Source organism: Ambystoma mexicanum, chromosome 2p, assembly GCF_040938575.1.
Source record: "Ambystoma mexicanum isolate Mex_15411 chromosome 2p, UKY_AmexF1_1, whole genome shotgun sequence".
Classification (NCBI taxonomy): domain Eukaryota; kingdom Metazoa; phylum Chordata; class Amphibia; order Caudata; family Ambystomatidae; genus Ambystoma; species Ambystoma mexicanum.
Genome location: NC_090923.1, coordinates 47,618,468 through 47,762,646, shown reverse-complemented (window position 1 = coordinate 47,762,646; position 144,179 = coordinate 47,618,468).

Sequence of the window (144,179 nt, the reverse complement as noted above, 5' to 3'; positions counted from 1 at the left end):
GGGATCCAATTATTGGTAAGTTTTACCAACACCTTGAGGACCCTGAGAACTTTCCCCTGACGGATACCGATTACATTGGGAAAGAGGACCTAAGAGTGTTGATGAAATGTCCAAAAATGTTCCGAATCCAAGACGGTTTGTTGGTAAGGAAATCCCAAGCTGGCCATGATCAGTGGGTGGTTCCTACCTCATTCCGAAGCCTGATGTTAAGTCACACCAATGATGCGGCCACCGCCGGTCATAGGGGGTTTCACACAACACTGGAAATCTTAAGAGAGGTTGCATACTGGCCACACATGGGGCAGGACCTCGAACAATACTTAAAGGGGTGTCTTGTGTGTGCACAATTTCAGCCATCATCCCTCACACACCGTGCGCCTCTCCAAAAGAGGGGGAGGACACTGCCATGGTCAGATTTGCAAATCGACTTTGTAGGCCCCGTGATTCGCTTGTCTAGAGGAAACAAGTACATGTTGACCGTTACATGCTTGTTTACCAAGTGGGTGGAATGTCTCCCAGCCCCAAACTGCAAGGCAGAAACAGCAGCTGCCCTGATGATTAACCACATCTTTTCCCGTTTTGGTCTACCTCAAAGGATTGAGTCAGACAGAGGTAGCCACTTCACCAGTGAAGTAATGACAAAGATGTGGGAGAGACTGGGGTCAAAAGAAAGCTACATATTGCTTACAGGCCAGCTTCTTCTGGAGCAGTGGAGAGATATAACCGAACCATTGTGAGCATCTTAAAAAAGTTTGTGGCAGATTCTGGGCCAAGCTGGGATATCCGATTACCTCTGGCCCTAATGGCTATCAGATCTACTCCTTCATCTGCAACCAAAATGTCACCATTTGAGATAATGACTGGACGCAAGATGGTGCTTCCCCAGCATTTGCTCTACAGAACCCAAGAGCAAACGTTGATAAATACCTCCATAACTCATGAGTATGTGGAGAATTTAAGGAAACTCCTTCAGCATGCTTTTGCCTATGCTCAGCGGAATCTAGAAAGATCAGCCGAGAGCATGAAGACCCACTATGATTTAAAAACTACCCGAAAGGAATATAAGGTGGGTGATCGGGTCTATCTATACAATTTCCAAAGGAATCAGGCCAAACAGCGAACATTCTTGCCTACATGGAAGGGACCGTTTGAAATTATAGACAAGATCTCCCCTGTTGCCTATAAGATCTGCATCCCCAAAGGCAGTCTGGCGGAAGGGGAAGACAAGTGGGTCCATATTAACCAGCTAAAGTGTGGCCATCCCAGGCACACTTTGCAGCAACTGGAGGAGTCCTCTGCAATACCAGAGGGGACCGCTCCAGATTAATTCAGTTCCAACCCTAAAACACATATAGTCTCTAAAATATTATACTCTTGTAAGCCACTGTCTTTGAATGATAACTTGTATCTCAAAAGTAAAATGTTAGGTATGTTAAAGTATAAAATGTATATGTCTGCCACACCATTAGTAGTGATGGAAAAATGTCTACGAATAGGTATTGCCGCTTTTCCTTTGTCGTCCTAGGAGAAAGAAAACCTGGAGACTGACCATGGTGGACGACCGGGGACCGGGAGCAGAGACCCAAGGGGCCCGGGGTACCGCCCAATATTCCCATCAGGACCAGTGAGGAGAACCGATCGATCTAACCGGATGGGGGAAAATATGCTTAACTGTGCCATCTACCAGAAGAAGATGAGGAGAACATCCCAGATCCTGCGAGTTCCATCTGTGAAGGATCAGAATGGCCATCGCAAAAAGGGGGGTCTTGTGGGATGTTTTTACCCATGCATCCGAGCCCTACCACAAAAACTGTGCCTTACTGGCATTGAAAACATCATGATGGCCAGAACATCCCAGAAAATGCACAGGGAAATGCATGAAGAATAGGCTGCCACCCATTTTTGCCTATATTGTGGGCACAGAAGGGCACTGCCTAAAACCACCATTGGGCTACACACAGTAGCCTGAAACCATTGCAAAAGGGGCAATGCTGATTGCCAAAAGCAACCCACAACTATTGGGAATTCATTTTCTTCAGGTCAAATATTGTTAAATTATGGGCACAAAATTATTTTACTGCAGAACCACACCAGTGCCATGTGCTGAACCTGGATAATATACTTCCATGCAAAATCTCTTGTTTGAAATGCATTAATTCAAGACTGATCAAAAAAAAAATGCAAGCAGTACCCGCTTTGGACTCAAGGTGGCGCTAGCGGTCTAAACTCTGACAGGAGAACTGCTACTTCAGAAGCTAATCAGCCTTCTGTGACAATTGGGACTTCAAAAGACTGTGGGTTAATTAGAAATCTAACCACCTGCTGTTCCCAGAGACAATCTGATTTGATTAACAGGCCAAAAGGCTGGGAAACCTTCTCACCTCAGAAAGCCCAGGATATCACATGGTCATGCTAACCAAATGCAAAGCGGCCCCCTGTTCTGTTGACCTCAGCTTGCTGGAGCCCACACAAAAGACCTTTTCCCTTGAATAGGATATGGTGATTTTCACTGTTTCCTGTCAACAAAGATCTGCCAGCCAGGAGAGACATGTGATCACTGTCATCCCCAAACTTTGGGGGCGGACTCAAACACTGCAGTACTTTGAATTGAAAGCAAATATATATTTTACAGAAATACTGATAACTCTTGGTAACCAGATGACAGAAATGTGAAATTTGGGGATCCTTAAAATGAAAACTTTGCCCACAATTGAAGCCCAAACTCCAATTTGTGTGATGTTCTGGGGCAAATCCCTGCTATTTATTGATACTACAGACTCTGTGTTTAAGCTAGAGACATGGGAATTTACTTGAGTATGTATGGACAGGCCGTGTATATGTGTATAATTTTTAATGAAAAACCAATGTTGCATTACACACTAAAATCGAAAATAAGTTGCCATTTTGTTTACCCAAGCTCCTAGAAACGCCAGAGTCAGAACAGTGCCTACCTCATGTGATATATGAGGTGTGTAGGTGATGTAAAAACAACTGTGTATTTGGGAGAATATGTATTTGGATCAAATATAGATTTGTGTGCAATTTGACAGGGGAGTGTCCTTTCTGCAGGCCATAAAATGACATCACTCTGACACACTATCCTTCCCCCAATCAAGGGAGAAAGGAAAGCTTGGCCAATGATAAATTGAGAGAGGGGCTGGCTTAGTGATGCTGCGCACACACCCACTTTCTAAACACATAAAAGAAGACAGTGCAGGACAAGTGGAGATCCCTTTTTCACTTTCCGCGGGACGCTCTGCCGGGAGACTTCAGACTTCAATCCATCAATCTTCAGAGACCAAGACTTTACTTCAGAATTTGTAAAGAACAGGCCTAACCCACAAGCTGAGTTCTCTTCAGCAGGCCTCAAAATCATTTGCAAACTATTCACAGCCGGGCTGAGCTGTTGATTCTGGCCTGAAACCCTGCGCCAGAAAGATCCAGAAGCAGTGCTGTAACCAGAGAAAGCAGAGACACCCAGAAAGCAGACCAGAGATCCAGAGAACCAGAGGCCGCTGTATCCAGGGAGCTGACCCAGGCGCTGCGCGCAGAGACCGTCCGTGGCGAAGGAACCGCAGCCAGTACTGACCCGATCCGTGGCGAGGTCAAGTCCTTTCAAAGCTAGGAGTGAGTACTTGGATCAGATTGTGACAGAAATAAGCTCTTAGTTAAAATAATTTAATCCAACTATTTTAATCTGATTAGAACTGTCTCCTAGAAATCGTGTCACCTGTCATTTTCAAAGCTGTCACCTGTCAATTTGAGTTACTTTAAATCCCAAAAACGACCTTTACAAAATCGTGCATATCTCTGGAACCGTTTGTCACTCCTTATACTTTTGCCGAACCTAGCTTTCCAACGAACCTAGAACCGACTTGCTCCTCCTTATACTTTTGCCGTAATCATGATTCACGCACTGGCGAATTTTGCTGCGATTTGGGATTTGGCCTGATTTCTTTACCTGTAAAAAGATAGCAGCTTTTTGCTTTCCTTTGCTAAAAATGTGTTTGCCTCTTAATAACCATCCCTGAATCATTGCTAAAGTGAGCCTGAGCTCATCCCAAGTATCTCTTACTCACCCTGAACCTCCTAAAGGGAATTAAAAGCATTTTCAGCATATTTCTCACTTCATTGCCACCACATTCAAAGCGCTTGGGCCTGTGTTTTAAAACTCATACCTGTTTTCTCTAAGCTTGCTGGGGTGGGAATTGAATTTCGTATTGTATTTGTTTGCATTCCTGAGAACTGTGTGTGTTACTTCCATCTCCTTGGATTGTATATAGGGGGTGGGGGTGAATTGCCACCAGGGGAAAAGTGAACATATGATATCTTGTGAAACCATATTTGTTAGTTTCTGTACTGCATTTTCATTCAACATTGCATCCATTTGAAACCATAAAAGTATTTTCGCTGCCTTATCCATCCTACACCAACTCCTCATTGATTATAAAGAAGTATGTTAGTGTCAGATTACCCATTGTTGATTAACATTATATTTATAAGGGCGATATCGATTATTAATTTATTATAAAAGCGTGGTATCTATATTTTGTTTTATTTCTCAAATAAACCTTTTAAACTTGCAAAACAGAACTACCTCTTGGCTCAGTGGAGTCAGGGGGATTCTAAGAGAGGGGTGTTATATAGGGGTAGTCATCCAGAACTCATGAACTGGACATAAAGATATATCAATAAGGGTTTCCATTCAGTATCGCAGACTAGGCATTGACTTAGCTGTAGTGTTGAATTGAATCCTCTTACAGCTATGGTACTTTCTATTGCAATCGCTATCTGGTGCAGGCACACTGGTGATGATAACACCGTGTGTTCTAAAAATCAAAGTACATATACAAGCAGGCTTATCGACTGCATACATTGCAAAGGCTGAGTCAGCCTTGCTGGAATGTGGTACTGTAATCTTTCACTTGAACGCAAATCCCTGCAATGAGTGCTTAACACATTGAGCTATCCTCTGAACCATCACGGCACTCAAATTCATCAATATCCTTTTCACCTTTGGCTATTGCACATGCTCAATATAATCCCCACAGAAAGGTGTGCATGCTATAGGTGTGCCGCACAATCTATTTATACACCAGTGAACATAGTAAGCATTACAGGATGAAGAGATCAGAGCAGAATGTACATGTCAAACAACAGCAGGCAATATGTCTAGAGCCTCAGCAGCACACCATAAAGAATGTTGACATGTGATATTTAATTTTTATGAATAATGGGAACGGAATTCTTTTAATTAGGCTGCATATTGGGGCCTCCCTCCAAGGTGGGGGCCCGGGGCAAGTGCCCCTTTTACCCCCCCATAAAGACGTCTCTGCAGTCAGCGGCCAGCAGCTCCAACATAGGGGCAAGGTCAGTGAAAAGGCCAATATGGAAGTGGAGTCCCTGTCACGAGTGACAACCTATATAAGACAGTCTTTCTGCAGTGTTTGATAGGCTAGGTCACCGGCCAAGCAATGATGTTGCCTGCATTTGTCCATCAATTTACCGTAGGCGGAAAGCATGCCTGCTCTTGTGTCCTGTGGATAGATGGTTAACACACTCCACTTGCCACCGACAGGATCAGAGCAAAAATCACAAGTAATGTGATATGTCCATTGGTATCTGTGAGCCACACTGCTAAACATCGCCCTCAATGAACCGGTGGGTAGTGCCAGCACTGTGTGGGGTGCTTGCGCTCCCCAATGTGTAACAGGCATGCTAGACAATATTTGGGCCCTGGCACTTATTATCTTATATATGAAGCACTGGGACTGGACGCTTGATTTCATTTGCACGTGTGTGCCGCTGCGAGGCAACAGCTTTGGGTTTCACGGCCCCTTGAGGCACTTGTGTGTTATGTTGTTCAGCTCAGCAGGGCCAAAAGATCAGTGTTACACTCTCAGGAGTCATGGGCCACACGGGCTATTGGGTTGTGGCATATGTGAGTTCTCTGACTGTATAGCGCTTAAAGGCTGTCATTCTAATTCTATAGGGAGTTATATTTGTAAAATGAATCTCGATTGGTGGGCCCGCCTGCATGGAGGGGAAACACATATATAAGCTGCACGCACAATGCACACGCAAAATGCACGGATCGTTTTGAAAACTACAACCATTGAACAATGTATATTCATGTACAAATGGCTCACACGTGCCTATGAATCTGACTGAGCTGCTGGTCGTAGAAGGAGCGAAGGGGGCACCAAGGCCAAATGGATTAGCTACTGGTTTCACCAATTGTGTTAGTATGCACTACTTTACATTTTCACGAAAGTGCACAGTCTCCACATTTTGTTTCTTTTTTCTCAATGTTTATTTTACATTCCATGATCTTTGTTACACACTTTCTGGCACCTCACCTTGTACTAAATGTAACAACTAAGTTAAAACAATGCAATGCATGACAAAATCAAGTATTCAGTCACAATAAAAAAAGCATCCATAAAGTAAAATTAAAACAAAACCTAATAAATACCCAATACATATAAATATGCAATAATATTATTCATCAGAAGTAAATATTACTTCTGATGAATAATATTATTGCATTGATAGACACAAATTAAAAATGCAATAGTCGGAAAGGCTACATTTAAAAAAAACTGCAACAAGAAATGATAAGTCAAAATGAAAGATCAATATTAATAGAAGCAAAAACAATATGAAAAATGTCAGGATAACTACAATAATGATATGCCATATATTTAATACCAAAAAGTAATCCTGAAGTTAAAAAATACAAAACAAATTAATCATACATGAAGAACTATTAATCAAAAGTAAACTATTAAAAAATAAAATAGTAATACATCAAAAATAAAACATACAAAATGTATAAATATTTTTAAATTAATGATCGAAATGAATAATAAAACAATTGGTACTGGTAATTCACACAAAAAACAATATGAGACAAAATAAAATGCATATCAGTGTGATGCCCTCCAATCTGCACTCCGGAACAGACATTGTAACAAAACTTCTCTTACCCATGTATCCAACCCTTCAACCACTGCCCACCACTCATCCACTTTCCATCCTCATTCTACTCCACATTTCGGCAGCAGTTGACTTTGTCCTTGGGTTCAAGGACACCGCTCCCAACTGGATGGCCTCCTCTCCATCTGATCAATCTTTCTCCGTCTCTGAACCTCTAACAGCTCTTCTGCAACACCCCTCCATATGGGAGTCCCCCAAGGTTCACTCCTTACCTCACTCATCTAGAATATATACACCTCCTCTCTATGCAAACACAGCTCATCCTTTGGCTGAGGATATGAGGATACACAGATATTTTCTCTTTTTCATCCCTCACCCCTAATATCTCAAATTGCCTAACCAACGGCCTCACAGTAATCTGCCATTGGATGGTCCTATTCTGACTAATGCTCAACTCACCTACAATTGAAGTTATTTGTCTCACTGCCGCCAACACCAACTCTCCTCCCTAAGGACATCTCCTTCTCCGGTGACCTCCTCACACAATGACTGAAGGCCACAAACTTGGCGTCCTCTTTGACAGCAATCTAAAATTACAACATGTCATTATGACCACTGCCACGGCCGCGACCATCTTACTTACTTGGAAGAAAATTGAACCCCCTTTCCCAACACTCAGCCAAAGCCCTCGTCTGTATACAACACATTGGCCTATTGCTCAAGCCTGCTTTTCATTCTCCCTATATATTCTGAGTCTTTTCTTAGCAAATTTCTCAACTTTCCCACCTGCTCCCTCTATAACCTACCAAGATCATTTCCCTCCTCACCACACTGTCACATTGTGTTATGGCTTCCATGCAAAACAGTGCACTCTTCAAATTCCTATTTCATGGTCTCGCCCCCACTACCTAGACCACCACATCTCTCGCTACTCAACCTCTTATACCCAACCTTTCATTCCTCTTACCACCGTTCCTCCTCTGACTTCTGATCATTCTCACTTCTAGCCCATCTCCACTGGAGCACCCTCCCCATGACATCAAAGATAGTCCAACAGTAGAAGTATTTACAACCAGACTAAACTCCACCTGTTAGGCAGGGAAGGGGCCCCCTCGCCTTCCATCTCAGATCTCTAAATGACCCCCGTGCTTCCCCCAAACACTTACCACCACTGAAAATATGCATAGGAACCACATGTTTGGGTTCAGGGCTTCACTGTGCACCGACTGTTATCTTTTCACACCTTTGTCCCAGATATATGACCCACAATAGCATCACATTACTTGGTTTTAACAACATTAACTCAATAAAATCTATTGTAAAGGCACACACTGTCGGGATTGCCTCCATTCTTCTGTATTCTATCCTATCTACAGCGTTTCTGTTCGAAACGGCTTTCCGCTTTGTCAATAAATACAAAATAAACATTTTATTTATTTATTTTTTTTAATCGTTCTTGTGTGCTGGCTCTACACAGAGTGCAAGTCACAAAAGGGTGCCTACAGGCTGAATATGTGGGGTTCGTCCCGACTAGTAATATTTTTTCACAAAAAGGGAACAACACACTTGGGGCCAGATTACAGTAACTTTGCGCCAAGGAAAGGGCAAAATTGCACGGTATTAGCACTAGGGCAAAGTTTGCACTATTTTTAAAAACAGTGGCGCACACTAGAAAACTACTGCACCATGACAAGGGCAGTTTGGCATATTAAAGCACCAGGGCAAAAATTCCCCTAGTGCAAAAAACATGCATTTCTACTGCATGTTTGCACCAGGGCGAAGTGTGCCCTGATGCAAAAATGATTCAAAAATGTACCGTTTTTGCACTAGGACAATTTTTATTATGTCAAACTGCACTTGCCATGGTGCAATAGTTTTCTAATGTGTCCCAGTGTATTTCAAAATAGGGCAAACTTTTCCCTAGTGCTAATACCGTGCAACTTTGATAATCATGATAAAAGAACCATTATGGAACAAAGCAGGAGGTGTCCCAGCCCAGGTGTCCCATCTTCCCGCCTAAAGATGTCAGACACACTACTTTGTCTACACAGTGTGTGATGTTACAGGCAGTATTAAAACGCACATTTGGTTAGTCTATTTGCGGTAACAATTACATTTTAAGGATCTACAGATCCAACTCAATGTGTACCTTTGCTCTAAAAAGGGTGACACAAGTATTAAGTTCAATAGAGAAATGATTGTTAAAAATTAGAACACTCAAGTTATTCAATATGATATTTCTATCATTAAATTGTTGAGAAGACCAAAATGGCTATCATTCACTGGAAGGGGGGCCTCGGATTATCAGGGGGGGCATAGCCAGTGGTGTAGCAAAACTGTGTAGTGCCCGACAGTTTTTAGTCTACCGGTTTCAGTGGTTTACAAGTTTATTACCCACTTTCTCCAGGACAGTCTTAGATTAGGTTTTTGCATCGAGAATGGAAAGGACGGCTCTTTGAATTCTTCACCCTTCCTTCCTATTACTGCCGTGTAACACGTGAAAAGGCGTGTGGCCCTTATGCAGGGTCCCTTGTGATGGTAAATGCTGGAGACGGTTTCCCTTTTTGTAGTTGTTGAGCTTTGATAGTCATCTCTATTAATGCGTATTCGTGCACTATTCGAGTCGTAAGCAATGCGTTACCCCTATAGTTGGTAACCCATCCAAGTTGTAACATGGGCGGACACTTCTATGGCTGCCTTCGTAATGGCAGTTAGGTGCAGAGTGACTCCTGCAAGCTGTTGATGGACCGCATCCATAGTTTGGCATTACCAGAAGAAACCCCATATAGAAAATCTTTCTACAGTGGGATACGTCCATAGAAGCATCAACACTGAAGGTGCTTCTACTACTATGAGAGAACCAACTGAAGATCTTCTAGGAGATTGAGTGCGATACTAAGACCATCCCTAGTGTCAGCTTTCGCCTCCTTCCCAATCGAGCCTGAGTTGTGACAGCAGCCGTATACTGTTATACCGGCAAGATTGAAAGCTAGTGCTGGAATCATTATGCAGAATGTATTTCTAAAAAAGTCACAATATCTCGGTGCCTCCAGACAAATGTTCACCATATATCCAGACAGAACTGAAACATGTCGAGCTGAATGTTGAGGATAAATAGCTTACATAGGTTATGTGTTAAATGTAAAACACATAGACAATACCTTGTCAGTTTTGAACATACACTGTATATGTCTGCTAGACTATTAAGACCATTATTAATATTTTTGGTTTAGACTTTTGCGCTTACCCCAATCACTACTCTAGATTATATTTTTCTATACTTTTTAACATTATATTCCATTCTGGACTGTTTTATTTATTGATTTTTTTTATGATATTGGATTTAATAAATGTATATTTGTGTGACTGAGTGATTACATTTGTTGACTGCCCACATACACAGGCCGTGATTTCTGTAACCCCACTACTCTATATTATTATTTTTTTTAAATATATTTTTATTGTGACCAAGAATTACATCGGCCAACCGGTCTAAGACAAAGTCAACCAATACACTTTACATGTTGACCAATGCGGTCACATAAAGAACATTTTCTGTTTTTCAAAATTCTACTAGTCAAAGAAGAAATAACGAAAAAGAGCCCCAGTCCTCCATAGAGCTTTGACAGAGAGGTAAAGGGAGGACTAAGGAAGAATAGTCGTAAAGGAGCAAGTATGAAGAAGAAAGGCAAAGAGGACACAAAGCCCGTTTCCCACATCCACCCCACTCCCCTCTTCTTCCCAGGGCCATTCGTGAAAAGTCAATGGTCGAGATGCTGAATATGGTGGAATCAGGAGCACATCAAAAATGAGTTGCTGCATCATCAATGGAGAACGTTGGTTTGTCATATGATGATATGTAGTGGGGGATCAATCTGTTATGTAGGCATTATGCAAAATGCTTTGCCAAAATGGGCCAGTGCTAGTTTCCTGCCACTTGGGTTTATTTTATGGTTCGCTCCATTGCGAGCTTGGCGTGAGCCGGAAGGTTAATACTGTTCGAAAGCTAGTATATTCCTTATATGGGCTGGCTCTCCCTGTAGAATTGGAGGAACGGAAGCCATTGTTGATCTATCTAAGTGTTAGTTTCCTTTACAATGGCTGTAAGGCTTTCCATTTCATACATTTCTTTTGCTTTATTCAGCCAGTCAGCCTTTGTTGTGAGAGAGGGTGCCTTCCATTTGATTGTCACATAGACACAGGCTGCTAATAAAAGATTCCTTGGCATGTGTGGGAGGAGCGTGTATCTCTCTTCATCTTCCTGCACTCCGAAAAGGACCAGAAGAGGGGCAAGGGCCCTTTGAATGCCCTCGATCTTGTGTATCCACCCCAGGATTCCCTTCCAGAACAGCTGAATCTGGGAGCAAGCCCACCATTGATGCCAATATGTGCAAACTTGTGTGCATCCACGCCAACAATAGGGGGTTATATCGTGGTACATTTTAGCCATACGATGGAGGGTAAGGTGCCATTGTACTAATATTCTACAGTTGTGCATCCTGTATTGCATTGCTATTGAAGATTTCCACACTGCTCTATGTATAGCATCCCACCCCTCCTGGTTATCCACCCACCCCAGTTCCTTGTCCCATTTAGCTTTGGGTTTGGGCTTAGGAAGATGTCCTCTCTCTAAAAGTGCTTTGTACATACATGATATGATGCCTTTGGAACCTATGTGTTTATTTAGTATGTTTTCAAATGTTGTCAAGGGGCGCTGTAGCTGGTCTTTCCATTTCTGGTCTGTGAGGACACCCTTTAACTGAAGGTATGGAAGAGGACCAATATTTAGCGCTTGTGTTTCCTTCAATTCTTCCTTGGTCAAAAAGGAGCCCACCATCCATATTTGTCCTACTCTCACCAAGCCCTGTTCATATTGAGGTTGAAAGCGAAGGGGATCTATTATGGCGTCTCTGATTGGAGGGGCCCAAATGCAACTAAGCGGAGATGGCCAAGTTGTCACTCCCCTCATGCCAGGTTTTTTTTGTTCCATAGGGACCAAATTGCCGACAAGACAGGATGCTCTCTCGCCCTACGTGGTATAGATTTTACAGGTGCTCAAAGCCATTCGCCCATAGTCACGGGGTGAAAATACCATTTTGCAAGGCCACCCACTGCTTGCTCTTCGACTCCTTAATGTGATCAACCAAAACATGAAGCACTGCTGCTGCATAATAGGAGGAGATATCTGGGTAGGCGAGGCCCCCCTTATCTTTGAGTAAGATCAGGGTTTTAAAAGCCATACAGGGTCTGCCTTTGTCCCATAAAACTGATAGCAGAGCTTCCTTAATCTCTTTCAAAAACATGTGCGGGAGGGGGATTGGCAATGACTGAAAAAGAAAAAGGAGTCTTGGTAGGAAATTCATTTTACTCGCTGTCAGTTTTCCAGCCAATGACAACTTAAGTTTACTCCAGTTGCCCAGATCTTTTAGAATTGTGGCCCAGAGTATTTTATAATTTGCTTGGAACAAGTTTTGAAGGTTTTTAGTTTTATAACTCCTAAATATTTTAGGTTTGCTTATGACATTTGGAAGCCCCATGTCTGGGTAGTGGCTGTGGAGGGTGAGCTTAGTTCTCTGAGAGGAACGACAACTGTTTTATGCCGATTTATGCTAAACTCAGATTGCGCCCCATATTCCTTTATTTCAAGCAGCAGTGCTGATATCGACCAATCTGGGGAGGTGATGTACGCCAATACATCATCAGTGAATAGCGCAAGCTTGTATTCGGTTCCATATCTTTTGAAGCCTTTAATATTGGGATTTCGCCTAATATTTTGAGCTAGCGGCTCCATGACAAGGATATACACTAAAGGGGAGAGGGGACACCCTTGTCTCGTCCCTCTAGTCAACTTAAATTCTTGTGATGCAATACCGTTCACCACAGTTTTTGCTCAGGTGTTTTTCTATAAAGCATTGGCTCCGCGGATCCAATCAGGGCCCAAGCCCGCTTTTTTCAGAACGTCCGTCATAAATCTCTACTCCACGTGGTCAAAAGCCTTTTCGGCATCAATCAAGACCAGCGTGGGTTCGATATCTGGGGTGGGAGTGGGGGCCATGAGATCTAGTGTTTTACAGACATTATCTGCCCCTTGGCGGTTTACTACATATCCCGTCTGATCGCTATGGATCAGTTGAGGCAGGACCCTGCTCAGTCGCTTAGCCAGGATACTGGCGAACACATTCGCATCGACGTTTAGAAGCGAAATCGGCCGTTAAGAGCCGCATTCTGCTCTGTCTTTCCCTTCCTTCGGAAGATCTATTATTCTAGCTTCTGTAAATGATGGAGAGGCTATACCAGTCTCCATAAAGCTGTTAAATAGCAGCATGAGGAACGGGGTTAGAGCATCCTTGAACCTCTTATAAAAGGCTGGGGTAAAGCCATCCGCACCCGGCGCTGATCCATCCTGCTTTCAAGGAGCCAATGGCGCAATCGACCTCTTCTGATCTAATAGGGCCATTTAGTAGCTCCCTATCCGCATCTGTGAGCGGACGAAATTCTACTCTCGAGATAAATTCTGCAGTGCTTTTGGGGGATGGTGGTATGTCAGTGGCATAAAGTTGTTCGTAAAATTGAGCAAACCATGTTGTGATTTCTATCGGGTTTGTTAGGATCATATTGGAGGACAACTTCACTTTAAGAGCGACTCTTTCCGGTCTTTCCTTTCTGAATCTCGCTGCAAGCAGTGTATGGGCTTTGTCCCCCTTTTCAAAGTATTTTTGTTTGACAAATCTAAGACTGGACAGGGCCTTGCCCATCCAGATGTCCTTCATTTCTTGTCTGAGAGCTTTAATTTCTGCTCTTATCTCTAATGAATCCCCATGTCCATCTATCAGGAGATGTTCTTTTTTAGATATTAATTGTTTGACCCGAGTTTCTTCCAACAATTTCAGTCTTTTGACTGAGGCTCCCTCCGCTAATATGAGTCCCCGTATGGTCGCTTTTGCTGCTTCCCAGGCCGTGCGGCTAGGGATGTCGCCGGTGTCGTTCCTTATGAAAGATTCCCATAATTCTTCATCTAGACTTTCTCAGAACAGTTTATCTTTAAACAGTGTGCCATTACACGTCCCTCTGCTCCCTGTTGGCCTGTGACCACCCAGACTCAGGTCGACCACAACTATATCGTGGTCAGACCAGCCTATTATTTCAATATCTGCTTCAACGATCTGGTGTTCCAGGCTAGAGTCTAATCGTACATAGTCAATACGTGTATAAGTTTGGTGGGGGTGTGAATAGAATGTGTATGCTTTCTTGGTCGAATGTATGGCACGCCAGGCGTCTATAATGTGGTTCTCTGAGATTAATGATTGAAACTGTGTGTTATCAGGGGGGGGGTCGGTGCCGAGGCGAAATGATCGCTAGTCTAGGGATGAGGCCATTATTTGGTTAAAATCTCCCCCGCAAATGAGTGGGCCCACTCTTTCACCTTCCAAGACCGGCAGTACATTTTTGCTATAGGTTAGTTGCTGCACATTTGGGGCATATGCCGAGCACAAGTGGATTCCAACTCGCCTTGCACAATCAAAAATGCTCCATTTGGATCTCTACGGACACGTGTAATTTGGAAACCCAAAGTGGAGGGATACAATATGCCCACTCCTCCCTTCTTTTCTGGTCCAGAGGCTCATAGTGATCCTCCTATGCTACCCCCTTTATATCAAATTCCCCGGAATGTTTATACTTCGTTTCCCGGAACAACTAAATATCTAGGTTGATCTAGTGGAATGCCCGCCTCACCATTGATCTTTTCTGCGGTGAGTTCAGCCCTTTTGCATTTAATGATCCCACTCTGATCTTTCTACATTCCATCGATGTCGTTGTTGCGAGTCACTGCTGGAGCCTTAATGTTTTTTTTTGGCAGCCATGCTTTTGTGATATTTAACAGTGCAGTTTCAGATTCCATTGATTTTCTTATGTAGAACGGCCGTGTATAACCCACCCCCACCCTCCCCGCTAAGAAATTTGAACAGTAGAAAGGAAAGAAGAAAAATAGAAAAGGATAGATACTCTCCCTCCATAACATTGGAGACACCCGAAGTATGAACATAGGGCCACCAACGGGTGCCCCCCGCAAAACCTTCTATTCTGCTATTTTACTGTCCTGCTACTTATTAGCAAATGCATAATGTCTGTAGATACAAGTGCCCAGCCCGGCTATAGTTACTAGGATATACTAAGTGTTCCACAATTTCTTTCATGTCATCAACATCCCAGTCATGGGGTGTTCAGCCTTTTGAATTTTGTTGCCGCCTCTGGATTTGCTTTTTTGTCGCCATGGACCAGTTGGTGCTCTCTCTGATTGTGACGATGATGGAGCTTCTTGCCTGTCCGGGTCCGTCTGCAAGCCCTTCAAAACTCCGTCCGCTTCCTCCCCTGAGGTAACTCTATACTCTTCGTTTTCACGAATAAAGACCAACGCAAATGGGTGGTTCCATCAGTACCTAGTCCGTTTGTCTTGCAACCAAGCTGTAAGGGGTCGACATGCTCTTCTTTTTGCGAGGGTTGCGGACGACAAGTCCTGGAAAAATTTTACCCTAGAGTCCTCAAACTCAATGGTGTCTAGTTCCCTCACTATTTGTAGAATCTCCATTTTATGCCTGTAATGGTGGCATCTTGCCAGTACCGATCTCGGGCCCCCTGGTGGACCTCCCGCTCTGTGGATTCTTTCAAATTCTAATGCGGGTGTGAACGGTGTGGGGAGGATAGCGTCGATGAGATCTTTGACTCTTCTTTCGAGGGAGGCCGGTGTCTCGCCCGGAGACTCTTTTATGCCTTGTATCCTTACATTTGCCCTGCGTTCTCTATTTTCAAGGCCGTCGACCTTTGCCTCCAAGTCCCGATTATTCTGCTCCAGTTCCTGAAATCGGCCTTCAGTTCTCATTTCAAGTATATTGCCTTACTGTTGGTAGTTCTCCAAGGCCTCCACCTTGTCCTACATCTTGTGCACTTTATCCTGTAGGACGCTGACCGTCGCTGACCGTCGAGGACATGCTCGTCCTGAATGCTCTTATTTTTTCGAAGAGGAGGTGGTTGTCTGCTTTGGTGGACATATCTTGATCTCCTTCCGATATCGGCCGGGCTAGCTGGGAGGTGGAAGCCGCCATTTGTATATGGTCTCTCCTGTATTTTTGTAACTTTTCCACCGATGAAATAGCTACGGTAGGCTGCATGCAAAGTCACAGTTCGGGCTGCCCTGGCTTGACAGATGTCATGTCTTTGTGTATCGCTCAATTTGCACGATATCCCTTTACACACTAAGGGGGTCGTATTATAAAGATATAGATCTCAATTTGTCCACAGAATCTAATGGTGCCAAGCCTGGGTCTTTGGCTGTTGCCTTTTCAATTCCCAACTGGGGGCAGTACAAAGCGAAGAATGTTGTCTCAGGGGTCCCCTTGTTGACTCTGCGTGCCAGATCTAGTGGGGCAAATCCTGTTTTTATAGGGAGGGGGATCCGGCAGCTCGCTCCTGGAATGCGTGTGTGGGGTACGCCCCCTTCCTCACTGAGCAGGAGAGGGTGCTTGATCATCAGCTGTACTTTTCTACTGGCGTCTCACGTGGTTCCAGCTTACCGTGACAGATATACTGGTCCAAAAATAACAACAGTAGCGATCCCCCTCCAAGTTTAATGTGCTAGGGGATCACCAGAGAGGCGGCTAGCGAATAAAGTGTGTGGGGGGGTTAGATGCCAGCCAGACTACAATTACAAGGGGGGCAGCGTCCTTGATTTTTCAAAGGTCCACAAATGCCACTGCACCGCAAAGGGCCAGCAGGCTTTCTCCCCCTCTCTTTACCTTAGCCCATCTCCTGGCGGGCCGAGGGCTGCTCCTTGGGGACACCAATACTGGAAAGGCATCCGTGGGGCTTTCCGGATTCTCTGTGTCGCTTTTTCACTTTTTTCCAAGGTTCTGCAGGATCGAACCCACCATCGGCTGTATTAGCAAATGCCGCTCCTCACAGGGCGTCGGTACTGTCATCAAGAGCCTTGCTTCACGGCCCTGAATCAGGTTCTTAAGCGTTGCCGTCTCGTATGTCACCATCCCGAAGACCCGAAGGGCCGCTTCGTCCTGTACGCCTCCTCCTCACTGCCAGGATGGGCCTCAGTTTTAAATGGCTGCACAGGGTTCCGTAAACTGGGGAGGGGGGGAGCAGGACTGCCGTAATCACTTTTAGGCCACTTCCTCTGTGGCTACTGTGCTTTCTGCCCCTCCGCAAAGCACAGTTCGGCGGGTGCCTGCAGTGGCGGGGGCCGGGATCACTCGGTTCCGGCTTTAAAGGCGCTGCGCCCGTGGGGGTTGCCTGGCTTTTCAGACTAGCATCAATTCCATTAAGGTCCACTCCAGGATATAGCCGCGTTCTGCGAGTCAATCTATGGGGCTATGGTATTGCTTGCGGCTCGATGTGCTCGGCAATCCGTGCCTTCCCAACAGTCACCACTCCCTCACGTCGAAGGCCCTTTTCGGCGGGTCCCTTCTCTCAGTCTTGGGAGTTTGGGATCCTGTTTCTCAAATGGGAACTAGACACTGACGGGCAGGGGCAGAGGAGGCTTGGCTTGGGTGCATCGCGTTTCCACTCCCGCCTGAATGCTGACGTTGCTTCTGACCCCTTTCGTCGGAGCGTCATGTGCGAGCCCCTCCCTCGGTGGGGCTGGCTCTGTTGCAGGGGAGAGGAGACTCTCAGAGAAGGCGGACCCAGGCAGGGCGGGGCGGTGACTGGGTGGAGGGTGCTGGGTTCGAGGAGGAGGAGCGGTCTCTGGAGACGGATGCAAGGAATGAGAGTGCTCAGAGGAGGTGGTAAGAATGGGTAAGGGGAAAGGGAAGGTTGGAAAGAAAGGGGGGGTGGAGGAGGAGGAGGCAAAGAGGGGGAAGACATCATCTGTGAAATCTACACCTGTGGAGAGGGGGAAGAGGGGAAATGAGGGACAGCATCGCAGCAGATCCTCTCAGAGGGATGATGAAGGGGGGCTGGTCAGGGACATCTCAGGGTCGGGGACTCCAGAAAAGTGCGCTTTGGCGGGGCTGGAAGCCTCAGTGAGCGGTATGTCTGAGGAGAAGATGCAGTATGATAGTGTGTGGAAGGTAGTGTTGAAACCTGAAAATCGTGGCAAGACGTTTCTGGGGGTGAATCCGACGGAGATTGCTAGATGGTTGAAGGCAGCAGTGGGAGATGTTTCCCGGGTACAAGTGGTGGCTGGGGGCCGGTTGTTGGTGGAGGGGACGGATGCTGATAGCAAAGCAAAGATTCTGGAGGTGCGTTGTCTGGGTAGACATGCGGTAGGAGTGTTTGATCAAAGTGGTGTGTCTTGTAAGGGGTGCTGTATGGAGTGCCGGTGGTTATGAGTATGTCTGAGGTGGAGGAGCAACAGGCGGGAGTGGGGGTGGTGGAGGCATGGAGGTTGGGGAGATGTGGTGTCTACAACTGTGGCAGTGAGATTTGAGAGAACGGAGTGTCCGGAGGTGGTGGAGATGGCTTATCAGAGGTATCGTGTGAAAGTATATGTGGCAATGCCATTGAGGTGTTATAAGTGTCAACGATTTGGACATGTGGCGAGAGCATGCAGGAATGAGAGATACTGTGGGAGGTGTGGTGGAGATCATGATATAAAGGAATGCAAGGTGGGGACCCCGGAAAAATGTGTGAATTGTGGGGGGGAGCATTCTTCCGCGTTTAGGGGGTGTGAGAGTTACAGGGTGGCGAAAGAAGTGGTACAGGTGCGGGCTGCGGAAGGTTTGTTTTATGCGCAGGCTGTAGCAAAGGTGAAACCAGTACGGGTAGTGAGTGAGGTGAGTGAGAAAGAGTTGGTGGTGGATGAGGTTGTGGGAAGGAAGAAAGTGGTGGGTGAAGTGAAAGGTGTAGAAATGGTGGTTGTCCCGAAAACTGAGTTTTTGTGCTTTATAGTGAATGTGCTGGATCTGGTTCAGGGGAATGTGTCTATCAGTCCATCAGATCTTACGAAAGGAGTAGTGGAAGCTGGGAGGAGGTTTTTGAATGTTGTAAATGTATCAGAAGAAGATGTGTTTAAGAAGGTTGCTAAAGTGCGGAAGCTGAGTGGGGTGCCGGCATGAGGATTTTGCAGTGGAACGCGAGGAGTTTGTTAAGGAATGGACAAGGGTTGAAAGCGGTGTTGTGTGAGGAATTGAATGTTGACGTGGTTTGTATTCAGGAGACGTGGTTGAGGGGTGATTTGAGATTTGTGATACCAGGTTTTGAGTTGTTTCGTAAGGATAGGTTGGAGGGGAGAGGGGGGTGTGTGGCTCTAGCAGTTCGAAAGGGGTTGATTGCAAGGGAGATTGTGGTGGATGGAGCAGTAGAGGTGATTGGGGCGGAGATTCGGGTAGGAGGATCGGAAGTATTGGTGCTGAATTATTATAATCCGTGTGAGGTGGTGGAAGTGGGTGTGTTGACTGGAGTGATAAGAGGACATGTGGGACCGTGTGTTTTGTGTGGCGATTTTAACAGTGCCAACACGTTGTGGGGTAGTGATAGGACAGATACGAATGGAGAACTGTGGGAAGACATGGTGGATGAATTGAGTCTGGTATTGCTGAATGAGGGGTCGGGTACGAGGTTGGATGTGAGGACTGGGAAGCTGTCGTGCTTGGATTTGACCTGGGTGACTGCTGCAATTGCGGGTGAATGTGATTGGGAGGTGCGCGAGTATGGGAACATGGGGAGCGATCATTCTGCTATTTTGGTGACTTTGAGGGGTGAGGTAGGGACCAGGTCACGTATGACTGGGAGTCGGTTGAATTTTAGGAAGGCTGAGTGGGAGGTGTATAAGGGAGTGTGTCGGGATTTGATTGTTCCAAGGGGAAGAGAGAGGGGGATTGGATGAATGGAATGAGCATCTGGTGCAGGGAATGAGAGCAGCGTCTGTGGCAGCAATTCCGGAGATTGAGAAGGGGAAGGGTGGGAAGATCGAGGTTCCTTGGTGGTCGGTGGAATGTTCAAGAGCAGTGGCGGCATGAAAGAAAGCTAGAGCAAGAGCGGTGAGAACGGGAATGTTGGTGGATCTGGTGGCATATAAGAAGGCTAAGGCGGTGGCGCAGAGGGTGATTAGGGAAAGAAAGCGAGGATATTGGAGGGGCTATTGTGGGTCCCTGGGGAGTGATTCTGGTGTAAGTGAGGTTTGGAAACAGTTCAAGCGGATGTCCGGATTAATGAGGCCGCAGGGTGGTATGTCTGTGTTGTTGAAAGGAGAAGAGGTGATTAGTGAGGATGGGGATAAGGCAAATTTGTTGGGGGAGTATTTTGCAGGGGTTCACAGTTCGAGGAACTTACCAGAAGAGGTGAGGATACGAATGGGTGTGGTAGAGGAGGAGACACGAGAGGTGGTGGCGAATGTTGGGCCTTGGGAGGAGCAATATGAGGTTTCGTTTTCGATGGTGGAGTTGGATGGAGCGATTCGGAAGGGGAAGTGGTCTAGCCCTGGGGTGGATGGAGTTATGTATGTATTTTTGGAGAAGTTGCCTGTGGAATGTAAGTTAGAGGTATTAGCGCTGTTCAATGAGATCTGGAAGAGTGGAGTTTTGCCAAAGGTGTGGAAAAGAGCGATTGTAGTGGCGATTTTGAAGGGTGGCAAGGTTCCTACAGAGTGTAAGTCGTATAGGCCGATTGCGTTGACTGTTGTGCTGTGTAAGGTTATGGAACGGATGGTGGTTGAGCGATTGGGGTTTTATTTGGAGTCGAAGGGGTGTTTGAGTGACTTTCAGAGTGGGTTCAGGAGGAATCGGTCGGTGGCTGATCCATTAGTGAGATTAGTGACTGGGGTGGAGGAGGCATTATGTGATGGGGAGTTGGTGGGAGCATTCTTTTTGGATTTGGAGAAGGCGTATGATATGGTGTGGAAGAGCGGGTTGTTGATAAAACAGTTGGAGATGGGTGTGAAGGGGAGGATGTTTCGGTGGATTAAGGCGTTTATGGCTGACAGGACCTTTCAGGTGAGAGTGATGTCTGAGGTTTGGAAGATGGAGAATGGGACGCCGCAGAGGAGTGTGATTAGTGCGATGCTGTTTAATGTGATGGTGGATGGGTTGATTCGGGCTTTGGCAGGAATTGGGTGTCAGGTGGATTTCTTCGCGGATGATGGTGTGGTCTGGGTAAGAGGGCGGAGTTTGTTGTTTGGTGCAGAGACGGTTGCAAGCTGCGATAGTACGCATGGAGGAGTGGTGTGGGAAATGGGGCTTTTCGGTGTCTGTGGATAAAAGTGTGAGTATGGTGTTCTCAAGGAGAAGAGTGCAGCAGGAGTTGAAATTGGTTTTGAAAGGTGTGAGGGTGAAGAGCGTGGAAGAGTTTCGGTACTTGGGGTGATTCTGGATAGAAAGTTGAATTGGAATGTGCAAGTGGATTGTGTGGTGGATAAGTGTAAACGCAGGCTGAATTTGTTGTGGGCGGTGACTGGGAAAATATGGGGTGCGCAACAGAAGTGTTTACGAATTGTATAAGGGGTTGATTTTGAGTGTGATGGATTTTGGGTGTCAGGTGTCAGTAGGCTATACGTCGAGTCAGAAGTTGCGGTTGGATAGGGAACAGGCGAGGCCATTGAGGGTGTGTTCGGGTGTGATGAGGTCCTCTCCAGTGAATGCGGTTCAGGTGCTTGTGGGGGAGATGCCATTGGGGTTGAGGAGGGATGCGTTAAATATGAGATGGTGGGTGAAGTGCAGTGCGAAGAGTGTGGCTCATCCGGTGCGTGAATGTTTGAAGTATAATTGGAGGTTTGACTATTACAGGGATCGGTGGTGGAGAAAGGGGGGCACTTTTGGGTTTCACATGTGGGAGAAGGGAGTGCAGTGGGGTGTGGGTGATTTGATGATTGTGACAGATACGGATTTGGAGAGAAGGCCGAGGTGGATGATGAGATCTCCAAAGGTGTGTTTGGAGTTGGCAAATGTGGTGTCGAAGAAAAGAGGTATGCGGGGTGAGATCAAAGCTTTGGGTCAGGAGTATGTGGCAGGAAAGTGAGGATACAAGGTGTTTACGGATGGTTCAAAGGATCCTGTGTCTGGGAGAGTGGGAATGGCATATTATCTAGAAAGAATTGGGGAGTATAAAGTAGGACGACTGACGAATGATGTGTCTATTTGTACGGCTGAGTTGGTGGCGATTGCATTGGCGATTGATAGGGTGTGCGAGTTGGGGTATGAGAAAGTGGTGGTGTTCTTGGATTCATTGAGTGGGTTGCAGGCGATTGTAGCAGGGGATGGTGATAGGAAGGATGTGATTTTGGATATTAGGATGAAGATTGATCGGTGTGTGCGCGGGGGTATGGATTTGGAGTTGGCGTGGGTTCCCAGTCACAGTGGCATTTTGGGAAATGAGTTGGTGGATCTGGCAGTGGGTGAGGGTATGAGGAGGGGAGCGGTTGATGTGAGGTTGCCTTTGAGTGTGGATGAGGTGAAGGCTGTGATGGTGAGACAGGTCATGGATGAGTGGCAGGAGAGGTGGGTGAATGGGGTGAAGGGCAGGTGGATGTTCGGTGTTTGTGGGAAAGTGTCGGTGAAGGTGGATGCGGGGAGTCTGGAATGGAGGAGGCGGGAGGAGGTGATGCTGAATCGGTTGAGGATAGGGCATGTGGGGCTGAATGACTGTCTGTTTCGAATAGGGAAGCGTGAATCAAGGGACTGTGCTGTGTGTGGGGTGCCTGAGACTGTGGGACATTTTTTGATTAGGTGTGAGAGACATGTTGCAGAGAGAGAATTGATGAGGGTTCGTTTATTTGCGCTGGGTGTGGCTGAGCTGAGCGGGAGGGCTTTGCTGGGAGGTGATGGGGAGAGAGGCAGGAGGAGGAGTAGTGTGATGTTGGATTTTGTGAGGCAGACGGGGAGGTGGGGGGAGTTGTGAGTTTAAATGGAGCTAAATAATAATTAGTGGGTATGGTGCACATCATCCTATAGGATGGGGAAGCGCCTGCGTGGGTCCGCCCACGCCTTCGATAATTAAGAAGAAGAAGAAGAAGGCCCTTTTCGCCCACGGAGGTGGGGGGGGGCCGCGGCACAGTCGTTTGCCCTGCAAATTCACTCATTTTCGGGCGGAACTTGGGTCTGGTGGACTCGACCCCTTCCCCTTAATTGACGGCGAGTTTCAGCAACATAGGGGCTGGGTAAGCTTACAAAATTCGCTGTCAGGTGGTGGTTTGTGAGGAGCTGGGTTTTCAGGCTCCCATACTGCCTGCGCCCCCTGGTGGTCTCCACTCTATATTATTTTGAGAATAATTAGGTCAGTTTCATAGTCCAACCAGCTTTCCGATGTAACAGATACGTGGAGGAACATTTTGCAACTCTGAAAAGATGTCATAAGAAGTGGTTTTCTTTGATCTGGATTCATGGGGCGGGGAAAACTCCACACCTCGGCCCCGTACACACTCATTGCAGTAGACCTGGCCTGATAGATGGGAAGCACAGAATCAGAAGTTAGGCCGCCCATATCTTTGCCAAAGCTGATAATAGCACTATTAGCCTAAGCAGATTCAGTGGCCCCATTGATAATACGATCGCACCAGTTCAGTGCACTATTAAACACCATCCCAAGATATGTGAATTTGGGAATCTACTCTAATTTTCCACCAGATGTTACCACGCAGGGTAGATTACAGCAAGGCGTGCCCACACACGTAAGCTTAGATGTGTCCGTGTTCAAGGACAATCTGACATATCCAGCATTAAGTTTCCGAAGAGCCCGTACTGTCCAGTCTTACCACAGCGGTGAGATGGCTGTGCAGAGAAATTAGCATGTTTTTTTTTAAAGTGGCCAGGGCATGCCTAGGCTGGACAGAGAATGCCACAGCTTTTGCCGGTTTTCACTATCAAGTGCCGAGCACAGTGCTATAAACTAGGGTGACTCCGGACATACTTGTCCAGTATCAGCCTGAGGTTAAGGACCTGCTTGACTGCTCCCACTCCTGCTCTGAATCCATACTGCCCTTCTGATAGAATTCTATAGGCCGGTTCCCAGTCAATTATACGGTTATACTCTACCCAGCATTGCCATTTAGCTCTGGAGTCAATTAGTAAAATTGGCCGGCGGCATTTTGGGTCTAGTCCATCGCCTTTTTTAAAGAAAGGCATTCCTATTGATTCTTCACAACTCAAGGACATGTGATTGTTATTACCCGTTATAGCGTTGATGATTTTAGTGAATACAGGCACCCATATCAAATGATTATCCTTGATTACGTCCAAAATAATCTGATCCGGACCAGGAGCTTTAAGTGAGGGAGTGAAAAACAGAGCACTGCTTGGTTTTGCGACCTCAGAATGCACTGGAGAGCAATTGGATGACATTATTCCCCAGTGCAAATGTTTGCTAGAGCTGAATTTTCCACTTGAACTAGATGGTTGTAAAGCTTTGAGAAATGATTGACACAGTCTTTGGCCTGTGGTAATCCATTGGTATCAATTGGGGCTGATGTAATCTCCTTTGACACAAAGTTGACTTTTGTTTTTCTCAGCGGCTTCCAGCTGCTTCGAGGACCTGTTTCTAGGTGTCTTCAGCTTGTTCTAAAGCTCTTTTATAAATCTGTATTTGTCTTCGTTGGGCTTCTTTATATTTTTTTGTAAACGAGATTTCATTTTTCTGCAATCTCGATGGTACCAGGTAGGATACTTAGTTTTATATCAACAAGACCTGATGGCAGAGGTTAGGTGCAGCCTTGCTTTTTCCATCATGCAGTTAAAGGCTTGTAATTGCACAAAGTCTGTATCTGGGCCGGTAAGGCAGGTTTCTATGCAACTTAGACAAGCACTAATCAGTTTCCTATACATTCTTACCTATCCATATTTGCCCATTGCAATGGATTCCTCTAGGTGTACATTGATATGACAGCATCTCTCTGGGAATCGATGGTAGACATGTTATGAAGGTTCACAGACAGTATCAATGAGTCATGGTCACCATCGCAACATTGAACAATGCATAGTTTATAGAAGTAGTGCAAGTCATAGACGTGCCGTGATAAATAATCAATTGTTGATCAGTTTCTGGTATTCCGAAAGGTGAATTGATCTGGAGTGTCAGATAGTAACCTCCCGTTAACTGTACGTAATCCCATGTCTAATAATTTGAATAGGAACAATTTGCCAACCTTAGGTGTGCGTCCATCCAACATGCATAACGATGGAATGTTGAGTGCAAGGTCTATTTCCTTAGACACACTTTCCCCAACGGTACCGTCGCCCAGCCATATGTTGAAATCTTCTCCAATTATTAGCATTGGTCTTATGCTGCAGTTCGATGGCTGATAGCTACCCAGTGTATCTATTGCTTTTAATAGTATCTCAATATCGGGGCTCAGAGCTGATCTCTAGGAGGCATTATAGAAATGTATCATTGACAGTGGTTTGCCTAGATCCTTACTGATATTAGTCAAGAATCTTGGCATCAGAATATCTAGCGTTTCGAGCCCCAGGTGGGCACTGTCTGCCAGTCTGTTTATTTTAAATTGAAAGTGTTAAGTAAGGTGCTTCCCTTTCTTCCCGGGCACCTTCATGCAATAGTGGTTTCTTTGTTAGTTGCAGCTCCTCTGGACTATTGTAATGCCCTGTACCTTACCCAGCCTCCTTGCCTTCTTCATCAGCTGCAGGTGTTACAAAACACTGCGGCCAGACTGGCCCTGAGGGCTCCATTTCGGGTTTCAGCCCCTCCTATTTTAGCCTCTCTACGCTGGCGCCCCATACTTAAACGGGTGAAATTCTAAGCAATGTGCAGTGTGCACTGGTCCTCCTACAGCTGGAGCTGGGAATTGCTTCAGGAAAGGTTCTCTCCCTTTGTCGGTGCTCATTCTCTCCATTCTGTTGCTCTCTTCCTCATTCAGACTCCTCGTTTTTTTCATTCCAGACCTGGTGGCTGGGCCTTTTTGGTTGCGGCGGCCAGGTTATGGAATGCTATTCCCTTAAGCTTATGCAAAATTCAGGACCACCTCTGGTTTCGGCATTCTTTGAAGACCCTATAATTTTAGCCTCCTATTCCTTTTCTCTCCCTTTGCTGTTTCTTCTCTCCCCAGGTAGAACCACGATGCCCTCTGTCTGTTGGTGTAAGATGCGCCCTGCAATTAAATGCGAGCTACAGGTGACACGTAGCTTTACATGAACACATGTGGCCAGGCCACCTTTGTTCCTGCCACGTTTACTTTTTAGGGCTAGGATGTGGAGGCCATGGAAGTCATGTCCGCTGCCTGCCTCATTTCTCGCCTGAGCAGCCGCCTGCAGGCGCATCACTGATTCTGCCTTTTTGGATGGCTTGCTCTTGGCCTTAATACACTGATTATTCTTTGTAGGCAATAGGGCATCAATGTGATTGGTGCCTCTCATGGCGGCGTTGGCAACTGCTCGCTTGTTCATTGATTGATTGTGCTGTTCTGCTACATCAGTCACTCTTTCAAATGGTGTCTGATCGCACCGTGGTCTAGCTTGGTTTACTAAGTCGTTTATCAGATCTAAACTTTTCTCCAGTAGGATTTGATCTCGCACCTTGGCCTAGCTTGGTTTACTAAGTCGTTTATCAGATCTAAACTTTTCTCCAGTAGGATTTGATCTCGCACCTTGGCCTACTTTGGTTTACTAAGTCGTTTATCAGATCTAAACTTTTCTCCAGTAGGATTTGATCTCGCACCTTGGCCTACTTTGGTTTACTAAGTCGTTTATCAGATCTAAACTTTTCTCCAGTAGGATTTGATCTCGCACCTTGGCCTAGCTTGGTTTACTAAGTCGTTTATCAGATCTAAACTTTTCTCCAGTAGGATTTGATCTCGCACCTTGGCCTACTTTGGTTTACTAAGTCGTTTATCAGATCTAAACTTTTCTCCAGTAGGATTTGATCTCGCACCTTGGCCTACTTTGGTTTACTAAGTCGTTTATCAGATCTAAACTTTTCTCCAGTAGGATTTGATCTCGCACCTTGGCCTAGCTTGGTTTACTAAGTCGTTTATCAGATCTAAACTTTTCTCCTGTAGGATTTGATCTCGCACCTTGGCCTAACTTGGTTTACTAGATCGTTTATCAGATCTAAACTTTTCTCTAGTAGGATTTGATCTTGGATGCGCTCCTCCCTTAGGCAGGTGACAACTTGCGTTAGTTCTTTCATCGTGACCTCCAACCTTAAGAGTTGAGAGAATACAGTGTCATTGGACAACAAACCATCTATGGTGAATGGCCATTCGTGTGCCCCATTTTCTCGTTTAGCATCATGGTATTCTGTTAGTGGATGAAATCATGGCTTTACCTTGCCTTCAATTGTTGGTTCCTTCGGTATGCATGAATCAGTGGGGTATTTTTACTGCCAGGGGATCAACACCTGATTAAACAATCGTTCCAGTGGGACCCTGAATGCTCTTATGACAAGTAACACCTCCCGGTGTACTACGGCAATGATTAATATTAGCTGCAATGATACCAATCGTGCACTGGTATTCACATATATAGGCTAATAGATGGACTGACAGCAGTGTGTTACGGGGTCGGTTTAGCATAGGTACTGCCTATAACAGGCAGAGTCGTTGTTGCATTCTTTTGGTTTCAATAGTGATGAACCCAACTTCTGTGAAAAACAGTTCAGGAGTGTGTCCATTTTTAACCCCTGACGGTCCACAATTTGGCCATGATACAAGGTGGAGTGATACACTTGTGGCCCAGACAGGGCACTTTCGGATACATTAACTGCGATGTTTCTCGCCGTGGTATAATCAATAAATTGTCACCTCCCTTTGGGGGCATGCCTGTGGCCACAATTTGGGCACACATTTTGTGCTGTACATGCTGATAAATTACTTTGGGCATGGCCCCTTAAGGAGTCATTGCCCACTCCTTGAACTCAGATCTAGGAACTCAGCCTGTCCAGCGTGATCCGGACCATAGTCTCCACCCGTTTCCTTTGCCAGTTTGTTATCAAATAGTGCCAAGAAGTTTTGAATGGAGTAAAAGGACTCCATTAACTCCCTGGAGGCAAAACCTTGATGCCATTCCTCCGATTCCTCCGATTCCATGGTGACATTGATGGAGGGTTGTGGGGTGTAAGGCTAGCAGGGTAATCCGGTTATCATCATTCATATCTCCGACAGACCCAGTCCCAACCGTAACAAGATTCTGGGCCTGAGCATGGGATGTTACACTGTGCCTTGTGCACATAGGCTTCCTTCTCCTAATGACCCCAGGGCGCCGCAAGCAGTAGCCACTGGTTGTTAAATCGTTTCTGAAACAGTTAGATCATTGCGGGAATTGTTACTCTTGGTTGGAGTGTGCAAGACCCGTCAGAAGATGGAATGAGGAGTTCCTGCTCCTGCAGAGGTATTCTGTCTCTCCAGTGATTGACTTGTGGTAGCAATGAAGCTTGGGCCAGTGGTACCTTCTCTACGCTTAGACTCATGCACAGTGGAGGTGTTACTAGGCCTCCCACCGCTTTTTGTTTCAACCGTTCGCCCAACTGCTTGCTTAGTAGTTTTACATGAGACCATAGCCGCCTTGAGGGAGTTTACGTGCTTACTCCTTTAAACCACCAATATGTAGTAGAACAATGGGCAAATGGACGAAACAAAGGAATGTTTCTTCTGGGGCTCCCTGCTCAGGGCCGTAGAGGCCAATGACTCCAAGAAATGTTGGGAGTTTTGATCCAAGGGCCAAACTATAAGATTGTGAGCAAGGGCACCGAGACCTCGGTTCAGGGATTGGCTTGGGTTGACCATTGTTCACTCTTGTATCTGGGCGGATGGATGCAGTCCAGCCTCACCTTTCGACTCATCCACTGATTTTCTCACTCAATGAGGTCTTGTTGGCCATCCGTGGTCAACCTCATAATCGTGCTCCTGGTCCAGAAGCTCTTCCTGCAGATCTTTTCCAATCCTGGGAGGAGCTGTGGGCGCCTCTGTTTACAAGTAGTTTCAATGCCATTCTGGCTACAGGGAAAATGCCCCCTTCTTGGAAACCAGCCACTATATTTCCCACATCCGATGGGAAATATATAATTGTTGGACTCATCCTCCAAGACATTCGGAAGAGTTTCCTGGGATGTCTAGAACAGTGGATCTCTGCAAGCCATATACTGGCAGACATTCAGTTGGGCTTTAGGCCAGGGTGGGCACGGCAGAACAGGCTGTGAATCGATACCTCCCGATATCCAAATCAGTGTTTCTCAGGAGGGAGCCTGGGTTTAGGGCTTTTATGGAACTGAGCCCTGCCTTTGACAGTTTCCGTTGATTGCTCTGTACAGCTTATTGATATCCTTAGGCGTATCCATTCGGGTAACACAGCGTGCGTATATTATGGATACGGGGTGGGGGCACTCCCATTTTTGATGTAAATTTGGGAGTGCGTCAGGGTTGTGTATCAGCCCTTGTCTTGTTTACCCTTTACATTTTCAGCCTGCCCAATGTCTTCGTGAGTCCGGAGCAAACTATTTGACGGTGGGAAAGTGGGCATTGCCACTATTGGCATATGCCAATGATATTGATTTGATCGCCCGCTCCCCGAATGCTCTCCAGAGGTTGACTGTGGAATTCACACATTTTATGACCTCCCAGGATTTGAAAATTAATACTACAAAATCAGCAGTTATGGCCTGCGTTCCAGGCAGGAAGTACATCAAAATGCACCCTATGCTAAATAACGGTGCATTTATACCCAGGGTGTTCGAGTTTGACTATGTAGGTATTCGGTTCTCCCCACCGCTCTCTAGCATAGCTCATATTAAGAAACAAGAGCTACATATGGGCACATCGCTGGGTGCTGTTTCCCACTTTAATGCCTGCTTTTCCGGCAGCCCTTGGGAATAATTTTTCAAGTCTATGAGACGCAAACCAGGGCAGCAACCAATTATGGTGCATTTTTGTGGGGCATTGAAAAAGTGCCTTTCCAAAAAATAAGAGAAAATATGTTTTTGAGAGAGCTTTTGGTTGTGCAAAGATTGGCCCCGATATTCTCATTGCACTCAGGACTGGGGCTTGGAGTCTTGGGGGGTCACTGGCTTTTGGCCCCCCTTTTATTATGGCTTCAGATTTGGGCAAATCCCAGAGCATCGCAGACAAAGTACTGAAGGGCTATCGTGCAGGCCAATGGTTGGAACAAACGGCCCTGGCTAAACTACTTTAATGATCATTTGACCCAATGTTATGGCCCATCCCTCTTCCTTCCAAGTAGATCACTTGGAGTTGAGTCTAAAAACAGCTATAAAAAAATGCTTGTTGCTCGTATTAAGGAAGCTCGTGAAGCCAGGGCTTTGCAAATTCTGGCTAATAGAAGGTTGGCAATGATTTGCCATTCGGGCTCTTTCCAACTCTATCGTGCCTGTTGGGCTCAAACTTCTGATCGCTGGCTACTTACCAGGACTCGCTTCAAGAAACTGAATCTACGATCTGACACTACTAAATCGAAGGGCTTTCCAGACTCAGTTAGTAGCCATATTGTGATCACCATCTAGAGGACAGTATGCACTTTGCGGTGTTCCGTCCCCTGTATCAGTCGATCCGGCAGCGTACAATCGTCCCTGTCCTTCGGCTTTGGTTTAATTTTGTCCAGTGTCGACCTGCTCTCTTTTACTTATTGCAGATTGAATCACCCCATTGTGCATGGGCACTGCTCTCTTATTTTAAGGGAGCTGTGAGATTAAGGACACATTGGGTCTCATTACGAGTATGTTGGTAAGTGGTAACATTGGAGGTAACTTAGTTGCCTGCAATGTTACCACTATGCCAAATTATGAGTTTGGGTGTTGTGTGGAGGATTTACCTCCAGCCAAACCCTGGAGGTAAATCTTCCCACGGAACGCCAAACAATCGGCGGAATTACCACTTGTAATTGCACCGGTGGTAATTCCACCAAAAATCCCCAATGGAGTCCTATCCACCTTCCACCACTTGTAATCCTGTGGTAAATCCACAGGACCAAGTAGCAGTAACTGTAAATCCATTTTGTGGTATTTCAGAGGATATACCACAAAATCATAATCAACAATTGTATTGTTTCACCCTGAGAGCCCAATTAGTCAGATTTCTCTTCAAACTCACTCTAGGACCTTGTTGGGTTCATTTCTTAGCAATGTTGAAGGCTGTTGCTCCTGGCTTGTGTGGGTGGATTATTTTTCTGACTCAATGCTCTGTGGACTTTTTAATTGAATTTTGTAACATGCCCATAAGTTGTACCTAAATTTTCATTGGTAATTGCTTGTACGGTTTCTATTGACAAAATGGTATCATGTTGCAATTTGTTTTCTTTGTAGAAATAAAGTTTGCAGGGGGAATGTTTATCTTATTTATTAAAAATGTATTTTTTGTGTTTGTATAGCGCCTTTTACGCGGATCCGGGATTCGAACCGCTGCTACTCTGCATGATCTTGCTTCTAAGACCAGCGCGTTGCCTCTTATCCTCGTGCTATCGTTGCTGGCCCGTCCACATTACGAAGAAACGAGGCTGCACAGCGGGGGCAATTGAGGCGCAAATAATGAGAACAGTGGATGGCGAGTAGCCGATACGGATGACTGTAATTAATGAAAAGACTGTGGAATTTACAAGCTATGGAATTGTTGATGAAAAAACCCGACAAGTTTAAATTAATGAAATGTGTAAAGCAAGTCGTTATTTGCCTATTTATTTTTGCACGTCGGATTGATTATATTTGCAATGTTTAAAAAAGTGACCTTTCTGGACCTTCTCCCATACCCGCTCATCCTCGGGTGTGGCCATATTTGGGAGCGCAAGTGCACACTCCTGCTCGCTGACCCTCCTGCGATGCCTCGCCTGGGCCTCCCTCTGCTCTGGGAATGTAGTTGGCTGCATCTGTCTCTTGCTGTGGAAAAGCCCCCGGAGCGGCAAACGGAAGCGGAAACTGCAATGAGCCAAGAGTAGCCTTCTCCAAAGACCTTCTGCCTGCAGCGTCGAGCAAGGAAACATTACAAAGAAGCGAGCAGAGGATTGTAAACACACATTTCAAAAACTGTGGTGAGGCTCATGGCACTTCGAACTTTGCAGTGGGGCACAGGTCCCACACTCAGGGGTACACAACTGGTTTGGTGGCCACAGTAAAAACAGCGACTGTTTCAGTTTCCAATGACTAGGTTAATTAGTTAAATATGGCAAATGAGCGCTTGGAAGTACATTGTGAATAGGCGCTATATAAATAAACTATCATATCATATCAATGATGCCTTAGGGGTGTTGCTAGGTCTGGAAAAGATCTGGGGCTAAGCTAATGTTGGTATTGCCGGGACGCGGGGCTAGCTAGCCTTTTGGTTGCAGTCCCTGATCATCTATCTTGGGCTACAACCAAAAGACCCGGGGCTATAGCCCCCTCAGCCCCCCCTAGAAACGGCACTGAGCCATGTTAGTGGGATCTGTACCACACAAAGGTGCCATTTTCATGGTCTCCAGGTCGTTCTGGAGAGAGGGGGTGGTAAGGGTTGAGGCTAGGGAGGGGACGTTGATGATAACGTTACTGTTGTGTGGATGCCTGCACATCAGTCGTGGTCAGTATCTAGGAGCTCTGTGCCAGGAGAATAGAGGCATGGCTGACCAGAGGGCTGCCGGGGCGCGGCGGTGATGTGTACGTTGATAGCAGAGGGCCAGCGTTCTGTTGCTTGAACTCTGTTGGGAGAGTTATTCAATGATTGTGTGACAGAGGTTGAGCATCTTACTGAGGGCAAATCTGTGCAGGGCCATGTGGGCAACTTGGCTCATCCCGGAGTGTTCAAAACCTCTTATGCTGGATCTAGTAGACTATCTCTCTACCACATTCCCTTCAAATGAGGGACAGGAAGATGTGGGGTGTCTCAAAGAAGGTTGGGTATTTCAGCATCTCACATGCTCCCATTCTCACTATCTTTGAGCATACAGATGCACACACAATATGCAGAAGTGCCATAGCCGACCCTTCTGTGCATTGCTTTTGACCGTGGGAGAGAAGGGCGTCAATGCTGATGTTCCACATTAATGACAATTGCTTCTGGAAGGGTGTTCTGCTTCATAAACACTCCATGTATGACATGAACTCACTGCCCTATCAACCAAGTCAAAATGCCTCTGCTCCCTTCAAGATACCCACTTCATGCGGTATGGTATTGTGTATGTGGTTCTCCTGATGCGGCCTCAGGGGCATAGACAAGGTAGGGCCTGAGCAGGCAAGGTGTAGAGACATCGCGAGAGCCCACGCTCTCGCGAGATCTCGCTGAAGGCTCAAGCTCTGCCCCCGCGCGCTCCGCGCGCTCTACGCGACGAGCGGAGGACGCGATAAGGTGCGTCCTGCTTAGCCCTTCTGCTACGGGGCCTGCTCCTTACACATCTTGGCGAGAGACTCCAGTGCGACATCCTCCCAGCCACCTTAGGCCCGTTGGCCCTTATCTTTAAGGCACGCACGTTGTGTGCACACTGCATAAATCTTGTGAGTGAATAAATACAACGTCACAAGATCAGAGGCTCCTGTCTTTATTGAAAGCATTATACTACATAAATTGGCGACGAGGATCACCACCAGAACCCACAGAGGAACATCCAAGGAGCAACGCCACCGCCACCATTTCTCCAAACTCCAGGTAGGCCTGCCATTCCATGGCCACAATGGCAGCCCCTATTCACGACATATGTGGAGGCCCTAGGTGGGGCGGGGTTTTCAGCGGCGAGGCGCCGCAGGGCCATGCTACTAAATGCCTTGGGAGTGGAAGGACAGAGAATATTCGAGAGTCTCACCCCGATACCGGTGGATGGCGACAATGACAATGTTTTCAAGGAGGCTGTCAGGAGAATCATAAAAAGGTTTGCCAGTAAAGAGAACACTGTGCTCCACCGCATACGGTTTTACACGCGAAGACAAGAAATATCTGAACCAGTTGACGATTACGTCACCAAGCTGAGGGAATTAGCGGCGCTGTGTAATTTCGGCAACAATGCAGAGAGTCTCATATGTGACATGTTGGTCGTCCACACTAACAGCCGGAAAGTCCAAGATAAGTTTATTGTCGAAAAGGAACTGCAGTTGGAGAAAGCGATTGAGATCGCCAGGGCAGTCGAGGAAACGGCGGGAAGACGAAAGGAGCTTACTGGGCCCCAGAGTTCGGCAGAAATACAAGCAGTGGGTTTCCATGCAAGAAAAGAGACACGAAAGAAGGGAGAGGGAACAGAAAAGAACCCCTAAAGTGTCACAGGTGCACCAGCACGAAACACCTGGCGTTTGACAGGGAGTGCCCAGCCAGAGACAAGGAGTGCTCCATTTGCAAACGTATTGGCCATTTCTCCATTGTGTGTCGGTGGAGGAACAAGAAAGTCTCCAGCCTCAATGCAGATCGCAATACGGAGAAAGAGTCATCCTCAGAAGATGAAGGTAGACCCACTGTCATCATGGTTAACAGCACAAGAGCGAGGAGAGAGAAGCCTCACTGCATGATCAAGATTGACGGCATGGAAACTAGGGTCATGGCAGATTCAGGGTCCGATCTAACGATCATTCCCTTCGCACGTATAAGGACATGGTGGGAAAGGAAAAGGTGCAAGTGCTAATAACGAAGCACAAACCCACGGTGTTTGGAGGGGCGTCAGTCGAACTGTTAGGATATATCAAAGCCAGAGTTGAATTCAAAGGAAGAGAAACCACGACCAGGGTCCATTTCAGTCACGAAGGCCCAGCAGTGCTAGGGTGGGATGACCAAGACAAGCTGAAAATCAGACTGGATCCCAGCACCGAAGAACAAGTCCTGTCGGCTACGGTGACGAGCGGACCTGTTGTCAAAAGCGACTACCCAACACTTTTCTCCGAGGAGCCGGGGCACATCAAGGGTTTTCTGCACAAAATAATACTCAAAAGGAATGCGATCCCTGTAAAGCACCGAGTGAGACCGGTACCAGCCACGGCAAGGGACATCCTTAGAAGTCAGTTGGAAAAGATGAAAATGGAGGGCGTCAGAGAAGAAATCGAAGCATCTGAATGGCTGAGCCCTGTCGTGCTCATAAAGAAACCCCAATCACAGGAACTCAGGGTATGCATAGACCTACGCAGCTTAAACTTGGAAGTCATCACAGATAATTACCCTCTTCCAAGCATAAATTAACTCATTCTGTTAATGAAAGAAGCCAGGATATTTTCAAAACTGGACATGAGGAATGCATATCACCAAATACAGCTACATGACGAGTCGAAACCCCTCACGGCATTCATCACTCCATTTGGCACATACCAATTCACCAAAATGCCATTCGGGTTGTCATCAGCAGCGTCGGCGTTCCAACGCATGATGGACGTCTTGCTAAAGAAAGTTAAAAACGTAGTATACTTCCAGGATGATATCCTCGTGTATGCGGAGGATGAACAAACGCACGACGCCACGTTAAGAATTGTCATAAACAAGCTACAAGAAGCAGGGGTGCGGTTACGCTATGAGAAATGCCAGTTGAGAGTGAAAGAAGTTGAATGCTTAGGATATAAGATTTCAGAAAAAGGGATCAGTCCCAAACAGAATCTCATGCAAGCAATCATTAAAGCACCGGAACCAATCAGCAAAGAGGAAGTAAGGTCATTTCTGGGGTTGGCCGAGTACTATGCGAAGTTCGTATCGAAGTTTTCCGAGACCACGGCACCTCTTTGCGATGTACTCAAAAAGGGCTCGGAAGTTGTATGGCAAGAACCCCAAAAGACAGCTATGGCGAAGGTAAAACAGCATATCATAGATGCACCATGCCTGCAACCGTTTAATCCGGCGTGGGTAACAGTCGTCACCACCGACGCCAGTGCTTATGGACTGGGAGCAGTGCTAACACAAAAGAAAGGTGACACTGAACACGTTGTGGCCTTTGCATCGAAGGCATTATCGGAGGCGGAACGGAACTATTCCACCACTGAAAAAGAAATGTTGGCCTGCGCATGGGGGGTGGAACATTTCAGGACATATGTATGGGGCACCAAATTCAAGTTGGTGACTGATCATAAGCCCCTTATCCATATGCTCAGCCCGGGAGGCACAAAAGATTCCACGCCCAGATTGGCACGCATTGCAGCTAAGCTGCAAGAGTACACGTTTGAGATCCAGCATATCTCAGGCTGGAAAAGTTCACAAGCTGACTGCATGTCGAGACCGCCAGAGGGTAAGGATAAAGCCACCACGTTCCTCCATGGAGAATGCATAGTTGCATCCATTTTGGACTTGAGAGCGCCAGATTACCTGGAACTCAGTGAGAGACACTGGGAAGAGGAAGATGGGAAAGACCCCACCATGGCCATGATCCGCAAATGGACCAAGGAAGGTTGGCCTAGTGAAAAGGCGTTACCCGAGGGCATGAGACCCTACTGGAAGGTGTCGGAAGAACTATCGGAAACGGAGGGGATAATCATGAAGTCAGACCAGATTATACCTCCCACAGGAATGAGAAGAATCATCCTAGGTAGAGCCCACGCGGGCCACTTGGGAAACACCATGACCCGTCGCAGAGTGAGAGAGGCCTACTGGTGGCCATCCATGGACCAGGAAATTCGATCCATGATAGAACGTTGCCATGAATGCCTCAACAGCGACAAGAGACTTAAAGTCCACCAAGCACCCCTAATACCCATGGAAATTCCAGAAGCTGTGTGGTCAAAGGTCGGCATTGACTTCATAGGGCCTTTGGAAGCAATGGCACCCGAACACCGGTATGGCATAGTACTGGTCGATTACCTATCCAAGTGGGTGGAGGCCGCGTTCGTCCCGAACATAACCACGGCAACCGTTATAGAAGTACTTACAGGGGAAGGCCTCCCCAAGGAGGTAGTCACAGACAATGGGGTGCAACTAGTCTCAAAAGACATGGAGGAATTCTTAAAAAGGAATCACATAAAACAAAAGAAAGCGGCCCTGTATCACCCCCAAGCAAATGGGCTTGTTGAGAGGGCCAACAGGTTCATAAAAGGCGCCATCCAATTGGCAACAGCATCGGGCATGGACCCGCTCAAAACCACCAAGGATGCCATAGCAGCCCACAGACTCACACCAAATGGGATCACCCAAATATCCCCGTTCAAAATGTTGAGAGGGAGGAGTGCGGCATCCACACTGATCCCACCATGGTTGTCGAAAATACGAGAAGATGAAGCGGTGGACATGGCAGAAGTAGTCTGGAGAATCGAAAGCGATAAGGCACGCATGAAATCATGGAGTGATCGGAGAAGAAGAACCAAGCAGACGTATGACATAGGAAAAGGGGACTTGGTTAAAATCCAGTTACCGAAGAAAGATCAAAGCACAGGGTCTCGGTTTAGCCGACCCATCAAAGTGATTCACAAAGGAGCAAATCATGTTCGCACGGAAGACGGGCGAGCGTGGAATCTTGAAAGAGTGGCACTCTACCAGAAGAATCGACGAAGAGCGAAGACCCCGGAGAGATCACAAACGGAAACCGAAAGAGACTATGGAGCAGGCGAAGAAAGAGAACCAGAAGGAGACGACAGAGAGAGGGTTGAAACCGAGGTTGAACCGGAAGCGCTGGGTGCAGATCCCGATCAGGAGCAACAAGAGAATTGCACCAGAACTGATGATCGTCCCAGAAGGGAACACAGAAGACCGGTGAGATACAATGACTATGTTTTACAATGATTTCGGTGCGCGTTGAAAAAGGGAGATGTGTAGAGACATCGCGAGAGCCCGCGCTCTCGCGAGATCTCGCTGAAGGCTCAAGCTCCGCCCCCGCGCGCTCCGCGCGCACTACGGGACGAGCGGAGGACGCGATAAGGTGCGTCCTGCTTAGCCCTTCTGCTACGGGGCCCGCTCCTTACACATCTTGGCGAGAGACTCCAGTGCGACATCCTCCCAGCCACCTTAGGCCCGTTGGCCCTTATCTTTAAGGCACGCACGTTGTGTGCACACTGCATAAATCTTGTGAGTGAATAAATACAACGTCACAAGATCAGAGGCTCCTGTCTTTATTGAAAGCATTATACTACACAAGGCCCACCCAAAATCTGTAAATACCCGCTCAGCAGAAGTGTGTGGGCATTTACAGAGATTAATGTCACTGCGTTGGGCCCAACTACATTAGCTTCAGGCCCGATTTAGACAATCCTGGCTACGCCTGTGCGTGGCCTAGTGAGATAATGACACATGATCACTGCCGTCCCCGTGGGGGGCATGCTGTGATCACATGGACCACAATCAGGTGACTCTGCAGGAGCCCTCAGCACGGAGCCTTAGTCACAACATTGTGTCAGCCATCATGTTTCAAGGATTTCCACTTCTTAGAACATAGCTCCCCTCTTCTTGGATGATGAAGAAGACATCCTCTGAAGCAAATCATATGTGACATTTTTAATAGCCCGCAAGGCCATTACAGTTTGGGAAATAGCGCCCGAGACATAGGCCTATGCCTTTAACTAGAACATTCTGCAATGCATCAAAGAGCTCAAAAGCGGACGAGGATGAAGTGCCCCAGCGCCTGCTGTGTGCTGCGTGAACCACATCAAGACTTGCAAGCTCTACGAAGGGCGCCAAACGAAAGCTGGAAGGGCTCTCCGCACAGAGTAGATGCAGCTGGGCCAGGCATCCTCTGCGCTGTATCCGTAGCTCTGGCAACCGGCCTAGCCAACTCAACGATCAATTACTAGCTGGCGGGCCTCCCCGCATCCATTCCAGCTCTACGCCCCTCGCCAGATCTTACTAACGCACTGCGCGCTCGCTCTCGGCGACCTATGACAAAGACTGCCAAAGCCAATAGGCCTGTCTTTGTATGCTGTTTAATATACAGGACTACATGCACTTCCATAGGGTTAGTTTACTGGATGCACGTGATCCTGTGGACACTTCACAGCAAGGCAAAATTACAAATTAAAATGATGGACAGTGTTCGTGAGTGATAAACCCGGATCAAGGGGGGTTCCAGGCAATGATTCTATGTCAAGACCGGAGGCGAGCATTATGTGTCCACTTCTTTAATCACTACTCCTCAGCAGTTTCAAGTTTTGAAAAGAAAATAAAGAAATGTCGCTCTCTTTTTTTTTTAAAACTACATTTCCCTTTCTTTTGAGACTTTTCTGCAGTCCTTTACATTTCCTGTCTCAACCGCTTAGCTGCATCCAGTTCAGAATCCTCCTCTTTTTCCTGCTCTTCAGCAAGTTAAGTGTGTTATCATACTGCTCAATGTATGTGGGTAATGCTTTGATGTGCTTACATAGATTTAAAGGCAGTGGGACTAGCTGGCAACAGCATTAGCGTTGCTCATAAACGTTGCGGTAACCGCTCATTCCAACTCGTTACCCTAGCAGCTTTACTTTTTAAATTTTTTAATTTATTTATTGTGCATTAGTCAAAAAAAATCTTGGTTTTGAAACATAAGGGTAACGCAAACAGGAACACTTTTGTTATCTTCATATTGTTACAACAGTTTAACATTATATTTTAACAAGGACCATACAATTATCACAATTAACTTTCCCTTCCCCTTTGTGTTAAGTTAACACATTACATAAAAGTACAAAACCAGAAACATTTGTTCACAATAAAATAGAAAAAAAAACACAAGAAAATGTATTACAACAAACATACAACAAAATTGTACCCTCACTAAACAAAATCCAATCTCCAATTTTAATCAAAAAACATTCTTTTAAGACAATAAAAATCAATTTCTCAACACATGGGGGAAAAAAACAAAAGTTACCACCGAAAGACACAAGTAAAACGAAATAAAAACGACATAAATCAGAAAACTATATGAAAAACGCAATATGATATCTAGCAAACACTATTTTGCGATAATACAAATTCATTAAAAAATGTCAGGAGATTGATCAAAGGTTTCCCTCTATCAGTCAGCTTTCTTTTCGATTAGTTTCAGCTCATTCGGTAAATTAACCACTTCGGCCATAAGACAAATGTCATTTCCTGAAGCCAATATTTCCCAGAAGGACACAGTATCTATTGACCGAATATCATGTACAAATCTTTTGAATCTCAAGAGTCTTTGCTCCCAAGTGCCCACACACACTGAGAGTAAATGACGTAGTGATTGTTTTTTAGTGTCGTCACATTTGTCACAGATGTCTGAAGGGAAGTTCTCTGTGTCCCTAATATGGAGAATCTCTAAGGTAGGAAGACTATTTAATCTAAACCTCAGAAATTCCATTCTAGAGCCTGGACCTGGTGATTCCTTTGAGTAAATCAGAAGAAAGGACCTAGGTTTATCGGTGGGTGTGAGTGAGGATGGTAATTGTGCAGACCTCCTTTTTTCTATAGTCTTAATCCAGTCCATGATCTGAGCGGGCACTTATGCTTTTCCAGGATTTCGGACCAATATGTCAGGTGTACTATCTGATCTAATTAAGTTATCACTGCACTTTGATTTAAGTGTACTTAGGAAGATATTTTCGATCTTATTCATTAGTTCCTTAACATCTTCATACAGTGACGATAGAGGAGGATCTTTACAATAACGGAGCTATTTACCTGAGTGTGCACTCAGAGTGGAGAGCGAGCGGGCGAGAACCTGCTTGCATAGTCCCTTTATTTGCAGGTGTTACAAGTACCCGCAGCTCCGAGCGGGTCCCGCACTTCAATACAAGTGCCACCGGAGTCCCGCTCCGTGGCGCAGGCACAGTTGAGAGCAGAGCAGCGAGGCCCTCTCCTTCGTGGAGGAGGGTATGCCTTGTCAAGCATGCGATGCAGAGCTGGCCCGTGCCGCAGTCCTCGGTAGAACAGGCTAGCAGGCGAATGATCAAAAAGCAGTAAAAGACCAACGCACACAGTGCAGAGATCGAGATTAAGAGCCTGGAGTGTCAAAAACATGCTGGCACACAACAGGATAGTGCCTTTACGGCATACTCGCCGAAACCACAGGGAGAGAGGTCCCTGGCTAATTATAAACAGCCCAACAGGTTCAGGCAAGCAAATATTATTGTAAATTTATTGTGGGTGCCTGGGAATCCAGCAATAGACCACCAGAGCGGACATGCACCTCAGCCTGCTGAGTTCGGGCACCAGGCACTAAATATCTGAACAAAACATCCCCACCCTCAACAACATCATGCCAGAGTATTGCTAAGGGGGGGCGGAGGGGGCTATAGCCACAGGACTCTTGGTTGTAGCCCCGGATAGAAGCTCAGGGGCTACAACCAAAAGACTAGCTACTCCAGACAGTCCCGATATTAGCTTAGCACCAGAACTTTTCCAGAGCTAGCAACACACCTGAGGGAAGGGGAGCAAGAGGAGAGCGACCTAGCACTCAGCTTCAAGCAAGTGTTGGGGAATTCCCTGGTGGTAGTAGTAGCAGAAGTGGTGAAACCACTTCACTAAAGACTGGATACCCTAGAAGCGACGCTAGGGAAGAGAGCAAAGAGAACCCAGATAAGCACTTTAAGCATGTCCTCAAAGGCTACTGAAGAGGAGGAGAGCCTTCAGGGGAGTCACATGACCCGGAAGAGAAAAAGCTCTTCTTCTCCCCGGGTCCGCATCGTGGGGTGGGACATTGTGCCCCAGAGGCAACTGATGCTTTTGGTAAGCTGAAAGAGGCTTTCCTGCAAAAGCCAGCGGTGCCAAACCTCCAGGCCCCCATCCCAGGGGAAGAGAATCTGGGCAATACAGATGAGGATACTGATGGAGAGTCCCCTGTGGCAACGGCCTCATCTCAAGAGTAGGTCTATAAGAAAATGCAGGGGAAGCTGATCCCCGCGAGCGGAAAGAAGGCCAGGAAAGAGAAGCATCTGGACTTGACTGAAGCAGATATGTCAGACATGTCTGATCAAGAGCGGATTATTAATACCAAATCCACAGAATGACAACCCTCTCCGAGAATTGCTCAGTACATGGTGCAAAGAATAAGCAAGCTATTAGACAAAGCGAGCATGCTGCGCATTAGAGCTGAGTGGTGGCGTCGGCACGTGGCAGGCAAGGTGGTGGACGCCCCAGAGCTTGACCCCAAAATGATCACTTTCATGACCAAAACCACCAAAGATCTCAGGAAAGGTATGGATAGGTCTGGAAGAGCTGCCACGAGAAGCTGCTGGATCTCACAGGGCCCATAGCTAAAATAATGGACCTGGACCAACAAGCCTGATACACAGGGGAAGACGTCAACGTCAGAGAGATGGAGGGGCCTCCTACTGAACATCGACGCCAAACTGAGTGACCTTGCTTCCTACGAAGCAGGAGGGCAGTACATAGTCTGCTATTTGCAGAGGCCTTCAGCAAAGACATGGAGAGATTTGTAGGCACGTATACCTCCCTGGACAAAGCACAGCGTCCATAAAGAATATCTTCCTGAGCAGAGTTTTTGCTAGGACTGGCCACAACCGGGGTCGATCGGCTGGTCGCTTTGGATCATTTCGAAGACACCAGGGTGGCAGTGCCCAATAATGGGAGCCATAACAGCAAGACTGTTTATTCCCAACCAGAGGGAGTTACTTCAGAGGTCACAGAGGCATAGGAGCCAGCAGATTGCAAGGTGCTACTTATAGTATACCTGCCGGTAGTGGGGATAACATTGAAGTTTTGGCTAAATTGACAGGCGCCCTCCAGCGATGCATGGGTGCCCCAGACGGTTTAGATTCATTCAAAACCTTCCACCCATCACTTCTGTGCAGAGGGGACCTGGCCTAGCAGTTCGGGCTGGGCTGCTACCTTCGGTGGCGGCAGCTGCTGACTGATTTGCACATGGCTGGTCCCCTTTTGCAATGGCGCAGACGGGCTAAAAAACGGGTGTGTGGAAGGTTGCCCAGAGCAATTGCCAGTGGTTTAGATTCATTCAAAACCTTCCACCCATCACTGTTGTGGTCAGTTTGTTTCTCCTTGTGAGAGAGGATATGCCCAGACGTGGGTCCCTTGCTCGCTGAGCCACAGGGAACCAGGCTGCACCTCACTGAGGAGGTCCAACAAGGCCGTAACATGTCTGGTGTTGCTTGGTTTTCTGTGCAGAGGGGACCTGGCCTAGCAGTTCGGGCTGGGCTGCTACCTTCGGTGGCGGCAGCTGCTGACTGATTTGCACATGGCGGGTCCCCTTTTGCAATGGCGCAGACGGGCTAAAAACGGTGGTGTGGAAGGTTGCCCAGAGCAATTGCCAGTGGTTTAGATTCATTCGAAACCTTCCACCCATCACTTTTGTGGTCTGGGTGCTCCAGACAGCCAGGGGCTTTCAGCTAGAGCTCATTCAGCCCTGAATTCAGACTGCCTGGCCATGCAGCATCCGTATGGTGCAGGAGGCACAACAACTGTTAGACGAGGAGCTGGAGCAGCTCAGGGTCGAGGGGGCTATAGAGCCCTGCAGCCCACAAGACCCAAGATTCATGAGCTACATGTTTTTAGTGCACAGGAAAGAGAAGATGAGGCCAGTTATAAACCGGATGCAGTTAAACGGCTGGGTGATTTACAGGCATTTCAAGATGGAGGGTGTCCATCTTTTTATGGATATTCTCTGGCAAGATGACTGGATGGCCAGGATAGACCTCAAAGGTGCCTACCTGATGGTTCCAGTGCTAGACGAGTTCAGGCCTTTCCTAGTGTTCAGGTGGTAAGAGCGATTCTGGCAGTTTTGTACACTGCCCTTTGGGCTGGCCTCAGCCCCATGGGCTTTTACCAAGCTGATGAGATCGGTAGCAGCGCCCATCAGAGAGAAGGGGATCTGCATTATGATATACCTCAACGACCTTCTGCTTCTTGTGGACAACAGAGAGACCTTAGTATATCAACTACAGTTGGTATAAGATCTCCTGTCACCCTTAGGATTCCTTATCAATCTGGAGAAGTCAGACATAGCCCAAACCGACATCTGGATTTCTTGTGGTTTGTGGCAGATACCAGGTTGGCAACACTAGAGGTACCGGAGAGGAAGATACGAGATATGAAGAGGGAGTTACGAGCGTGCTTCTACAAGGGGGGTGGTGGACTGGAACTCTCTCCCTCCGGCGGACTCCAGTGACTGGAGACTAGACAGAGGGGTCTTCCAGAGTCTGGACAGTCTGTGGGGTCCGATCCACACATATTTATTGGCATCCAGGCTGAACGCACAGATGCCCAGATATCCAGGCTGGCGGCTGGACCCTAGCAACCGAGACGTTCTTACTGGATTTAAACGGAGGAGTGCATTATGCATTTCCACCCTTTATAATGCTTAGCAGAGTTCTAGCGATGGGCCGCAAGGATAAGGCGACGATCGTAGTAGTGGCGCCCATATGGAAGTCGCAAGTATGGTGTCCAGCACTTATGGAACTTTTTGGGATTTCTAGAGGACTTCCTGTCAGAGGCACACCTGCTCACGGACCCAACTGGGTCATTTCATCCTTGGAGAGAGTAGAGCACGCTCCTGCTTATGGTTTGCATAGTGTCAGGAGAAGATAGTCCATGCCAGGCATTTCGTACCATGCTGCACAGCTTATATTGGAATCGTAGGCACCTTCCACATGCAGGCGCTATAACGTGGTGTGGAGCAAGTGGGAGTGCTGGTGCGAAAGTAGAAGTATTCCTCCCGTTTCTGCTTCCGTAGCCTCTATCCTCTCTTTCCGAGCTTCCCTCATAGAAGATGGCAAGGCTTTCAGGACAGTGGGAGTGTATAGATCAGCATATCAGTGCGGTACGTAGCAGTGGACAGGGACCCATTAGGGGAGCACACAGCTTTAGTTAGACTCATGAAAGGGGCAATGTTTCGGGTCCCACTGACCAACAAATATTCACATCTATGGGATGTGGCTGGAGTGCTCCCGTGCTCCCGTCCCTGGCGGAGTGGCCAGTGAATAAGTATCTATCAATGGAACAGCTAGTGGGAAAATAGCGATGTTGTGCCTAGTATTATTTAGGAGAGTCTCAGACGTCAAGGCGTCGGAGGTCGATTTGGCCCGCATAGGGTTACCGTCAACTTAGCGAAAAGGACCAAGACCATCACAACCTCCATTTCATTCCCTTACCTTCCGGGACAACCGCAGCTGTGCGTGGCGGCTTGTATCTGGGAGTACGAGATCAGGATGGTGGATCTCCGACCGGCCGGGGTTGTGCAACTACTGACTGAGAGCAGGACGCCTTACAAGGCAGTGGCGTTGACCACAATAGCTAGATGGGTACGTAAGATTATGCATCAAGCAGGGATCACCCTCTCTCGTTTCAGAGCTCATTCCGTGAGGGGCACAATGGCGTCCAAAGCCTTTGAGGCAGAGGCATCACTAGCGGACAACCTGCGGGCCATGGGCTGGTCTACGCACAGAGCGTTTAAGACTTTCTATTTCAAACCAGTCATGTTGGTGGCTGGAATGGTGGTGCAGAGCTTTGGAGAAGCATAATGCTTGCCTCCGGTCTTGACATAGAATGAAGTTTACCTAGGCTTACAGCACTGTGGGAGCCTTCATTCTATGAAAGACACAGAGGCAAGCATTACTCTCCTACCCGTTGCACACAGAGGCGAGCATTACTCTCCTACCCGTTGCACACGGAGGCGAGCATTACTCTCCTACCCGTTGCACACAGAGGCGAGCATTACTCTCCTACCCGTTGCATGCACTACGATGCATCATTCTACTGAAATTGTACTATTGGTTTTTGCTGAGAAACAGGGCAGCACACATCACCCCTGGCCCCAACAGTGTGTTTGTCTGATCCAACAGGAGATGACCAGAAGAATGGCTCAGAGTGGCTGGAGGAATGAAAGTCTTATGTGAGCGCGATGCAGAGGGCAGAAGATAGTTTTCATTGAAGTTTGGATCCTGAGTTTATCACGACTGTTTGAGCTTTTGAGTGCGATTCGCACAGTTTCAGTTTGGAAAATCCAAAGAAGAAGAGGAGTAGTTGGAGACAGGAAACAGCTGGAGGGCTGAGACGGGACATGTAAAGGACTACAGAAATGTTTCAAAAGAAAGGGAAATGTAGTTTAAATTTGAAACTGCTGACTAGTGATTAAAGAAGTTGAAACATAATACTCGCCTTTGTGTCTTTAATAGAATCAAGATTCCCAGTACTGTAAGCCTGGGTAATCTTCATCATTGGGTCACTGAGTGATGATACAATGGAACTTTCCCAGAATAGGTTTTGTGGGTTATTAGATCTTGACATTATTTAAAACTCTATTTTTATAAACTTTCCGAAGTGTGACGTGTTTGCATTGCAGTTTAGCAGTCAGTGCTGTCGGATTGTTTTTCCCTGTGCAAGTTTCTGCTAGACCCGACACGCCCACCGGGTGTTATTTCAGACTGTCTTCTCGGAGGCGCAGTTGCGCAATGTCATGAGCTGGCGGCAGATCGTGGTTTCTCTGCTTTCATGAGACCGTCTCCCACCTAGGAAGGCCGTCCCAACGCCAATTCTGCAGCCCTGGGAGCAGAGGGAGGTCGAAGAAGACTTATGGCAGATGAGGTACCCAAAATAATAGTGTGAGAGCCCGAGCAGTGACGGACACCCAAGGAAGAGCGGGCCAAGATGGCCGCCGGGGTGAAAGTGTGGCAATAACCGCTGCCGAAACAGCAACATGGAGGAGGAGGCCGGTCGGGAGGCTGTTGCGAGTGACACTACTCCCGTCCCCTTCCACCGCCAGTACACCTAGCGCAGTAGTGTGTGAGGTGGAAGTGCCAGGAGACTGAGTTTCGGGTAGACGCGGCTGCTGCACTTGACCTGCAGGCAGGACCTGCTGACGAGCAGAGGGCCTGGCAGAGCTGGATGTTTGAGCAGACTGTTGGCTTGCAGAGAGGGATCAACGCAACAGAGGGTCTGGTGGTACCTGGTGTCCGGATAGTCTAACGGCTCACAGAGAAGGACCCATGGAGCCCAACAGACATGTGGCAAGATAGGAGAAGACACAGGGCTACCTGCCACACAAGAAAGACAGGGGTCTGGGTACGAACCGCGTTTGCCTGGTGCGTGTATCTGGCCTGGGGGAATCATTCTGCCACAGCTGCCCTGGGCTGGTACCTCTGATGCCCACAATTCATTATTTATCCCTCCGGTGGAGATCAGGGGTGGGGGAGGACAAAGAAGTGACTGACAGAGGAAGAAGGCCTGGGAGGGCCCAGCAAAGAGTTCGGAGAGCCAAGGCAAGAGAGGCGGCCTGTGCCGGCAGACCAGGGGGGGCAAGAGGACACTTTGTGTCTGGCCCAGGGAGGTCAGTAGTGTGCCCACTGGAGACCTGGGGCACTCTTGGAGGAGGTAACTGCGAATTGTTTGGGACTGTGGGTCCACGAAAGTCATGAAGAAGGATGAAGAGAAGCAGGAAGGAGGGAAGAAGATGAGAACCCAGGCCAAAATCGACTCCTTCACAATCTCTGGCCCCATGTTGCTAGGAGAGAAGGCTGTTGGTGAAACACCATTCCAGGAAACATTCTAACTTCCTTTTAAGGTGCCTTCATTCCACAAAGGACATTCAGTGCACTGCCGCCCGGCTGCCCCCCCAGATAAGTAATGGACAAATTGTTAAATTACCAGAACCAGGGCTTTATCCTCCATGCCATCCGTAAGAAAGGGGTGATAGAGGTCAACGAAGCCAGGGTCACCATTTTCCCCAATTTCACCAAGATGGTCTAAAAGGCCAGACAGTCCTTCGACGCAGTGAGGAAACAGCTCAGGCAGAAGAAGTTCAAATAGGCTACAATTTTCCCTGCAACGATTAGAGTGACTGGCCCACAGTGGTATCGGTTTTTAGGAACCTCACAGAAGCCTGGGACTGGGCAGAAACCATACATTCTAATAGCAGCACGAAGAGGAGAGAACCACAAAGAGAGGGTGGAAGACCAACAGCAGACACTGAGAGCTCTATCCCACGAGGGGACGAAGGTTCTCCCTGAGGGTATCTGGACATTAGATCTGTTGAGCCCTGCTGACTGCGTTGGAAATGGGGAATTATGTCAAGGAGGTATGAGCATCCGTCGGGACGGCCATATTGACGAGAAGTGAAGAAACGAGCTGAGCCGAGTTGTAGCGTTGCGACCGTGGCCATCTATCCTCTCGTTTAAGTCTGGCATATGCCCTCAGGTGCGGCATGCCGGGCTCTGTTCATTAGGGGTTGATAGATGCTTTAAGCTGGGGGGAAGTATGGACTTATTGGGGATGAGCGTTGTTACTGTTGCAAAGATGTTTTATTTGCCAGAGCATGTGAGGCATACCCACTGGTCTCACCATGGGTGATGGGGGTGAACAGAGAAGGGAGCTCAAAGAGCTTACGGGGAATGTTAATGGCCTAAATGCCAATAAAAAGGCCGACATAGCTCTATTGCAAGAAATCCATCTGACAGGTACCTTGTGTGGTTTCTGGGGCCAGGGAAAATAAAATAGTCGAATACGCAGGTTACTATAGGGGTGTAGAGGAGGTCCCAGACATGGCCTACACCCTAGCCTCACAGTTTGAGGTACCAGGAAGCTCAAAGAGCTTACGGGGAATGTTAATGGCCTAAATGCCAATAAAAAGGCCGACATAGCTCTATTGCAAGAAATCCATCTGACAGGTACCTTGTGTGGTTTCTGGGGCCAGGGAAAATAAAATAGTCGAATACGCAGGTTACTATAGGGGTGTAGAGGAGGTCCCAGACATGGCCTACACCCTAGCCTCACAGTTTGAGGTACCAGGAACATGCTCGCCAAAGGTACATGACGTATGAGGAACAATTGAACCAACAGAGAGCTGCACTGGGCCTATGCCCAGTGCCCATCAGAATAGCAATAACCGTTGAAGTGCCTATAACCAGACAACCATGGGCAGCTCGATACCCACTGAGACAACCGTACCAGCAGCTGACACGAAATCAATACTACTTACAGGCAGTCCCCGAAGAGACCCACAGAGCCTTAATGGAAGGCAAATGGTGACGACATAAGAGCCCAGACAGACGTACAGATGAACATAAACGACGATCGAAAAATGACACACAAGGTCGAAATGCAAAGAATAATGATGCAATGGATTTATAAGAAGAAACAACGGTGCAGCACGAAGAACGTAACCATGAAGGAAGGATGAAAATATCCGACTGACTAAATGCATGCAAATAGGCTTGGAACGCAAGAAGCAAAGGAAACGGTACTGCTTGCGATGCTTAGTAGAAGAATAGAGTGGCAAGTGCCAATTATATATCTACCTCAATGAAGCACAGTATACAAGTGCGTCTCCATTTTGTAAAGCAGAATCAAGCCCAGGCTGCAAGGGTCAAAACAGGCCGAGATTCATATTCCAGCTAAAGCCAGAATCGAAGAGCGGAATCGAAACTCAGTAAGAAGTAGCTCATGCTTGGGAATTCGAGGTCAACTCCAAGAAAGGAGGAGAGCGGCAACTTCGAAGACTTGAAACTTCAGAGCATAGCAGCCAGCCAGTGAAGGTCGAGATAAGGAGGCCCCATGCAGGTGGCGAGGCTAAGTAAGAAACAAATACACGAAAAGAAGGAAAATCAAGCAGATTCACGGTGAACAGACACGTGACCAGCCAAGGGCGAAGAGGTACCAACGTCTGATGTCACCCAGAACCCGAGGATGCCATAACATTTTGTGATAAGAAGCTACAGTTTCGAGGCCATCTTCAGCCAACTAATTGACACATAGCCCTAAAGTACTGATTGATGGAAGGGAGGCAGGGTGAAACTTGGGGCACCAGGCACCTGGATGTCCATTCTGCATGCTGCTAATTAAAAGTGGAGATGTATGCCTAGGGGTGTAACCCACCCAATCACAATGGACCAAATAATCTAGGGTCCTATAGCTTGTAGAACCAATTAGACGTTGTGCTTGTAGTGACGTCTATCACGAGTGATGTAGAGGGATGGGCGTAGACGCCCACCCAATAAGAGTTATCCAATCCTCACGCTCTGTTACCATATACAGATATAGCACCTATACTTAAGTTACCTTTTCCGACCAATTGAAATGCATGACAAATTTATGAGTGTTAAGCAAGACAAAACAGCGCAACCCCGGTTCAAATACCGATCCCGTGCTTAGAAACCCCTTGCTGGTATTATGCACATTATAAATGAACAATAAAATAAATAAATAGGAGGGAAAATAGGAGGGAAATTTTGGGTAGCAAACCTGACAGTTTTTAATGTGTATGTGCCCCCGTCGCCCCCAAGAGGGTCATATTTAGCTGGGATCCAGGATCTGCTAGCGCTGCACGGGCGACATCACAATCATAACCAGGGACTTTAACAATGCCATGTGCAGGGGGCAAGACAGATCGGGACGCGGTGGTGGAGCTTCACAGCAGCTGGTCAAGACTTCCTTGGCAGCATGTCAGGCTCCTTACTACCAGCCTGGAAGATATCTGGAGATATATACACCTGATGGACACTGGTTTCTCTTTCTATTCTGTGGCACATGTGACATTCCCCCGAATGGACTATCTCTTCGTTCCATGTATGGGGAAGGGCAGGGTACTGAATGCTGAATATTTACAGTGCGGCATCTCTGATCATGCCCCCCTGACTATCATCTTTTCAGGCAGGGAGCCTAAAGGGCATGTGGAGTGGAGGCAAAGTGCTTATCATTTGGGTAGCAAGGAGATATTGAAAGGGTTGGTAGAGGCGAGGGAAGAGTTCTTTGCCCAAAACGAGGGATCAGTGGAGAGTAAAGCCACACTGTGGGAGGCCTATAAGACTGTCCTGCGGTGAAGGGCTATGTTCGAGACTATGTTAGAGACTGGGAAACATCAGAAGAATAGAGTGGCTTCCTTGGTAGAACTGGAGAGGGACAAGGAGGAACGGCATGGGAGGGACGAAATGGCCCAATTTTACAATGAACTATTGCAGGCCACCTTACTAGAAGTGGCGATGGACGAAGTTAAGAAAGAACACTGGGCGAGCAAAGCCAGTGTATATGAGACGGGCGATAAGGCCGGGAAACTGTTGCCATGGCTAGAGCGCTGGGAGGTGGGGTCGGGATGGATAGGAGAAATAGAACCAGTCGGGGGAGGAGAAAGGAAACACGGATAGCAGATTGCGGTGGAATTCGCAGGATTCTTCCAGTGCTTGTAAGGTTAGATGGGGGAATCTGGATAGAGCGGAGATTAATGGGTACCTTGAAGAAATGTCCCTGCTCAGGCTCGTGGAGGCAGAGCGGGAGGCATTAGATATGGACATCTCAGTCGAAGAGGTGGCAGCCGCCATTTGTCAGCAACAGCCCAGGAAAACTCCAAGGTCTAACGTGTTCCCCATCGAATGTTGGAAGAGGCTGAGCAAATATGTGGCGAACCAGTGCTCAGAATGTTTAAGGAGTGTAGGGATAGAGGGGAGTTCCAAGAAGATTTGCGACTGGCCACTATCGTGGTCTTCCATAAGAAAGGGAAGCCGAGAGAGTTACGCTCCATTTATCGCCCAATCTCCCTGTTGTATGGGGAAACAAAGTCCTACCAAAAGGACTGGCTAATGGGTTACTTAGAGTAATAGGCAGGGTTATCAGATCGGACCAATGTGGGTTTGTTCCCAGGAGGGACACGCGGATGACTATTAGAAGGATTCACACCGCTATGGTTAAGGAGAGGGAGCTAGAGACACCTCACCCCATCATGGCCCTCCACTCAAAAAAGTCTTTTGACTCAATCTGGTGGGAGTTCTTGTGGGCTACAATGAGTACATTTGGCCATAGCAACAGATTTATGCGATGAGTTTGACTAATATAACCACACCCCAAGCCAAGATACGAGTCAATAGATACACATCCAAGAGTTTCTCTCACCAGCGGGGCACGAAGCAATGGTGTCCGCTGTCCCCATTGTTTTTCCTGCTTGCCATTGAACCATTGCCAGATGTCATTAGGTCCGACCAGCTCTTGACCGGCTTCGTATGACCAGGGAGATAGGAAGATTGGATCTCTCCGTACGCTGATGACTTTCTACTCTTTCTTCTAGGAGATCCAGGGCGGACGGGCCCCAGTGCAATACAGATGATACAGCAATTTGGGGAATATATTGGACTCAGGATTACTGGAGTAAATCAGTGTTGGACCCGGTTCAGGAGGGTGTGGGGGCAGTACCAGCTACCGATGGATGAACGGCTGTTTCTAGGTAACAACTTGGAAGACGTGTTGTGTTCAGGGTTTGGCCACAAATGACTCTGACACTCCAGTGAAATGTTAACTTATTTACTTAAGTTTAGGTACACCAAATACAGTTCTTAGAGTCAGGTAAGTAAAAGGGGACATAGGACACCCACCGGCATCCTCTCTCAGGGCTTACATCCTTGCAACTAACAAACCTGGAACTCACTCATAGATAAACATTCTAAGCCCTGCATTCCATCTCAAGATTCTAGTCACTTGCACCAGATGAATGCAAAGTTAATCACAACACATCTTTCCCCTATAGGGACAACAAAAAGAACAGTAAAGTATCGGTGGCAAGATCAATATTTCATCAAAAGATTTGTCCAGTAAAGTCCCACCTGAAAAACAAAAGATTATTCAAAGCATTTCATATATAACCACAACCAACTCCAAAAGGTTTAGACCCTGTCACCACTTCAAAATCTATTAACATTAACATCAATGTCCATCTGTGGATTAAAATTAAAAGTCCACCTGTGGAGAGAACATATTAATATGCCTACATAGAACAGCTAATGATGAACACTGTTATCAACTTAATAACTCTAATGAAGATTTAATAAACACTCAAAACCTTAATATCTTATTTCACTCACACATCACCGCAAACATGTCTACCAACATATGCCAAAACAATGGCACCAAAGTCTAGGAACAACATTTCCCTTTTTATACAGACAGTGTAATGGACAGTAGTCCGCTCAATGGTTCACCACAACCATTGCACCTTTTTACACATGCAACACATGTAATGGACAGTAGTCCGCTCAACGGTTCACCTCAACCATTGCACCTTTTTACACATGCAACACATGTAATGGACAGTAGTCCGCTCAACGGTTCACCTCAACCATTGCACCTTTTTACACATGCAACACATGTAATGGACAGTAGTCCGCTCAATGGTTCACCACAACCATTGCACCTTTTTACACATGCAACACATGTAATGGACAGTAGTCCGCTCAACGGTTCACCTCAACCATTGCACCTTTTTACACATGCAACACATGTAATGGACAGTAGTCCGCTCAATGGTTCACCACAACCATTGCACCTTTTCAACATGCAACACATGTAATGGACAGTAGTCCGCTCAACGGTTCACCTCAACCATTGCACCTTTTTACACATGCAACACATGTAATGGACAGTAGTACGCTCAACGGTTCACCTCAACCATTGCACCTTTTTACACATGCAACACATGTAATGGACAGTAGTCCGCCTGTGGAGAGAAATATGTTAAACTACATAACTCAATTAAAGAGAGAAACATGTACCTACAACATCACTCTAATAAACTAATATATATCAGCTCTAGTATCTCAACTCTAATCGCCTGCACCTCTGCATTCTCTCCTACTTCACCATTGCATAGAGAGTAACGGAGGAACACAGAGCTCCGATCCCCATCAAACTTCATAACTGAGTCAGGCCTCCCGCTGCAGCACTCATGCCGAACTCCAGGACTCCACTCAAGCCAACCGCAGCAACCTTCGGTTCCAGTCAAAGGTAAGCGCTGACATCGGATAACTTTGTCAGTGATCTCAGCTGCCTTCACTATGACCAATAGCTTGTAGCCTTGGCGCAACAGATGTTTGCACAGTCCATGGGCCCCAGGCCCATCCTAGATCCATTAACAACTTCCAGCTCTTCTGAATGTCTGTACAGTCTCAATTCTTTTAAATGCTTTATGGGAGACTGCCACCTTGAACTTCACCATGCCAATGAATGAATGAACCTTGCTGCTCCAATGAACTTCACAGCTCCTTCTAATAACCATAAGTCTCACAGAGCCCACTGCACTTTACAGCAGACCGTTGTACCTTTCAACACTAAAACTTCTTGTCCCCACTGCCCTTTGCAGCACACCCTTGTCACTGAAGTGCCTCTTCACTGCCTGTTGCAGCGCTTAACTGCCCTCGCAGCACCTCTTCATGCAGCGCCTCACTGCCTCTGCAACATCTCATTGCCCATTGTAGCGCCTCACTGCCCTGGCAGAACCTCTCCACTGCCTCATGCAGCACCTTTACATCCATAGCTGCTCTGTTATTCCAGTGCCTTCGTAGCGCCTCTGTCTGGGCCTTTCTTGCCCCCTTTGCCTCTGTAGCACCTCTGTCTGGGCCTCAATTGCCCTCACTGCACTTGCAGTGCCTCACAGCCATCCAGCGCTCTTACCTGAGAGAGGATCACTTCTCAGAGGGGGGGCGGTGGGTGTCTCCCTTTGGTGCTGTCCCCCCAGCACAGCCAGATCCCATCCTCATTGTGCTTTGCACGCGTGGGTTCGAATCCCATCCTCGTCGCCAGTGTTGTGTTCAGGGTTTGGCCACAAATGACTCTGACACTCCAGTGAACTGTTAACTTATTTACTTAAGTTTAGGTACACCAAATACAGTTCTTAGAGTCAGGTAAGTAAAAGGGGACATAGGACACCCACCGGCATCCTCTCTCAGGGCTTACATCCTTGCAACTAACAAACCTGGAACTCACTAATAGATAAACATTCTAAGCCCTGCATTCCATCTCAAGATTCTAGTCACTTGCACCAGATGAATGCAAAGTTAATCACAACACAACGCCAAACACTGGGTGCCACTCCCTTGACCATGTTGGGAAGGGCTAACCTGTTCAATATGATTAAGCTCTCTAGGCTTCTCAACATCTTACAGAACACACCGATTATGATACCCAGGGCGACCTTTGCCAGAATGAACTCAATGGTGCGGGTAATCATATAAGGGCGGGGTGCCCTGCGAATCACACTCACCTTTTGAACTAACTCAGGGTGGGAATGAGGCTTTTGAGTCCAGGACGTATGCAAGTATTATTGGGCTAGCCAGCAAGTAGTGACAACTGAATGGGTGTATGGGGGTACCGATTTAGCACTAAGCTAGAGATTGATGCAATGGGAAGGAAACTCCTGTTACAGGTTTTGTATGGTAGTCCGAGAGTTCATACACTACCACCAGAGACCTGGCGAGTCATAGAATCAAAACCCAAGGTCACCAGAGCTTGGAATACAAGGGAGGGGTCACCGGGGCGTCACCTCTGTGGGAAAACCAAGTTATACCAGAGATTTACAAGCTGGGCAGACACACCAGGTGGGCAAAGAAGGGAGTCCAGAAGGTGGGGGACGTCGATGGAGGACAGGAGATGGCTACCTTCCCTGACAGGTGCAATCAAAACGACTTGGGTGCTAGAGACCCTTACACATACCTGTTACTGAGCCAGGCTCTTCAGGGCCAATCGGGAGAGAGCATGGATATCCCAGACCACACGCCACTAGATGTTAATCTGCTCTCTGAACGCAATGACAAAAACGCGATCTTGATTCTATATCCAACTATTAACAACTTTACGTCCGCAGGGCTGAGCAGAGCCAGAGCTAAGGGTGAACAAGACGTAAGGGAATTGGAAGAGAAAGAATGCAGTTGGGGAGGTCAACATGTCTACCAGACTCCGGTTAGTTAAGCTGAAGATCCTGCACCAGCTAGGACAGAGGATGACACATGTCTGAAAGGTAAAAGTGGGGTTGGTTCCTTCTTTCTCATGATTTGGGCTTGCCCAAAGGTCAGAGAATATTGGGAAAAGATCCTAGACCTCCTATCTAAGCTGGAAGGGAGTGAAATACCATAGGATGACCAGACGTCCTGGTTTTGCTGGGACTGTCCCGGAATTTGGGGCTCTGTCCCCCTTTGTCAAGATTATGTTTCCATTGGAAACTGCAGTGGTCCCGGTTTTTGGTAGTAGGTCTTCATAGCTGGCAGGCAGGAATGCACAATCTCGCACAGAATAAATGCTGCGTATTACAAATTCAGATAGTGTTAGTTTGTGATAAATTAATTACAACACGTGTTTATTTGAACAGTAACTTTTAAACGCCCGTCTCCTCCAAACACTACTGAAGTGTAGTGCCTTGACAGCCACTTTCAAGAGTTAGTCCTACTTGTATGTTAGTTGCCCAGTCCCGGTTTAATACTTTTTAAATCTGGTCACCCTACCTAATGTGCCCGTCTTGCATATTCTGGGAGAGGTGGTGAGTTTAGGCAGGGTAAAGCAACTTAGTAGCACGGGTTAAGGCCTGAAGAGGGAGGGGACTGGTATAGAGTATTCTACATGGACAAGCATTGTTATGGTTATATGGAAATGTATGCTCTGTCTTTTGTTATTTTTCTTTTTTTTGTTGATGTTTAGGGTTTTTTCGAATTGTACTATCGTATAAAAATAGTTATTTAAAAAAAAAGACTCCCCGCATGAAGCTGACGCAAAAACGGACTTCCAATATGAAGGTCATACGTGTGTGCATTGCAGTCTAACAGTCTGCGGACGGCGCTGGTAGCAGCGGCATAAGTAAAATCTGCCTCATTGTACTCATTGCCTACCTCAAAGCTCATATACCATTTAAGAAATAAGTCGGTCCCTTGACGACTGCCTCGTTGCAGTAGATGACCGGCGGCCCCGGCTTTCGGCTCTTGCGGATTGTTTAAGTTCTTCCGCGGCGGTGGAACAAGGGATTACAGAAGCCGGTCAAAATGGCAGACCTGATCCGGGGCTAACAGACTCACCCCCCATTGTTGATGCGCTTGTGGCTCTGAACGGGAAGGTGGCCACCGGTGTGCTGGAGCCCCTTTCCTCACCGACTTAAACTCTGGCCTCCTTGGTGCAACGTGAGGAGGTGCTCCTACCTGCAGTCCCTTTCCAAGGGGCGAACCTTGTTTCAAATGGCAATGCTCATACTAGGTCCCTATGCACTAAATCTCATGGCAGGAGGCAAAAGAAAATCATTGACTTCATCCCGGTTGTTGGTTCGAGCACAGAGATTCAGACCTGTGCCTCAGCCCCGGAGGAACCTAACTTTATAAATGATGGTGGCTTGTTGGATATCGACCCATTAAATTATAATGAAGAGGTTCATGTTAGCCCCATCAAAGGGGCTTCTAACCAATAAGGTGGATCCCCTGCTTGATATTGATCAATTGGACTTGAATGAAATTCCTTTATCACAGAAGATCAATCTTCACTAAATAGCAACTCTTCATCATTGACTAGTCCAATCTCTGAACAGGCGCTTTATCACGCCCCCTGGGAAGTAGATAACAAGGTCAAATTGATGGCCCCTTAAATTTCTGCTCTAAACCTTGTCCTCATATCATTTGTCAGCCTGTTGGACAATATAAAGCTGAGACTCTCCACATACTCTTTGCAGTTGAGTGAGAAAAGAATCACTCTCCAAATCTTACAGGAGTTAATACAGGATAAGGGGAGAAAGGCAAGCCCCTAGAAACCTATGTTCCTACTGAAAATGTGCCGTCACCGATAACTTAAGGGTCCAGCTCCGTAGAAAGAGATGCAGGCGTTGCGGACCGTCCACTGGAGGCACTAGTGCAGAGGCCATAGAAAGAAACAAATACAATCAAAAAAATGGCCAAGTAAACAAAAATCAGAAAAGCTCGCAAAGATTCCTGCACAATTTGCATACAACAGACGTACTAGCGGATAAACCTAAGAGGATGAATAGTCCATTGGATCAAACATTCGCTGTCTAGATAAAGCATTGTCTCATAAAAAAGAGGCGTGAACCCAGACCTTAGCTGAGCGAAATTACCATGTACCTGTGGATCATCTTGGCTCCGCACCTCCTGGGTCAATTACGGTGCCCCAAGGATGTGAGCCAATTCGTAATGGCAGCAAAATCTGGCAAACCCAAGACAGCTCTTCGTAAACTACCACCAGTAGTCAATTTCAAATGGTGGGTTTGCAATGTTTGGTGGAACCAGTGGCAGATCAACAGAGCCAAATTGGAGGCAATCGTCGGCAAAACTGTGATAATTTTTCACAATCCACTGCTAGAACAAACTCAATTGAATGGTCAGAATTTTTCGGCTAATCCGGCTGTAAAGCAACTGACTGTGGGGCGGCAACCACATTTTCTCCGGAATAAGTCCCCCACTTTCCAGCAGAACTGAGTGAAACCTCGAGTGCTTAATAACTCTGTCCCTGAGGAGTTCCAGTCCAATTAGCTGATTCTGGAGCTCATAGTGAACTCTGATATAGTTGTAATTTGGAATAGGTCTAATGTTTTGGGCTTGTTCCATCTCTCAGCTTGTTATCGACTAAGAGCATAGATCCGGTATATTTTTCTGATGATAAGAGGACGCACATAGTGAAATTGTGTTTTAAATCAAGTTTGGGCGTAAACATGTTACTCAGCGACGCAATCTATAAAATTGGTTATGACATTCTCCCACAAAAAGTGAACATGCTGAAAGGTTGGGGGATGGTCATCGATACAGAGACCAGCTGAGCGCAATCAAAAAACATGATGACTCATACACATAGCATGCATTCTCTTAGTGCCATTCACACTGTCTTTCTTGAAAATCACACTGGTAACAGGCTACAGGGAGAATAGAGTGATTGGTCTTGGCTTCCTCATAACCTGTAGGGTACTTTTAAGAGACTGGTGAAACCGGGACAGGGCTTTAACAGTGACAGGGGTGTCTCTTCCACATTGAAATACGAGGGGATATCACAGATTTATGAATGATGCAGTTAGGGGCAATATTTTCATAAACTAAGATATCATTATATTTCATGAAACCTGGTTAACGGTCAACTTCTCCTTGAATCGATGTTCAATTATACAAGAGATAGCTGTGAAAAACCAGAGGTTGTTTCACTGCCTGGACCACGGGGATCCCTTACTCAGGTGGCCAGGGCACGTCCATCGCCTTTGGATCCAGACCCTGGGAGTTGACAGGTGCGGGAGGATCACCTGGGTGAGGGGTCCTCGGGAAGTGGGGGAGGAACGCCCGATTGCTAGACATGATAGCCCCCCTTTCCAAATACCCCTGTCCCATCCTATTTTGTAGGATATTCCAACTTCCCAGATCCTCCCCCCCTTTCCTACACAAACATTGAAATGAGGAAGAGGAGATCTGAGGCTGAAAGGTGCACCACCCATGCAATACATTGAACATGCCCCACTAATAAGATAAGGCAGGGCCAGGCACTTGATCCTAATTACATACACCTGGTACCTATTCGCTCTCCCCACATGGTTAATAGTTGTAACACTGAGACACACTCTAAGCAAGACGATGCACAAGAAGGAGTAGTTCTTCCAGGGCAGTGGTAAACCAGGCGGAGCAGAGCGACAGGCCAAGGGATGGAGCCGAGGTACGGAGAAACCTTGGACACCCCGGCGAGAGATCGTTTCCTCCTAAGGACTTTGAAGGTTGCGCAAGGAAGCCCAGCCAGAGGGAAGAGACAAACCTCTTTTGTGTTTCAAGGATACCAGCCACCCTCCCGGGTGAACGGCAGAGTTGGGGAGGTGCAGCAGTATTTTTGGTATCAGCCTTGACTTCAGAATCAAAGCCACGAAAGACAGAAATGAACTAACACAGCCGCTGAGTTGATGAAAGAATGAAAGTCCGGTCTGTGTTAAATGAAACTTGACGGCAACAGTATCCGATGAATGAAGGTTGCGCGTGTTCCGATAAGATGTGAAAGAAAGCAAAGCATTATAAAGAACTGCAAATTAAAGATACAAAGTAAAAGAGTGTTCCGGCAAAAGAAGATTGCCCCAATGAAAGTCTCTGTGAAATGTCTGATGCTGTAGAAGTGGCGGGAAGAGAAAGAAACTGAGATGCAAGATTTGAACTGTTAGGGTTGATACCGGGAGAGGGAAACCTGGATGCGAGAGATATCTTTGAAATAAGTACTGTGCTTGAAACTACATTTACCAAAAGGCCTTGGTGTAGGAGAGAAAAAGTGACGTTTGAGGAAAGAAGGTCAAAGTGGTCATGCCGAGGTAAGAGCAATAGCCTTGCAGTTTTGAAAGTCTTTGACAGTGGAAGGAAATGAAAGGAGGCTTGAGGAAGGGAACCCCCAAAAATTGTGATTGAAAGGTTTGAGCCTGGCGGAGGGAATCCTGTACTGAATTGTGGTAACCACAAGGAAACAAACTTTTGTTGCACTGTATTACAAGCAAAAAGGTGACCTGGGATGGAGTGAGAGAAAGCCTAGAGGTCCAGCGGATAAACAAATGACTTTTCATGGAAGGCCAGGTGGGCTCAGGTCCATGAAACTAACTGCATCTTTGTGTCAGAAGCCAGAGTGTGTTGCCAGGTCCAAGTGTGTGCCACCTTACCCCGTGCTACATAACGTGGAGAAGGGAGTTCTTCTCAGCTATACTGACATTTCTTTTTAACACTGATTTGACACATTCCCTTTACACATTTATTGTATTAGAAAGAGGGCAGGCATTAGGTCTATAAGTATAGGCCATTTTATTTTGACTTAGGACTGACTAGGTCTGTGTTATATTTTGTTTGATGGTAGAGAATACATCCATCTTAGTTATAGGGCAAGATAACCCCCTTTTAAACCATCAACCAACCCCATTTTTCAATCAGACCGTGTTTGCCTGTGTTTGCCTGAAAAGCCAGTAGCCAGCCATCAACCAGCAGCGACTGACAAGATAACTGTGGTCTGGGTGGGGAGTACAGCAATCACTGTATTCCAAAATGCCCTGCCTCTCTTATTACCTACACAACATTAGCATACCAAAATCAGCCAAAAAACTTGCAATAATTGCACCAATCACACACGCCGGGACATCTTCTGGGAAGACAAGTGGAAATCCAAGAAAACTTAAATGCCATTCATATTTTGAAGCCTATGCCTTTCCCCCATTGTCTAGGAATCTCAAACTTAGCTGTGTTATATCTGGTATCTGTGAAAAATAGGTCTTTCTCCCGCTGTCTAGCAATCTCAAATTTAGCTGTGTTTATCTCTGTCATTCTGTGACAACTAGGCCTTTCTGCCGCTGTCTAGGAATCATTCCGCACTTCTCTTAAATCCTATCTCTTCCACCCCCCCAACTTCTTTTCCTTCCTCTCTCTTGACTGAATCTACCTCTACCTACACCTCCTACCCCTTCTCTCACTTTGGGTCCTTTCCATTAGCGCTTAACCTCCTCAACTTCGTAAATTGTTCCTTGTACTGTTTTCTGGTTTAATTCAATTGTCATGTATTGCTTGTTTGTAATTGATGGCTCATATTGTAAAGCACCTTGGATTAAAGCGCTATATAAATTAAAATAAATACAAATACAAATACACAAACGTAGTTGTGTTTAGCTCTGCCATTCGGTGAAAACCAGGCCTTTCTCCCACAATCTAGGAATCTCAAACGTAGGTGTGTTCTTATCTGCCATTCTGTGAAAACTAGGCCTTTTTCCCGCTGTCTAGGAATCTCAAATTTAGCTGTCTTTATATCTGCCATTTTGTGAAAACTAGGTCTTTCTCCCGCTGTCTAGGAATCATTCTGCACTTCTCTTAAATCCTATCTCTTCCACCCCCCCTAACTTCTTTTCCTCCCTCTCTCTTGACTGAATCTACCTCTACCTACACCTCCTACCCCTTCTCTCACTTTGGGTCCTTTCCATTAGCGCTTAACCTCCTCAACTTCGTAAATTGTTCCTTGTACTGTTTTCTGGTTTGATTCAATTGTCATGTATTGCTTGTTTGTAATCGATTGTTCCTCTTGTAAAGCACCTTGGATTAAAGCGCTATATAAATTAAAATAAATACAAATACAAATACACAAACGTAGCTGTGTTTTGCTCTGCCATTCGGTGAAAACCAGGCCTTTCTCCCACAATCTAGGAATCTCAAACGTAGGTGTGTTCTTATCTGCCACTCTGTGAAAACCTGGCCTTTCTACTATTATCTAGGAATCTCAAACGTAGGTGTGTTCATATCTGCCACTCTGTGGAAATTAGGCCTTTCTCCCACTATCTAGGAATCTCCAACGTAGGTGTGTTCATATCTGCCACTCTGTGAAAACTTGGTCTTTCTCCCACTATCTAGTAATCTCAAATTCAGCTGTGTTTGTATCTGCCTTTTTGTGGATCCCAGACCTTTCTCCCACTGTCGAGAAGCCGCACCCTCTTCATGCCAGAATCAGAAGGGAACAAGTAGGAATCATAAATTCTGACAGAAACAGGAAGCCGAGGGAGGTACCTACAATCCATTGCCTCACCATCCCAAACTGGTGGGCAAAGGGAAGACACTTTGGACTTCTCATGCACACACACACTGCCAAGTTTACAGAGGAATTCCACAATAAGCAGGGAACCCCAAAGTAGAAGTCAAGGGAGCGAACCATAATCTTCCTAACTTAACCATCTCTAACCCTAGGGCAGGGAGGACACACCTCCACGATCCATGTCCACATACTGCTCGACTTCTACAGAAGATAATTACTACACCGCAAAGTACCTATTGACTAGGGTGCCGAACAATATCAAAGCGCACAGGATGGTCATATATGCCAACCACAGAAACCAAAGCAAAGAGGTAACGAAAAAAAAAAGAAAAACCCTGCTAACCCAATACTAAAACCTCCTTTTTCGCAAATTCTTCTCCTACAGAAACTCAGATGGCCACATCTCTGCACAGCAAACCGCACATACTTCACCACACTGCAACAACATACAAACAATACATAACCATGCACAACAGCACATGGGAATCGCTCAGACTCGAAAATCGCCCCTAAGCTCAGCGAACGGTGCAACCTGAACTGACACTGCCAACAGAAAATCATATCTCACTTTCATATTCCCACTGCACCGTACTAACCACTCTGACAGCCTCCCTGTTACACAGCATCCTTTTTCAGATCCGCCAGAGTGCCAGGGGACCACTCCGGTGGTGATAGTGCACGGTACAAGTAACCTTTAACATCAATAAAGGTTTTGAAACTTGCAGCTCTTGTATCTATCATTGTCTACTTGTGATACCATGCCTCCCTCACAAAGCACAGACTCCAAATGGGGGCTGTCCGTCTGGTGGTTTACCATTAAAATTCCATTTTAGATAAGGTAGGTGTAATCTCAGAAGAGATACCAGGATTGAATATGAATTTGAATTTGAAGGATTTATATCACGCACACAACAAACTTGATTGAATCCTGGTGCAGATGGTACCATATAATAGAATGGAGCATCAACCTGATACATTGACACCACAAAAATTCAACAAAAGCCACAGTCACCATATCTACTTGAACAGGTAGGACTTTAAACCTGCTCTAAATCTCAATAAGGAGTTTGCCTTTCTTAGGCTCAGTGGAAGACTATTCCACAGTCTTGGTCCGTCCACTGAAAAGCTGCGATCTCCCCTTGAGACACAGTTGGTCCTGTGAATAATGAGAAAAAATTGGTCTTCACACCTAAGAGCCCGAGCTGGTTGATAGCGCTTCAATTTAATTATTAAGTAAATTGGTGCCGACCCAGTCAGACATTTGTAAACCAAACACCCAATTTAAAATTTTATTCGGTCTTCCACCGCTAACCAGTGCAACGACCGGCGCAGGCCAAACATATGGGTGTTCTTGGCTACATCAAAGACCAACCTTACCCCTGTATTTTGGGCTTTTGGAAGATGGTGGATCTGCTTGCCCGGGGCTCCAGCCGAAAGTCCATTATAGTAATCTAGATTGTAATTGACTAGAGCCCCAACCACCACAGCACGATCAGTGATGTGAACATAGGGAAGTGCTTGGCGTAGAAGGCGAATGTTATAGAAAACCGATTGCACTTTGGCTGAGACCTGGGCATTACATCTCAGGTCACTCTGCCAAATGCAGCCGAGATTCTTTACCTTAGTGGTATACCTAAGGCTGGTTCCCAAAAACTGGTCAGAGGTGTGGGGGGCAGCTATTTCCTTTAAGCAGAAGCTTCGGACCAAACAGAATCACATCAGATATGTTGGGTTAAGTTGTAGCCAGTTTTTTTTCCATCCAAGTTCCTATTTATTCCAAACAGCTGCTAACTAAGGCAATGGCATCCTCTACATCATCGAGTCTGATATATAGCTGAGTATCGTCAGCATACAAATGGAATCTGAGATGGTATTTCCCCAAGATATACATAAGGGCACGAAGACAGATGGTAAAGAGAAGTTGGGAGAGTGCCAATCCTTGCGGCACCCCACAGCACTGAAGGAGGATTTTTGAGAGAAAGTCTCCGGGCTGAACACATGGTTGTCATCCGATAAGAAATGAGGTGAACCACTGTAAAGCACAGGAATCTACATTCACAAGATTTTTCATGCGGTCCAACAGAGTACTGTGGTCCACCGTATTAAAAGGGGCAGACAGGTCAAGCATCACAAGCATCACAAGCAGTGAGAGTTTACCTGCTTCCCCGGCCTGTAACATCTCGTCCCACACTGCCAACAATGCCGTCTCCGTCCCATGCAAGGAGCGAAAGCCAGACTGCAATGGATCAGACAATGGTCCTCGACATAGTCTTGTAATTTTCTAGGTACCCCCTTTTCCTGGATTTTGCCCGGGCAAGGATGACCAGCAATTGGGCGATAATTATTGTAGTTCTCAGGGTCCAGACCAACTTTTTTCAATAACCAGGAAACAACAGATAATTTCAAGGAATCAGGAATCAGGAACTAAACCCTGGGTAAGTGGAATTGGCCCTAACAAGTGGATTAATTGCCCTAACAATCTCGCTAAAAAGTAGTGCAGAAACAATCCCTCTTCTGCTGTTGGATGCATATAGGAACCCCTCATCTTCCAAGTTTGAGGGGTTTTGGCAAATGGGATGAATATTATTGGTGAGTTTATGATAATTGATGAAGGGAAAAATTTAATTGTGGCTTTTAATCTATATTAACAATGTGTCCACCGAAGCACGGATAGAGTCGGCTGCTCACTTCAAGTATGGGGACAAGTGGTGTACATTTTTTAGTGATTGGGATTCACTTGCACAGTTTCACTACTGCTGATCCAGTATGCCTTTTGATAGTCATTTGGTTAATTCTTGAAGAACCATCAATAAAGAGAACTTCCTCCCTCCCAAGAGCATTTTCTCTGACTTGGGGATATCATCATAATGTTCAGTATATTTTGTGCTATCATGAACATAAATATCATCCCTACTGGTTCAGCTATGAGCGTTGCTGTGTTCACTGTCTTACATCTGACAATTTTAATTGCAGGATTTAATGTAATTACCTTGTATCCGGATGCTCTTTGTGTGGTCAATGCACTTTTAGGTTTCTTTAAAATTGCAAATAATGCATGCTCCACAAATAGTGTTACTGGAAACCCCTTTGTTATATTTGAAGCTTTTTTGATCGTGAATGCAGCAGCAGCTAAAGACTGCTCACAGGGATAATGCCCTTTCATAACTGGATCTAAAATCCCACTATAATAGGACAATGGTTTGTGTCCATGTCCTAATGTCATTTTATATGTAAGGACTGCTGTCATGACTTCTCAATTTGAATGAGAAAATAAGTAAAATTCTTTATGATAATCTGGAATTCCAACACAGGGGCTGTACTGATTACCTTCTTTTAATTCTTCAAAACCTTCTTTCATTTCATCTGTCCATATTATTTTGCTCTTCCCCACCTGTGCTTCTTTAAGCCCTTTTAAAAGTGGTTGAATATGTGAACTGTAATCGAAAACCCAGGCCCTTCAATAGTTACATATTCCTAATAATTGTTGCATTTCCCTCACTGCTTTAGGTTCTGAAGTCAAACGAGTATGTTTCAGGCGGATATTTCTATACAAAAAGGAAGTCAAATCTTGTGAGTCATGAATGGGGAATTGAAAAGAATGCGTTCTTCAAATCTATGACTATAAAATAACTTTGATGGAATATTGTTGCAGGGTTTGGAACTACAAGAAACTCAGCTTTGACTTTATTGTTTATGGGGCCAAGGTCCTGTATGAATCTCCACGACCCCTCTGTTGATTTTCGCACTGGGGGCACAGACGTGTTACATGGAGAATCGGATGTTGTCAATATTCCTTGCTTCGTTTAAGCAGAGATAGTCTCAAATATACCTTCATCCGCTTCTCTGGACATGGAATATTGCTTTGCATGTGGCAAAGGGGCTCTTGGTTTAAGTTTGATTTTAATTGCTCCTACTCCTTTCAATAGACCCAAACCAAATAAAAATGCTGGTCCATAAATATTTGGCCCTTTCTCTAAATCTTCCTGGAAAAATGATGGTTTCTTTTTTACCAGCCCCATTCTCTGCAGTATTTCTCTATTCTCTACTTTAATCCAATAAGTGAGATTTATAAAAAATTATAATTCATCATCTGAGTACTTAATCTGTCAAACAGTATCCTTCACTGAGGGCTATCACTGCTCTCCATCCTCTTCCCTCATCATCTGCCCCATGAAGAACCACCCTTTCCTCTCTGACCACGGCTTCTTCTAACTCCAAGGGGAAAATCTGCCCTTCTTCATCACTCATAGAGATTTCTGATCTGAACAAAAACTCATAAGATATTCTTAATAGTTTACCTATCAATCTGGGTAACTACGATAATAAAAGTCACTCCATACATGAATACTTCTGTGTCCAAGCGAACTCATCGTAATGCCTTCTGGCCTGTAAACGCTAAAATAAACTCTCTCACATTCATATAATGTATACCTAGGGTGGAAGACACTATTCCTTCGTCAGTAAAAGATATCATCATGTTACGTTTCATCATTCAGTCAAGCACTAATATGTTAACTGGCGTCTGACCTGAATATAATAACGGCATCTACATGTCATGTTCTCCTATAGAGATTGGTAATTCATCTATAAAAGGTTCCTCTTAAGGGTCTGGTGTCATTGTAAGTACTGAACACATCAGGTCCCTCTGTGGGCTGTCGTCTTGTGGCTATAAATGCATCCCTGTACCTGTGCAAGGATTTCCTCCACACCACGACTAGGCTCCCCAATTTGGATGGCGGGTGACTGCTGGGCTCCTGTATTCATATTCCATTGTGGTACCATGGCCTGCTGCGTCTGTGCTTACTGAGTTTGTACCTGTTGCATTTGCATGGGTACTTGCTGCGATTATCCTTGTGGTGATTGCATTTGTAATGGAGCTTGATGTATTTGCTGTGGTTGCAGCGCATATGTCTGAGCCTGCGTGTGATCTTTGGCGTAATACTCCTGCGATACTGTTTTATATTGCAGAACATAGCCCATCCCCCTCTTGGAGCATGTCATTTTTTCTGCATGCCTCTTCTTCTTCTACATGTTCTGGCTATGTGTCCTATTCTTCTGCAATTCCAGCATTGTTGCAGCTGTCTGCCATTTAATCCTTCTTCCATGAGGGTTTTGAAATGTACCTCGTCCTCGTTCCTCTAGGCCCATTGCCTCTTCCCCTTGGCCAAAACATTTACCTACTCTGATCTGAGGGATGTAACTACGTTGTTTTGCTGCACTGATTGCATCTCCCGTGCCACCCCACCTTCATTACTTGTCAATACTGCTCCCTCCATAGCTATTTTGGACAACTTCTTCTGGACTAACTTCCATCCCTCCTGCTTTGTACCCTTGGCTTTCTTCTTATTTTTCTCCTGCATTAATTGGCAAAGACGCACACTCGTCAATTGTGTTTCTGGCCATGGTTTCTCTTCCACAAAATGTGCTAACATAATGCCACTGTTTTATACCACGGTTCACATGTCTCAAGGCTCTATCTCTCTTGAATGACTTGAATATAGACGACATGGTCTTCATCCTCCCCCATGTTCCTAGTCATAATGTCACCCACATCTGATGTATCAGGATATTGTACTCTGAGCCCCCATCATACATCTGTTCTGAAATTATTAAATGACGCTACATCGTGTGTCGTATCTTGTGCAGTCACACCTTTGTATCCTGCTCGCTTCCAAATGTCATCAGCTCTCTCTTCTGTAATGGCTGCTAGCAAGTCTTTTATGTCACCTATGGCTAACGTCATTCCTGATGTCATTCTCGCTAACTCATGAATCTATTTTCCCTCACCGAAGGTTAAACTCAGTAATTTACATCTTAAATTGTCTTTATCCATTTATGGCCATGGAATATATTGTGGTTGTAGTACCCCTTTCTCGATGAATGGGAATTGTGAAAATCCTGGTCCGTAATCATACCTGCCTACAATTCTTGTTTTCTAGGCGGGCTATTCTCGCCTGATTGTCTCATCCTGGAAGTGCCCTTAATCTTCTTCAGTAAGGCAGGAATACATTCCCTGTACTACATGATTATGCTTGTGGTCGCTCAGTATATGCTATCGATTCTGCTGTTTTTTCTTTGGGGTCCTCTAGATTTGACCATTTTACCCCATTAACCATTTTACCCCTTTCTCTACACTCGATTCTTTTGAAAATCTGCATGCACCCTCATTTCGCTCTCTCTCGTCTTCTTGCCTTTCGTCATCTGGCATTATTCTGCCCCAGATTTTTTGACTGCTATCCTTTTCTGCCTCACCAAGATTTAGTCTACTTATAGACAGCCTTGTATGCTTGTCTGTTATGACATCATCTAGCCTTCTTCCAATTTCCCTCTCCAAAGGTCCTTCTACTTTCCCTTGGGTTTTATACCCTTCTTTTTCCCTCATTTGCCTATATAAATCCCCAATTCTTTTCCCTAAGTCTTCTGTATCTCACTCATCAGCCGTGTTGGTATTCTTGGTATTCCTTGCAGCTCCCTAAGGGGCTGTTGTGACCCTCTCTCTTCCTCAAATCGTTCTTGTGCTTTGATCGGTACTATGCTTCTATGAGATGGATACTCTATCTCATCATCTTTTAGTCCTCTATTTCTGTTACTTTCTTCTTGCCTTCTCCTCATCTCCCTTGATTCATCTTCCTCTCACTTTCTTTGCAACCTACGTACTTTCATTCATTGTGCTTCTACCTCCTTTCGTCTCTTCTCTTCTAACCTCTCCTTTTCTTTCCTTGCCTTGTGTCTTCTTTATTCTTCCCTTTACTTGGTTTCCCTTTCTTTCTCTTCTTTGTATGCTCTTTCTTCTTCCTTTTCTTTCATATCCCACTCTTCTCTCTCTCGAACCCCATCAATTCCCTTATCGTCCAGCTTGAGTAATATTTGTCCTCTCATCCATTCATTCTGTACTATTGTTATCCCCTTAACTCTGCCCTTTTTTTCTTTCTGTTTCCTTGCTTCCTCATCTATCTTCATCTGTCTATCTTGGCTATCCTCACGCTGCATACTTTCATCACTTATTGATGTATATTTGGTTTGTCCTGTTGTAAGCGGGGGGCTCATTTGTCAGATTAACATAGCCCACGACTGCTTTTAATTCCTTTAAGGGATAAAATCCCTTCTCCACTATGTCTATGCTCTTTTTCCAGGAGGGGGAAGGGGAGCCGAAGGTGTTACATCCTCCCATTTATGCTGATTAAGCATCCTCTCCTTCTCGGCTGGATCTTCGTTCTCCCTCTGATACATTTTCCATGACTCTAAAATAGCCTACCTTTTCTGTAACTTCTTTCCCTTATATGTCGCATGCAAATATGTTGTCATATGTTGAAATACTCTTTTTGACAACAAACCCTTCTGGGGCCACGGCATACGTTTCTTCTTGGTCATGCCTCAAACCCACTACAAATGATACTACCTTATTTTGACTGTGTATTTTGTCAATGTTCTGCATAAGTGTAAAAGAGGAGTGTCCCCCATGATGATGAGTCGTTCTTGACTGTCTACACTATGAGAAACCTGAAGGTGTCTCACTTACTTATCCCCAGGGATCTGCCATCCAGATGGCCAGGACACGGCCATTGCTATTGGATCCAGTTCTTGGGGGTGGACCAGTGGGGGAGGATCACCTGAATAGGGAGTCTTCAGTGAGTGGAAGTGGGACGCTGATGGGTGAGACGTGGTATCCCATTCCCTGTACCACTGGTTCCCCGTCCTACCCCGTAGGACATCAAGAAGCTCTACCCCACCCTCTTTTCTGACACAAACACTTTCTTACACAGAGGAAGACAACGGACTAACACCTGAGCCATTTACCTGACATGTGCCAAAACAAGGGTCAGGCAGAGTCAGGCAATTGACCAGAACCACACACATCTGACAGCGCTTTACCTTCCCCACAGGGATAAAAGGCGGAGCACGAGAGCACACAACGAGCAAGGCCGAATGCATGAGGGGACAGCTATTCCAGACAGGCACTAAAAGAGGAGGAGAAAAGCGGCGAGACCTGAATGGATGAAGAGGAGGCAGTTGCCCTTGCCTTTTTCTACTCAGAACGGAAAAGCCTCCGATAAAGAAATTCCAAGACTGGGGAGTACAGCTGGCATGTGGTGTGACAGGTGTCAACGATGCACGGGGACCTCCCGCACGGATAACATGGGCGGGGGGGCAGTCTGGCTACTGTGGTACCGTCCTTGACTCCAGAGGCGAAACAGACCAGCGGGTTCAGCACAGCCGGTGAGTCGGAGAAAGCTGATAGCAAACCGACCTGTGTAGAGCCCAAGGTTGCTAGTGGCAACCTTATATGTGAACAAAGAACTTGTGTTTTGAACTTTTAAGAAAACCCAGAGAAGGGCCAGATGCAGAGTGGTCAGGTGCTGCAAGAGGGCTCATTCAAAAGACTCTGGCTGGCCCCTTTGTTTTGTGGTGAAACTGCAAGACCCAGAAGGCTCCAGGAAAGGGTGGCCTGAGGGTCAGAGTGGTCATAGAAAGGACACAGAAAAATCCTTTGTACAATTGAAAGTCTCTGACCCATCGACGAGAGAAAAGCTAGGGGAAGGGAAACCCTCTTGCTTCCTGAGAAAATACTGAATGCAAGCCTAAGGCGAGTGGGAACCTGATGGAGGGGACACCAGAGAAAAACTCAGTAAGGGAAGCCCTACTTTGCAAAGAAAGGTTGCAAATTAAGGCAGGTGTGAAACCCACAGAGGGATGCCAAGAGAAAGGTAGGGAAATCAAAACCATGCTTTCCGAAAATATGATGTAAAACATGAACTGTGTTTAGAAACTCATAAACTGTGTTAACGTTGGCTAAGTGAACCCGACGGAGGAAAGCCTAAGGAAAAGCTAAGAAAGTAAATCCCAAATGTAATACAAAGTGAACTGGGAAATTTGTCTGCAAATCGGGGTGAGATCTGATACACCCAAGAAGATTGTGTTAAGAATGAAAGGCCACAGTGAACCCGATGGAGGGAGGCCCAAGTTGCAAGAAGATCCAAAGGGGCGAAGAGCAATCGCCCATGGTGCAAGATCACTGAAGGAACTTTTGGTTGTTTGTTATTTTGGTCCAGCTGGCCTTCCAAAGAAAGACATGTTGGCCCAAGAGACTTAGGCACTGAAGGTCCTGATATTGTTGAATGGAATACTGAACTTCATGCTGGAGAATCCCAGGAGTGTGCTGGGCTCAGAAGTCATGCCTTGTCCCGTACTTAAAACGTCAGGAAGGGAGACCCAGCCATACCATCCTGACTGATCAATTTGTGAACACTTCTTATCCCACACTCTTTTTGTACCTGAGTGGTAAGGATTGGCAATCATTTTTCTTTAGTATAGGCCCTTTTTATTTGACAAGATGCCACTAGGACTGCCTTATTATTATTTGATGTTATTAACTTGCTCACATTTTAGCTTTAGGTTTAGATTAGGCGTTTTTCTCACCCATTCATATAGTCTATTTGTACCCGGAGAGGGCTCAATCAGAATGAACAAGCATTCTGATTGGCCCACGTGGGGCAATACCCGGCCGGAATCCCTCGGCCAGGATTCCACACCCGTTGATCCCGGCGAGGGGCGTGGCAGCCCCTCAGCCAATTAGAAGGCTCGAAGTGGGGCTATCCTCGCTCCGATCCTCCTCACGGCTTAGAAGCTGCATTTGCCCCCCGGCGGGGACTCAGGTATGTTTTTTTTCCCTTTCCTCTCACCTCCCCGCCCTCCCCACTCCACTTACCTTCTGCCTCCTTTGTCCATGGCGGGCGGCGTGGCAGCCTCCAGCCGTGTAGAGGCTTGTAGCGGGTCCATCACCGATCTGAGCCTCCACAAGGCTGGAGGCTGCCTTCGTCCCCTGCCGGGATTCAGGTACGTCTATTTTTTTTCCCTCTCTCTCCCCCACCTCCCAACCCCACTTACCTTCTTCTCTGTCGTCTTTTGGGAGCGAACGCGCTGGGAACACTTCTGTTCCCAGCGCATCCGCTCCCGATGGCCGTCATGAAAAGGGAAAATGGACTTTCCCGGCGGTCATTATCTTGGTCTTTTTTTTTTTTTCTGTCCCGAAGCGCTGCAGCATTTCAGGACAGAAAAAACTGCTTTTAGTACCCCGGTCACGCAGATCTTGCGGCCCGGGTTACTAATAGCAATATGCACCTTGCAGCGGGGGCATTACCGAGTCAGGTAATGCTCGGGGCCTTCTTTAAGGCCCTCGCTTTGCTCAGGCCTATAACTATGGGCCCCGGGGCATTACCTGACTCGGTAATGCCCCCGCCGCTCGGGGCATATTGCTTAAATAGACACCTTTGAACTGTTATCACTTGTGTCTGTCTTTACTGATCCCACCATGAGCTCCTTACAATACTTACCAATCAATGTATTCTTCTCTTTATTTAATTATGTATACCACACTGATCAATTTGAGCAGGCACCGTCAATCGCCGCTTATTTATCCAAAAAATCAACTATATATTTTTTTTTTAACCAGTTTTAAAATCTATGCAACAATGTTCTTTTTATTCGTCTGTTTACACTTTCTATACATTTTTGGTATCTCATTGTTTTACCATTGATACTGTATGAGTCTCTTCTTTATGTATGTATTATTCTCCTTTCATTTTTATACTCCTGATCGACGTCAATCTCTTGATTAAAAGAAACTAATAACCACTTTAGTTTTTTACTATCATTTATATTTATTAGTTTAAACACAACAAAAGCTTGACACTGACAAATTTATAACCTCACACGCGCACTTTTAAAATTTGTCTTCATATGGCTTCCTTTACTACCTTTAGTAAATGTATCTCAACTCATGTTTACTCCATTTCAGAGCTTGATACGCACTCTTCTTGTTGGCCTTGCCTCAGGAATCCTTAACACCCCCCCTATTTGGAGTCTCTTTAGTGTGTACCCTTACATTCCCTTGGAACCATGAAACAAGGCATCTACTTCTCTCTTTATAATCCCCCAAAGTCCTGTTACTATTATACTTATGTATTATTTATAACACAGTCCCTCCCCCTATTTTCTCCCCTCTCAATGTGCTACTTACGTCTGAGGCTCAGCTCGAGTCCCTCAGCATCGACTCTCCCTTAACCGACCAGTTCGCTTTCCGTCCACGGGGCACCTGCGAGGACCAGACAGGAATTTCATCAAATAGGGGACCTGTCAACAGTATGTTCTTACACATGTTTTTGCATGCCATTCGCCACAGGAAGCTCTGCGGTCTTCCTGCTAATGGCAGTAGAAGTTGAGTGTCCGAAAGTCTGGATCTGGTCCTAGGTTGATTAGACCTGAACCATCTGTACTGATACCAAAATGTGCTCTAGCACCTTGAAGCGTCTTTTGTACTAGATGGAATTACCAATTATGAACTGTGACTAAATAACCAGACCGACTCAAAGAATATGGCAAAGTACTACTTTATTCTCAATTTAATAAAGCATGGCAAACTGACGTCTGAGTGATGCTTGCACACTCCCACACAAACTTGATTACATAGAGGTTTTATACCCCAATATGCGTCATCTATGATGGCATGCTATGTGGCAACCTGGAAAACGTATTGATGGGATGGATTGATTAGGGAAACATATTTACTTATCGAATACATATGGGTTAGCACTTCATTGGCTGGCTCTTATCTGTAAGGCATGCCTTGAACTACATCTAAATATGTATAATATTGATTAAAGGAGACTGAATGGCTGCAGATTGGTCTATCCAACACTGCATAGCAGGTTGCCCCATAGACCCACTGATTGGTTGGCATTCCCACCCAACCTTTCGGGTCATAGAAGCACGTAAATGAAACGAAACCCAGGTGCTTGAGTCATGTCAGATTACTCCCCACTTTCCCAAGTAGCCCATCATCTCTCATCAGTCGGCTCATCAGTCATCTCTTTGGCTCATCAGTCGGACCATGAGCCAAAGCTTCCCATCTGTAGTTGCCCTTGGAGCTCGCTCTCTGATCTGGGACATTAAAGGGAGTGTAAGCACATTACTATCTTTGTCCACAGGTTGATGAACCGCCCTTATTTTCGACTTCTGCATCAAATGTGAAGAGACCGCACACGTGATGCAGAGTTGCTATTTCATTCAATCATGCTGGGTGTCATTTCTCCTCTTGGCCTCTAGAGACTTGCTCACTCCATCTTGTAGGAGCCTTATCCATTGTTAATTGTGCATTGTTTGGCTCTTGCAAATGTTTTTTTCTGCTTTAATCTAAGAGAAATATGTCTCACGTCCATGGCTTATCCGTCTCCCTCCCTTTATGCTTTGCAGCTATTCCTCAAATAGCATCATTTGATCCCAAGCCAACATAGACTCCTCTTTGTTTTGCACACAAAGCTAATTCTCCAACGCCTGCTGACTCTACACCCCTAGTCTGTTTACGAGATAGCTGGATTGAATTTTTGCACAAGCCGACGTCCATTTTCCTAATATGGCCGTTCTTGCCACGTTATATTTTCCTCTATAGCAAGCTTCTGTATGTCTCATCTACCTTGCATTGCTGCCTATTTACACATATTGGTCAGCAAGTTACGTTATCTTCTTTTGCATACATGATTACTTTATTATTTCGTACATGTTCCTCTTGCCACTTCAGTTACATCGTCACTCTTAAGTATTTTCGTATCGTTTCAGTATGTCCTCGTATACCTTCTTTAAGACATCACTCTGCCCTCATCATATTTCACTTAGAGTTACATGATGTCCAATGGTGCGTTCTGACATTCCTCCACACGACATCCTTCTACACGATATCCTTTAACTCTCTCAGTGCGAGGATACATTTGATACGGTTGTCGCAGTGCATATCGTCTTTCGTAAACTTGATGCGTTATAGGCACAACACATGGGGGTCCCACATATAGCCCTTCTCCGGCTGTTCCAGTATGACGGCGTTGAGGGGGTGGGAGTTAGGGAAAATTTGTCCACCTGCTCCTCCACACCAGTCTAGACTGGTACCAGACACTCAGACAGTTCAGCCATTTCTTTAACTCTTTCCAAAAGAATGAATTGACCCACTGTGTAAAACACCTTGATGCACTTCCCCTAGAACAGTCTGGAAGTTGTTTCTTATGTTTGCTAGATTGGTTTATGTGTCCACCAGAGCCTGAGGCCTAACTGTCGGTAGTGAACAGAACTGTTTTATTCCTAGATATTCTTGAAGCTGCCTGTTTCTTTCTCTGGGCCACGATTTTTTGGTTTAGGGTTAGGCGAGTAGGCTATGAGGTAGTAGTTGATGAAAACATTAGATGTGCCTATGGTTGTTTGGGCAGGGCTGCCATGGCAGCATGTTTCAGGGATCTGGAAAGGTTTAGCTTTTAGAAGGACGTTTTCATCAGGTTTGTGATACCATTTGCTACTGTTTTGAGCACAAGCTTCATGGAGGGATCAGGACTACGTCCCGTTATTATTATTATTATTATTATTATTATTATTATTATTATTATTATTATTGTATGTATTGAGTGCAGACCTAGCTTTGAGAAGCCACAGAACACTTTACAGAGGCAAACAACAGTACAGATGCATAATGGAGCGCTTTACAGAGGTAAACAACAGAACAGATGCATAATGGAGTGCTTTACAGAGGTAAAAAACAGTACAGATGCTTAACGGAGCACTTGACAGAGGTAAACAACAGTACAGATGCATAAGGGCACACTTCACAGAGGTCAACAACAGTACAGATGCATAACAGAGCAGTTTACAGAGGTAAACAACAGTACAGAAGCATAACGGAGCGGTTTACAGTGGTAAACAACAGTGCAGATGCATAATGGCACACTTTACAGAGGTAAACAACAGAACAGATGCATAATGGAGCGCTTTACAGAGGTAAACAACAGAACAGATGCATAATGGAGTGCTTTACAGAGGTAAAAAACAGTACAGATGCTTAACGGAGCACTTTACAGAGGTAAACAACAGTACAGATGCATAAGGGCACACTTCACAGAGGTCAACAACAGTACAGATGCATAACAGAGCAGTTTACAGAGGTAAACAACAGTACAGAAGCATAACGGAGCGGTTTACAGTGGTAAACAGCAGTGCAGATGCATAAGGGCACACTTTAAAGAGGTAAACAGCAGTACAGATGCATAACAGTTGTTTACAGAGGTAAACAACAGTGCAGATGCATAATAGAACAGTTTACAGAGGTAAGCAACAGTGCAGATGCAAAACAGAGTGCTTTACAGAGGTAAACAACAGTACAGATGCATAACATAGCAGTTTACAGAGGTAAACAACAGTGCAGATGCATAAGGGTGCACTTTATAGAGGTAAACAACAGTACAGATGCATAAGGGCACACTTTACAGAGATAAACAACAGTACGGATGCATAATGGAGCAGTTTACAGAGGTAAACAACAGTGCAGATGCATAAGGGCACACTTTACAGAGGTAAACAGCAGTAGAGATGCATAGCGGAGCAGTTGACAGAGGTAAACAACAGTGCAGATGCATAGCGGAGCGCTTTACAGAGGTGAACAACAGTACAGATGCATAACGGAGTGCATTACAGAGTTAAACAACAGTACAGATGCATAACGGAGCAGTTTACAGATGTAAACAACAGTACAGATGCATAACGGAGCGCTATACAGAGGTATACAACAGTACAGGTGCATAACGGAGCGCTTTACAGAGGTAAACAATAGTAAAGATGCATAATGGAGCGCTTTACAGACACATACAACAGTACAGATTCATAATGGAGCGCTTTACAGAGGTATACAACAGGGTAGATTCATAATGGAGTGCTTTACAGAGGTATACAACAGTACAGATTCATAATGGGGCGCTTTACAGAAGTATACAACAGTGAAGATGCATAACAGAGCGCTTTACAGAGGTAAACAACAGTACATTTGCATAACGGAGCACTTTACAGAGGTATATAACAGTACAGATGCATAACGGAGCGCTTTACAGACACATACAACAATACAGATTCATAATGGAGCACTTTGCAGTGGTATACAACAGGGTAGATTCAAAATGGGGTGCTTTACAGAGGTATACCACAGTACAGATGCATAACAGAGCACTTTACAGAGGTAAACAACAGTACAGATGCATACGGGTGCACTTTACAGAGGTAAACAACAGCACAGATGCCTAATGGAGCAGTTTACAGAGGTAAACAACAGTGCAGATGCATAAGGGCGCACTTTACAGAGGTAAATAACAGTACATATGCCTAATGGAGCCGTTTACAGAGGTAAACAACAGTACAGATGCATAAAGGATCACTTTACAGAGGTAAACAACAGTACAGATGCATAAGGGTGCACTTTACAGAGGTAAACAACAGTACAGATGCATAACGGAGCAGTTTACAGAGGTAAACAACAGTGCAGATGCATAAGGGTGGACTTTACTGAGGTTAACAACAGTACAGATGCCTAATGGAACAGTTTACAGAGGTAAACAACAGTGCAGATGCATAAGGGTGCACTTTACAGAGGTAAATAACAGTACTATGCCTAATGGAGCAGTTTACAGAGGTACACAACAGTACAGATGCATAACGTAGCAGTTTACAGAGGAAAACAACAGTACATATGCCTAATGGAGCCGTTTACAGAGGTAAACAACAGTACCGATGCATAATGGATCACTTTACAGAGGTAAACAACAGTACAGATGCATAAGGGTGCACTTTACAGAGGTAAACAACAGTACAGATGCATAACGGAGCAGTTTACAGAGGTAAACAACAGTGCAGATGCATAAGGGTGCACTTTACAGAGGTAAATAACAGTACATATGCCTAATGGAGCAGTTTACAGAGGTAAACAACAGTACAGATGCATAACGTAGCAGTTTACAGAGGAAAACAACAGTGCAGATGCATAACAGAGCGCATGGAGCACTTTATAGAGGTAAACAACAGTACAGATGCATAATGGATCACTTTACAGAGGTAAACAACAGTACAGATGCATAAGGGTGCACTTTACAGAGGTAAACAACAGTACAGATGCCTAATGGAGCAGTTTATAGAGGTAAACAACAGTACAGATGCATAACGGAGCAGTTTACAGAGTTATACAACAGGGTAGATTCATAATGGAGCACTTTACAGAGATATACAACAGGGCAGATGCATAATGGAACAGCAGAGCGCTTTACAGAGGTATACAACAGGGCAGATGCATAATGGAGCGCTTTATAGGGGTATACAGCAGAGCGCCTTATATAGGTTTACAACAGGGCAGATGCATAATGGAGCGCTTTACAGAGGTAAACAACAGTGCAGATGCATAAGGGCGCACTTTACAGAGGTAAATAACAGTACATATGCCTAATGGAGCCGTTTACAGAGGTAAACAACAGTACAGATGCATAAAGGATCACTTTACAGAGGTAAACAACAGTACAGATGCATAAGGGTGCACTTTACAGAGGTAAACAACAGTACAGATGCATAACGGAGCAGTTTACAGAGGTAAACAACAGTGCAGATGCATAAGGGTGGACTTTACAGAGGTTAACAACAGTACAGATGCCTAATGGAGCAGTTTACAGAGGTAAACAACAGTGCAGATGCATAAGGGTGCACTTTACAGAGGTAAATAACAGTACATATGCCTAATGGAGCCGTTTACAGAGGTAAACAACAGTACAGATGCATAAAGGATCACTTTACAGAGGTAAACAACAGTACAGATGCATAAGGGTGCACTTTACAGAGGTAAACAACAGTACAGATGCATAACGGAGCAGTTTACAGAGGTAAACAACAGTGCAGATGCATAAGGGTGGACTTTACAGAGGTTAACAACAGTACAGATGCCTAATGGAGCAGTTTACAGAGGTAAACAACAGTGCAGATGCATAAGGGTGCAGTTTACAGAGGAAAACAACAGTACAGATGCATAAAGGATCACTTTACAGAGGTAAACAACAGTACAGATGCATAGGGGTGCACTTTACAGAGGTAAACAACAGTACAGATGCATAACGGAGCAGTTTACAGAGGTAAACAACAGTGCAGATGCATAAGGGTGGACTTTACAGAGGTTAACAACAGTACATATGCCTAATGGAGCAGTTTACAGAGGTAAACAACAGTACAGATGCATAACGTAGCAGTTTACAGAGGAAAACAACAGTGCAGATGCATAACAGAGCGCTTTACAGAGGTATATAACAGTACAGATGCATAACGGAGCGCTTTACAGAGGTAAACAACAGTAAAGATGCATAATGGAGTACTTTAAAGACACATACAACAATACAGATTCATAATGGAGCACTTTGCAGTGGTATACAACAGGGTAGATTCAAAATGGGGTGCTTTACAGAGGTATACCACAGTACAGATGTACAACGGAGTGCTTTACAGAGCTGGACAACAGTACAGATGCATAACAGAGCACTTTACAGAGGTAAACAACAGTACAGATGCATACGGGTGCACTTTACAGAGGTAAACAACAGTACAGATGCCTAATGGAGCAGTTTACAGAGGTAAACAACAGTGCAGATGCATAAGGGCGCACTTTACAGAGGTAAATAACAGTACATATGCCTAATGGAGCCATTTACAGAGGTAAACAACAGTACAGATGCATAAAGGATCACTTTACAGAGGTAAACAACAGTACAGATGCATAAGGGTGCACTTTACAGAGGTAAACAACAGTACAGATGTAGAACGGAGCAGTTTACAGAGGTAAAATACAGTGCAGATGCATAAGGGTGGACTTTACAGAGATTAACAACAGTACAGATGCCTAATGGAGGAGTTTACAGAGGTAAACAACAGTGCAGATGCATAAGGGTGCACTTTACAGAGGTAAATAACAGTACATATGCCTAATGGAGCAGTTTACAGAGGTAAACAACAGTACAGATGCATAACGTAGCAGTTTACAGAGGAAAACAACAGTGCAGATGCATAACAGAGCGCATGGAGCACTTTATAGAGGTAAACAACAGTACAGATGCATAATGGATCACTTTACAGAGGTAAATAACAGTACATATGCCTAATGGAGCCGTTTACAGAGGTAAACAACAGTACAGATGCATAATGGATCACTTTACAGAGGTAAACAACAGTACAGATGCATAAGGGTGCACTTTACAGAGGTAAACAACAGTACAGATGCATAACGGAGCAGTTTACAGAGGTAAACAACAGTGCAGATGCATAAGGGTGCACTTTACAGAGGTAAATAACAGTACATATGCCTAATGGAGCCGTTTACAGAGGTAAACAACAGTACAGATGCATAACGTAGCAGTTTACAGAGGAAAACAACAGTGCAGATGCATAACAGAGCGCATGGAGCACTTTATAGAGGTAAACAACAGTACAGATGCATAATGGATCACTTTACAGAGGTAAACAACAGTACAGATGCATAAGGGTGCACTTTACAGAGGTAAACAACAGTACAGATGCCTAATGGAGCAGTTTATAGAGGTAAACAACAGTACAGATGCATAACGGAGCAGTTTACAGAGTTATACAACAGGGTAGATTCATAATGGAGCACTTTACAGAGATATACAACAGGGCAGATGCATAATGGAACAGCAGAGGGCTTTATAGAGGTATACAACAGGGCAGATGCATAATGGAGCGCTTTACAGGGGTATACAGCAGAGCGCCTTACATAGGTTTACAACAGGGCAGATGCATAATTGAGCGCTTTACAGAGGTAAACAACAGTGCAGATGCATAAGGGCGCACTTTACAGAGGTAAATAACAGTACATATGCCTAATGGAGCCGTTTACAGAGGTAAACAACAGTACAGATGCATAACGTAGCAGTTTACAGAGGAAAACAACAGTGCAGATGCATAACAGAGCGCATGGAGCTCTTTATAGAGGTAAACAACAGTACAGATGCATAATGGATCACTTTACAGAGGTAAATAACAGTACATATGCCTAATGGAGCCGTTTACAGAGGTAAACAACAGTACAGATGCATAATGGATCACTTTACAGAGGTAAACAACAGTACAGATGCATAAGGGTGCACTTTACAGAGGTAAACAACAGTACAGATGCATAACGGAGCAGTTTACAGAGGTAAACAACAGTGCAGATGCATAAGGGTGCACTTTACAGAGGTAAATAACAGTACATATGCCTAATGGAGCCGTTTACAGAGGTAAACAACAGTACAGATGCATAACGTAGCAGTTTACAGAGGAAAACAACAGTGCAGATGCATAACTGAGCGCATGGAGCACTTTATAGAGGTAAACAACAGTACAGATGCATAATGGATCACTTTACAGAGGTAAACAACAGTACAGATGCATAAGGGTGCACTTTACAGAGGTAAACAACAGTACAGATGCCTAATGGAGCAGTTTATAGAGGTAAACAACAGTACAGATGCATAACGGAGCAGTTTACAGAGTTATACAACAGGGTAGATTCATAATGGAGCACTTTACAGAGATATACAACAGGGCGGATGCATAATGGAACAGCAGAGCGCTTTACAGAGGTATACAACAGGGCAGATGCATAATGGAGCGCTTTACAGGGGTATACAGCAGAGCGCCTTACATAGATTTACAACAGGGCAGATGCATAATGGAGCGCTTTACAGAGGTAAACAACAGTGCAGATGCATAAGGGCGCACTTTACAGAGGTAAATAACAGTACATATGCCTAATGGAGCCGTTTACAGAGGTAAACAACAGTACAGATGCATAAAGGATCACTTTACAGAGGTAAACAACAGTACAGATGCATAAGGGTGCACTTTACAGAGGTAAACAACAGTACAGATGCATAACGGAGCAGTTTACAGAGGTAAACAACAGTGCAGATGCATAAGGGTGGACTTTACAGAGGTTAACAACAGTACAGATGCCTAATGGAGCAGTTTACAGAGGTAAAAAACAGTGCAGATGCATAAGGGTGCACTTTACAGAGGTAAATAACAGTACATATGCCTAATGGAGCAGTTTACAGAGGTAAACAACAGTACAGATGCATAACGTAGCAGTTTACAGAGGAAAACAACAGTGCAGATGCATAACAGAGCGCATGGAGCACTTTATAGAGGTAAACAACAGTACAGATGCATAATGGATCACTTTACAGAGGTAAATAACAGTACATATGCCTAATGGAGCCGTTTACAGAGGTAAACAACAGTACAGATGCATAATGGATCACTTTACAGAGGTAAACAACAGTACAGATGCATAAGGGTGCACTTTACAGAGGTAAACAACAGTACAGATGCATAACGGAGCAGTTTACAGAGGTAACCAACAGTGCAGATGCATAAGGGTGCACTTTACAGAGGTAAATAACAGTACATATGCCTAATGGAGCAGTTTACAGAGGTAAACAACAGTACAGATGCATAACGTAGCAGTTTACAGAGGAAAACAACAGTGCAGATGCATAACAGAGCGCATGGAGCACTTTATAGAGGTAAACAACAGTACAGATGCATAATGGATCACTTTACAGAGGTAAACAACAGTACAGATGCATAAGGGTGCACTTTACAGAGGTAAACAACAGTACAGATGCCTAATGGAGCAGTTTATAGAGGTAAACAACAGTACAGATGCATAACGGAGCAGTTTACAGAGTTATACAACAGGGTAGATTCATAATGGAGCACTTTACAGAGATATACAACAGGGCAGATGCATAATGGAACAGCAGAGCGCTTTACAGAGGTATACAACAGGGCAGATGCATAATGGAGCGCTTTACAGGGGTATACAGCAGAGCGCCTTACATAGGTTTACAACTGGGCAGATGCATAATGGAGCGCTTTACATAGGTAACAACCGAACAGATATCCAGCGGGGGGTAGGATGCAGAGAGGCACAGATGAGGGGTACAGCTGCACCGAGTGGCGGGGAGGAGAACATATGAAGGCTTCAGGCTTTTGTTTCTAAGGCATTCCTTGCAAGCTCTTCATGACCAGCACCGTGTGAAGGAGTGAAACAGGACAGGAAGCTGGGGTGCTTCGCTGGGGGCAAAGGTAAGGGTCCAGGTTGGGTTGTGCCTCAGCAGTCTTCATGGCTTCTAGAATGGGTCAGCGCCTGGAGAATACCCCACCTCTCCTTTGAGCATTGTGGTGCACCTATACCATGCTATGAAAGGCAGGGCTCTCTCGACAGCTATGTCGTGAAGACCTCTCTGCCTCGTGCAGATTGCCTTGACAGCTGCTGTTGGAGATGTACACTAATGAAGCTCCATTCCAATCATATAATCCATTCTCCTAAGACTGTCTTTGGTGGCTTTAGGCCCCATGCGTCGTGTTTCCGTTCTACAGGGAGCATGTTCTCCTAAAGTGTTTCAGGTGTTGCAGTCGTGGTCCCGCGAGGCCGTTGGGTGTGATATTGTGAGCTGGCGGGGTGGGCTGTTGTGCTTGGCTTATCCAGCTATTCCAAGAAAAGGTCTCTACGTTGGTGGACTAGGGGCCGGGGAAACAAGCCACATTTGTGACATTAAGCGTGACTAGTATGTGATCAGAACATATCTGAGGTTGTATTATTACATTCTCTGTGGTGGCCATAGTGGGGAGAGGGAGGGGGGGGCATCTGTCTGCAATGGGGCACTTACTAGTTGGTCATAATTGAGGGTCTTCTAGAAGTTCTGTCACCGACATTACTACAGTATAATCCACCCATATATTGTGTCCATGTACAATAAGAAGTGCCAAGGTGATGGGTTTAAGGAAGAGGTGCAATTTATGGATGACTGTTCAAGAACGGTTGGTAATTTCATTGGGGTCGATAAATAAAAGCAGTGTGAGTTAATATTGCCGCGTGTGAACATGAACTGCAAGAGAGGGGGCAAAGGTACTGATAATTTTGATAATTGTGACAGGATATTTTTCTGAAGTCCAGAAGGTTGTCTGAATGAGTATATATGATTCATGGCTATAAACGCTGTCATTTTGGGGTCGTAGGAAAGAAAGAGAGCACCCAGTCCAGTGTGCATTGGGTATCACATACATCTCTGTCACATCTAAAGAGCTGTGGTTTTTCTTATTTTACCCAAATGATTATTGATTTTATGCAAAGCAGCAGGGAACCATAATTGGTGCTATTTGTCACCATCAATTGGAGTGTACCCCTCATCTGTCTTGGAATGATAACCTTCTATCTGGAAATCATTTATTTGGCTATTATATTTTTGCTCTGTGAGACAAATGTAGAATTCTTAACCTGGCTACAATATATATTGGAAGTGATCATTACAAATGAAATTAGACATGAAACTCGTTATATTTAAAAAGAATAGTTTACAATGTTAATACACGGTTTTGGTTTGAATAACTTAATGGATCCTTTTGCCCAATTTACACCCCATTGTATCTCTCAAAATGTCCCCTCTTCTTGGAAAGTGGTGCATTCAGATTTTATTTTAAAAATGATTCTTCTGTGAGCACTAAGAATTGTGCATAGTGCCCACTGATTTTTTGGTAGTGCTGCTAAATATATGTGTTGCAATATGCTCATACACTTATAAATAACAAACAGTTGTAGAGCCTGTCGCCGGGTCATCTAGTCCCCTAAAAGGTCTGTCAAACTCCCAGCACCCCACTCAAAGCCTATCCACAACCCCTAACTTTAGCTCACACAGACAGTGTGCGTTCAGTGCGATGGCGATATTCCTGCAGGACACGTGCAATGACAATGAATATCCCAACATTCCAGCCGGTCGTCAGCTCCTAAGCGGCCTCTATTTCGGCTGCCATCACTGCACATCATTGCAATGGGTGACTTGCATTAATAGTATCTATTAAAGTGTGGATAAAAGCAGAGCCTGGCAGAGCCCTGATCGAAAAGCAATTTCTTGATACTGCCGGTGCTGCATCCTGGCTAGCCTGGGCCCACTTAAAACCCTGTTGCCTATGTTGTACTTGTTGAATAAAAGAGTTTTGAGTAAACTCATGTTTAATGGAGTGCCAAAGGGTCAGCTGAAGGCTCGATGGACAGTTTGGTAACTTTGCTGGTTTACATTTATTCCACTAGCTTTATGTCACCCCCCTTCGTGACACGATGGGTGAGCGCTGTGACACCCAAGAGTAGTAGCGCCAGTCTGAATCAACATAAATATACTTGTGAGCAGCCACTAAACCTTTGTTGGTTCTCTTGTGGGCTGCAACCATTTCATGCAACCAGGCGGTCCCACCAGTCTGTCGGCCAGAGTGGAGGTGTGGGGGGTTCTAGATTCTGTCTCCTCGCTGGGGTGGATATAAGTTTTCAGTGGATGGGCAGGAAAGTGGTAATGGATTGGTAGTGACAGATGCTGTGGTTAGTGTTGCTCACGCTTGCTGCCTTGTTGCTCATGTGGGTAGTGGGTGTATCTTGCCTGTTTCTCATGTGGATAGTAGTATTTATTTTATTTTATTGGGTTTTTTATAATGCCCCTATACACAAGTGTTTCAAGGCGCAGCAAGACAAGGGGGTGGGGGAAAGGTCGACAAAACAAAACAAGGTCCTACTAGGCCTTGTGACATTCGGATAGCGCAAGTGCAGTAAACGGAAGTGCAGCGGAGGAGGGAGGGAGGGAATTGCCGGGGGTTAAACGAGTGCCAGGGGAGGCCAGGTGGACAGAAGAGAGTGCTGGGGCCAAAGGTCTACACACTAAGTGTGAGGGACGGGCTGAAGGACTCAGGGAATGCAGGCCCAGCCAGGCTAGTGCAGTAGGAGGGGGCCCAGAAGAGAAAGTGCAGGTTGTCGTTCAGAGGAGATCAAGTGCAGGGGTATACTGGTCGGGGACGGCCTGGTGCCCTGTAAGAATCTGAAGGAACCAGGCAGCCAGTCAAGAGGCAGAGGAGGGACATTAGCAGGGGAGGGGGGAGGGAAAGAGGAAGAGAAAATGAGGGTCTTCAGAAGCTTCTGGAACTTAAGGAGCTCCAGCTCAAATCTGAGAGGGTAATGGAGGGCATTCTAGAGGGAGGCACCTGCGGAGGAGAGAAATCCACCCCCCACTCTCTGCTCGGAGAAGCGGCTGATCTGCAGGGGGTTGGGGCTAGAGGACCAGAGGGCTCTAGCAGGGAGGTATTTATGGAGAGAGAGTTGTAGGTAGCAAGATCCCAGGCCCAGAAAGCCTTGTGGATGATGCAGAGGGTCTTGTACTTGATCCTCGCAGTCAATGGGAGCCAGTGAGAAATGTTAGGGCTGGAGAGATGCGGTCCCTGGGCTTGAGGCCAAAGATAAGTCTTGCAGTCCATTTCTGGATTAGTTGAAGGGGGCGAAGGAAGGAAAAAGGCAGGTTGAGGAAGTGGCTGTTGCAGTAGTCGAGCCTGGAGAGGACTGGAGCTCTGGAGACATTGAGCCTCATTCTGAGTTGGGCGCAAAGGGATTACAGGCACCGGTAAGGACACCGGTGCCGGTAAACCCTTTGAGCCCTATTCCGAGGTCCCTTAGCGGGTCCCTCCTTTAACGCCTGGTCTGACCAGGCGTTATGGACGGGACCCGTTAAGGGACTTCAGAGCTTATAACGGTACCGCAAATTGCGGTACCGTTATTAGCTACTTCCCCATTCCCATTGAGCCCTATGGGGGCTCAAATGGGAATGGGGAATGGATTTTTCAGTGGGGACTTACCGGTCCTGCAAAGGTCAGACTACACCGGTAAGTCCCCATTGAACCAAGTTGGAGTCGGTACCGGTATGGCAGGTAGTCATGGCGCAAATAGCGCCATGACTACCTCCATACTCGGAATGAGGGCCATTGAGTTTCTGGGGGAAGTTGAGGAAAGGGAAAATGGCTCTGAGGAGGTGAAGTTGAAAGTGGGCCTTCTTGGCAAGGTTCGTGATGTGAGGAGAGAATGAGAGAGAGGAGTTGAAGATGAAACCAAGGCTTTTTGCCTCATAGGAGGGTGAGGGGAGGGTGCCCATGGAGGGTGGGCAGAGTGTATGAGGGAAGGTGGGAGCTGTGGACTCAATGAGAAGGATCTCAGTCTTACTGGCATTAATGCAGAGATCGTTAGCAGTACGCCATGCATAAATAGCAGAGAGACAGTCAGGAATGAAAGAGGAAGAAGTGGAGGCAGATGAGGGAAGCTCGAAGGAGAATTGCGTGTCGTCCGCATAACACTGGAAGTCAGGAGAGAAGGCAGAGATCAAATGGGCTAAGTGAGCAAGGTAGATGTTGAAAAGCCGAGGAGAGAGGATAGAGCCCTGAGGAAGACCCCAGGTGGAGAGTGAGATGGAGGAGGGAAAAGGGCCCAGTTGAACCTGGGTAGGTCATTCAGAAAGGAAGGAGGTCAGCCAGTCAAGGACCATTAGTCACTCAGCCACTTGTAACTCCTTGATATATGGAATTAAGTTCCCTTGTGGCATATTTTATGTCAGGATGACTACACGCAAAGCAAAGACCCAATGGACAGATCACAAGTCAAATGTTGTGTTAACAAATTAAAAATCACCTATTGCAGTATATTTCAATAAAACAAATCACAATATAGCACAGATCTAATTTGTGATCCTTGAGCAAATAGTGACACCTTAAAATAGGAGAGGTAAATACAGTGCTTCTCCAAAAAGACATTTATTGGATAGATCAACTTGATGCAATGGTGCCCAAGGGCATGAACAGTGAATGGGACATGATATGTTTCCTTTAGACGTGATGCATTAGGATTTCGAATTGTCTGAACTATCGAACATATACTCTGTTGGAGCAAATCTTGCGCTTTGACATCATGATTATTTATAAAAACAGTCCAGATGAACCAGTAATACCTTGACCTGACATTTCATAGAAATTTGTTAGGGATAATTTATGCTTTTTTTCACTAAGCAGCTTAAGATTATATATATAGAAATGCTATCCTGATAACTTCATATTCTGAACAAATTGTTGCCTGTTAGTAGGATTAAAGTATTGAGGTCAATGAATGATTGTTAGCTGTACCTAATCATTACTAGTTTACATCTCACATTGTGATGAGCAAAGTATACAAACTATCATCGTAACCTAATGTGAAGATTGTTAAGATAGCCGCTGATGACGCACCAACGTGGGACGTCACTATGGTAGCATCTCGTGCTGCATTGTGGAGGGACGCCATTTCATAATTTAAAAGAACAAATGTGAGGCATGGAGTTGTATCCCCAGCTTATCTGTGTCTCATGGCTCATCCGCGAACAAAAGGTGAGACTCAATGGCAGACAGGTTACGACAAGGGGGAGCTTGACTAGGTCTTGTGTGCGCGATTTATTGATGACATTTTTGGGCTTTATTGGTTATGCTCAGCCTTGTTATGGAAGGTGGGAGGACATCTTTTTTGAAGAATTTTGATTGTTGATTGACATCCCCATCAAGAGTAAGACTGTAATCAGCGATATTGTTCTGTACATCCTTCCCTCCTTACAATGACAATCACGTTTTAGGATTTTAATACCTATCACCTTGTTATGGTTGTGAAGATTACAAAGGAATAAGGTTAGTAGACCTTTCCTTTTGGATATAGTATAAAAAGATTGATTGAACCAGTAAGGGTTTATTTACCAATTGACATCTATCTGTAATTTTAGGGAAGCAGCCTTTAGTTTCCCCAAAGAAGGATATTATTATTGGAAATGTGTTGGATTTTGAAAGACATGTGATCTGTATGAAAACATCTCTAGGATCACTGTCCTGATCAGGACTGTTTGTGAGCAGTAAGACTCTGCATTGAACTATGTCCAAAATTGTTTGAGAGACATATTCTTACCATTTTTCAGCAATGTATTTACTGTACTCTTGTGTTTATTAAACCTTAAATTTACTAAATATCTTAAACTAATTAAATGATATGGGATGATATGCATTGTATTTGAATTGAGAAACCTATGGAATTTGTCATTTGAAACGTTAAGTGCAATGAAAATCGATTGGAAGGTGTGATCCGTTAAATGTGACTGGGCATTAGCCATTTTGGTGACCTGGACTTTTTCGGATAATGCCCTATCGGGTACCACAGGGATCATTGCTGTCGCAGTGCTGTTCAATTATTATATGGAGTTTCAGGAGCATCTGGTGTCCAGCCTGGGTGTCCCAATGCTCCAGTTTTCAGACTATACATCATAGCACTTGCATGTGTTATCCATTCAATGCATTTCACATCTTAAAGAATTCATTTCGGCTCTGTAACAGTGGGTGACTTCTCACTACTGGAAGCTGAATGCATTTAAGCTGGGGTTCTTCCTTTTTGTACACCCTAGCCCCCACGCCAGCAGGGTTTCTGTCTTCGATGGCTAAATGAGCCTTTTGTCCCTGGTCAATTTTTTTTGCAGGATTCTTCGGTGCACTTCATTTCAATCCTTTTTCTAATGTCTGTTGTCTCTTTCCATCACTTGCTCTTTCCCACATTGACACTGATAACTTCATAAATGCCAGCCGCAGACCGTCCACCGCTGCGCCACTGAAACGTCGCTTACGGTTCTGCAGTATTTCAGGTCGGTTCTAAGATGCTCAGTGGGGTTACTCCTACCCCCAAAATCCAACAGATGTCTACCCCGAGGAGAGTCTTTTTTGGGGGTTTTGGGACAGGTGCCACCTGAGGCACTACGATAACTCTATGATCTTATGCCATTGTGCAAAACCTTAAAAACATGCTTCCTGTCCCAAGGTTTGTTTGTGCTTCTTTTACTCTTTGGTTTGTTAGTTTTGTTTGCTGGCATTTTCTATGATTTTGTTATTGAGGTTGTTTTGATGAAATTGACATAGATAGTCCTAACGGTGATCATCAGTGCCCTGAGCTCTCCCACATTGTCATGACATGCGTGACAGTCCCAGTGGCAAACATGCATGACCATCATGTATCAGAGTGGACTAGACCTTGATTGGACGATGTCTCTGGCACCCAATTATCCTCCTGTAAAATCTTGCACGATCTCATGCCACAGTCAAGAGAGGATCCCTCTGTAAAGGAACTTCGGGGGAGCTAATCCTCGTGCGTCACTTCCTTTTCTAGATCCTGCAAATAGGCCTCCATCGGTCGCCCACCCGGAACTTCTTGTCCCATGTGTCTCATGTACTTCAGCAGGGTGGCACAATGTTTACCAGACAGTATTCCACAGCTGCTCTGCCTGTGCATGCAGGGGCTACTCCGTGGTCCTTTCCGTCCACGTGACACCAAGAGTCTCCTAAACTACCGGGATTCAGTGTATGCTGCATTTATCCAGTCCCGGCCTGAGCTCAGCATTCGGCAACCAGTTGCCTTGGCTACAGAGGTCAGTTGCATGCCTCACTCCACTCAAAATCCAATTTGCCCAAAATTGTGTGTAGCACTCGGAATAGTTGCAGGGTTTAGTCAGAAACAAGGATTGGTCCAAAGCTAGGAATCTCAGTATCTTCAACCAGCAGTTGCTCTGGAATGCGTTGAGCAGTTTTGGCCTATCCTCTTCTTGCAAATGTTGATTCAAGTGCGGGGGGTAGAGGGGGGAATTAAGTTGCTTCACAAGCTTCAGCTCGGACCCAAACCTCCTGCATGGTCTCGTCATCTATCAGCCACTCACCCAGATGTCGTGCAACAAGCGTCAGGTGTTAACATTTGAAGTCAGGTTGGCCAATCCCGCCACAAGCTCAGGCCACAAGGCAGTGCACGCAGGTGTATTATCCCAAAGCAACATCTGCATCGCGTCATAAAGGGCGTTAAACACTGCACAAGGCCTGGTCAGTGCTGAAAGAATATGGTTAATCTTGGGCGAGGAAGGGGCAAAACCATTTTTGATTGAACTGTCCTGCCCCACAAAGATCACTTGAATGCAGCCCACCTACCCACCACGGCCTGTTTACAATGTTTAGCCTTGCCACTCCCAACACCTCTGCCAGCAGCCATATCCCAAGGTGTTTCCTCCTCATTAGGCAGCTTTCTAGGCCCAGCCCATCCCCAGGGCCGTAGGAGACCCATAAAATCCGGGGGGGACAGGGGACACCTTGGGGACTTTGGCTTTTTTGTGTTTTAGTCAAAGAACTCAACTTTTCACAAAATCAAAATAGCAGTACATATTAAATTACATATATCATCACTGTATGAAACAAGAGAAAAGAAGAAAAGAAAACCGAAGAAAATTAAGAAAAAGAAAAGCAGTTCAGAGTATAACATCCTCCCAGCGATGGACCTTTAGAGAGATATTTTATAATACTCTCTTTGGAGAGATCTTTTATAATACTCTCACCTGCACTTTAAATCCTATTCCACTTGAACCCTCAAAGATGGAACACTTTACAGCAGTGTATGGGTTGCAATCATACCTCGGCGCCAGGGTATTCACTGGATTTACATGGATAGCGGAACAAGTGTTGTTTTTGAATCTCGAGGCTCTGCTTTATTTTTTTCTGGGTCACCCGGATGGCTTATGGTGGCCTCTATTAAAACTTGTCTATAACTCATTATTCAGCTATTAATGTGGGCATGGAAAAGGCCCTTGCCAAGCATCGCCATAGTGGTATTAGGTACCCACTGATGGTAACAGCTGCAACATGGTGCAAGTACCTGAACATTTAATAGCAGTGCCTGGCAAATGCCCAATATGTATAGACAAGCAAACACTTGCCATTGCTGGTTTTTAGCAGAACGATTGTTTATTTGTATAGCGCCTATACACAATATGTTTCAAAGCACTTCAACGGGCGGGGGAGCATGGGAGAAATACAGTTACGTTCTTATAGGTCCTTGAAACAATTAAGAATGTGAAGAATAAGTATCATAATCAGCCTGATGACATTTCAGATAGTGCAGGTGCAATGAACAATTAAGGAGAAAAGGAGTGGATGAAGGCATCCCTGGATAAGACATTTGTATTACACCAGTAGTATGTTCCCAGATCCAGTTAAGTTATTAACTACCCACGGCTTTGTAGTAAACATCCCTAAGTCAGTGGCATTTTCTAAACCAGAAATGGCACTGTACGTGCCCTTTATAGATAATTCTAGTGTTTTTTTAAAGGAATAGGTTATAGCGTAAAATGAATCTGCAGCCCGCATGGCTTCCATCCACCAAAAGCCCATGAAAGTTGCTAAGATAGCCCAAAAAACATGATGCTGTGTTGCAAGGCAAGATGCCACGCACCCTGGCACCAGCTCCCACTACAGGACAGGTCAGAGGTGAATATATACCTCAAGGAAGTTGATGTAGGAAGAGCCTGCTGTGACTGTCTCTTCCTGGAGAGGACCTAGACAGGGGCGCAGATGACACTGGGGCAGTGGGAGAGCGCCAAGCCCGAGCTCCCGTGTTCCCTCTAATAAATCCTCCCCATGCCGGCCTGCACCTGATAGAGGGGGGCTACTTTGTGTATTATCAGGCCTAATCAATGCGCAGACAGATGTGGTGTAGTCTATATATCTGCAATTATTTCAACAAATCACTTCTAATCGTCCTCGTGCAGGCCTCGTGAGCATGGATCAAGCGGTAGAAGAAGACGCATTTGTGACTCCACCCTTTATCTGGGAACATGAGGCGAGGCACCATTCTTCCTTGTACAAATCTCCCCTCTGTACCCTACTCTACTCCACATTCTCGTCTGCTGTACACCCTTTTCTCCCAAGTCCCTTCCCTGCACCCCACACCAAGTCATTACTCTGACACACTGCCCTATGCGCTTTCTCACTTGTCTGTACTTCTCTCTCATTTGCAAAACCCGAAGCACCTCCTATGCCATTTCTGTCCTACACCACTCTCTCTGTGTGCTGGTCTTTCCTGCACCCCTCTCTCCCCTGCACACACTGGTCACCCCGTGCTGCAAACCATCCAGGCCAGGATTCCGTGATCAGTTTTGCAATGCGCTGTGCGTGTTTAGAAACTATATCTGACATTGGCACAGCCGCCCATTCCCCTCGAATATATCCTCCCCATGCCGCCCTGCACCTGGGAGAGGGGGGGGCACTTGACTGACTTACCTTACGGTAGCTACTACCTGCTCAGCCTGTTCTCACTCGATAACACACACGCTGTCACGAGCACAGAGGCACTGCAGCATGCGTCGCTGCCTGGCTTCTCCTTCGTTCTGAAAAACAAAGGCTTAGGCTGCGCAGTTGCGCAGTCAGGGCACAGGCAGTTTGCTAGTTCACCGGCCTGGGCACGTTCATCATGCGCTGGCGCAGGGCCAGTGGCGAAACACAAAATGTGGGGGCCCCCCTGCAAGCCATGCTGAGGGCCCCCCCAACAAATCACAGTTCACACACACTCTGGGACGGGCTAGATGATCACGCTTGTGCAATACGCACAAATGTGCTGTTGAAGGGGTATGCCACACACACTGCACTAGGAGAATAGTTTTAACGCAATATACAGCACACTTTATGAGAAACATTTGCTAAAAAGCCAGAGTGTTTGCAATGGTTTTGTTGGTTAACACCAATCCAATACATGCAAGTAACCAACATTGCACAGGAACATGAATGCTTTGCTATTAAAAATGCGATGCCACGGTGACAACTTGTCCAACTGGCTGCACAATTGTAGACCAGTTTAGACAGGTAATAACATTACAGTAAAGCATGCCAGGCCTCATTTAGACATACCTAGACTGGTTGAACCAAAATGCCAGTCAAAGCAATAACACTCATCAAGAAGAGAACAAATATTCAAGCCCGCATCTCTGTGGTCTCTAACAACATGGCCAAACTCTTTCAAATCTGCAAGTAACTGGTCAATCCTCTTGCGGTCTTTCCCTCTCCTGTTCCCTCCCAGGCCCTCTGTTTGGCTCTGTTCTCTCACTTCTCTGCTAAAACCAGGAAATCCGGTCCCCGATCTCCTCTTCCTCTCCCTCTTCCTCCCTTGGCACCCCTTTGGCCAGCTCTACCTCTCTTCCTCCTTTCTCCTCTTTCTCTCTGACAATACCTGATGAGTTTTCTAGACAAGTCCGATCTATGAAAGTGTTGTCCAAACAGGTGCTCCCCTGCTCCTCTAAAACCATCAAGGACCATATTGACACCCTCGCTCCAGCCTTGGCCGATTTCTGTAATCACTCTTTCACCACTGGAACATTACCCTCTCCCCTTAAGCACTCCCTTGTGCACCCACTCCTCAAGAAGCCGTCTGCCTTTCCTGCCTGCCTGGCAAACTATCACCCAATCCCCATGACCCCTTTCCTGGGCAAACTGTTGGAAAAAACTGCCCATGTTCCAGTTTACTCTCCACACTGAATCGGTTGGTTGTCTCCATGACCATCAGTCTGGCTTCAGAGCTGCCAGAGGCACGGAAACTGTTCTCCTGAACACCCGTGAAGATCTGCTCTCTAACCTTGATTACAGAGTTCCTTCTGTCCTCATCCTCCTTAATTTTTCCTCTGCTTTCGACACAGTCAACCATGCCACCCTGATCAACCGACTCCATGAGAACCTGGGCATCATGGATCAGGCCCTTGAGTGGCTGACCTCCGTCCTATTGAACTGCCCCTCCCAGGTGCAACTTGGTCCCTTTCTCTCCGCCACATCTCTCTACATATGGCGTTCCACAGGGCTCCATCCTCTCACCCTGGTTTTTCAACCTCTTCTTGTCCCCTTTGGCCCACCTGATCTCTACCTTCTCCTCTTATGCAGATGTAATGTCTCCTCTTATGCAGAGCTCCTTCAGGCTCCCCTCAGACTTCTCTCTCCTCTCTCTCTCATTCCTGACTGTCTATCCGCGATTCATTATTGGTGCACATCCACTGATCTCTCCCTTAATGCCAGTAAGATAGAGACCCTTCTCATTGGGACCCCTGTCCCTGCTTTCCCTCTGGGACTACGGCCGCCCGCCTTGGGCCCTCTTCCTTTGCCTTGCTGCGAGCCAAAAAACATTGTTGTCATCTTTGACTCCACTCTCTCTTTGTCTCCTTACATCTCGGACATCGCCAAGAAGTCCCACTACCAGCTGCTCCTCCTCAAAGGGACTCTTCCCTTTCTCACTTTCCCCAAGAAGCTCACTGTCTCCAGAGCCCTGGCTCTCTCTAGGCTGGACTACTGAAACAGCCTCTTTCTCAACCTGCCTTCCTCTACTCTCTGCCCTCTGCAACTAATCCAGAACAGGACTACAAGACTTATCCTTGGCCTCAAGCCCAGGGATCATATCTCTCCAGCCCTGAAATCTCTCCACTCGCTCCCGGTTGCTGCAAGGATCAAGTTCAAGACCCTTTGCATTGTCCACAGGGCTTACTGGGACCGGGTCCCACACTACATCCAACGCTCTCTTCCAAAATACATTATTTCTCAAGCCCTTCGCTCAGCTACCTCCAACTCTCTAAGGGTTAGACACTTCCCCAGGCAGAGAGTGGGGGAGGGGTAGATCTCTCTCCTATGCAGATGCCTCCCTCTGGAAAGGCCTCCCTGCCCCTCTCAAACTTGATTCTGGAACAACTGAAGATCCGGAAGCAGCTAAAAATGTTCCTCTCCTCCTCTACTTTCTCTCTCTCCCTCCCATGCTGGCCTACCTGACCTACCTGTCTGCTGTACCGACTGGTTGCTTGTCTACCCTCCGAGTCTCACTATGTCCAGACTCTTGCTTGATCAGTCACCCCTGCACTGCCTCTGGGACTACCACGCACTTAGGGACTGTAACTTTAACCCTACAGTCCCTTGTTCTCCTTGCAATACCCAGAGCCGCACTGCCCTGGCTGCACTTACTCAGAGCATTGTGCCCTGTTTTTCCCTCCCCTCTCCCTAACACTTCCCCCTCCCTTCCCCCTTGCACTTCTTGTTCTCGCACCTGCACGATCTGAATGAAACAAGGCCTAGTAAGATTGTTTATCTTGTCCTCCCTCTATCTTCCCTGCCATGTCTTGTCGCGCCTAGAAACACTTGTGTACAGGCGCATTATAAATGACTTATATCATTTTATCACAGATGCCCAGAAAAATATACAATGCCGCAGTAAGAACCAACTAGTCTGGCAGCACCCAAAAGCCAGTCTGGCCAAGTAATTACACTTTGCAGGACTGCTTTATCAGAAATGCCCAGTTATAAAAAATAAAAAAGTCATACCAAACTGAGGAATGACTAGACTGGCTGCACCAAAATGCCTCTCTAGCCACTAATACCACATATCATGCCTGCTTAACCTGGACATGGACAACTATTATGATTTGTCTGACAAACCTGCCCCCCCACAAACGTCCCCTCTCCTTCCCACCCCTACCTCAACCTCCAAAATCAGCTCATTGGCCCATAATTACCTCCACATCCCTCTTCCTTGTCCCAGTGCTTACATATGAGGCTCCTTGACTCACAGCTAAGTACTGGGATGAGGAAGAGTGGGACTAGGAGTAATGAAGATTACAGGTAGCTAAGTCAGGCATTACCTCCTTGTACCTCTACCTCATCCCAGTACTTGCGTAGTACTGCCTCATAGTGCCTCATACTGCCGCACAGTGTATCATACGCAAGTACTGGGACAAGGAAGAATAGGGCTAGGAGTAATGAAGATTACTAATAAGTAATCAAGGCATTAAACACAAGTAGTGGTGCAACACCATTGAGTTGACTGGGATTCAGTGCTCCCCCCTCCCCCCGAAATGTTAGGCTATGTTGACTCGTCCTGGCTGACCGTCAGAGCATGACAAATGGGTTTCACTGTTAACAAGAGCCCACCAATTCCAGCAATTACTAGGCAATTGAAATTGTGATGTGGGTTTAGTACTTGTATGCCAGGGGAGTGATTGGAAGGGTATAGGAGACCACTCAATTCTCGCAGCAGTCCATAAGTGGGAGCTTTCAACCTTAAAGGAGAGAGTTAACTGCTTGTAACATTGAAGCTACACCAGAATACTCTCATTAAAATGCATACAGAAATTAGATGCCCCACATAAATAGGTTTGCACTTCCTCAACCGCCCGTGAAGTTAGCGCCTCTGCCAGCATTTGAAGGGTTAGCCCCCCCTGAATTGTAGGTTTTGTTGCACCACTGAATGCAAGCCCATACACCATTCCCCATATACACACACATGCACACCCAGCCATCCATACATTTAAGTGTGCACTCTCAGCATACAGGCACACCCAGGCAGCCATCCATACATTTAATTGTGTACCCTTTCACCATACAGGTACACCCAGGCAGCAACCCGTACATTTAAGTGTGTACCCTTTCACCTTACACTCACACACGCACCCTCCATGAACCCTATTACTTCAAAAATAAATGTTTCTTTTTTAAGTCACTTTGACTTCCATAAAGAAATTATTTCCATTAAGGACGTTGAAGGAATGGTTCGGTAAAAATGTTTTATTGCCCCTACGGGTCGGCCATGTGTTTTTAAGCCTAAGTCGCTCGATTTTCGAAAAATTTCCTATGGACCTTACCCGAGTTTTCGTCCATTAAACGCACGTGAAAACAGGCATCAGGGAGCTGCCATTTTGTGATAATCCTATCACTTGCCGCATGGCCCTGGCTGATCTGCTTCTGCGGCACTAAATCATATCCCCCGCCCCTGATCCTGTCATCAGCAGATGCGTACCGCCCATTTCACAACGCCAAAGCACGTCTCGTGTCAACATTCGCTGCGCTTCAGCTAATGACGTGTCGCCATGGAAATGGCAGGACGCCTCTTTCCTCAATAAGTATAAACAGACCGTTTCACAACGCACAGCAGCAGTATTTCGATTCCACTCCTCTCTCTGTGTTACTTTGAGTATTCTGTGACTTGTTTCTGTGCTCTGGTCAGCTACCTTCGTTGCTTGTAGCCCATGTGAACAGATACCAGTACCACCGCTATCAATTATTTTAGTTTGTGTAACACACAATGGCTACAATAATGGCCTACATGTACGAGCCCGAGTATAACGAGGAGGAACTACTGGAAAGGGAAACACACGAAAACGATGGGTCTTCGGACGGCAGTTGGGAGGACGATTCAACAGCTGAAGAGCCTGGACCTAGTCGCATGGACGGTGTTTCCACCTGGTGCACATGCAATCGGTGCGAGCTAATGCCAACCGAGGACGAGAACTGCTGCTGCTGTGCAAACTCAGGAGGCGTGGCCTACATTTCGGAAGGCGAGCCACGACCGCAATGCATCACCGAGCTGCCAGACTTCAGGGCAACCTGCCTCACGCGGTCCGTGTTGAGGATAATGATGGTGCTTATGCACGAACTTCGCGCAACTGTTCGTCCTCGTAATCCGAGTAATGAGTAAGTATATTCTGCTTGTGATGCCACTCCTATTTCATGGTCTTCTACTATATCCAAAATTACATATACATATCATTGTAACGCATGAAAGTCGTTCAATAGTGTGCAGTGTCTAGATAGCATTTGTCCGAGCAGAATGCCATTAGTTACAAGAATTGTCATTGACAGCAAACGTTTATTAAACTTATCTTGTTAATTTAAAAACAGTTTGTATCATTCTTTTTCACAGGTGGTACCTGCTGGTGGCCTATCGTTCCTTTACATGGTGGCTTCACGGGAGGCTTGGACACCGCGTTCGAAGAGTGATACCCGCCTGTGCCGTTCGTGCCATAAGAGAAACGTTCCCGAGTGACAGCGGTCAGTACAGGGGATTTTCTCTCACTGTGCTGCAACCTGACCTGTACAATGTGTAAAGTCTTGTATTTTTGTGCCATCAAAATAAGATACAAAATAAAACACCACATATATTTTAACAACGGTTGTTTCGATTTTTTAAATGAATCAAGTGTGTCTCCATTCAAGGCAAACTCAAGCCTCGGAGGAAGAAGCCACGTCCGAGGAAGAAGAAAATGCCATCAGGATTTCTTTCCGGCACTTTCAACCTAAACCTCTAACGGGAGCAACAAAGTGGCACTCCCAAACCTAATCTGAACAAATTATTGTTTAGCCTAATGATTTGCTCGTAGCACTATGTTAGGACAGGAATGATTCTGTCTCACTCCTGCTGCTATCACGACTTTATGTTTTTTCCTTTTTTCAATTTCCTTCTATGCATGCTTCCCCTTCAAACCCACACCACCGCCCTAATTTGAAACCTACATGTCGTATGATTAAGGAATATGAATGTATACAAAGGTGTGTGTCTTTTCCTCATTTGCTTTTCATTTTTTATGCCTTTAATGATTACAAACAATTTTCTGTTTTGATGCTTTTATGTTGCTAATACAGAACTAATTTGTACTTTTCTACATAGACTGTGTGACTTTCTCTTTTTTCTTAACACCAGGTATCCCACTTGTTTAGTCAATAGGACTAGAGGTGACATTAATCGAAGCATTGATTGCAACAATGTTGGGTTAACTAAGGGTAGGACATGGAATAATATTTACCCACCCGTTTTCCCAAAATACAAACCTATGGCACAGCAACACTCTCTATTCTATGATTTATATCCATTCAAGGATGGACGTCAGACATCTGTGCTCCGAATGGGTGAAGGTCAGGTCGCTGTGAAGCAGGGTGGTCACTATCTAAGCTAACATATTATATTCTCAATAATGCATGCACTAAATAACACTTGTTCAAAGTCTTTCAGTCGGTTCTGTCTCTATAAAAGTCACACATATATCTATACTATCAATCAACATTGGATTATACAGGCCTTAGATTAAGGGTCTTGACCACTATAATACACTGTTTGAAGTGTGGGTCTGTGGTCACAAGAATCTCCGGTATGTGGCATTTGTTATTGATAGTCAACGATATACTGCAGTAGGGGTCCAATGTTAGTTGGGGATCTGCTAGGTAGGCATCATGGCGTGGTCAGTGGTCTGGCACATGAAGAGAATACCTTGCAGGGACAGAGGGTCAGAATAGCAGTAAGTTTCCACTGGCGAGGGTGCGTGGGCAAGGACACGTTTGTGGAGATGAACGAGCTACGTGCTTAGTTCAGGCTGGTTTACATGCAGGACAGTGATCTCAGAGGAAGAGTGATGCGTTACATTTATTAGCTGTTGCAAATACCTCTGGAGTTTTCCAGTCAGAGTGGGAACTAGGGTGGGGGCCATGTGCTCTGCGCAGTGAGGTCTGGTCACCAAGATGGAGTGGAAAGGAGGTACAAAAATGGATGCCCTGTGTCCTGCTCAGTGGTCCCATCTACGTGAATGTCAACCAAAGTTAACATCACATAAGGGCAAGGGGCGAACCCACTACTGGAGGCACTTGGTCCGAGTTTCTACTGAGAAGTAAAGGATGAGAGGGGCCTGATGGCCCCTCGCTCCCACACACTTGCCTGCTTGCCCATTGGCCCATCCATCCCACCCCCCTCTATCAAAGGCGGTTCGCACCCGGGGATGAGCGCTGGCATGGGGGGCTGTCACGGGCACAAACAGCCAAGGTGCCAAACAGCATGTACACTTCAAAAGGTATCCCACGCCCAGGGGCCATCGCTCACATGGCCTCCTCAGACCCTGTGTCTCCAGGCAGGCCTCCCCTGAGGCAGGCCGCCCACCTGCAAACGACATAATACCACGACATACACACGTCATTCATTCACAAACACACCCCTGATTCTAATACTTTATAAACCACTTGATATGTCTCATGAGAACATCTTTGTGCTTTGCAAGTCAACTCCTGAACCTTCTACCTGAGAAGCACTGAGATCTATGCTAATCTGCTCGTTGTCGTGCTTTCTGTGACCGCTTTGAGCAAACTCAGCAGTGTGCTACCTGTGGCCATCTACCTTTTCTCCTGCAACATACTGCTCGGCCTGCTGAATCCAACTGTTTGTTGGTCATGGTAAGGCCATGTATCCTAGTCATATTTTGGTCATTTTTACATTTCTATCTATTTGCGATTACAGTACCCAATAGTGCTATGGTCATTGGTCTCATTGCTATTGACTTGAGTTTCAATTGTTATGCTATCAATAGATCTATTTTTTTTCATCTGTGTCAATTGTCATCGAATTGCATCCTTCGGGGGTCCAGTCTATAATGTAAGCATGTTTCCTTTTCCTGCAAGACAGAACATCCAAGGGACGAGTCACATGTTCAGAGTTTAGTCACATCACTTAAAAAATGTCTGTAACTTATGCAAATACTAAGCCGCACATGATGAACTGGTATAGTTCCGGCGACCAAAACAAACCTTGCATTGAACATGGTATGGTTCATTTACTTTTTTATGACATTTTTATTCATCAAGGTTTTATAATAATCTTGATATTTACTTTTCAGAATTTTCAACAATGCCTGCCTGTTCGATTAGCGGTTGCCCTTCGAAAGACCCATGCTAAATCTGAAGGCACTACAATGCATGTATTCCCGAAAACTGTTGATCGAATAAGAGAATGGGTCAGACATTGCGGATATCCACTGGATGAGCTGGAAAGTAGAGTCCAACAAGTCTTAGAGGACAGGAGGGTTGATCGATACCGCATCTGCAGCCGGCACTTTTCCTCAAACATGTACGCCACATCTTGGGTAACAAAGAAGAATAAACGGCGAATGGCACGAAAATTACTCGCAAATGCTATTCCAACTCGATTCGTCCACATTGCGCCACTGGTTAGTCAAGTGTCCGGATTTAGCTTTAGGCCTTGCGGTAGTGTGTAGGTAGCCGAATGGATTAATTGATATTTTAGGTGTGGTGTCCCTTGTAATACTCCCTTGTAATACTTTCGATATTGATATGAGTGTATAGCTTTTTGAATAATGACATTTATCAATACATTATTTTTTGATTTTATAACCCCCAAAGGAAATCTATTTATGGGCACAGGGAACTGTACTATATTGCGCATTTTCAATAGCATTATTCTCAAGTATTCTGTTGGTTTACATGGCAATTCTTTAATATTTGCATTTCATTATCAAACAATAATTTACCTTTACAACTGCCTGACTATACACTGAATCTGAAGCAAGAACATTCTACATCCGTGAAGTGCCCGCAGTTATCAACCACTTCTAGCGCGTATCAGGTAATCATACTTGGCTATTCCGCTACAGACTTGTTTTATGCATGTCAAGTAATAGTTTTTATGTATCGTGTGATTATTTTACCAATTGTTTGGTTAGTGCCTTCCAATTGATATACACCTTAGTTGTCATCCCCTGGTGTTTGTTTTCAGTTATAATTAGTGTTATCCATACTAATGCAAGTACTGTCTTTCAGGGAGATGCTGAAGCGTCCACCACATTGACAACAGCCCTAGATGTTCTTCAGAAGCACGAGGTATGGATACTGACAGCTCCATCGACTGTGATCATCAGGACTGGAATACTTGTCGTTTGATTGTTCTACACCATGTTTCATTCGTGGTTAGCCATTGATATGTACCTGTGCGGTCGACCCTAAGCGTGTGTTGTGTTTTCAATATTGTAATCCGTACTAATGCAAATACTATGTTTCAGGCAGTTGTTGAAGCGTCAACCTCTGCACTTGATGCAGAGCCTGACATTCAAGTAATTCCAGGGGAAGCGGGACCATGCGGATACGAATCGTTGCAACAGCTTTCGGAAGTGCGCACCACATTTACAACATCCATAGATATTCTTCAGCAGCACGAGGTATGAATACTGACAGCTCCATTGAGCGTGATCATATAACGTGATTCCATTTGCTGTACATTCTTCCCTATTAACACAAGTACTGTGTTTCAGGGAGACGATGGAGCTTCCACTACAATCACAAGATCCCACTTAGATGATGCAGATGTAAAGAAATCTGAGAAATAAGTCGATTAAATCTGATCATATTTAAATATTCCTTGATTCTTTTAGATAATGCAACATTTGTGGTTTTCACTTTATATGTACCTGTGCCGTCGACCCCAAGTGTGTGTTATGTTTACAATATTGAAAACCATACTAACGCAAGTACTGTGTTTCAGGGAGATGCTGATGCCTCCTCTTCAATACAGTCATTCGTGGCAGTCCATGCAGAGCCAGAGGTATGGATACTGACAGCTCCATCAAACTAAGTCATCAGAGCTCTAATACTTGCCGTTTGATTGTTCCACACAATCTTTAAATCGTGTTTGCCTATTGAGATGTACCTGTGTGTTCGTCCTCACATGTGTTTTAAGCTAACAATATTTTGATACACAGTAATGAAAATACTATGTTTCAGGGAGTCGATGGAGCCTCATTCCGTGCTGTCTATGCGGATACAGAAAATATAGTCGTTGCAGCGCAAGAGGAAGAGGAGACATGCGGATACGAATCGGAGCAACAGCGCGCAGATGTTGAAGTTCGTGTCAAAAAAGTTGCAAAGAAAAGAAACAAAAATAAGGTTAGTAACAAACAGTTCATAACTTTAGAAATGTTTTTGTGCTGGGGACTATTTTATGTTTTTTTCCAGTCAATTGTACTATACTTTATCTTGTGTTTAAACTGAACGTCCCTTTTCCAATCTGTCCTCTAGTTACCCGTGGGTGTCCGAACTATACATACACAGACAGTGAAGCGAATCAGAGATGTTGCTTGCCCGACCATTTACACTATGGAGGAACTATTAATTCAGACGCGGCGTGTTGAGACTCGGGATGCTCATGTCCAATGGCCAGAACATGTAATGAATGTGTCCGGAGAATCCAGCAAAGTTGTATTGGACCATTGCTACAGTGCGACCGCACCACCACAACAACTTGATACTGGATGTATTGAAGATAGCTTTGAAGTAGTCGCAGATCAATTCACACAATCTACACCCGCCAAAAAATTGCCACCAAAAAACCTGTTGACATTGTTGTGTTCTCCCATCAATGCTGAAGTAGCAGATGTTGAAATGACAGAGAATGAACCAGCAGCAGCATTCACTGCGCATCAGAACTTGATAGCAGCGATATTTCTTTTAAATGTGGTGATATGTCCTCAACGTCACAGGCTGAAACAACTTTGACGCCGGATGACAGTCTAATGAAAGAGGGCAAATACATAGTATTCGACAGTTGTTTGATGAATATTATAAGTATGCTGAAATGTGGGCATTCCGTTAGAGGGAAAGTATGTGTGAAGCCATTGATTCATGTCACTCGTCAGAAAAAATGCAGTAACGTCAAAATAAATGCCGCCTGTAGATTAAATCATACGTTCTCATGGTCTGCACAACCGATGCTGGGGAAACTGCCAGCAGGCAATCTAATGTGTGCAGCTGCATTACTTTTTAGTGGGTCCAGTTTTAGAAAGTTAGAGTCTTTCTTTCAGTTTGTGGGACTCCATTTCATTTAAAAAATGCAGTACTACTAATACCAACATGATTATCTGTTTCCGGCCATTAGTGATGCTTGGAAAATTGAACAATTGTCTCTAGCAAGTACATTCGAAGGCAAACGATTCAGGCTAGCCGGCGATGGACACTGCGACAGCCCTGGATTTTCTGCCAAGTACTGCACCTACCACTTTCAGGACATGGATAGTAAGAAAATTGTGAGTTCGGTGGTCGTGCAGGTAACACAATGTACATCCTCAGTGGCCATGGAGAAACTAGGATTTATAAAATCAGTGGAATATCTACAATCGAGGGGAATGCACATTGACCTCATAGCCACGGACAGACACGTTTCAGTTGCCAAGAGAGAGCAGTTCCCACATATTAAACATCAATTTGACGTATGGCATCTTGCTAAATCAATCAATAAGAAAATCTCGGCTGCAGGGAAAAAAAAAGGTTTGGAAAGTATTTCAGAGTGGTCCAAGTCTATCAGCAACCATCTTTGGTGGAGCTCCAAAACTTGTGAAGGGTCAGTGGAAATACTACTTGAAAAATGGTGGTCACTGATGCACCACTGTACCAACATGCACCGCTGGTCAGAAAACCTACATTTCCACCAATGTGAACATGGCCCTTTGTCCCCAGTGGAGGCACGGAAGAAGAAGTGTTTGAATCCATCTTCACCAACACACAAAGCCATTGAGAAGATTGTTTTCGATAAAACTCTATCAAGAGATTTGAGGGGACTGACAGAATTCTGTCACACAGGAGATTTGGAGGTGTTCCACAAAATGTGCCTAAAGTACAGGCCAAAGCGCTTGCATTTCAGCATACAGGGCATGAGACATAGGACTATACTTGCCGTCTTGGCACATAACGAGAATCTCGTCCGTGAACAATCTAGGACTACGGGTAATGTAAGGATGCCTTGCTACACTAAGGCCTTTTCAAAAAGAAGTAAGCAATGGGTGATCAATCCAGTCTATGAGGAAATGGAGCCTTATTGTTGCTGTATTAGAGAAGCACAGATATGGAATTTTGAACGTTTCTGTGCAGAGCACTGATCCATTGCCACCTATCATTGCCACTGTGCCATGTCCACCCAAAGGAGAGCTGGTTGTGAAGTACAAATCCCGGTTTAAATAATTGTAGTACGATTGTCTTTTTGTAAATAAATGATATTGTACAGTGTACATACAAAGTATGCTAACCCTAACCCCTACCTTCACCACCCTGGGTGGCGAACAACCTGGGTGTCATCTTTGAATTCTCTCTCTATTCACCTCATATTGCTGACCTTGTCTATATGTGTATGTATATATTTTTGTTGATGTAACTAATTTTCACAATCTCATGTTAATGCTGCGCACTGTTAACCGAGGGGAAGCTTGCATATTGCAAATAATAAAACAAACAAACAAAAAATCTCACTTTCAACTCAACTCTTCGGGTACTGTATACTTTCCCTGACCTTCCCCCAAAAATTAAATGTCTCCATAGTTATGGTTATTTGGGGCTGCAAAGCTTGCAGACAACGAGGACAAAATTGGGGGCCTTCGAACGCGCCAAGTGAGCCGTTGCAGATGGGAGAGAAGCGAGTTCGCATTTGCACATTGAGGTGCAGTACATAGATGGATTTGAAACTTCAAGTTCTCACAGATGGCTTTAGACGGGATGTTGCAAAGAAAGAATGTATGCTCATTTCTAGTGAAGATCAGCGGCTTTGATTTTCAGCTCGCGCCCTGAAGAGGCCCACAACTCGCACTGGCAGTATAAGGTTCTATTCTTTTTTGACCATGAGAGACAGGGACCATGCCGAAAGAACTTCATTTGAAGGGGGGGTGCAATAACGTAAGAGACGATAAGGCAGAAAATTCTGAAACTAGACCGAGTTTCATGTTAGTTCAGTATACTAAAAATCGTTGTCAAGAGCACAGTGGGATTTACGGACTGCATTACGCAGAGACACAATGGAAATTGCAAATATAATCTAAGTAACTCTTTAGACGCTTTTATACCGGAATGAAGAATTAATGAATGGATGCATGAATAAATGAATGAATGAAGAGCTAGGAAAACGTTTGTGGGATCGTCCTTGTAGCAGGCACATGGGCATGCAGGTCCACATTCCACACGCATGTAGACAGTCGTTTCTCATTGTGTGCTAACCTCGATTTATTTTGTTACTTTTCGCATTGATTTTAGAGCCGAAGATACTCCATTGCACTATCCTTGAAAGCGCATAGTTTCAGATCGGCTGTAATAAATAAAATGAATAATATTAATAAAGATCGGCTGGCGAGACTAATTATAATTTTTATGTTTTCAAAACAGGTATATCCTACCCTACTGCTACTGCCACCAGTTTCAGACCCAGGCAGACGGCTTCTTCAACCGCCAGCTGCAGCTTAATGTAAACAACTGCACAATCCTGATGATTTTATGGGACGATCGCCAAGGGCCCATATGCCCTTACGCGGTACTAGCGGCTAGAAGCAACATATCAACCTTTACGCTGGCCTAGTGCCTAGTTGATGGAACAGCCTTGCGGTTCACCGTGCAACCAAAGTGCTTCTTTTAACGAAAACCAACACCCTGTGTACCATAAAGGAACAGTGCGTGACTCACGATAAAACGGAACAGTTTTTGCGGATAGATATAAAAGAAAATAAATGGCATTCCGAGTTAATATGGCAATTGCTGAATATTCTATAAACATTTAATGTCAAATAAATGTACTTTACCAAATGTACCGTGTTGCTGTTTGATTTTAAAGTACAGTTTCATATTCCGAATTGTGGCGCGCTGTGTTGTGAGTTGATCTGTGTTGGTTTCCGGGTTCTGTGTGAAGTCGCGTAGAAGACGACTGGGCACGTTTGTCTACGCAGCACAGTAACGTCATGGAGAGAGGTGGGGAATATGAATGTTTTGATAATGTCAGGCTCAGGGGCGGGGGAATTGATTTAGTGCCGCAAAAGCAGGTCAGCCAGGGCGATGGGGAAAAGATAGGATTATCAGAAAAAGGCGGCTCCCTGGTGCTTGTTTTCGCGTGCGTTTAATGGACGAAAACTCGGGTAAGGTCCATAGGAAATTTTTCAAAAATCGAGCGACTTAGGCTAAAAAACACATGGCCGCCCCGTAGGGGCAATAAACATTTTTTACCAAACCATTCCTTTAAGTACGGAAGCATAACGGAAATAATTTCTTTATGAATGCAGAGTGACTTCAAAAAGATACTGTTTCTTTTTGAAGTCATAGGGCTTCCCCACCCCATGACATGGAGGCCTCCAGCCTAGGGTCTTCATGTCATGGGGTGGGGGTAGCCACCAGACTTTTTGTATTCACTCTGCCTTCATAAAGAAATTATGTCTGTTACAGAAATAATTTCTTTATGAATGCAAAGTGAAATCAACAAGAAAAAAACTATTTTTTTAAAAAAAATATTTCAGTTTTTTTCTCCAAGTGGGGCCTCCACCCAGGACATGTGCTGGTGAGGCCCCTCGCACGGCGGGGGCTGCGTGGGCCCCGTTACGCCAGTGCGCAGGGCAGCAGAAGAAGTTGCAGACAGTTAGTCTACTGTAAGCTTGCAAAAGTAAAAGTAGACTACTCTACTTTAACTTTTGCAAGCTTACATGACAACTGCAGCCTGCAGTGCAGTCGTATTTTACAGACGATACACAAATAATCTGGGGGGGGGGATAAAAGCTATTATATCCCCCCACTTATAATTGTGGGCGGATTTTCTCCCCCAAAACCCCCATGTCCTACGCCCATGCCCATCCCCCTCTCTTCAACGGCACGCTAGCGGCACGCTACTGGTGGTGGGTGGGTCCCAGTTTATCCAGTACCCGGACATGTTTCAAAGTCTCCCATCAGCCCCAAAGCGGTCTTGATTAAAGATGACACCTTCCTCAGCACTTGATAGTAGATTGTCTGGGCTGTGCATTTCCCACTTGAGCAGCCAATCCTGAACTCTTTCCATGGTGCTCCCGCGATCGTTGATAAAGGAATAATGGTGTCGAGAGGGGCGCAGAGAGGCGCGCAGAGAGGAGGCTTTCCAGCTGCCATAACTGTGTGAGCTGCAATCACACGACGCCAGGAAGCACATTGAGGTACCCACTTTAGGAACACGGATTTCAAAATGTATCATTGTATCTCGTGCAACATTGAAGTCATTATGTGTGCCTCGACGTGTTGCTTGCAACATACCAGTGATCACCAAAGAAGCACTAAAATGATGAAAAAATCCAATGTCAGTTTCAGGCAGAGAGCCTCGCTCAGTTTCTCAGGCCTGGAGTAGAACTTTCACAATCACAGCTTTATTGAATTTTATAATGTGGTTTTTGAAATCCTTGGGTTCGGCGCATTTGGAGATTGTCTGGCCACCGACATTTTAATGTTTAAGAATTTGTATTAGTTTAAATAAGAACAATATGGTGTATAACAAATCGGTGAACTGAGAAAGATGCATCAAAGAGTCAAAGAAAAATGTCAAGATTGTATTGGAACCTAGGATCTGCGAGGCAAGCATTTTGCACCTTTTAAACTGATCTTGGCCCTTCTAACTTTGAGTCTTTGTGGGACAGGATATGCATTGGTTGTCTCTTTCGATAGCGAGGTTGAGCTTCATCAAGGTGAGTTTTACTCAACAATGAATTGATGTAATGAGATGTGTGGATGCATGCTTTGTTTTTTAGTCGTGGATCTTTTTTCTATATTTTTTATATGTATATATATATTTTTGTGAAAGGGTGATTAAAACAAAGAACACTAAAAAAAGTCACTTATTATTCTAACTTGTTTTATGCCCGCTGCTTCTGGGGTTTATTTTGCGAGGTCTAGAGAGTGCGGGCAGGCGGTACTAGCTTCCCCACTATGGCCGCCTCATACTGGAATACTCTTCCCACGCACCTCAGGATGATTGACTCCCATCTGGCCTTCCGCAAAGCTATTAAAACTAGGCTATTTGCCTGACTGTATAACATGTCTTTTATGCAATAATTGTATTCTGTGCCATTTTGAAGCTTGCTTCACACTCCTGTGTCATTGCTGTAACATGTTTGTGTAACCAAGAAACTATCCCATTGCAACCCTGAATCAAGCTTACGTACATCTTCATGTAAAAGCACCTCGATGCCTTTGGGCTGCAGCGCGCTCTACAAATACAAATAAATATATAAATAAATAAAATAAAAAAATAAATAAATAGAGTGATGCCCTCATGCCGGATTTTCTAGGTGGTGGGGGGGGGGTTGTATTGAACTGCAGCGTGATTGGCCCATATGTTGAGAATGGGGCAGAGGTTTTGCCGCCAAAGCACACTTTTGGTGACTCCATGCTTGTCATTTAAGCCTCGGTATGAGGCTGACACAGGCCAAGGGCTGTCCACATATATTGTCACTGTCTCTCAAGCATTTTGCTGTTCAGTCTTGAGAAGTCTTCTCATTTCTCGCATCTTCATCCTTCCAAAACGGAGATTCTTTCCTTTGTTTATTTATTTATTTATATGTATGTAGCGCGCAAGCAGCCCAAGGGCATTGAGGCGCTGTTACTTGCATGAGCTTAGTTACAGAGGTACAGGCGTGATAGCAAATGGCACATTGTATACAAACGTAGACATAAATATCATTACAGTTTATTTGAATGGTCATTGGTCATTTTGGTCTTTGCTACCTCCTTCCCTTCCCTGCATCTTGCCTCGCTAGCCTTCTTTCCCCCCTCTCCCCTCCGTTCTCCCATTTCCTTCATCAGTTTGGAATCTTGGGGTCACTTTTGGCCCCTCCCTGTCCTTCCCTCATCGCAGCTCTGTTACTGCGCGCACCTGTCGCTATTATCGTTGCAACAAACGTGGAATGCGACCTTTCTTATCCTTTCACGCAGCTCAGCTTCTTCTGTTCTCTTCTACTTTTCCTGACTCATCTATTGCTCTGCCATCCCAGTGCTCCCTCCTTCTCATCTTACTCTGCTCCACTCATTTAAATGTGATTCTCTCTCCCCCTCTCTCTTCCATTTCATCCCCTCTTCTCTCCATCCCCACTCCTCCTTCTGACTTCCCTTTTCTATTGCATTTTCCTACTAATGTCTCGACATGCGGCAGTGCCCAGGCTCCTTCCGTCGAAATCTCCATTCACAACACCGGCATCTTCTAATGGTCCAAAACCACTCATGTGCCACTTCTGGTTTTTGTGCCTTTTTTCCACTCGCCCCTAAACTCTCAAACTCTTCCTCCTGGCGTTCACTCCTCACTCCTCGCCCTCGCTTGACGTCTCCATGTTCATATTTTGTGCTGTTTATGTAACCTTGTTCAGCCCTTTGGCCCTAAATATCATTTTATTTTTTAAATGATGCGGATGCCTGGCCAAAATCTTTTTTTAAACCTTTGATTTGATTATTATTTTGACTTTGCGTGTTTCATTTTCTGTCCTTGCAGGGATTATGGAGGTTGCCTGGTCTCCACCAGTGCCTTAGCGCCCACCTCCCACTTGGTGGAGATAGTGCAGCTGATTGGCTAATGTGCTGGGTTCGGAGCAGAGGCGGCCTTGAAGAAGCAGCGGCAGCACATCTGCAGGTAGGACACACAGAGTCAAAGGCAAGACCACCAGAGCAAGCCGGTACCTGGACCGAGCCCCAGGGCAGACACTGGCATAACCTCATCTGCAGTCACCCGTCCGTCTCCCTGGTGCCAATCCTTAGACTCCTTCTTCAGGCCTCGACAGCTACACACTGCCTTATTTCATGGACACAGTACATCGAGTAGAGAGGTTCTTATTGCGTCTCCTTATCCCCATGGTGTTAATACTCCATCAACCTCAGTTGGTGTCCTTGAAGTTCTGTTTAGCATTTTATGATCAGGTACTAGGAATACCTTTTCATTCTTGACTCTGGTCTTGATAATGATCTGTTATGTGATTTTGATTGGGGTATGTCTGTATGTATGTCCGGCTCTACAAATCCACACCGTTGAACCCACGTCCACCAAAATTTGCATGGATTCCTCTTTTGTCTTGGGCAAGATTGTAGTGTATGGTTGGATGCAAAAAGTTCACTCCGTAGACACTCTTATTTACTGGTGCTCACCCTGATTCTCTACAGTAGGTACTAGAAAGTGGGAACATTTGGAAAAGTGTCTGAAGCAAAATGTTCAAAGTGTTGGTTATTTCTTGGAAATGCATTACTGCTGTACACTGTTCAAAGGTGTTTATTAAAGCATTTTTAAAGGTAATTAACACGCCACTCCAAATATGGGGAATGGCCAGGATGCAGTTTAATTAAGTTCATTCACGAGAAGAGAGCACAATCAATAAATCTTTTTTGGACATTTTCTCAAATATGCTGAAGCCATTGAGTGACTAAAACATGCCGCACAAAAAACGAACATCACTTGGAAAAGCTCCATTTGATGCAAAGTGAAAATCAATATCAAGAGCTTCTGAAACACAACAAACAGCAGCATGGCTTGCCGACCAGAGGACAGGAGCAACGTGTTCGAGGGCACATGAGATGCCAGAGCAAACTGAAGCAAGACTTGCCGACATGAGGACAAGAGCAACATCCTCCAGGGCACACGAGACACCACTCGATCAGGACACAGGCAATGCCAGGTACCCCAGCTAGTAGTGAATATAACAAATTTGCCATGACTTCTTCAATTTCTTTTAATTAATTCTCTTATTGCCGTCCCCAATGCTCTCTTGATCTTCACATGCTGCAATACAAAACTCTCCCATGCTCACACATTGGAGTGCGTGGGGCGTTTCACTAATGTTTCGTATAACCATTGAACCACTTTACGTGACCTTTTTTAATAATTCAACTTTGCTTATCCTGACCCAACAAACATCTGGAGCACCTCACTGGGCCGTCACCCGTTAGGTGGGGTTCTCTCATGAGCAAACCAGAGCACACGTCTGCACTAAAGAACGATAATACCAAATTGTCTGCAACTATCAATCTCCCGGCCACGCTTAAAACTAAAATAATAAGACACATAAGACTCCATCATATTCATGGTTTTTGCACGTACTAACGGAATCTAAAAGCAGACTGTGACAATTTGAATACAGATGGTGCCTGAACTACTATCCTGGGGCCAAACTGCATGTAAAACAATATAACACTTTTAAAATACTTATATTGTTATGATACTTATATTGTTCAAGCCAGGAGCGACTATATAACACTTATATTGTTCAAGCCAGGAGCGCCTACGTGTAAAGACCGGTAGGGGGTGTCTGTACCTCTGCTCCCTATATGGTAGAAGAGAGGCACGGAAGACCCCAGCCAAGATTCTCTATTACGGTAGCAATGGACGACCAATCAAGGCCTAGCTTCTCAGGAGGTGATGCAGGCTGGTTCTTAAGTACAGTGTATTCCCCAAGCCCCCACAAAGGAATGTCCACACACTGTATTACTGAAAACACAGTCTTTATATAATTAATTCAAAGGTTATGTACACTTATCACAATAACGCACCTTGTGCTCAGGAAAATCAATAATGGTAAATATCTACAATTCTAAAGTGGTACCACTAATATTAGACCTCATTAAAGTGCATCCACAAAAATGTCACACAGATCAATAAGTGAAACCAGCAATAGAGAGAAGAGAGAAAATAAGGTGGTTGAACAATAGGCAAAATACTGGCCCCTAACACTAGACACAGTTCTGTGTGGAGATCCCCCCACCTGGGCAACCTGTAAAAGAAAGAGATCTAACACAAGCCCAGTCCATATGTTGTTCAATAGTCTTATTCTCTCCTACAATGTTTTTACCCCCCCAATGTACCTGGTGGAGTCGAGTCCTTCGAAGAGGCGTCAACGGATCCTTCTTGAGCGACCCCCTTTCAAGCGGGAGTCACGGATCGTCGAGAGGCGTCGAGAAACGTCGAAGACCTCGGGGTTCGGCGACGGGGAATCGACGGCCCTTCTTGAATGCCTTCCCTTTCAAGCGGGAGGCACGGGGCGTCGAACGTCCGTCGACAAACGAGGTAGAACGATGTCGAAGAGGCGGCAGCTTTGTCCGAGCGGTGCTCGTCGGCGTCGGGGCGTCGGCGTCCTGCAAGGCGGAGTTGTGCGGGGCACCTCGATGACAATAGTTCTGGACCGCAAAGATTGTAGAGACGGAAGCCCAGCAAGGGCGTCGGGTCGTCCGAGTCTTTGAGGTCGTTGGGTGGCGGGAAACCCACCGGCAGGTTTCTCCTCGGCGCGTTGGTCATCCTCGACTTTCTCCGGCAGGATAAGCGGTCGACGATGCGGTCGAGGGAGTCCTTCGATTGAATGTTCTTAGGCAAAGGAGCGGACGGCTCCGGTCGTCGGCGGCACGGCGTCAAGTGGTTCCCACGGCTGGGCAACACAACTTCGACGGGCCTCCAGCGGTTACACAAACCTGCGAACCCTGGTCGACGGCAATGGACTTCGACGGCGTCGATGTCCGGGTGCTTCACTTCGATCTCCTAGGCGGTCCCGTCTCGGGTCGGCAGCCTTTCGAGGGTCTGACTTCCAGGGCGCTTCGGCGAAGATGTAGCGGTGCTCGATGATCCCTCGGAGCACGGGAAGAGGGCGCCTTACCAGGTCCTCTCTCGGGTCAGTCCTCGACGAATTCGGCAACCTTCAGATCTGTCGAAGCAAATGCAGCAGCAAGTCTTCTTCTTCCAGCTGGACGTCGAGGATCAGCAGTTCCAGTTACTCTTGAGTGGAGACTCAGCTTCTGAACGCTTCTGAACAATTTCCAATGGTGAGAGGTCCCCAGATATACTATTCTGTCTCTCATCCACACTGCTGGCCTACACTCAGCAGCCAATCATACAGAGGGGCATTCATGCAGTCAGTCAGCCAATCAGGCACACAGTGCATTCAGGCCACACTCCTCCCTTTCAGACACTCACAACAAGGAATGTGGATTGGGACAAGTACCCAGCCATTCAACACTACACACTGCATTCAGGCCAGTTTCGGGCAGGGCTGTCTCAGTCTTTGTCTCTCATGCCAGAAACCAGACAACCACAACAAGGAGTGTATATGGGTCACACACTCCATTCACCCAGGTCCCACCCACAGGAGGTACCCACAACATACAGTCACTGGGAAGGCTCCAGTCAGTCTAGCTGGGCCTTCACAACAACACCATATATGGAACTTCCACCCAACAGCCAGTCAGGGGGAAGGGACAGAGTCAGGGCTTCCCAGGACTTTGGGAAAAACAAGATAACAGGCAATAGAAAGCAAGAGGCCACAGGGGCCATCTTGTTTCCTATCAGGAATCAACTGATTCCAATGGCAGGGCCTGAGTATCCCAAAATGGAGGACACCCAGAGCACCTGTCAAATTCAGCATGGAGCTGCCACCAGCCCATACCCTGCTCTGTGGGCCACCCACAGGTGCCCAAAAACATACACTAGGGGCACAGGGTTGTACCCCTACCCATGGGTGCCATAAGGGTATCCCATGGGTCTTTTCACCAAACCAAAAGAGAGCGCTGCACTGCCAGGAGTCCCAAATGGACTCATGGGCAGAAAACATGACAGAACACACGATAAAAGGCAGTAAAGGACAAGGATTCAGAGGCCCTGTCCCCCTGATGCATTTCCAGCATCACACTACGCCTCTGACCTAAATATATCAGCTTGTAAACAAAGAGGTTGTTTGTAATATGTAATAGTTTATTTGTAAAGTGCTTATACACAGGTGCTTCAAAGCGCTTCAAGGCGGGAAGGGAGCAAGGGAATACAGAGAAATTCTTAGGCCTTGAAGTTTCAGAATGATCTAACAAAGAATTGCTAGCATGCTAGGCCTGACGGCATTGTTACTAGTGCAAGTGTGTGACAAGCAGGAAGGCGAGAAAGAGAAAAACATAAGTCAACAAAAACATACCGTACTAGGCCTGGAGAACTAGGCCTATTGCAGTCTGGTAATGTATGTGCCCAGACAGGAGGTGAGAGGGAGGTGGAGGGGAACAAGTATGCCCAATCCAGCAGGGCTCGGGGTTAAGTGCAGAGAGGTTACCCTTCTCACAGAACACATTCCAGAAGTGCAGTAGTGGTGATCAGAGTGCAGAGGCCCAGAGGCAAGTGCAAGGAATGGTGGGGGAGCCTGGGACCTGTGAGGCTCTGGAGGTGCCCCAGGCGACCAGTCGTCAAAATGGAGCGGGGTTAGGGAAGATAAAGAGGGGGAAAGTTGGCGGGAATAGAGAGGAGGTTAGCAGGGGAGAGGGAGAGAGGAATAGGAAGAGAAGAAGAAGGTCTTGAGGAGTTTCCTGAACTTAAGGAGATCAGGCTCAAGTCAGAGAGGGGCAGCAAAACTGTTCCAGAGGGAGATGCCTGCAGAGGATAACATTCTACCCCCAAATCTCTGTTTGCAAAAACACGTCACCCAAAAAGAGTTGGAGGACAAGTAGAGAGATGAGGAGGGAGAGTATTTAGGAAGAGAGTGTTGTAGATAGAGCGGGCTCTGGGCCAGAAAGCCTTGTGGACAATGCAGAGGGTCTTGAACTTGATCCTAGGAGCCACTGGAGCCAGTGGAGAGATTTCAGCACCAGAGAGATGCGGTCTCTGGGCTTGAAGGTCCTGGAAGAACCCCAGACTCTAATGACCTTATCTCCTAAATTGAACTCATCGAGGACGCACCAAGATCATGTTGTTATGTTATGACTGTTCTTCATGCAACTGATTAGGGTGCATTGCTAAAGCCTTTTGATGATTTACCATCATCCTAACATGATCTCAACTTATTTCCTTAATGTGTACTCACTACCTTTGCTCAAAGTGCGCGCCATCCTCCTTGGCTGTCTTCAGTCCATTGTGATTAGCAGCTAAGCCCTGACATGGAATTCCTTGTTTCCGAGCCCTCAACCTTCATGGTCATCCTCTCTCTTCTTCAAGTCCGCTCCTTGGACCGTACCCGTTGGCAGGCCCCAGGCTATGCTCTGGCATCTCTCCTTTTTGAAACCTCAATGAATCTTCTGGTGGACCTCAGCCATTCCTTTTCCATGGCTGCCCGGCATGCAGATCATCTTTGCCTGGCGGGAGATGTGAGTATCCCGCACTGACTCGTCAATTATCTAATTCACGTCCTGAACACCCACCGAGTGAGGCCTGAGGGAGTTTCTGATTTGGCTACTCAGCATTGGATTACGTCATCTGCTAATATCTGTTATCATTTTGATGCTGATCAGTTTTGTTAAGTAATAAAATATTGCATATGTCCACAATAGGTGTCCAACTCTGAAATGTTGTTACTGCTTCACTGCCAAGATGCCCTAAGGAGTGTGAAGGCACTTATGTACCCATGGTATAAAGAGTGTGAAGGCACTTATATAAGCATGGCATAAGATATCAGATTATGGGAGACCAGGGGAGGTCACTGGAGGGGTGGCTTTTTTTCTTTATGATTATACCAAGTTAAGTGCACCTTTGTTACCTGCCTCATCAGAAACCTTAATTCACACATCTATTGAATGAACTGCCTTCTTAAAAAACATCATTCACACATCTATCTAATGAACTGCTTACCAAACCCCATCATTCACACAGCTATGTAATGAACTGCTTACCAAACCCCATAATTCATACACCTATCTGAAGAAATGCTTACCAAACCCCATCATACACACACCTATCTAATGAACTCCTTACCAAAAACCATCATTCACACCTCTATCGAAAGAGCTGCTTACCAAACCCCATCATTCACACACCTATCTAATGAACTGCTTACCAAAAACCATCATTCACACATCTGTCGAAAGAGCTGCTTATCAAACCCCATCATTCACACACCTATCTAATGAACTACTTACCAACCCCCACCATTCACACACCTATCTAATGAACTGTTTACCAAACCCCATCATTCACACACCTATCTAATGAACTGCTTACCAACCCCCATCATTCACACACCTATCTAATGAACTGCTTACCAAACCCCATCATTCACACACCCATCTATTGAACTGCTTAGCAAACCCCAACATTCACACACCTATCTAATGAACTGCTTACCAACCCCCATCATTCACACACCTATCTAATGAACTGCTTACCAAACCCAATCATTCACACACCTATCTAATGAACTGCTTACCAAAAACCATAATTCACACATCTATCTAATGAACTGCTTACCTCCTTATTTGTTTTCCCTACATCATCCCTATTTTATGGACGGGTGATTGTCAAAACTACTAATGGGATAATAGGGGATTCGACCCCCTCTCCCGAACCACAGAAGCTGAATAGATCGACCCTCTCACTGTGGTTGGCACGGGTGCCTGAATCTATAATCACAGGGAACCACGTGGCAGCCAATGGGGGGAAGACGGAGTTAGGGAAAGGGGGTGGATTGTCAAGGGAAAGATGGAGAAAAACATACATATACATAAGCATAATTACAATGCTTACCTAGTCACCTAAACCTATACCTATAACTGACTTCCTAACCAAAGCAGAACTACCCATTAATGCTGCAGCGCACAGGAGTTCTCATAACCATAACATGCGCTGAAGTTACCCCCATTCTTCACATAAAGACACATGTACATGTATGACATTGCAATAAAACAGACATGAAAGGTTTTCCCTCTGACAAACATGACTTGCAATTGCACAGTGTATGGCACATACGAAGGGAACACCCCTTGGATGAAAGGACAAGAATCATGGCCCTTTGGGCACATTTAAAGCAACAAACAAAACATGGTTGGTTATGTGACTGCACCATAAAAAAAACCAATGTGGGTGGCCGTAGAGCAAGCTTTGCCTCAACCCCAAAGTTCCATAACTTTACAGCTTAAGCGCTTCAGAGAAATGTAATGGATAATTGTCTTTATGCCACCAGAAAACAAATATGCTCGTAATAGTAACGAGATGCCTTTAACAGGAAAACAGTAGAACACTTATCTGCTGGTCCGGGCGCCTCACGAGGACTCCCGGACCCAGATGAATGACGCTGTAACGAGATATGCTTTTCTCGTCAAATCACCGCCGCAGCCTGGCTCTAAAATGCTGCTTGTCTTCACCGCCGCGGCCCGGTTTGTTAAGGCTGCTCGACTTCACCGCCGCGGCCCAGATTCCTCAATGTTCGTTCGTCTGCATCCTGCCTGCTGCTTCCTGCTCCTCGCGCTTGCCGTCGCTGCACGTGCTGATAACCTCAATTATCTGCACCAGAACACGGGCACGTCCGGCTTAAGTCTGCCACTAATTGTTCAGCTGGCGAGGCGCGCGGAGCCCAAGAACTACACCCAGACCCAAGGCATGCTGGGAATTGTAGTTTTACCACTATGAACACCGTTTCCAGTGCACTGCACGCCTTCCCTGGCCCCAAACACTATTTCTGACAGTACCTCCTCTCCCAGGGCCTCTCCCAGGTCTGGCCTTCTCCGGATGCTGCACATGAAATTGTCTCATTAACCGGGGTGCATGGACCGCACTAGCAGGTTCCCAAGAACAATTCTCCGGTCCATAACCAGACCATTGAATAAGGTACCACAACTTTTTCTGTCTTCATCTGGAGTCTAGTATTCTCTTCACCTCGTACTCCGTCTGCCCATCCTTGGTAATGGCTGGGGGTCTCTGCACCCGTGTCCCAGGCACTGCGGGTTTAAGCAAAGACACATGGAATACTGGATGTATCTTTGATACTTGAGGCAAACGTAATTTCACAGCCACTTTAGAAATACAATTAATTATTTCATACGGTCCAATGAATTTAGGGGCAAATTTACGAGGTCCTTTCAATGGCAAATTATAAGTAGACAGCCATACTTTATCTCCCACCTTATACTGGGGACCTTCCTTTCTTTTCCTGTCTGCATATTTCTTGAACTGTTCTTTAGCCTGTTCTAAGTTGACTTGTGCTTTCTGCCTGATGGTTAGAAGTAATTGTTTTCTTTCCTGAAGCACTGGAATATGCTGCATTTCGAATAAATGTTCAGGTCACATATGCTGCGTCTGTTCATACAAGCATTCATTTGGGGCCATACCTAAAGAAGCATGTTCGGTATTGTTGTATGTGAATTCCACTAGCCATAAAGACTGCACCCAAGATTCTCTACCATCATTCAAATAACAGCGTAGATATTGTTCCAACGTCTGATTGAGTCTCTCTGCTTGACCATCTGTTTGCGGGTGATAACTCGTAGATAATGCACAATCAATTCCTAACATCTGACAGAAAGCATGCCAAAATTTAGAAGTAAATTGAGGACCCCTATCAGACACTATACTTTGAGGTAAGCCATGTAACCGAACCACATGTTTCAAAAATAACTCTCAATTTTCCTGCTCCAGAAATGCCTTTACACGGCACAAAATGGGCTTGTTTCGACAAATAGTCCACTACTACCCAGATCGTGTCATACTGATTGTCGGGAGGCAGATCTGTAATAAAGTCCATGGAGTTATGAGTCCAGACTTTCTCCGGCCCGGGTAAAGGCTGGACCAACCCTGCTTTTTTGGTATGATCTGTTTTACTACGTACACAGGTTTCACATTTCTGAATGTAATCAATAGAATCTTGTCGTAACCCTGGCCACCAAAAGTATTTTTCCAGCATTTTTTGAGTCTTCCTTATTCCAGAATGACCGGCTAAAGGAGAATCATGACACCACTGCATTGCCTTTTTTTTCAAATCATGGGTAGGTAAGTACAATCTTCCCTCATAATATGGAAGACCATCACGAAAAGTTTGTAATGGATTGTCCACTCCCCATTGCCTCTGTGCCTGTTTCTTCATTTCTTGTTTCACCTGTCTCAACAAGTGAGTCATAACCACTCCTACTACTCTTTCCACTGGAATGATTGTTTTATCCTCCAACACCATGTTTTCTAAATGTTGCTGTCTGGACAGAGCATCGGCTTTACGAATTCTTTTTTCCTGGTCTGAACGTTACCAAAAAGTCAAATTCATTATTGTGACCATCTTAATTGTCTGGGGCTCAAAGTGTGTGCTGTTTTAAAGTATTGAAGATTCTTATGATCCGTGACAACCGTCACATAATGTTGCACACCCAACAAATAATGCCGCCACTCCAAAAAGGCTGCTCGAATGGCCAACAACTCTTTGTCTGTAATGGAGTAGTTTTGTTCACAACTCGTAAGTTTACGAGAGTAGAAAGCCACCGGATGCCACACACCGTCATCATCTTTTTGAGACAATATCGCCCCTACTGCCACATTAGAAGCATCTGTCTCCACCTGAAAAGACTTCTCCGGATCTGGATGTCTCCGAACCGGAGCTGATGTGAATGCTTCCTTCAACTCCTGAAAAGCCCTTTCTGCCTCTGAATTCCAACAAAACCGAGTGGTTTTCCTTAATATTTTAGTTATAGGGGTGACAATTTGTGAAAAGTTAGAAATAAATCGCCTGTAAAAATTTGCAAATCCCAAAAAGGACTGAATATCCTTGATGCATTGAGGCGCTGGCCATTCAGTAACTGCCTGCACTTTTTTCTTGTCCATCAAAATTCCTGAGGGAGTTAAAATAAAACCCAAAAATTCCACCTGAGTGGTATGAAAGCAACATTTTTCCAATTTGACATACAATTGATAATCTTGTAATCTTTTCAACACCTTTTTGACATGGTCTACATGTTGTTCTTTTGAAGTGGAGTAAATCAAAATGTCATCAATATACACTATCACAAATAGATCTATAAACTCACTCAACACATCTTGCATAAAATATTGAAAGGCTGCAGGTGCATTACACAGACCAAAAGGCATAACAAGGTATTCAAACAGGCCGAATTTAGTCCTAAAGGCCGTCTTCCACTCATCCCCCTCCTTTACTCGAATCAAATGGGAGGCCCCTCTCAAATCCAGTTTAGTGTATACTGCTGCTGTCTTAACTTGATCCAATAATACTGAAATCAAAGGTAAAGGATATCTATTTTTCACTGTCACCTTATTTAAAGCACGATAATCTATACAAGTCCTAAGGGTTCCTTCTTTCTTGGGAACAAAAAACAAAGGGGATGAAACGGGTAAGGTAGAATGTCTTATGAAACCCCTTTTCAACATATTATCCAAGTATTCCTGTAAATGCTGATTTTCTGTCTCTGTCAAAGCATAGATTCTACTACAAGGTAACTTTGCTCCTGGTTCCAAATCAATCATGCAATCATATTATCTATGAGGAGGCTATTTTTCTGAACCCCCTTTATCAAAAACCTCAGCAAACTCCCGATATTGATCTGGAATACTAAGTCCAACTGCTCCCACCTTTTGGCACTCTGACCCCTTCTCTGCCAAAAACAAAGCAGGGCCCATCTCCTCCTCCATATGACATTCACATTCTAGTCCTTCAAAAACAACCTCTTGTGTAACCCAATCAATTCTGGGATTATGTTGAATCAACCATGGCATACCCAAAATAAGGCCAAAATATGGGGCCGCTATGAGTTCAAATACAATTTCTTCCACATGACCAGACCCACATCTCATTCTAATTGGCTGAGTCTGGTGACAAATGGGCCCTGAAATCAAAGGAGATCCATCCACTGACTGCACCCCCTCCACCTGTGATTTCTCCCTCAATTGTAAACATAATTTTTTGGCCAAACCAATATCAATGAAATTACCTGTGGCTCCAGAGTCCACAATAGTGGACACTATCTGCTTAGTGCAAGCAGAAAATAGTGTTACCAAAATGTATACATGAGAATTCCTTTTTCCTGTGGTATTAGCAATCCAGCTGGGGAACTTACTCTCCGAGGGGCCTGACACCTGAGTTCCCTTTAAGGCCGGCCCAGTTCTTTTCCCACCTCGCCCTTGCTGCGATCACCTCTGTCCCTTTTTTCGGAGTGTTAGGACATGTCCTAATGTAATGCCCTGGTTGCCCACAATATAAACACAACTTGTTAGCTTTACATTGTTCCTTTTCTGCTGTAGATAATGGGCCTCTCACTCCTCCAATTTGCATAGGTTCTCCTTCCCCCTTTCTACTACTTCCTTTACTACGATCCAACCTAACAAATGGCACCACCTCTGGTCTTTTCTTATCTCCTTTTCGTTCATTCATGCGATGATCTAATCTTAACGCCAAATCAATCATGGCAGTGCATGTAGTAGGTTGAGGTTCCACCTCAGCCATCGCATCCTTCAATTCTACTCTTAATCCTTGATAAAATAACACAGTTTGTTTATTCTCTGGCCAGTCTGTTTCAATCACTAATCTATTAAACTGAGTCACATATGAAACTAAATCACAACTTCCTTGTTTTAATGCCAATAATTCCTTGTCTTGGGCCAGGGAAACCTCCCTACGATCAAATAATCTTCCAAACTCTGCTAAAAAACCATCCCAATTATACAACAAAGGATCATCCTTGTGTACCAGGGGCATAGCCCAAGTGGCCGCATCCCCAGTCAAATATGAAATAACAAATGCAGTTCGAGCCTGTATCGTCTCAAAAACTGTAGGTTTGCACAAAAAGTGCAATCTGCACTGGGTCAAGAACATCATATATTTCTTCGGATCTCCCGAGAACCGCTCTGGTGCCGCTAAAGGCACACTACTCGGAGGCTGCACAATTACTGTCGGAGAGGACCTTTCTGTGGGGACTCCCGAAGAGGGCCCAGCCCCTTCTAGAGGAGTACTCTGAGATACTAGACCCTGTACCTGAGCCTTAAGGTTACTGGATTCATGTCTGGCATGTACTAATTCAAGTGGAATATCTTGTAACATCTTTAGCACTTCTGCCAAAGAGGGAGGAGTCGCTTCCATTTGGCCTCGGTGGTTCAATACCCCAAGTTGGGGGCAGATAATTCTGTCAAAACTACTAATGGGATAATAGGGGATTCGACCCCCTCTCCCGAACCACAGAAGCCGAATAGATCGACCCTCCCACCGTGGTTGGCACAGGCGCCTGAATCTATAATCACAGGGAACCACGTGGCAGCCAATGGGTGGAAGACGGAGTTAGGTAACGGGGGTGGATTGACAAGGGAAAGATGGGGTAAAACATACATACATATACATAAGCATAATTACAATGCTTACCTAGTCACCTAAACCTGTACCTATAACTGACTTCCTAACCAAAGCAGAACTACCCATTAATGCTGCAGCGCACAGGAGTTCTCATAACCATAACATGCGCTGAAGTTACCCCCATTCTTCACATAAAGACACATGTACATGTATGACATTGCAATAAAACAGACATGAAAGGTTTTCCCTCTGACAAACATGACTTGCAATTGCACATTGTATGGCACAAACGAAAACAGTAGAACACTTATCTGCTGGTCCGGGCGCCTCGCGAGGACACCCGGACCCAGATGAATGACGTCGTAACGAGATATGCTTTTCTCGTCAAATCACCGCCGCAGCCCGGCTCTAAAATGCTGCTTGTCTTCACTGCCGTGGCCCGGTTTGTTAAGGCTGCTCGACTTCACCGTCGCGGCCCGGGATTCCTCAATGTTCGTTCGTCTGCATCCTGCCTGCTGCTTCCTGCTCCTCACGCCTGCCATCGCCGCCCGTGCTGATAACCTCAATTATCTGCACCAGAGCACGGGCGCGTCCAGCTTAAGTCCGCCACTAATTGCTTAGCTGGCGAGGCGCGCGGAGCCCAAGAACTACACCCAGACCCAAGGCATGCTGGGAATTGTAGTTTTACCACTATGAACACCGTTTCCAGTGCACTGCACGCCTTCCCTGGCCCCAAACACTATTTCTGACAGTGATGTCTCCTCACTACTTTGGCTGCACCTGGATATGGGTCTTTGAACCACTGGACTTGTATCATGGGGTATGTTGCTGCCACTGTGTACCCTGCCAAACACATGTGAGTCACCACTGGAAATCTAACGCAAGGATCGTTCTTGGGACTGGTGCAACATGACCCAAATGTAACATACCACAGCAGTGTTCTTCTATTAATCAGCACTTTACATTGGGGCTAAACTGTACAGTGCTGGGCACAGGCAACATATGGATTCTCCCCTTTTACAGGTATGGACTTTTTTGTATAGTTAACGCAGATTGGGTTACTCTCTCCCAGCTGAGTATTTGTGAAGCCCCTGCCCACTGATAACAATGCCTGCTGGCAACAGTGGGTGAGTTTAGGGAAATGATCTATCTGGTCTCCTGCCCTTGCTATAAGGTTTACTCTTTCTCGAGCCATCAGCTCCCATTCTCATTTCTGCTCTCTACCCACTCCCTGCACTCATCTCCTATTCTTTTGAAGTGCCTGCGGCAGGCAGCCTTTCAGCAGTGCCACCTGGGCGTTTAGGACACTCCCCCTGCACCTTGTGAAATAGCAGGTAGAGACTCTCTGCTCACACACTCCCTCTGCACTTTTTCCAGAGAGCTCAGTCCCTGTGGTTCTTCTAACTCTCCTGCTTTCCCCTGCCCCCATATATACATTCTATTTGTTTCAGGTCTTTGCTGTAGGCAGAGCCACTGGACCCTCCGGCAAACGCTGCCACCACCACCTGGCACTATAGGCAGTGGTTTCTGTCCCAACCTTCGGCTAAAAGCTGCCTCCTGCACCTCAGCCCCTGGGCTCATTCCTCCTGCAATCTTTGTAGGACCTCAGCCCCTGGGCTCCTTCCTCCTAACTCTTTTAAGGATCACAGCCCCTGGGCTCTGTACTCCTGCAATCTTTGTAGGACCTCAGCCCCTGGGCTCCTTCCTCCTAACTCTTTGAAGGATCACAGCCCCTGGGCTCTGTACTCCTGCACTCTTTGAAAGACCTCAGCCCCTGGGCTCATTCCTCCTGCACTGTTTGAAGGACGTCAGCCCCTGGGCTCATTCCTCCTGCACTCTTTGAAGGATCTCAGCCCCTGGGCTCATTCCTCCTGGATTCTTTGAAGGACCTCGGCCCTGGGCTCATTCCTCCTGTACTATTTTAAAGACCTCAGCCACTGGGCTCATTCCTCCTGCATTCTTTGAAGGACCTCAGTCACTATTCTTATTCCTTTTGCACTCTTTCAAAGACCTCAGTCGCTAGGCTAATTCCTCCTGCACTCTTTGAATAACCTCAGCCCTGGGCTCATTCCTCCTGCAAGCTTTGAAAGACCTCAGCCCCTGGGTTCATTCCGCCTGCACTCTTTGAAGGACCTCAGCCCCTGGGCTCATTCCTCCTGCACTCTTTGAAATACCTCAGCCCCTGGGCTCATTCGTCCTGCACTCTTTCAAAGACCTCAGCCCCTGGGCTCATTCCTCCTGCAGTCTTTGAAAGACTTCAGCCTCTGGGCTCATTCCTCTTGCACTCTTGCACTGTCCCGGGAGGATAGCTCAGCGGCAGCGTGCGCGTTTTGAAAGCAAGACGACACGAAGCAACAACAGGTTCGATCCCCCGCGCTTAGAAACCTCTGGGTGTTTAAGGGCATTATAAATACGTAACTAAGACAAAAAAAAAAAAACACAATTACGCAACTAAAAAAAATACAAAAAAAACAATTCCTATAGCAGCGCCTCGATGCCTGCGGGCTGTGTGAGCGCTTTATAAATGTAAAAAAATACAAATAAATAAATACTCTTTGAAAGACAGCCACTGGGCCCATTCCTCCTGCATGCTTTGAAAGACCTCAGCCCCTGGGCTCATTCCTCCTGTACTAGACAGTGGGGAGAAGATGAGAACTGCTTTGTTATGCTATGGTCACTTCTGTAGCACATCCTATCACGAGAGGAACAGAAAACAACTCTACTCAAGCATAATTTGTAAGAAAACAAGTGCCATGTCCCAGATATTTTCTAGCACTCCTGTGACACTGCAGGCAGGCAGTTCCCTACCATTGCTGCCACCACCCACAGCTGCTCTCCACAGTGCAAACACATTTGGGGTTAAACTACAACTCGCACCTGCTCATTGGGGCCAATGGTTGCTCTGGCGATCATTACTTCATAATCAAGCTGAGTTTGAGACAGTAAGTACCAGGGATCAGAAATAGGTGCCAGGGTTGAGCCCTGGCAAACACCCCCACAGATTAAGCACTTGAGTATTTAAGAGAAAAGCAAGGTCTTCCAATATCTCAAACATGTCATAGTCATCCATGTCTCTCAGTGCTAGCTGAAGGGATTTGTTCATTATGTTACCGCTGGGCTAGAAAAAGCATTGCTACCAGTCCTCTGTCTTTTAAAAGATGGAGGAGAAAGGAGACGTGTCAGAAGCGTGTGAGATATCTGGATCTGTAGATCGTAAATGAACTTCTGATGAATTTTGGACCCTGGCAGTAGAGATCCCTATGTACTAGGCAAGCGCCTTTGAAGTCCATGCATGTGCTGACTGCAAGACGGTGAATAGGGATGAAGGTACCATCAAATGGGTTCATTTTACCACCTTGTTCCATGTGGCATCATAGACGGCTTGATCTTTGCTCTTGATGATGTCACTAGCAATCCCTTGGTGGAATATAGCTGTGTAAAAAAGGAAGGGTTACCTACAATCTGTGTTATTGTACCCTTATGCAATTCTATGTAATGCTATTTTACACTGATCCATCGCTCTCTTCTTTCTTCCTTTCTTTCTTTTATTCCACTCTTTCCCCCTACTAAGCATTAGAGTATGTAGTGTGAGCTTTGTGCAATATAATTGGTCAATATGACACCAGCTGGTGGGCCCTAAGGTGCTTTTCTCACATGTATTTTCGGGACATTTGATTGGTGATGATGATGGGGTGGCGCTTACAATGAAGTGATTTAGGATTACTTACTCTCTTAGCATCTTACGCATGTTGATGCGGCACAATACAGAGGCGTATTCGGCGGTTTATTTCCAAACTTCCCAGACTGACGTATAGACCCCCTGTTTGCTTTGAGAGAGATTGGGGTGGGGGTATTTGTTGGCTTAACGAAGAGCCCATCCAAGCACCAAGCAATAGAGTGATCATGTGTTCATCCAAGGAGGTTGGAGGAAACGAGGATTTGCGTGCAGGATGCAGGATGCAAATCCCTGTTTTACACACAAATAATTCAATGAATCATCAGGGCCTTAATTACTTAATAACAAACGGATTCTGTTGGTGTTCCCAGTCTGAGATTTCAGGCCCTTGATTCAGGCCACACAGCGAAGATACTCAAAGGCAGTTGTGTGAGGTCAGACCTTCTTGGTTTGGGCAGAATTCACTTGTTTGAAGCCATCAGTGGTCACTTGTCAGGGCTACAACCACCCTCGTCTGCCTCTTCATTTTACTTCCTCTCAGCCCTACTCCCCTATTCTTTCAATCCCCAAAGACATGTTTGCTCCTTTGTTGTGTCTGTCCCTCGCTTCCTCCTCCCCTTCATTCATACTATTTGAATCCTTTTATCACACTTCCTTCTATATCTCCTTTGCCCCTCCTTGACACTTCCTCCCTTCCACCACTACTGTGGTGTATTCAGTGCTTAAAGTGGACCGGAGCCTGCAGGGGCCGGGCCCTGGCAGTCTCCAAAAAGTGAGACTGAGCCGGGGCCCTGCCGGGGCCCCCCGATCCCACCAAGCCACGGCGGGTGCATCTCCCGCCACAGACGCGACAGGAGATGAGCCCGCCGGCCGCCCATCAAGAGTTCAGGTACAGCAGAGTCAGGCAACAGGCAAAGCTGTGATTGACAGACTTGTTAGCCAGTCACAGCTTGAGCGACGCTGTGACTGGCTGACACTTCTGCCAGTCACAGCTGCCTGCTGGCGGAAGAACATTACCTTGGAAACTAACGTCCTCTGGTAACCCCTCGCGAGGGTTACCAGAGGAAGTTAGAGAGTCCCAGCCTGGCAACCCAATTAAAAGGGTTCGCTATGGTCGCATTTCTTACCTTTGACACTGGATTCTGCGACAACGGGTGACGACGACCACCACCACCATCCGACGAGAAGGAGAAGGAGAAGCTACAAAATCACGGTAAGTGACTGCTGCCACTGGCTTTACTGTTCCTTGTTGCAGTTTCAACTGGTCGAGGTTCGCACTTCAGTGTGTTCACCTCGGCCAGCTGAAAGTGCAACAAACACTTCTGTTGCTTTCACGCTCTGTATTTTTCCTTTGTTCCTTTTACTTTTCTGTCTGTTCGCGCGCATTTGCTTTCATTTATTTTCCCTGATCTAAACGTTCTGCGGTTTGTTGGCATACTTTTGCTTTCATTTATTTTCCTTGTTCAAAACTTTCTGCTGTTTGTTTGTAATGCGAGGGAACAAACAGCAGAAAGTTTGGAACGGAGAAAATAAATGAAAGAAAATGCATGCGAGTCTCGCACGCTTTTGCTTTCATTTCATTTTCCCATTGTACCATTTGTTGTGCCGAAGTCAGCAGTATGTTTCCTCATGGTGGCTCTGTGAACCAGCCTAGTGCGCCCTGATATTCAGTTGTCTTTGGTCCTCTGGACCATCTTGGTTGCGTGGAGCAACATGGGCAGGGCAGTTTCTAGGCAAATCGGTGCCCAGGGCAAACAACGAACATGTGCGCCCCCACCCATTGCCCTGTTTCGTGGAATTAGTTGTGTGTAAAACGGGGTTGCCTGCAGAATGGTGCACAAATCCCTGTTTTACACGCAAATAATTCCATGAATCAGGGCCCATGAGTTTGTAGCACACTCCTATGACGCAAATTTTGACTCTGCGCAAGCACTACCTAACATAATGCTCAAAATAAGTGTGCACAGACGCAGCACAGCAGGTAGGCTGCAGTGCAGCTGACCAAAGGTGAGGGGTCCATGTACTGGGTAATATATATACCTGGGTGGAGGGGGTGAGTGCTGTTAACAAACAAATGCAATAAGGGATTGATGTGAAGGCTAACTGCGTCATGGAATTAGGGGAGATGGAGGCAATGGATCATTATATGGATGTATTGTAATGTATATATTACCAAGGAACAGAGTAGGGGCCTCTTTGACTCTTCCCCAGACCAGTTTTACCATGTCACCTTTAGGCCCCGCCCACCCATAAGGCCACGCCCATCACGTCTTAAGCCATGCCCCCAAATGAGGGCCCCCCCCAGTTTCTTAGCCCACTTAAAGCACTGGGTGTATTGGACTCACCCACATCACGTGCCACAGGCTCCAGGAAAGTGACAACAAGAGAGGGTGAGGGGAGTGCCTACCGGAAGGCAGACAGTTACAAAGGTTGTGAGCTTGAATAAAGTCACGGTTCAACAAGCTCCTGGTTTCCGCTCTTCATTGGTGGCCGTACGGGTGGGAGAGCAGTGTGGGGGTCCGCGCTAGCTGGCACATGCATAACCCAGTGAGGGATATCAAACTGGCGACGAGGCGGGCGGCCTCAGGCACTTCGTATTCCCGAGTCGGGGAGTGGGCAAGCAAGAGCACATGGCGCTGTGTCACAGAGTGAGGGACGGCACGACCTGCTCCTTCGTGCTGAAAGGACGATTCAGCTCACAGCCTGGAAACTGAGAGCAAGGAACTCAACGCTGAAGAAAAAGTCACCGCACGAGAGCGCATAGCAGGGTAGGGCAGTGAGGCCCTGATGGCTGGGTGAGTGCAAGACCCATGCCCCAATCACTGATTACACCCCACCATACATGCATGGCGCACGCTGGGGAAGGCCAATATAAGGCTGCCACACAAGATTGAAACCACGGTTGCCAAGCAGGGAGAGGAGAGCAAATAGACTCTCCTCACACACCACAAGCGACGCACACAGTGAGCAGTGGCAGAGAGTTCCCCATGAAGGTACCTGTCCCACCAAAGGACAACAATCCTCGGCCTGCAGTGGGACAACCATTTCAACGCTGTGTGTTTCATGTACCGCAGCCAAGCTTGTGGCGAAGGAAGTGGTGGCAGACTGCCACCAAACAGGGACAAGCCAATACAAAGTCGCCCAAGGGCACCAATTCAATACTACGAGCCACCTCATCGAAGAAACAGAGAGAGAAGAGAAGAGGGAAGAACACAAGAAAGAGTGCCGGCTGAGTGGCGATCGAGCAAGACAACAAGCTCTAAGCCCAAAGGACGATTTAGAAAATACATCCGTTACTTAGTAGAACAGTCACAGATGGACAGCAGGTCCAGTGCGTCATTGAAGGAAGACTCCAGAAGGAGAGAACACTGTTGCAAAGACCCCAAAAGGAAGGGTTACCTATATGCACTGCGAAACCCGACGGCAACAGAACAAAGCCCAATAATACTCCTTCAGGTGAACGACATGGCAGCTGAGTTCCTAGTCGACACAGGAGCCACAATAAATGTGATCAGCAAGGAAGTCTACAACAACCTCCCACACGCTCTGCGACTCTGACCAGCAGAAGTGAACATTTACCCATATGGGTCAAAAACGCTGTTGCCGTACAAAGGATACTTAATGCTGCAATGTTAATTCAAGACGCAAGAAAAAAAGATACACATGCACGTGCTGGAGACTGCGACTGACAGCACGTGTATATTAAGCTTTAAAGCCGCAATAGACATCGGCCTCATACATGTGCTATACCAACTAATGGCCCACAAATACACAGACCCATCAGCCAAGATAGAACAACTCTTCCCCACACTATTCAAAGGATTGGGCAAACTAAAAAAAATGCCAGATCAGACTGCACATCCACTCACATGTACCTTCAGTGGCCCAACACTACTGTGGCATTCCTGTGAATTTTCAAAGTCAAGTAGAGGAAGAGCTACACAAGTTGTTGGCTGAAGACAACATTGAGCCGGCCAGGGGACCCACACTGTGGGTATCCCCAATTGTTCCTCTCCCCAAAAGGGACTCACAAGACATTAGATTATGCATGGACATGTGCCAGCCCAACAAAGCCATAGTAAGAGAGTGTCATCAAGCCCCGCGATTAACAGACATGGTCCATCAGCTCAATGGCTCCATCCTCTTTTCGAAACTGGACATAAACAAAGGTTACCATCAGTTGGAGTTGAGTGAGAAGTCCAGTTACTTAACCACATTTGCGACCATCTGGGCTCTACTGCTACAAGCAGCTCCGTTTTGGAGTTTTATCAGCCGCTGAAATTTTCGAAGTGGAAATGAAATACACAATATTATCAAATACATTCCCAACTGTTTAAATTGCAGTGACAATATTCTGGTATTCGGGAAGGATTAAGAACAGCATGATAACACCTTGACAAGAGTATGTATGGCCCTAGAAGAAGCACACCTCAAACTAAACAGGGATAAGTGTGAATCCAAGAAGCACAAGCTTCTATTTTCTGGTCATGTATTCTCGGCCCAAGGCATGAACCCGGGCCCCCGCTCTCACTGAAGTAGACCCACCCACCAATATATCTGGTTAGTGAGCCGCTGAGAGCCCTTACAAAACAACAAGCGATGTTTGAATGGTCCGTTTGAATGGTCGGAAATGTGTCAACAATCATTTGAAACCATTCGACAACGTATTGCTGATGCCAAAAACATGGCTTACTTCAACGCACCGTGAGAGACAGAATTGGAAGTGGACGCCAGCCTGGTAGGTTTGAGCACCATGCTCACACAGATGGACCCCGCTGATGGTGGAAAATGTCATGTTGCCTCATATGCCAGCAGGAGCCTCTCAAGAACAGAACAAGCCTACTCATAAACTGAAAAAGGACTAGTTGTGGTGTGAGCTTGCAAACACTTTCACTTATTTCTCTATAGGCAACCATTCACAGTGGTCACCGACCATCAAGCACTGCTATTCATATACAGGAACCCCCAAGCAAAACTGCCCTCCACGATTGCAAGATGGGGCCTGAGACTACAAGACTACAGCTTCTGAATCATTCCATGCCCTGGGAAAGATGACAATCCAGCTGATTTCCTGTATCCTCGCAAGAGTTCCGGGTCACCACGCGCGATATTGGATCTATACATACACTATGTCATACAAGTAGCCACACCAACAAGAGTCGGCCTGGCCCTCATCGCACAAGAGACTGAAAATGATCAAGCCATCCAGATCATCTTCAAATTCATCGAAAAAGGCCAGTGGAAGCAGGCCAGATAGATGGGAGAGTGTGCCAGTACAGACACCGCGCAGGATCTTGGGAGTATAAAGGCAGTGAGGGAGGAGCTGGCCAGGTCAGAGGAAGGGTTGCTACTCAAGGGCACAAAGATCGTCATTCCTCGGATACTGCAAAAGAAAGTTCTCGAACTTGCACTTGAAGGACACCAGGCAATTGTATCCATCAAAAGGATGTTAAGACAGAAGGTCTAGTTTCCGCACTTGGATGCGCAGGTGGAAACACTCCTCAAGCAGTGTGCCAGATGTGCGGTAATAATTTATTTAAATTTGTATTTAATTTGTTATTTATAACGCGCTTAATACCCAGAGGTTTCTTTCGCATTGTCTTGCTTCCATGGCGAGCACTTTGCCCCTGAACTATCCTCCCGAGACATATTGTCAAATGGGAAATTATATTGTGCCTCCTATTATAATGAATATATGTATATTGGCCTACGCCAAGCTGCTTGTAAGCCACTTGCGAAGATATTTGTGTTGCACGGTCCCGACCTTAGAATCAATGTAAGCCGCCATTTTAGGTCAAACCGCCATTTTAGGTTCTATCTGCAAAGTCACCCTGTGAGCTAAAATGGTGGACAGTGTCACTCCGAAAATGTAACATGGCCGTCTTGACCTCTATGAATAAACTAATGTGTAACTTGCCGGCAGGCCACTTTTTTAGGGTCATGAACTGAGACCTTGTCCTTCGTTGACCTGTGTGTAAAGGATTACTTGTGTCAATGAAGCTAATCCGCAAGCATATGTTACGAACAATGTATTCAAATACTGAACTGAGACATTTGTTTAAACTACATTGTATAGATGTTTGAGAAGGTCTATATAAGAAATCCTAAAGTACACTGTAGCCATTGAGGCTTGTTGGTGAATACATTAAAAGTAATCCCTAAACGTATAGATGTGTGAACTCGGCACAAACCCTAGATCCATAATGTATTAATGAATATTAACCCACAGCGGGGTTGGACATCATGTTTTCAAAGGTATAAAAGGTGCAACAATTCTAATGTACAGTCCCACTCACTGAGCACACCGAACCACGCTGGAGTTTGCTGTGTTGTACTGAGGGCCGATAGCTATCCGTTACTTTTGTCCTTTGAAACTGTTCAGTATAAAATAAAGATCTTTTGTATGTTCCTTTGTAACCCATGTTCAGTGTACTTTCCTTTTGGGGTACTCAGCCTCAATATTTTCTCTTTGTTTTCACAGTTGGTGCCCGAATAGGGACCCTCAAGATTGATGCCAGATTGTCGAAGGTTGACACACGCTATTGGACCTGGATCGGACGGTGTGACAAAATAAGGGGCCCCTTCTGAAAGAGACGCGACACCTCTGCAGCGCTGCACGACCCGATCCCTGGATGATTAGCGTGTGGTCCGAGATGGCATCTTGACGAGGGTCCACTTATCGAAGCGGGCAGATTTGCCGAAATCACCAAACACGAGGTAAGATTAGTTAGGTAAGAATTTTGAAATCCGATCGGACCTCCTTAGGATTGATCAGGTGAGTCGTGACCCGATTCTTAAGTATCCTGATAGTTTGTTTTGGAGTATTGTATCTGCAAGTACAATTATTGACCAGGTAACACCAATATTTTGATATGCCTGGGAAATTGTCTCCTTGCTTCAGGGTGTTATTCCGCAGTGATAGGCAATCTTTGGAATTTAGCCGTCCGGCACCACAGGAGGGGTCGCCGGCTTGTACTATGTACTGTAAGCATGGCATTGGAAGTATAGTGTTTAATGACATTTGGCACAGACAAACCAGACATGCCTCGGAACTTCAGTGGCCAATCAATGGTAGTTTTGAAATCCCTCGTATTGAGTATTTAGAGTCAATTCTATTAAAAAAAAAGGCTATACTTGCAGCATTTGATGTTTTGCAGAATTGGAAAAAAGAAGCGTTACAGCAATTTAAGAGTAGAGAAAAACATGCCGCCGTCATAACACGAACGTCGAAAAAACGTTGTTGTATGACCAAGATAAACAGTCTTAGTCAGCTAGGAATATGGATAGGGCTTTCTCACTTGGCATTCAGAAATCTATCCTTCTAAAGACTTCCATGTTTCTGAGGAACTTTTTTGATACATTGTTAAATGAACAAAGGCCTGGTGCCTCTGCACCACCTCCGTATCTTCCTCTTCCTGCTGCTTTGCCTCTTCCTGTTGTTATTCCTGCTCTTCTTGCTGTTGTTCCTGTTGTTCCTGCTCCTCCTACTGTTCCTCCTCCTCCAGTTGTTGTTCCTCCACCTATTCCTCCACCTCTTCCTATTGCACCAGTAACGGTACCTCCATTGAATTTGCATGCTCCCCCTCTTCCAAGTGGTCTTGTACCGCTTATAGTCAATCAGGGTGCGGGGTCAAGGGTTGTTACTTGCAATACTGTACCTCCAGATAAGAAACGAGATTTGAATGCATGGGCTAACCATTGTATACAGAGGGTTGATCGAGCTAATGTTCTTGCCACTCTTTGTAATATAGATAATTTTCCTGAGGAAAATGTTTTTATTGAAGGTTTAGAGATTCATTTATGTGTAATGTGGGCAAATTAAATAATGCAGATCTCCCACAAGGGTTGAGGGATCTGAACACTTTAGAGTTTTCAAGAGACACTGTGATGAAAGTACATGAGCATGTTGAGAGGATATTTGAGTATAGAAAGGAGTTGGAATGGTTACAGAATGAGGATGACGACGAGGGTAGTATGTATGTACAGAAACAGTTCCTTCCTTGTTGCAAATCGATATCTGAGGAAGTACGAATTTGTACGAAAGACGCAATTAGATGGATTTCAGACATGTAGATAACTCCAGTTGAGGTATATGACACATATAGTCAGTATACGCCAGAAATGCAGAGGAAATTGATACAGGTAATGATAGAGTACCTGCAGGATGATTGTGTGAAAAGAAAGATTAGTTGTCCCACAGAGTTATTGAGCATTTATAAGAGAGCTTTTTCACTTGACACTTCTTCGACTGCTTTAGCGCTCGACTTGGCTCTGTTTCTTATTAAGCATTAAGGAGTTGCCTATTTCTCAGTTGCCTATGGGAGAGGTTCCTCCGACATTTGTCCCGAAGGTTGAGATTGTGGCCGATCCTGCAACGAATACAGTTGCTGTGACCCTTCCTGGCCTTTATATATCACAGTTTGTTCACATCCCGTTCTCGAGACAGGAAATGAATACCATTAAACAATCTATTCCTGACATTAGGAAAAATCCAACAGGATTCTATAAAGAAATAGAGTCTGTCTTACAGTCCTCAGTATTCACCTTGAGTGATATTGATCTGTTATTTCCTGTACTCTTGCTTCTAGATTTGTGGAAACAGGTTAGGACTATAGATGACGTACCAGGTTTGGGAGATACATGGGCTAACATAATTAGACTCGATGGAGAAAGGCCAGCTGGAGAGAGACCGCCTCAGGTGATACTAACCTTGCCTGATAGAATCATTGCAAAATTGAAAACCATAATTCCCGAAAAGAGAATTATTTGGGATAAGCTTGCGGCCTGTGTCCAAGGGAAGTCTGAGGGTGCTACCGAGTTCTTTAATCGGTTCGAACAGGTATTCTCGGATTTCAGTGGATAAGACTTAGGCACAGAGTCTGGGAAAAGATTATTTGTGGACAAATTTGTGCGTGGATTGCTGCCTAACATCCAGTTACAAATGATGTCCTCTGACAGCGGTTGGCAGGCGAAGTCCCAATCAGAAGTGCTGAACATGGCTCAGTACTACGAGAATCGTGTCAATAATGAAAAGGAAAGAGTAGAGAAGAGAAAAGGTGATTTAAAGACTAAAGTATTATTACAGCAAATTGTTAGAGGCCCCAGAGGGGGTAGTTCATAGATTAGAGGTCAGTATGTTCCACAAGGGAATGTACCCTTGGGTCCTGTGAACATTAACCAGTGTGCCTATTGTCGGCAAGGGGGTGATTGGCGTGCACAATGCCCCGTCCTACGACAAAGGTCGAATAACACATTCGGAAATATGCTTGACGATCCAGAGGTCGCCCGGGTTTAGGGGGCCCTGGTAGAGATCAGTTTACACTAGATCCACAGCAACCTTTTTCACAGGATAATCAGGTTCAAGTGTGGATACTAGAAACATATTTGATCATCCTTCTGCTGCTTACCTCTCTGAAGAGCTTCCTTTTGACGATATTCTGTTTCCTTAGGATTGCCCGAAGCAGGGTTTGGAACCTACGCCTATTCCCGTTAATCAGAAAGGTCCCTACGTTGAGATGATAATGGAAAATAGGAAACATCTATTCTTGGTAGATACTGGGGCACAGAAGTGTTCCATTGATCAGTCTCGGGTTCCAAACATTCCACTGTCAGGGCAAACCAATGTTTCTGTAGGGTTTTCTGGCACACCAATTGTTTGTCCAGTTTCATCGCCGGTACCTATTACTTTGGGTCCCTTTACGGACCACTGTCCATTCCTTTTGACTTCGAATTGTGGAGAGAATTTGCTGGGGTTGAATCTGTTGAAGGAATTAAATGTGGTAATTCATTGTTCTTCTGATGGAGTGCGTTTGACGATTTCACCACAGCAACTTTCTGTCTCTCAATTCTTAACCAGACCTTTGCCACCAGAACTCAGAGATGTACCAGAGTATTTATGGGCAATTGACAACAATGATGTCGGTGTCTTACAGATCGAGCCTGTTAAAATAGTCTTGAAACATGGAATAAAGCTGCCACGTATTCCACATTATAAGAATTCATTTGAGGGTGAGCAAGCTTTGAAATGCATTGTTTCTGATTTTGTGCACCACTGGGTGATTGAGGAAATTGCAGGTAGTTTGTGCAATAGTCCAATTTTACCCGTGTACAAAAAAGGCGATAATGCAATTCCTTTTCATTTCATAATTGATTTGCGTGCCATTAATAAGGTCGTCGCTCCGCAATTTCCAATTGTGCCTGATGTGACGACAATATTAACTATGATTCCGGCTTCAGCTACTGACTTCAGTGTTGTGGATCTGAAGAATGCTTTCTTTAGTATTCCTATACACAAGGACAGTAGATACTTGTTCGCGTTCACTTTAGGGGTACGCTCGTTCACCGTTACCTGTGCACCACAAGGTTACACGGAAAGTCTTAGCATTTATAGTAGGGCTTTGAAAGAACAGCTTGATACCCTTGAATTGCCCTTTTCTTGTACACTGTTTCAGTATGTTGATGACTTGCTTTTAGCTGCTGACTCTGAGAGCGTTTGCAAGGAGGGCACTGTGTTATTGCTTATTCACCTGGGTAAACATGGTCACAAAGCTTTGCTTAAAAAGTTTCAATATTGTTGTCAGGAGGTCGCCTATTGAGGCTATCTCCTGTCAAAGGAGGGAAGAAGATTGACACCTGAACGAATAAAACACATTTCTGGCATGTCTGTCCCAAATACGCAGAAGGAAGTTAGAGCCTTGATAGGTATGGCTTCTTACAGTAGGTTGTGGATCCCAAACTTCTCACTAGTGATTAAGCCGATGTTGGCTTAAACGAAGAAGGGCATTTCTCCGCCATTGCCGTGGCACACGGAACACCAGCAATCATTTGATCTGCTCAAGACTGCATTGTGCTCGGCACCAGTTTTGGGCACGCCAAATTATGAAAAGGCCTTTGTGTTGTTTGTGCATGAATGTGATGGATGTGCTTTGGCTGCCTTAACGCAGGAACATGGAGGGAAGAATAGGCCATGCGGTTACTTTTCTTCTGCCCTTAATCCTGTAGCATGCACTTTGCCAAGATGTTTGCGAGCTGTCGCTGTTGCTGCGTCTCTAAAACAGAGTGAGGGAATGGTTCTAGGCCATGATCTAACTCTAATGGTGCCTCACTCTGTAGATGTTCTACTGAACAGAACCCAAACGCAACACCTCACTTCCGCACGGTTGACGAGATATGAATTGATCTTGTTTGCTCCTCACATACAAATTAAGAGGTGTTGTGTTCTTAATCCGGCTGAACACTTACCTTTCCCGCAAGGTACTGCTTGCAGTGACGAAGAGTCACATGACTGTCTGTATACTACCGAACAAGAGACAAAAGGTAGAATTGATCTGAAAGACACTCCTTTGAACAATCCACATGGGGAGCTGTTTTGTGATGGCTCCCGCTTCAAACGTCTGGATGGTAGATCCACAGCTGCTTATGCAATCACTACATTGAGCACGGTCGTGGAAACTAAGAGAGTCATGCATAACTCCGCACAGGCCGCAGAGATTATAGCAGTGACCCGAGCTTGTGAACTTTCAGAAGGGCTTACAGTAAACATATATACTGATAGTCAGTATGCCTTTGTGGTGGTTCACAACTTTGGGAGACTTTGGTCAGAGAGAGGGTTCTTAACTTCACATGGTACCAAGATCCAGCATGGCTCCCTAATAGTACAACTGCTCTCAGCGCTTGCACTTCCTACTCAGTTAGCTGTCGTGAAATGTGCAGCACATCGAAATGTTATAGATAATATAGGAAAAGGGAATGCTTTCGCTGATCAGATAGCTAAACAGACTGCCACCATTCTCTCTACAGAGATGTATGTTTCAAGGGAGACTGTAAATGCCTATGTAATAGACAAGGGTGTTGGGTCCGTAAGGGATATCCAAGCCGATGCCACACTAGAAGAATCCAAGAGGTGGGCTGAGGGCTTGGGGAAACTTGATGATGATGGGTGTTGGGTGGATGTGGTTGAAGGAAAATGGTTACTTCCTGATGCATACGTAATGATGATGGCCGTTATGGCCCATGGCCCTACACATATATGTGCCCAGAAGGTTACGAAAATGCTAGAAAAAGTTTGGGCGAATGACAACATTTCGAAAATAGCTCAGCGCTATGTCCAAGACTGTATGATCTATTTACAGCACAATGTGGGAAAGGGAACACCAACTCCAAGGGGAAGTTTTGGCCCACCTTCTGTCCCCTTTGAGGTCATCCACTTTGATTTTATTGAAATGGAACGTTGTAATAATTTAAAATATGTTTAAGTTGTCATCTGTGCTTTCAGCAAATGGGTTGAGGCTTTCCCTGTCAAAGATGCTACAGCCATGATTACTGCAAAAACCATGTTAAAAGAATATTTTCCTTGGTTCGGGATACCAGGAGTCATCTGGTCGGACAATGGTCCACATTTTGTCGCTGCTGTAATTCTGCAGATATGTGCGGCATTACAAATGGACAAATGGTTCCATTCGGCCAGACACGCTGAGAGCGCCGGACTAGTAGAAAGACACAATGGTATCATCAGGAACAAGCTCGCTAAAACGTGTGCTGGCACCAAACTAAAATGGCCGGACGCCTTACCGATCTTGTTACTAGCCATGCGTACAACCTCTCAAACTAAGACTGGGCTCTCTCTATTTGAGATGGTAATGGGGAGACCTGCCAATATCTGGAACTTTACGAAATGTCGATCTTTAAAAAATATCGAAAATGTACTTCTTTCAGATTACTGTAGCCAGTTGACTAAAAACCTGTATTTGATTTATCACCAGGTGCGAGAGGCTTTACCTGTGCGATACGAGGGACGGGCCACAGCATTCGGCCCGGGGATTGGTTGCTCACCAAGGCATTTGAGCGTTCTTCTTGCCTTGCATCTCGTTGGCGGGGCCCATTCCAGGTCCTGCTGGTCACACAGACGGCGGTGCGTGTCGCAGGCAGGAAACATTGGATCCACGCAACGCATCTCAAGAAACTTCCTCACCCAGTGCCACACGATACAGAAGAAACAGAACCCCTCGTTAACGCTGCAACCCACGATCCCGAAGCAGTAAATAGCATTGAGAGTGCATCGTAGAATCTCTCTGAGCCCATGAGTCTTGGGGAACCTGCCATTTCATCTCCACACTCTCCAAAAATTTCGCTTCCGGAAATTGTCGTTACGGATTTTGAATCTTCATTTGCTCTTGATACGCCGCTTCCAACGGTAATTGACGACACATTGTTCTCGGATCAATCAGTACCGGGAACAGCAAGGTACAATTTACGTCCAAGGAAATAGACTTACGGAACAGTTCGGCTGTGCATTCAGAGGAAAGGAAATTCATCAAGGGCTTGCTTTTTGCCCAAGTAATTGTTTGAGAAAAGGGGATTCTGTTGGCTAGGGTTGTGGAAGGAATAAGAAATCGTACAGCCGGGAGGTCGCCAGCTAACAACACTGGAGTTTGTCGTTTGAAGACTGCAATGCCGGCAACCACTACTGCTCATACTGGACTGATAAATGATTGTGTGACTGGCCGGGAAATGGACAAATCTCTTGGTCCCGAAAACGTATTGCTGTCGTTTTATAATATCGATTGGTTTTATAATAGTAACTGTGCTAAGTCTCTGGTACCTGGAAGAAGTGCATCCATTCGAAACCTTGTTACCAACTGAAAATGTATCCAATGTCCCTACTCCTTTTGTGTATTTGCATACTTTGTCTCCTAGAGACTCTCAGCATAGACAAAGATATCATAACAATACATTGTTACTTATCATGAATGCTACGCATGCCATTTTTAATAGGTCCAACTGTTGGGTCTGCTCACATTTACCACAACCTGGGGATAAGGGGTTAGGTTCGTATATTCATCCTTTACCTTTGACAACTGCTTGTTATGCTTCTCTTAGAGCACTGTTCTTTGGCCGTTGGAACGATAGCATCTCAGGGAACTTTGATGGTACTAATTTGAATAGTTTTGAGAAATGTACGCTTGTTGTAATGTATGTTTTCGCTTATAGGAGCAAGCTTAACGTTGCTTCTATTAGGCCCTCTGATAGACTGTTTCATCCCATTCAATCTTTAATTTCCTTCAAGATGGCTCCGATAGGCAATAAGGATGCCATGCCTCCTTTGTACATTGTTAACCATAGCCCCAATTCAGTTTCTTTCTGCAGACAGAGGAATGGTACTCAGTCAATGGGAGATTTTAAAGGTTGTGCCAATGTTGCGAATTTGACTGGGGAAGACAGACCTTTGTATGTAGGCGAACCTGTCTACTTTGTTTGTAGTAATGTAGCATTTCGATGGTTACCCAGGGATTGGCAAGGAACGTGTTATTTAGGGATCCTACTCGGGGTATTCATAGGTAGTACTATAGAGGTTTCAAAGGCTCGTCCTCGGCGGGACGAGAATGGTGACGATCCAGCACAGGTGTTGGGAGATGTAGCAAAATCATTTGTGCCATTTTGGGGGCAGATAGCGAATTCTGAAGACATCAGAAGACTAGCAAGAGTACTGGAGAGAACCATCAACCGGGCCACGGACATACTCTATAATATGACATTAGAACAGAAGGCAATAAGATTAGTAGCACTTCAGAACCGGATGGCATTAGATGTCATTCTGGCTGAACGTGGTGGAGTGTGTAAATTAGAGGGGTCCGCTTGCTGTGTTTTCGTGCCAGATTCCTCCCCAACTATCTTCAAGGCAATACAGAATCTGCACGCCCTTAGTTCAGAAGGGCATGTTCCCGAGGGAAACTGGGATCTTAGCACTTGGTTCTGGGACTTCTTGAGATCTTGGGGTTGGAAGGTGTTGTCGGTCTTACTGATCATTTTGGGAATTCTGTTGTTTTTTTGCTGTTGTATCCAGTGTGTACCTAGTATATGTTTGATGCTAGGGGGATGTTGCGCACAGACGATAGGTACAATAGGACATAAGGTACATGCCCCAAATAAAAACTCCAAAGAATATGTGTCAAAGGAAATCTTAGCAACTGATCTAATGGCAATAGATATTTCTGATAGTGATTCAGGGTTTATGGATGTTGCGACGTGGAGTTGTTTGTAAATTGACTAGAAGTAGTTTTAGCACTTGGCATAGGCCAAAAGGAGGGTTTGTCAAACGGGAAATTATATCGTGCCTCCTATTATAATGAATATATGTATATTGGCCCTCGCCAAGCTGCTTGTAAGCCACCTGCGAAGAAATTCGTGTTGCAAGGTCCCGACCCTTGAATCAATGTAAGCCACCATTTTAGGTCAAACCGCCATTTTAGGTTCTCTTTGCAAAGTCACCCTGTGAGCTAAAATGGTGGACAGTGTCACTCCGAAAATGTAACATGGCCGTCTTGACCCCTATGAATAAACTAATGTGTAACTTGCCTGCAGGCCACTTGTTAGGGTCATGAACTGAGACCTTGTCCTTCGTTGACCTGTGTGTAAAGGATTACTCATGTCAATGAAGCTAATCAGCGAGCATATGTAACGAACAATGTATTCAAATACTGAACTGAGATATTTGTTTAAACTACATTGTATAGATGTTTGAGAAGGTCTATATAAGAAATCCTAAAGTACACTGTAGCCATTGAGGCTTGTTGGTGAATACATTAAATGTAAACCCTAAACGTATAGATGTGTGAACTCGGCACGAACCCTAGATCCGTAATGTATTAATGAATATTAAACCACAGCGGGGTTGGACATCATGTTTCACAGGTATAAAAGGTGCGACTATTCTAATGTACAGTCCCACTCACTGAGCTCACCGAACCACGCTGGAGTTCGCTGTGTTGTACTGAGGGCCGATAGCTATCCGTTACTTTTGTCCTTTGAAACTGTTCAGTATAAAATAAAGATCTTTTGTATGTTCCTTTGTAACCCGTGTTCAGTATATTTCCTTTTGGGGTACTCAGCCTCGATATTTTCTCTTTGTTTTCACAATATGGCCACTCACCCGGCCAGAACCCTTACGCATGACGGAACTACCTGAAAATGAATGGGATGAAATAGCAATTGACTTTCTCGGACCCATTGAAGGCAGACACTACATATTAGTGGCGATGGAGGAGTACTCAAGATTCCCAGATGTACCGTTAGTGCCCTCCACAGCTGCATACCATGCCGGCACTGGACGGAATGTTTGCCGCATATGGGATACCCAGGATAGTCAAGTCGGAAAATGGGCCCCCATTCACAGGGCAAGACTTCAAAGCCTTTGCAGAATTCATGGGATTCACACATCGACATGTTACCCCCTCTGTGGCCAAAGGCCAACAGGACCATAGAAAGATTCATGAGCAACATAAAAAGAAATGTCCAGATCGCACGCCTGACCGGAGAACCCGCGGAAAAGATATTGTATCAACTATTAAGAGACTACCGAAACACCACCTCACAGCACCACGGGAAAGGCACCGTCAGAAGTAATGTTTGGGAGGAACATTCGCAATATTGTATCAACTATTAAGAGACTACCGAACCACCACCTCACAGCACCACGGGAAAGGCACCGTCAGAAGGTCAGAAGTAATGTTTGGGAGGAACATTCGCAATATTGTATCAACTATTAAGAGACTACCGAAACACCACCTCACAGCACCACGGGAAAGGCACCGTCAGAAGTAATGTTTGGGAGGAACATTCGCAATATTGTATCAACTATTAAGAGACTACCGAAACACCACCTCACAGCACCACGGGAAAGGGAAAGGCACCGTCAGAAGTAATGTTTGGGAGGAACATTCGCAATATTGTATCAACTATTAAGAGACTACCGAAACACCACCTCACAGCACCACGGGAAAGGCACCGTCAGAAGGTCAGAAGTAATGTTTGGAAGGAACATTCGCAATATTGTATCAACTATTAAGAGACTACCGAAACCCCACCTCACAGCACCACGGGAAAGGGAAAGGCACCGTCAGAAGTAATGTTTGGGAGGAACATTCGCAATATTGTATCAACTATTAAGAGACTACCGAAACACCACCTCACAGCACCACGGGAAAGGCACCGTCAGAAGGTCAGAAGTAATGTTTGGAAGGAACATTCGCAATATTGTATCAACTATTAAGAGACTACCGAAACACCACCTCACAGCACCACGGGAAAGGCACCGTCAGAAGTAATGTTTGGGAGGAACATTCGCAATATTGTATCAACTATTAAGAGACTACCGAAACACCACCTCACAGCACCACGGGAAAGGCACCGTCAGAAGTAATGTTTGGGAGGAAAATTCGCAATATTGTATCAACTATTAAGAGACTACCGAACCACCACCTCACAGCACCACGGGAAAGGCACCGTCAGAAGGTCAGAAGTAATGTTTGGGAGGAACATTCGCAATATTGTATCAACTATTAAGAGACTACCGAAACACCACCTCACAGCACCACGGGAAAGGCACCGTCAGAAGTAATGTTTGGGAGGAACATTCGCAATATTGTATCAACTATTAAGAGACTACCGAAACACCACCTCACAGCACCACGGGAAAGGGAAAGGCACCGTCAGAAGTAATGTTTGGGAGGAACATTCGCAATATTGTATCAACTATTAAGAGACTACCGAAACACCACCTCACAGCACCACGGGAAAGGCACCGTCAGAAGGTCAGAAGTAATGTTTGGAAGGAACATTCGCAATATTGTATCAACTATTAAGAGACTACCGAAACACCACCTCACAGCACCACGGGAAAGGCACCGTCAGAAGGTCAGAA